The 144,179-nt window shown below is 43.1% G+C and overlaps 2 protein-coding genes and 1 long non-coding RNA gene across 7 annotated transcripts in view; 2 read left to right on the top strand and 1 right to left on the bottom strand.

The window, feature by feature from the left end:
• Positions 1 to 66,323: 66,323 nt before the first annotated feature.
• SS18 (SS18 subunit of BAF chromatin remodeling complex) lies at positions 66,324 to 128,760 on the bottom strand. 4 transcript variants are annotated; one of them, XM_074987267.1, is made up of 12 exons: positions 126,564 to 127,384; positions 125,814 to 125,935; positions 125,198 to 125,274; positions 123,462 to 123,546; positions 111,450 to 111,603; positions 97,330 to 97,551; positions 78,256 to 78,426; positions 76,776 to 76,880; positions 74,533 to 74,625; positions 73,628 to 73,750; positions 71,431 to 71,564; positions 66,324 to 68,041 (listed from the first exon to the last, which is right to left on the bottom strand). In XM_074987267.1, exons 2-12 carry the CDS (start codon positions 125,865 to 125,867, stop codon positions 68,015 to 68,017), a joined length of 1,245 nt encoding a protein of 414 aa, XP_074843368.1. In that variant the 5' UTR covers positions 125,868 to 125,935; positions 126,564 to 127,384; the 3' UTR covers positions 66,324 to 68,014. The 4 variants fall into 4 exon arrangements, with proteins under 4 accessions (XP_074843368.1, XP_074843367.1, XP_074843369.1 ...); XM_074987266.1 differs by lacking the exons at positions 125,814 to 125,935; positions 126,564 to 127,384 and adding an exon at positions 128,597 to 128,760; XM_074987268.1 differs by lacking the exons at positions 74,533 to 74,625; positions 125,814 to 125,935; positions 126,564 to 127,384 and adding an exon at positions 128,597 to 128,760.
• A 441-nt stretch (positions 128,761 to 129,201) lies between these two features.
• Positions 129,202 to 141,226, top strand: LOC142008589 (uncharacterized). The gene is made up of 3 exons (XR_012644184.1): positions 129,202 to 129,362; positions 138,741 to 138,930; positions 140,864 to 141,226. It is a non-coding gene; the product is annotated as an uncharacterized LOC142008589 (long non-coding RNA).
• Positions 141,227 to 143,991: 2,765 nt separating this feature from the next.
• PSMA8 (proteasome 20S subunit alpha 8) overlaps positions 143,992 to 144,179 on the top strand; it is a 15,935-nt gene continuing 15,747 nt past the window's right edge. Inside the window, exon 1 of one of the 2 annotated variants that reach the window (XM_074985819.1) lies at positions 143,992 to 144,179. This exon is cut by the window's right edge and continues 24 nt beyond it. In XM_074985819.1, coding sequence (XP_074841920.1) covers positions 144,102 to 144,179 — 78 coding nt within the window. In that variant the 5' untranslated portion in view covers positions 143,992 to 144,101. The other variant, XM_074985818.1, reaches the window with a different exon arrangement.

The raw sequence follows: 144,179 nt of genomic DNA, 5'->3' as shown, positions 1-144,179 counted from the left end.
CTGGATCACAAGGGACAGGGCAGGCAGGTCCGGCTCAAGAAAGGGACTGAGTTGCCTAAACTCTAGATTAAGGGACTACTGCGGTTCACAAAATTCCTGCTTAGCTACTGCCTAATTCTGCAGGAGCCTGCACACCACTTGGCAGCTTACTTGTCCACTGCAACAATCCCCTTGGCACTGAGGCTTCTACCTCAGGCAGGCACCCAGACATCTAAGCCTCAACCCAGTCTTCAAACCAGATGAATGTAAGCAAGAAAATGTCTTTCCTGCACACAAAACTCCAAAGAAAATGGAAGGGGCAGAGGAAGAAAGACCAACTATCTTCATAATCTGCCTATCACACTGGCTTTTGTGCATCTCATTCTTAAGTGACTATCTTGCCCCATTCATTGGGTAGGAAGCCTAAGCGCTTTGGGGCGCTCAGTGATTTTCAAGGAGCTGTAAAGGAATGTGCTGCAGTGCTCAGTGTCACAGTGCTGATGTCTTTTGTGGCTCAGGGCTGCATATTCTTGCTTTGCCCATCAGTCCCTCTCGCTCACATTTTACTGCTGCCGTTCCCGAGATTCCTGAGCTCAGTTGCTAAGAGAGTTCCAAGTCCTCTTATCGACACTGCAGAGCTGGGAGGAAGAGCCTAGCTATGCCCCCTACTGGACTGAGGTTTCCCTAATCCAATGCCCTGTCTCCAGTGAGGACCAGCACCAGGTGTTTTAGAAGTGGGAGAAGCCCCATGGCAGGCAGGTGTGGGGTAATGTGACCCTGATGTTAGGTCTCCTTTATCTCTAATCATTAGCAATCAAGCATAAGCTTGAACATTATTTACATGTTTCTTATCGATACTGACCACCCAGACAGGACAAATGAACCTGTGGCCCTTCTATCCTCAAAGCATGAAATACTGAGTATAAGGGGACTGTATTTAGTGGAGGTTGTGGGGTTATGAATCTGGTACATGTAGTCAGGATAATGGGCATCAACTGGTTTTCTCTTCACCATGAATCCGGGCATATCTGCAAAGGGCTGCATTCCTGCCAATGGACGGTTTTCGTGAGCCACCATCTGCTTTTCCCCCTTCTGCTCTGGGATGGAGAAGTGGTAAATATTTGGCCCTGATGAGTACCAGAGCACCAGATTCTCTCTCAGCAAGGAAAAGAACAGGAATGTACAGTAGGAATATTAATTTTAATGAGAAACTCACAGCGCCAAGAGAACTTCACCGGTAGAAGTAAAATTAGCTCTTCTACATAAACAGTTAGTGGCACCAAGGGACTAGTCATTCGTTGCCCAGAAGGAAAGAAAAAAGAAAACCACAAGAGCCTTTAAGGGTCCTTATTCTCAAGAATGCTCTTTGCTGTTAAACCCAGACAGGATTTGCTTTGTACTTTAGCAAAAAACAACCATAGACGACATCTCCCTTCTCAATATCCTGAAGCTAAAAGGATCTAACAATAACCAGATATAATAGTAATAATGACTGCCCTATATAGGGCATATTTTAAGTTTCTCATGCAAAGTTCAGTGAACTGGCTTTATAGCTGTATTTGAAAACATCAAAATATGTGCTGAAATGTACAGCTTAAGGAAGTAGATCGTGATAATGAGGGTCAGAATTTCTTCACACCTGATTTCTTCCCCAGCTCCTGTACTATTCTTTGATATAATGCAGTAAAGCCCAAAAACTATAGAGGTGTCTGAGAACCTCTGAGCTAACACCTACCTTCCCAACAGCAGCAAGCACTGGCCACAAAGTGGGACACAAGTTCCCTATGGAAAGCAGCGCCCTTTTAAAACCAACCCACCAAGTGCTCGAAGGGTGTCTGAAGAGCCAGTCATGAAGCCATCCACTACTAAGCGAGCTCTGTGGATGTTTGGCCATAGAGCAGGAGTTTACCCACAGCACAAGAGACCACAGAAGAATTTTCTTGCATAGATTATGCAGATTCCCCGGAGGAAAACTCCCACATGCTTCTGATGTTGTAAAGATAAATGCTTTATGTTTTCTTACTAAAATGTGTTCAAACAATCTGACACAAAAGAGGCCATTTTACAAACCTCCTTTATACTTGAGAGCTGAGCCAAAAAAAAAACCATCCCACTGAACAATACATTACCATGGAAAATGGCTGCATCTCATTATGTCTCTTTTTCACCTACAGTAGAAGAAGAAGCAAACATTTGCAGATCCTGAATAAAAAGACCCAGATGCCTTATGAGAGGAAGCCAGCTGAATCCAGCACTTCCATTTCTTGTCTGTTCAAAGCAGCCTGCCTTTTTTGGTTTTAATATGTTTGCAGTTTCACCCCTTAAAAAATAGAAGTGCATCTCATACTATTGAGGGCTGTACACAGGGACCAAGAGCATTAACACAGACAAGACAAACCCTCGGGTCCCTGTGGTGGGCAGGACATTTGAAGTCCTGACAGTATCCCCACTTAGTGAGGTGCTCAGGATGAGCTTGTCGCTCTGTGGACAGCAACTAGAGTAACATTTCTTCTGCCTAAAATATGAAAATTCACAAAAATCAGAAGGCATTGTTATGTAATTATTATTTTGTGTTGTCCTGGCTTTCTGCTCAGCTGCTGTGGATTGGCAGAGCTTTGTTGAAGAACATAGAGCTAAGCCAATTTTCACCAATTAAGATTCTGAGCCTACTGTGTGCAATCGACTAATTAGAATCAACCTTATCAAGGAAACAGTTCTTAATATTTTCTAAACAAAGATCAGCAGCTGTTTTTTCTTAGAAGAAAATATTCACATTTATTTGCCTTGAAGAGATAGACTAAGTCCAGACTATAGACTTTGCCTCGGTAATTCTAAATAAACTCAATCTACACACCAGGTTGCTTGTAATTTCAGATACTGAATTCAAAGTAAAATCCCTGTCAAAATATATTCTGTTTTAATTAAACATAAGCACATGAGGCAGAGATACCTCTTCTTCAATCTTCCATTTGAAAGATTTAGGTCTTTCAAACTCCAAAGAGCAACTGTACAATAATGGAAGCATGTTTCATATCTATTTTCTCTTATTACTTATAGGCTACCTGTATTATCCCCAGGTCTCCAAATCTCTAAAAACAAATGCAAATAGTCATTCTTATTAACTGCAGTGACACCTGCACTGATATGGTCAAATCTGGTAAACAGCAGGTTCCCCTGCTGTTGTACTCAGCCAGCAACATGCTCTAAATCTGGCAGATGCTTCTGTTTTGTATTTCTTTGAGGCAGCTAGCAGCCTGTGGACTTTTTGAAATTCTTTTCAGGAACCCATGCCCTTCTTTCTAATAAGAACCACGGAGCCACAACAAAGCAATGAAGAAATCAGAGATGTACCAGCTCTCTGAATTTGGCTCCCTAAAATTTCCAGCAGCATTTGTAGTGGTTTCCATATGAGTATATAACTCTTCGGCCAGGGGTTGTCAGCAGCAACAAGGGCTTAGTTCAAATAGTGAGGAGTCCCACTGACACATGCCATCAACTTGAGCCTTCATCCGGTATTTCTAGGATCTCTCAATGCCTTCCTTGGGTGCCCTAAATAGGCAGCACTTGCTCCCCGCTGCAAGCTCCGAGTCTGTGTATGGAACAAGGAAACCATTAGTGGGAAGAAAAGGAAGAGCATCTACCCAGGGAACCGCTTTAATAAATATAACCAAATGAAAAGTAATACCCTCCCCCACAGCAACCTTGGCAGGAATCCAATAGCTTAATGTCCTACCCACCAGCATGAACATCCAATAGACAAATGTCTTTTTACCATGTTCTTTCCCCATACACTGTATCCTACTCATGGTTTGGTTTCAATGGGCAGCCTAATCCCAGACCCCTAACAGGGCTACCCTTATGCTTTATGGGACCATATGTAGCAGAGGCCACCTCTCACTGCCCCCCATCTGCTTCCTCTTCCCCATACCTCCCGCACACAGCTTCTACCAGGGCTCAGGGCTTGCTTTTCTGCTCCCGGTGCTTACCAAGTGGCTTCTGCTTGGGGTCTGAAGCTTCCCTCTGTCCCACGTGGCTTCAGCCAAAGCTCAGGGCTTCCTAGGGCCAGAGCAGAGCTTCAGGGGCTGAGAGCTGAAGCCTTTGGCAGGAGGTGGCCCTCACTAGCAACTGGCTGCTGCTAGCCGAGAGGAGCACATGGGGAGGGAGTGGTGGGGGGAAGCAGAAAGAAGTCTTGCCACCGGTAGAAAAGTGCAGCTGTGGGGAGGGCTGGAAGAGGAACCAGTCAGCAAAGTAGCCAGGGGTGCCGTCAGGCATCCTAGTGCATGCGGTTGAATAGGGGGCACCCAAAAATGTAACTTATTTCGCTCATGCCTAGGAATGGCCCTGAATCTTAAGGTGCGCTAGGGCAGGCCTGTTTCCAGCCCATTGGGAAAAGCTGCTTGATCCCATCCTGAAACTCCACCATCCAATCCAAGAACAGTGATTTCAGTTTTATTTAGTGGCTGGGTGAGAGAAACCTCACCAGATTTGACTTACCTCTTCTGCTGTCTTCGGCAGTTTCAGCAATGGGTCCTCTCTGTACGGCCTGATGTCAAGGACCTGCCTTTGCATTATCTCAGTCAAAGAGCCAGCTCTGTTTTATCTCCCACCACAAAGTCCTGTGATTACCTCACCTCTCACTGCAAAATCCTCTCAACAGCACAGGATCCTGGGGAGAGGGAAACCAGCAGCAAATAAGATCCTTGAGCAGTCTTCTTTACATTGCATAGGCGCTCTGTTCCCAGGTCTTCTCTCTACCCAACCAGTCCTGGTGTGTGTTTATCTGGAATGCTGGGAAACTAACTTATGCAAATGGTGCAGCTCTGAATTCATTCTACCTCCTGTTCACCAACAGATGGGATCAGACAATTCCTTACTCTCTGGAGTTTCAAACTGCATAGCTTACAAATATAAGCTGATAGATATGGAAATGTCCTGCAATATCATTGAGAAATCACACCATATTCACTTTATGTATCAATGTGAAAGATGGCCACAACACCTCCAGGAATTAAAAACAGTCGGAGGTGAGTAGGCAAAAGCATTTAGGTTATAACACATTCTGAATGATACCAACCCCTAGAAATGACAACATATAACGGTTCAAGTTGGATTCGCCAGACACAAACAGACAAAGAAAGAACTTTTGTATAAATAGTCTGAGTTTAAACTGACTCGGGGTCTTCTTTCTGACCCAGCAAATCAACAAGACTGTCTGCCCAAGGAAGGCTCAAGTCCTTCCTGGGAGAGGTTGGAAGGACTTTGGCCCACTCAGGCCTCGTAAGTGTGGTAGGTGACCTCTGGGAAGCTTTAAATATGCAAGTAGGAACTTTTATTGGTTACAATGCATTTTCCTACATTCATATACTTCAAGGCTAGAAGGAACCACTGTGATTATCTAGTCTGACCTGCTGTATGATATTGTATAATATAGTCCACAGAATAATTCCTAGAGTTTAGCTTTTTGAAGAACAGACAGTCTTGATTTTTTAATTGTTACTGATAGAAAATCCAGCACAGTCCTTGGTACATTGTTCCAATGACAAACTAGTCTCATCTTTAAAAATTTAAGTCCTGTTTCCAGTCTGAATTTCTTTATAATTCTTTCACTTTAAGAATAAATACATCTGCTTATAAAGAGCTATGTGCTGACTTATAGTGTCTGGCAATTACATTTTGTTCATAGCTTTCAGAGAGAAAGCAAAGCACAGATGCTGGCCTGGTTAGGTAGTCTGGCTTGCTGGCAATATCACAATGTAAACTCATAGACTTCAAACTTTTTATTTCTGATGTGGATTTTGACAGACCCAAAAGACTCCATTGTTGGAGTCTTGGAATGATCCTTCCATGCCCACTAGACTTCAAGCATTTTAATACATGTAAGACCTTATGACATTTTCTTGCTTGGGTAGGTTTTCACTGAGTTTTCTTTAAGAGCCATGGTTGTATCCTTGCTGACATTAAATAGCTACTTTACTCTGTGCATGGTCCCACTGAATGGATAAAATTGCCTCCTAAAGATGCAGCCAGCCAACAGCAAGAGGCAGCAAACTGCTGTCTCATCTTCACAGCATCCCAGTGAAGGAGTGAGCCAGAATTTCCTATTTTTGATTCCCTACCAGCTCTTATCAACACTCCATTCTACCACAATACCCATCCCTGAGCCTGCACAACTTCCCCAGTGCCTCCCCATTGAGTCTGGAGAGTAAAGAGGCACAAAGCATTCCTCTCAGCATACCCAGCCCCAAGTCCAGGAAGGGTGCCCAAGTTCATAAGACATAGTGGAGAATTCATGTCGCTGCATGAGACATCTTCTCTGAGTCAGAACAGAGCCCAGTGAAACTACTGGCTGCTTAAAAGTACTACATAGCGTGAATTAGGATGCCAGAATCTACTCCTCAGACTGTGAACAAGAGCATGGGGCAAGAGCATGTTTTCGACCAAATCTTACACAGTATCAATCACATTTCTTGTTCTCGGGCCTGCCAATGGGAGGGAGAAGGCAAAGGGTCAGTTGTCCCTGGGCCAGGCATTTCAAAGGGGCCCAGAGCTCCAGCAGCTGCAGTAGCAGTGGGGCTGATCAACCCTTTTGAAACACCATGGAGTGCTCTACCGCTGTGCTCTGCATGTGGTGGGGTAGAGCCCAGGGCTCACTGACTTAGCTCCACCTCTTCCACCTTTGGCCCCACTCCTTCTTAATAATTAGGTGAAGTAATTGAAAGTCATTGTTAAAGAAAAGAGGGAGTAGACAATCATGAATCGCTTATCCATTCTGAAATGTTATATCGACCGTGATAATGAGGCTTGCAGAAGATGTCAAGATTATGAAACTACTTGAACTAAGGGGTGATCAGATTCGTGGGGAGGGCAGGGAGATTGTGTTTTGATTTTGGAACAAAGAAATACTGTATTACCAATATTTAGACTAGCTATTGGTGTATCTTCAGAATATAGAGACAGAAGTATGATAGACTGCTCCAGATTCTACAAAAGACATGTCACAATTGCAAATTCAAAGTACACTGAAAAAGGACCATGAATATGGTTAGTAAAATACAGCATTTTTAGAATTCTTAATTGTAGGGTAATTGGAAGTCAAAGCAGAGTCTATTTAAAAATCCAAGATGTCTATTAGGAGTCCACAGAACCAACCACACATCAACAAAAATTAGAAAAGGAGACTAGATTTTAATTGTAAATGGGATACTAATCATCAGCACTTCAGTCTCCCAAGTGTAAGTCAGGGATAGTTGTTTGATACTTTACATTTTATTCTTCATTTTTCAAAAAATAGCTAATATACATTTAACCCCAAGAAGGTAAGAACAAACAGGGCCAAGTTCTCAGTGTGGCCTCTGAGTGTGTTCATACAAATACCGAATTCAGAGATATCACTGAATATTTGCATTAGCATAGCATACAGTCAGAAGCTCTGGTTGAATCCAGGTGAAGATTTTTAACCCCCTGGAACGGGGGTCAGCAAACTTTCTGAGCCAGAGTGCCAAAATTTGATCTTTTAAACTCTACGTACTGTCCGAGTGCCGGTGTTACTTTTTAAAGTCACTAGTAGTCCTATTTACAGCTGCTTCATTAATAAATAAATCAAGATGCAGAGCTTTACTGGTTGGGTGGTGGTTGGTAGCATCAGCTGGTCTTTTGTTAATCCACAGGCGGCATGGCTTTGAGCAAGATCCCAGCTGTGTGGGGAAGAAGGGGTGGGGCTGAGCTCCCGTCTCTCATGCCAATGAAAATTGGCTCTCATGCCACTCTTGGCACCTGTGCCAGGTGTTGCTGACCCCTGCCCTAGAGCTGTAGGCAGGGACTAACGTATTCTGCAGCACACTGGATTTTAGATTCCATGATAAGAAAGCCTTCCTTTTAGTTAACTTTCAGATATTCATTTAGGGAAGGTGCCATCTCAGAAATGACTTAAGGGTGTTAGATGAGGCAAGAATACACCCCTGCATTAGAGGAGTGTTCAGCATGGAGGCTTTTGTTAGTAAAAGTTACCATACGAGCACTGAGTATACCATATTAGTTTTCTGTAATAATCACCTCAGTGAAGATATTGCTTCAATTAAATAAAACACGCTTTACGTAGGTGGCTGAGGATGACTCTTTACACTGTTTTGTATTCTGTTTGGCAGATCCTGGTTAACCTATGAACCAGGAGCATTTTTTGTGGGTGTGCAGCCCTTTGAAGTTTATTCCCAAACTACTGGACATTCTGGAGAGAAATGACCTTTTCCTAGACCTTGCACAGGGACTAAGCATGATCATTTCTTCTTCATTTTCTGACCCCAGTGCCTGGCTGGGGCAGTCTGGGATTCCAGCTCCAAGTACAGGGCAAGGGTTCAGGGCCTCAGGAAGAAAAAGGCCTTCGGAAGAAATTTACCAGGAATGCTTGAGCTAATGTTTGCAGATAGTCCAGACAGACAAACCAGCTCAATAAGGCTCAAATCTTCGAGACAACAGGGCTGGGAATTGGACCCCTGCACTAGGAAAATCTAGGAGACCAAGAAGTTTCAAAAGGCTTCACACTACAGGGCCATTGGTGGGAAGGATTTCACCACCAAACACGTACATAGCTATAAGTGGGTTTTATTTTTTTCCTAAGGAGGCATTATAGTTATTGCTTCTGCAGCTTGGTTCAAGTGCTATAAAAGCCATGTCTGTGGATTATTCATTTGTTCAGCTTCCATTTGGCTGCACAAATCCATTTACCTACATTGAACCTATCCACAAACATATGTGCAAAAGAGACTATAATGCTGAGAGCTCAGAGTGGGAACAGGAGGGATTGAACCAAGGTCCTTTGAATGGCAATAGATGAGTTTCTACCATCTGAGCTAAAAAAACCCATAATTTTTAGCCAAGAGCTGCAACAAGTACATGCATTAGAGGTGGCCTGGACAACATTAGAATGAAACACACCACAGCATGTGGACATAACTTATTTACTCCCCCTAGCTGGGTGCAGCTGCAGTACGTTGTAAGCCTTGGAGGTTTCCAAGTTCGTTTTGCCATGCAGAACCCCTCCTCCCAGTGTGTGTAGTTGTCAGCAGGATTTAAACTAGCCCCTCAGGACCTTCACGCATGAGCCCTCTACTGCACACACTAAAAGACACAGCTCTCTCAGACAAGGGCGAAGCAAGCTCATCAATCTCTAGGTGGTCTAGCTATCGCAACATGGAAACACACCACATGGGCATGGGTTATACAACATGGTTCCCTACAAATGCTTGAGGAATGGAACTTGTTCATGCACAGAGCTGTTTTCACTTGGTAACAAAGGAATTTGGGCACAAACAAGAATAATCATGTTCAATAACTGCTCTTTCTCACTTATAGTTCTCCTGTTCAAAATGTTTCAGTAAGAGTTATAAGAGCATGAATGCCTCCACAGGCCACAGCCTAACACTAGTGAGCACTGCTCTTTCAGGAGGTTTCCTAGGCATTATCGTAATACAAAGGAAGGCAATAAAAATTGGGATTGGCTTGAGAACAAGTTTGAAGACAAAAAAAAAAAAGTACTGTATTCATCAAATAACTGATTCCAAATGAAAAAAATGGAATCAATCACACTATGCTTTTGTAACTTGCTTGTTTGTATGAGTGAGATATGTTTGCTTTTCTATGTCATGTAAATTCTCTTCTAAAGTGAGAAACAAATACAATAATTCAAATAGATAAGGAATAGCTTCAGGACGTAGGTTTTTAAAATGTAATACCAATTTTAAATATTACATACATAAAGCAACATTTCAAATATGGGTGCCTGCAGCTGGGCTCAAGGGGTCTGGTTTAGACAGCTAAATATGCGACCTGATTTGTGCAGGTGATGAGTATCCCTCAGCTCCCAAATGAAATCATTAGGAGCTGGTAGGTGCTCTCAGTACATTTGAAGGTAAGTTAAAAAATATTGGTTTGGGAGCCTAATGTTAAGTTCCCATTTTGAAAAATCTTATCCGCAGTAAACTTCTGGAAACTTGCTGTGATCTAAATATAAGATCGAATGAGCGCAAAACCCTGAATAGATTTCTGGGGTGAGAGTGCCCATGTCAAAACTAGCAAGAGAGAACAGAACTGCAGTGAAGCAAATGGAATGAACTGGTTCTAAGAGATAAGACTGATGGAATCCAAGCAGCACTAATATACCATAATGTATGCAGTTGTAGAAATGAGATGCTGTAAGGAACTTCTGTGATCACATGTCAAAAACAGAATGGATATCGAGTCACATGGGAAAGCTGGTATGTATTAAGAAATTGTATGGCTATAAAGAGCCCTATAATACCATAGCAAGGTATGAATAGAACAGAATGCAATAGGAGATACCTGTGTATTTATGGAGACACTTCCTTCACAATAAAACTAACACCCCATCTGTTTGTTTGGATAGTAGTGATCAGAATCTGTGAATTATTTTAAAAGGTGACTTTCAAAATATTTAGCAGGAGGAAATGTCTTTGAGAGATTGCATCTATCATCCAGAGTTATTAGCTTTTCTATGTTAGGTGTCTGTATGTCCTCCACAGGCATCCAGAGTGGCAAATATTTCCCAGAATTCTCAGGGAAAGCTGACATACTGAACTAATCTTTAATTTATTGATGTACTACTTCACTGAGAGGTGTACTATATCAATAAATGGCTTTAGTAAACCAACTCGGGTCTAAGAAGAAGTGGTAGGAGCTTGCAAAAGTACATCCAGGCTTGTGAAAAATAAAATCAAGAGCTGTTGGGAGAAAATTGATGTCTGAGAAGGACACAAGACACACAAATAGCACAAACTTTTAAGATAATGATTTCCTACAAGGCAGCACTGTTGTCAATTTCAAAACATTACCTTTTTCATTCTTTTACATCCTTATCAATTGTCCTACTGCTGCAAAATTATTATTAGGGGTTAATTAACAAGTCAGTATTTGACGCAGGCACAAAATAGGGAATAACTGCAGCCCTGAGGAAAAAGTGGTGTGGTAAAGTTGCCTCTTTAATGGTAGCCATTGGCAAAAGACCTCCCAGATGCCCCCAGTTGCGCTACAAAGATGTTTGCAAGAGGGACCTCAGGGAGGTAGACATCAAGCCAGACAGCTGGGAGGAGCTGGCAGACGATCGCAGCAGATGGAGGCAGGAACTACACAAGGGCCTTCAGAAGAGTGAGATTAGGATCAGACAGCTAGCAGAGGAGAAGCGAGCCCACAGAAAGCACAGTAAGGACCTGCCAGACACCCATTACACATGCAACAGATACAGCAAGGACTGTCACTCTCGTGTGGGCCTTCACAGTCATAGTCGACACTGCAAATGATGATCCCAAATGGAACTATGAAGGGCACGATCCATAGTCTATGTAGTCTGAAGGATGTTACTACTGGTAGCCACTGGTGCATTACTCCTTCATTACGATACCACCACAGCTGGTAGCATTTTGCATCTTTGTTTGATCTGATAACTGTCTCAGCAGAGAGGGCAAAGGCAAATAACAAATCTGAGCTCACATATTTGAGCACAGAGGACAACATCTATGAAGACACAGTTGTCCCTACATTTAAAAAAAAAAAGTAGGAAGGGGCTAAAATACATGAAAACTCAGAGATGCAGCCACAGCAACAACTTGAAAAGATGAATGGGTCCAAGTGCCTCTACCTTGCCTTAACCTGGATTGTCACGAAACTCAGGAGAGAGTCAGGAGGTGCAACCAAGTGCCACAACAGCAGTTGTAGGACTCAAGACACCAGCTACTTACTGTTCAAATGAACAAAAGACACATATTAAGGCATAGTGAGGCCAAGGACATAGCTCTGAGAAGTCACCTCCTATGAGTCGAAGAGTGGGATTGCTGGGAAAGGACCTGATGACACCAGGAAATTTGGCAGCATATGGTCACTACAGTCAATAGCACCCCCACAACAGCAATGGGATTAACCCCATCAGCTACAGCAGAGAATTGTCCATGAACCATGGGGAGTTTGGCAATGGTTGGATGGTCACTGAAAGGAAAGTGAAGGATCTGTACTGTCTTTCCAGAAGAAGTACTTGCTCCTGGGTACTGGGTAATGAGGTCTGTGATAACGTTGTTTGCAGAGTAAGCCTATAGGCAGTATTTCCTTTATTTTTTCCATGCATGTGCAGAGTACATTTTGTTATGTGCACCCAGGCATGTGCAGATGTGAACCAGCCATAGAAACACAGGCTGCCAGCTGTGTGCACTCTGCTAATCAGCCGGGTGGCATCTGAACCTCTCCTGGGCGGCCACCCAAGCACTCAGCTTACAGGCAATGCTGCCTGTAGGCCACTTCAGCGCCTGAGGTAAACCTGTACACAGAACAGCACCCAGGGCAATGCAAACAGTACATTGTCATAAAGCTGTCATGAACTGTTAGCGTTGGCCTGCGTCTCTTGGGAAGTCAGTTTAACTCCCCTCAGAAGAGTGCACAGAGGGGCCAAAAGAATGTGTTATTCCAGGAATGATCCATAGTTGCTAACAGGCCAAGAATTTTAACCAAAGAGCCTGCTCAAACTAAGGCAGATGTCTGGAGGCCATCGGGTTCCCAGACAGAGTAGGGTCTTATGATCACTCTGGGAAGCACCCTGAGAAAGGGGAGAAAAAAAATAAATAGAGAACAACGACCTAAAATTCCACCGCAATGATCATAGACCATCCAGACTCCTGACATATGAGAAACATACTCCTTCATCTCCTGTGCTGACCCTCACGCTTTCTATGGCTCCTCTTACATTTTTTTTAATGTCCCTTCTCTGCCCTTGCAGACTTCCATGTTACACATAGCTTCTTTCTCCAGTACTAACCACTTTTTGGATGCTCAGTGGACCCCACTCCTGTTCCTGGAAGTTCCTTCTCTATTAGCAGCCAGTTTCAGGTTCCCTCCAAAACAACAAATCCAAACCCATCGGTGAAATGAAAAAGAACACTTGTTTTTCCTCACGTGCCCCTTAAAATGCTTTTGTCAGCATGTCCAGGCAATGCAGCTGGACTGTGTAAGGCTCATCCATTTTAACTGCTTCTGGTGCAGATTCTGGCTGCATTATTTAAACTCCAGTGATTTCTTGAGCCCAGGTGTGGTCATTTAAAAATCCCTTGGTGGGTGCATTGTACAGCCTATGCACATCTTGACAGATACAGCTCATTTTCCCCAGTTACATTCTCCTTCAAAAGTGCTCAGCAGATGCAAACTCCACTTGTGCATAACTCTTATTGGCCAGACTAGAACCTGAATTAGCATTGCAAATTCCTTATAAATGTAGCCCTTAATGGGTATGGACAGTGGACTTCCCTTTTAACACCATAACTGGTCCCTCCATAATAAAACTGAGGCAGTTGATAAGACAGGAAGCTTGCTGCTAACACTACACAATGCAATCTGTGTTGTACTTACCTTGTGCATAAAAAAGGACTTTGAGATCTCCTACAATCAGATGCCTTTCACAAGCACTAAATTCATTTCACTGGTATCCTAACTCACTTTATCACTTTAAATCATTCCCATAAGTAACATGTAGTACTAGTTTGAACTAACTATAGGCTCTCCATAATTTAGAGATTCCACCTTTTATTTACTCAGGTAAAAGTGTCCCCAAAGCCAATGAGAAATTTGCCTGGGCAATGAGTTTCAGATTAGGACCTAGGTCAATAAAATCTTTTGCTAAACAAGGACTACAATAACTGACTAGATAAAACACTCCACTTAGCTCGCTGTCAAAAGACTAAATATTTTATTTTGTAGGTCTTTTAATATCCCCACCTTCCTCCAGCTCGCAATTTTTTCTGTAAAACCTCCACAGATTTAATTTGGCTTTTGAAAGAACAAAGAGGAAACATTTAGAACCTGATCTCTTTCTGAATGGTATATAAAGAGAACAGATCTGAATCTTTCTAGTTCAGCCATGGCTGGGGCTTTGATTCCAAAACAGTGAGTAGAGCTCATAGTCTGCTACTTCCTCCAACGATGTGTATTTAATTTCAGATTCCTCAGTTCGTCTCTTCTACACCCTATTCTTTGCCTCTGACTTTCGGTCAGTGGTTCTGTTTGATTCCATTCACAGACAACATTTGTGAACCTGCAAGTCTGTGCTGAGATTTCTTAGTACAGCCTTAGAGCCACAAGTCTTAATAAAACCTGGAGTCCCAAGTACAGGCAGCTGCTAGTGACTAGAAGAGAAAAAACCACTGATCGTGAGCACTGAGGACTCATTATGTGTTTTATAGTTGGTGTGCTTGCCATCGCTGTTGTGAAAGGTGACCTGTGAAGGAAAGGAAAATGAATTTATATCTTTATTTGCTTCCTTATAACGTCCAAAGTAGGTAGAAAATCCTCTATGCTTTTTTTAAATGTGCAGGGTGTGCAGGGGAGGGGTTCTTTTTGTTTTTTACAGTAGAAATGAATCCTTCTTTTTCCAAGAAGATTTTATGACTTGCTGGACAGCTAGGAGGGTTATCACTGGTTCCAAAGAAGTGAAATTGAGCAATTAAGAGTGACAGCGGTTTTTAGTCAAACTATTGCAACTTTTTTAGTTTCTGTTAAAACCTATCTGCCATGACTCAAGCACCTGAAGAAAAGATGGGAGAAAAGATCTCTTTGTTAACTCTCCCAGTCTCTATATTGGTCTTCTAGAGAAATTCCAGCACAAATTAGGAGGACATGATATTATACTACTGACCTTTTTAAGAATAAGCAGAATTATAAGGGAAGAATAGAAAATATAAAATTTTGCTCTTATTCTTTATGCTCTATACACAATAAAGAAGGCCACAACCCAACTCTTTCATGTTTGCGGGATTCTAAAACATTTCAATTTAAAACAACAGGTTTTCAATCACTCCTTACTTTTTGAAGGTAGCAGGTGGAAATTTTCCAGGCCTTGCTTGCCGACGAGTGTAAGTCTGAGCAAAACCCATTCAGATTTTTCTGTGGTAAGGCTAGTGGAAAACAATATACTCTCCCTATTATGAAAAGTAAATAATGCAACATTTATTTTTGGAACAGCTCTACTGCTGAAATGCATGGGAAAGAAAGCCAAAATCTGACAGGGAGACCATCTTAATTGAAAAGTGCCTGTGAGTGTTCAGCTGAGAAATGGTGGAAATTTGAATTGTAATGCTCTTTAAATGTGCACTTTGTGCATGCAGAGTAAATGTTTGACTATGATGGTGCTGTGCAAGCATTCCGATAGGTGGAAAGCACGGTGCACATGAGTGCAACTCACTTAACTGCATGGTGAATGTCCACATCACTTGAAGGCACACGAGAGGGCCAGGGCTCAGAGAAACTTGCTTTAACCCAAACATGGATAGACTGTATTGAGGAAGATAGCTCAGTTCTGCGAATATTCATCATTTTGTCTCTCTGCTTAGTCTGCCTACAAAAATTCCACTTCTAAGTGAGGCTTTTGTTTTCTTATTAAATGGAAACTAGTTGAGTGTGAGTTGGAAACAAAAAGGCCATAGACTATTTTGTGCGTAGATTTAATCTGACTTAAGCCCTTTTATGCCAAATGGAGCATAGGTCATCTACAAGTTTCCTCCACTTCACTCTGTCTCAAGAGAAAACTTCTAGTTGACTCCAGGAGTACCCCAGTTGTTATTCTTCAAACTCAGTAGATCTTCTCCAAGTTATCCAAGGTCTTCCTCTTTTGCATTTTCCTTGTCGGTTCCATGTGAGAGCTTGAAGGACTATGCTGGATGATGAAACAAAGCAGCAGAAATGTAGCACTTTAAAGACTAAAAAAATGATTTATTCAGTGATGAGCATTTGTGGGACAGACCCACTTCTTCAGATCAATTTCATTTCCAATACAGACTGACATTTATAACTACAGAGGACCAAAAAGAAAAAAAATTAAAATAAAGACTGACAAATCAAATAGGATAGAAGGAAGCAGGTGAGAGGTGGGGGATGTTAATTGTCCTGTCTTAGATAATTGTGAGCATCAAAGGAAGGGAAGCAGTCCTTGTAAAGCGTGAGGTAGTTGATGTCTCTGTTCATACCACATGTTAATGAGTCAAATTTGAGTATGTACTCTAACTCAGAAATCTCTCACTCTAATCTGTTGTTAAATTCTGTATATTGCAGGGCACAAATTCTCAGCTCTTTAACAGAATGGCCCACTCCATTGAAGTGTTCACTGACAGGATTATGTGTTTTAAGTTTCTTGATGTCTGCTCTGTGTCCATTTATTTTTGATGAAGGTTTTGCCCAGTTTGTCCAATGTACTTAGTGTCATGGCATTGTTTGCACCTAATAGCATATATAATGTTGTTGGAAGTGCACAAAAATGTGCCTTTGATCTTGAACATACCATGGTTAGGTCCAGTGATGATGTCCCCGAATAAATATGTGGACAAAGTTAGCAGCGGGGTGCATTGCAACGAAAAGTTCCAGGATTCGTATTACTGTCGTGTAGCCTGTGATTGCTGAGGAGAATCCTTCTCACATTAGGAGATCATCGATAAGAAAGGACAGAGCTGTCACCTAGAGCCTTCTGGAGTGTAGCATCCTGATACAGAATAGGCTGTAGATTTTTAATGTTGCATTGCAGGGGTTTGAGTCGGGGGCTACAGGTGATAACAAGTGGTGTTCTGGTTTTGATCTTCTTGGGCCTATCTTGAAGAAGATGGTTTCTGGGTATTCTTCTGGCCCTGACAATTTGTTTTTTTACTTCTCATGGGGGTAAGTCAGTTTTATAAATGCTTGGTAGAGGTCTTGTAGTTTACGGTCTCTGTCAGTAGGATCAGAGCAGATGTGACTCTGTCTAAGGGCTTGAGTGTAAATGACGGATCATGTGGTGTGAGCTGGATGGAAGCTGGAGGCATGTAGGTAAGTGTAGCAGTCAGTGGGTTTCTGGTGGAGGGTGGTGTCTATGTGGCCATCAGTGATTTGTACTATGGTATCCAGGAAATGTATTTCTCGTGTTGAATAGTCAAGGCTGAGATTGACTGTAGAATGCAGGTTGTTAAAATCTCCGTGGAATTCTTTCAAAGTCTCTTTACTGTGGGTCCTTGCTGGATGATGGTTTTCTGAGAGTGTGGCCTAGCCATCCCCTCTTCTCTTGATTTGAATGTCAAGTGGTTCTTGTCCTGCTCTGTTCCAAAGCTCCTCATTTGTGACAATGTCTTGCCCTCTGATATGAAGGATGTACTTCAGGCATCTGTTTGTGAATGTCTGTAGCTTGTGATTAGAAGACTTCTTAGTACACCAGGTCTCACATCCATACAAGAGCACACTCTTCATATTTGTGTTGAAGATCCACAGTTTCATCTTCAAAGATACTATTTGTGAACTCCATATGAGACGAAGAGTCTTGAATGTGGCTGTTGCTTTCCCTATCCTGGCACTGATATTCTTACCTGTTCCTCCATCTCTGCCCATAATACTCTCCAAGTAGGTGAACTGCTTCACATCTTCCAGGTCATCCCCTCCCAGTGTGATGGTGGTGTTGCTGGACTGGTTGGTTTTCATTGTCTTGGTCTTTCCCTTGTTAATGCTCAGTTCAGGCATTGAGGCAGTATTGTCTGGTGTTGTGACCTTTTCTTCCATGCTTCCATGCTGGTGTGAAAGGAGAGTGACATCATCATCAAAATCAATGTACTCTAGCCTGTGAAAAGTGTCCACTAAATGCCTCATTGATAGCCAACTATTGTCCTGATCATAATACAGTCCATTGTGATCAAGAATGGGAAAGGTGACAAAAGGCACCCTTGTCACACTCCTGACAGTGTGCTGAAGGATTCTGTCAAGACATCATTGTGCACAACTTGGCATGTTGAGGATTCATGTGTTGAACAGATCAGGTTAATAATTTTGGGTGGGATGCCACAATGTTGCAGCAGTTGCCACAACGTGTCTGTATCAATGCTGTCAAAGGATTTTTTGACGCCTATGAAGTTTAAGTATGGGGGGGGTGGTTCCATTCACACAACTGTTCTGTGATCACTCTGAGAGTTGCTGTTTGGTCAGTACAAGATCTCACGCTTCAGAAGCCAGCCTGTTCTTCCCTGAGCTGTCTGTCAATTTCTGTCTTCTTTCTCTCCAAGAGAATCATATCGAACACTTTCCTTGGAATAGACAGTAATGTGACGCTCCTCCAGTTCTTGTATTCCTTCAGGTTGCCTTTCTTTGGAAACTTGACAAGGTAGCCATTTTTCCAGTCTTGTGGGATCTCTTCAGCCTCCCAAATTTTCTGAAATAGATTATACGTCATGCTGACTGGCGTCACACTCCTGCCTTGATTAATTCTGCAGGGATGTTGTCTGGACCAGATGCTTTTCCACTTTTCAGATAGGCAATGGCTTTTCTGATTTCTTCTTTTGTAGGTCTGTTGCTGTTAATTTGAAGTGTTATATTTGCAGGTGGTAACTCCGGAGGTTCCACGTGGACATGTGCTCCTTCCATCTACTGAGCTGCTCACTTGGTTTGTTAGCATACGCCCCTCCTTGTCCTGTGCTGGCTGATCCACTGTACGCCGTGACCCAGCTAGCTTCTGTGTGATGTCATACAGCTCTTTCAGGTTTCTCTGGCCTGCAGCTTGTTCCCCTTGTTGTGCAAGGTTTTCCACAAAGTTCTTCTTGTCCCATTTTACAGCCTCTATAATGTTTTGGTTGGCTCCTGACTGCATTCTCTGAGCTTCTGCCTTAGCTGTTCTTGTTTTGCTGCTAACTGCTGCTTTTCTGTCCTTTCATTCCTTCATTTTTCTCAGAGTTTCTGCTGTGATACATTCTTTGTGATGCCTTGTCCTCTTTCCCAACGTTTTATCACAGATTACTTTCCAGGCAGTTTTGATGTCATCCCAATTTTGTTCCAGAATAGCATCTTCCAGGATAAGGTTTGTAAGAAGTGTGTAACTGTTAGACAGCTCCACTTAGAAACCGGCTCTCGTTTCTTAATCTTCAGATGCTCTGTGTTGAACCTCAGTGTTGAACCTCTGTGTTGAACCTCTGGCTTGGTCACTTTTGTGGTGTACCTCTTGAGCTTGAACTTGAGTTTTATCATGACCAAATGGAGGTCTGAACCTACATCTGCTCCTCTTCTAGCATGCTCGTCCTGCATCGATCTTCTGAAAGAACTGCTGACTCAGATGTGATCAATCTGGTTTTCTGACTGATGGTCCAGTGAAACCTTGGTGAACTTATGGATTCTTTAGTGTGGAAAAACACTACCACCTATCACCAATCCATTGAGGGAACAAAAGTCACTGAAGCCCTCTCCATTTTCACTCATGTTACTGAGGCCTTCTTTTCCCATGGCCTGTACTCTACCTGTATTTATGGCTCCAATTTTTGCATTGAAGTCACCCATCAAAGTCAAGATATCCTTTTTTTGTTTTCTGGTTCACAATAGTTTGTAGTTTCTCAGAGAAATCTGTTTTACATTCCTCAGCTGTTTCGTTGGTTGTTGCTCAACATTGCACAATCAGTACCTTCCACACTTTGGTGTGGAATCCGGCTGTGATGATGCATGATGATACTGTTGTCCACTCCATTAAAGCACTAGATGCCTCGCTTGATAACATCAAGCCCACGCCTTCTGTGTGTGGTGCACCCTCTTCTTCATGTTCTGAGAAGATGAGGGTTTCACCTGTTGCCAGGCATAGCTGCACAGATGAGCCGTGTCTACACGTGCACGCTACTTCGAAGTAGCGGCACTAACTTCGAAATAGCGCCCGTAATGGCTACACGTGTCAGGCGCTATTTCGAAGTTAACTTCGACGTTAGGCAGCAAGACGTCGAAGCCGCTATCCTCATCAGGAGATAGGAATAGCACCCTACTTCAATGTTCAACGTCGAAGTAGGTACCGTGTAGTCATTGCGCGTCCTGCAAAGTCGAAATTGTGGGGTCCTCCATGGCAGCCATCAGCTGAGGGGTTGAGAGACGCTCTCTCCAGTCCCTCAGCTCAATGGTGGCCACGTGGAGCGGCCCCTTAAAGGTCCCCTCCCCCTCCCTTCCTGTGCAGGAAGCTGGGGGAATGTGCAGGAGGCAGCCTAGACACGCGGCCAGCCTGCACGTCCCTCAGCCACCCAGAACAGGGCCAGCACCTGCCATGGCTGCCCGGCAGCCCCCCCAGCACCCCCAGGGGAGCCCCCCCAGGGGAGCCAAAGCAGCCAGGCCAGCCAGCCCGGCAGCCAGGCTGGGAAGTGGCAGCGGGGCCCCTCCTGGATGGAGGCCGAGCTGCGGGACCTGCTGGGGCTCTGGAGTGAGGAGGAGGTGCTCCAGGTAATGGGGAGCAAGAGGCGGAACGCGGATGCGTTCGCTCGGCTGTCTGCGGGCCTGGCCGCCCGGGGTCACCCTGCCCGCACTCTTGACCATGTCAGGAGTAAGGTTAAGGAGCTGTGGCAGGGTTACGCCCGGGCCCAGGATGCGGCCAGCCAATCTGGGGCCGCCCCCGTCACTTGCCCCTTTTACAGGGAGCTCAGGGACATCCTGGGCCCCCGGCACACCTCCTTCCCTCCGGCCACCCTTGATACCTCGGCCGACGAGCCCCAGCAGGCCCTGCAGCCGGAGTCCGTCCCGGAGGTAAGCCCCACACCCCGGAGGCCCCCCCTGGAGCCCAACCCCGGGCCATCGCGGCAGGAGGAGGAGGAGGAGAAGGAGGAGGGAGGCTCCTCCTCTGCAGAGTCCAGGCTGCAGATCCTCCTCCCGCCCCCCCGGAGCAGCAGCCGGGCGTCCGCCCCCCGGGGATCTCCGGACCGTGGGAGTGGACCGACAGGTATGTACCCACCTCTGGTGTACACCCCCAGGGTTGAGAGGCGGGGGTAATAGATATGTGCCCAGGGCCCCCCACATGCCCACATGGCCATGGCCCCAAGGACAGCAGGGCCATGTCCCTCACAGCAGTGCATCAGCCCCTGCCCCCCCCGCACCCCGCATGACAGTGCCATGCTCCATCCCCGGGGTAGGGGGGAGCGGAAACTCGAGGGTCCCCCGGGAGGAGGGGGTGGGACACCCCGCAGCAGCAGCATGTGATGGAGTTGGGGGAGTGCAAAAGGGAGACTCAGGCTAGATATGAGCAACCAGCTGAATAGCTCCCAGGGGCAAAGGAAGATCCTGGGGCTACAGCTGGCAGGTGACACCTCTGCCCTGAACAAAGAGGAGGGAGGAGCCGAGCTGGCTTGGAATCGGGGCGGGGGCCACAGGTAGAGGCTAGGGGAAGGGAGAGCTGGAAGGCAGCCAGCCTGAGGAGGGGGAAAGCCACACCCCAGAGGGGCACCCCTTGGGGTCTTCTCCCCAGGACGGGTTGGAAGGACTGTATCTGACTGCTGTGCGGTCACTCCTGAGAGAAACCGGGCATCTGTGGCCTAAGAAACCTCTCCTGTCAGACCCTGCTGAGTGAAGTGAGAGTCACTCCCGCAAGGGGACGGGGTGCAGTGCAGGGGGACCCCTGAACCCCATCCATCCCAGTAGCATCTCCCGGGGACGGGGATGGGGAACCTGCAGCACAGGGGTGGGGGGACAAGGGTCACGGCTCGGGGCCCACACTAACGCCTGTCTCCATTCTTCTTCCCCGCCTCCTCCTGTGTTCCGCAGCTGCACCATCGGAAGGACCGGAAGAGAGCGCCGGTGAGGCATCAGTGGTCCTGGAATCCCCTCCGGGGCCATCGCTCCAGGCAAGCCCCTCGGCGGAGGACCGACTGGCCCCATGGCGGGCTAGACGGTGGACCCTGCAGCAGCACCCGACGGCGACGGACCCCCAGCTGCTGGCCATCCATGGTCGGCAGCTGGAGGTCATGGAGCAGCGCCTGCGGGTGGACCAACGCCGCCTGGACCTGCAGGAGCGGGCGCTGGCCTGGCGCCAAGAGGCATGGGGGGCCTACATGGAGACATTCAACCGTCTGGTGGACTACCTGGCCCCCCCATGCCACGCCGGCCGCCGCAGCGCCTGCCCTGCCTGCTCCACCCGCCGCACCACCTGCTGCTCTGCACGTCGCCGTCCCATCCGCCGTCGCCCCACCACCCACCACCGAGGGCTGGACCACCAAGGGACACCTGGGGCCAGCTGAGACTCGCCGGTCATATCTTCCGGTCCGCCCGGCCCCCAGCCAGCCCCGGACAGGGCTGCGACCTAGGCGGGGCTCCCGGCCGCCCACCCCCAGTGCCGGACTACAGGGGCGTGGGGCCCAGGATGTGGACCCCCCCCCTTGTATATAGTTTATAAGACTGCTGTGACATTTATTTGTGCCCCCCCTTTGCCCTGTCCCTCCCCCATGTAAATAGTTCTCCCCTTCCTTATAATCCCTCGTTTTTTTTTATTGAAGAACATATCCATTCTATGCAATCTTTTTTATTATTGTTTTATTTGTACAGAATACTTTTGTTAGAAGAGGTCTTGTATATAGTTTGTTCTTGTTTTAATTATAGTTAAAAAAAAAAGTTCTAAAAGAAAAACCAGTTTAAGTTCAGCCACATGTGTGTGCTGTCATTTGTCCAGGAAAAGTGGGGTGGGGGTTGGGTGCTCCGTGGTGTGGGCGTAGGGGCAGGGAGTGTTGTGGAGGAAGGGGTGGGCAGTGGGGGGCCTGGCAGAGTTCACCCCGCGGCCTCATCATCGAAGTGGGCCCGCAGGGCCTCCCGGACCCGGGTCCCTTCAGGGTCCACCTGGCGACTGGGGGCAGCGGGTGGCTGCAGGTCGGCCCTGCCGGCCTCCACAGCCCAGCCCTGATAAAAGGTCTCCCCCTTGCTCTCCACCAAATTGTGCAGGGCGCAGCAGGCACCCACAATCTGGGGGATGTTGTTGGGGCCTGCATCCAGGCGGGTGAGGAGACATCTCCAGCGTCCTTTCAGGCGGCCAAATGAGCAATCCATCACCTGGCGCGCGTGGTTCAGGCGCTGGTTGAAGCGCTCCTGGTTGGCGGAGAGATGGCCCGTGTACGGGTGCATGAGCCAGGGCTGGAGTGGGTACACCGCATCTGCGATGATGCAGAGGGGCACGGTGGTGTCCCCCACAGGGATCTCCTGCTGGGGGATGTAGGTCCCCACCTCCAGCCAGCGGCACAGGCCCGAGTTCCGGAAAACCCGGGCGTCGTGGGTGCTGCCAGGCCAGCCCACATAAATGTCCTGGAAATGGCCCCGGCTGTCCACCAAGGCCTGGAGGACCACAGAATGGTAGCCCTTGCGATTCATGTAGCGTCCTCCACTGTGATGCGGGGCGCGGATGGAGATGTGAGTCCCATCCAGAACCCCGAAGCAATTGGGGAAGCCCAGTGTGGCAAAGGCCGCGATGGTGGCATCTGGGTCCCCCAGCCTCATGAGCCTGTGCAGGAGCATGGCGTTGATGGCACGCACAACCTGCAGAGAAAGCACATGGGAGAGCACCAATGAGGGGTAAGCAGGGTGTGCGTGGCCCTGCCCTGCCCTGCCCTCCCCTCCCCGACCCTGCCCTGCCCTGCCCTCCTCTGCCCGGGCCCCCCTCCCCTGCCCTGCCCTCCCCCCGTGGGTCCTCTTACCTCCATGAGGACAGCCCCGAGAGTGGCCTTGCCGACACCAAACTGCTGTCCCACGGATCGGTAGCTGTCGGGAGTGGCCAGCTTCCAGACAGCGATGCTGACCCGTTTCTCCACAGGGAGGGCACGCCGCATGGCAGTGTCCTGGTGCCTGAGTGCGGGGGTGAGCCACTGGTACAGCTCCATAAATGTCTGCCGGCTCATCCTGAAGTTCCTGAGCCAGCGGTCGTCGTCCCACTCCTCAAGCACCAGCCGCTCCCACCAGTCGGTGCTGGTGGGGTAGCTCCACAGCCACCGGCGTGTGAGGCGGCGGGGGGGGGGGGTGCTGCAGGGTTGGGGCTTGAGCCCTGCTGCCCTGGGGGCAGCTCCTCCTCCAGTGTAGCAAGGAGGTGCTCAGCTGCCTCCCGCATGGCATGGATCAGGGCGAGCCCTGCTCCTGCCGGGAGGGCTGGGTGGACCTCTGGCTGCTACTACTGCTGCTGCTGCTGCTGCTGCTGGGTGTCCATGCCTGCGTCGCCTGGGGTCTGTGTGCCTATGGCTCCTCAGACCGCGTGCTGTGCAGGCTGAGTGTGTCTGGGAGGGGCCCTTTAAGGGAGCGGCTAGCTGTTGCCCCGGAAACGCTAGTCCGCCCTGTGACCCTGTCTGCAGCTGTGCCTGGCATCCCTATTTCGATGTGTGCTACTTTGGGGTGTAGACGTTCCCTCGCAGCACCTATTTCGATGTGGTGCTGTGCAACGTCGATGTTGAACGTCGACATTGCCAGCCCTGGAGGACATGTAGACATTATTCATCGAAATAGCCTATTTCGATGTCGCCACATCGAAATAAGCTACTTTGATGTAGGCTTCACGTGTAGATGTAGCCATGGTGTCCATCTTGTCTTACACAAGCCCAAAAGTGCAAGCTTGTACTGTTTCATCTCCACTGCAACATATGCTGTCTTCCCCGCTTGATACGTGGTCCGAAAGTTTCATGTATCAAACTGGGTAGTTGCCCTGGATGAGACAAGGGTCATCTACGGGGCAGCTTCCTCTCAGCTTTCCCTGACATGCTTCATACTCAATCCATGTGGATTGCCAACTCCTCCCAAGAGGTGTGTAGTTATAGGTTTCTTTGTCGATGTTTCTCTGATTGTTGGGTTGTTTGTTTGTTTGTTTTTTATCAAAAAGATTGTTAACCCTAAGCCAACCCCTTTTACTCCTTGGGGAGTGGTGATCCAAATTTGACTGGTCTCTGTCCTTTGATCTGTCCAGTTTGGGTGATCCTGCCAAGAGCTATAGCCCCTGCTGGCATAACTCTCCAGGTCATTGAGACACACAAGCCACCTTACCACAGCAAGGAATGGACCGTGAGGTGGTTCATGTGTAGGGTCCTGGTTAAATCCACTCTGTGGAAACAGTGAATCAGAGCAACTATTTTCTTGGGTTATGTCTATACTACAGAGTTATTCCGGAATATTTTATTCCAGATTTATTATTCCAGAATAAGGTATTTCAAAATAATGCTTCAACACTACAGGGAAGCCTTTGAAACAAGCAAAATTTATTCCAAAATAGGTTCTATTGTGTGTGGACACACTATTTCAGATTAGAGCCCCTGGAAGCACCATCCAAAATTCAATGTCTATACAGAAGCATTATATTAGAATAAGCTAGTTTGGAACAGCTTATTTCGAAATAGCCTCTATTTCCCCTCTCTATAGCCCCTATTCCAAAATATCTGTTTAGAACTAGGCAGTATTCCTCATACAATGAGGTTTTCTGAATTCAAAATAAGCCATCTGCTATTTTGAAATTATTATTTCAAAATAGTGGTTTTGCTGTGTAGACACTTGCAAAGTTGTTTTGGAATAACAGCCATTGTTCTGAAATAACTTTGTTACGAAGACACATCCAAGATATTTAGCAACTTTACAAAATGCTTGGATGATGGTGTCAAGCAGTCCCAGTTGCTACTGGAGACCAAGCAATGTCTATATATTAAAATGCCGCTGCCTTTGGAAGTCACAGCAAGAAAGGACAAAGACTGAATTGAATTAAACAACGAGCTTTCTTTGGAGCCTGAGTATCCTCTTCACGTCATAGTTCAGATATGTTCAGTACTCTGGAGATGTAAGAATGGCCGTATTGAGTCAGACGACTGGTCCTTCTGGCCCAGCTTCCTGTCTTCCAACAGTATGCAGTGCCAGATGTTTCATTTATCAAAGATGAATTTCATCCAGGCACCAGTTTTGTGAGACTCCTTCATAACTTTTTGCAGTCAGCTTTTGGACTTTACTACCCTGAATATGATCTTCAAATCTTGCCACCTCACAGTTTACCCCTTTTTCCAGGTCATTGATGAATATGTTGAACGGCAATCGTCTGAGTAGAGATCCCAGGAGAACTCTGCTATTTACCCCTCTCCATCGTGAAAACTTACCATATATTCCTTCCCTTTGGTTAACCAGTAACTAATCTGGGCAGAGGACTTTCCTTCTTATCTTCTAACTTTGCTTAAGAGCCTTTAGTGAGGAATCTGGTCAAAGACTTCCTGGAAGTCCAAGTATATGATACGCCTTGTCCATTTAAAGAATTCTAATAGTTTGTTGTGGTCTGGTTTCCCTTTACAAAAGTCATATTGACTCTTCCCCAATAAATTGTGTTCATGTATGTGTCTGATAACTCTTTTGTTTACTACAGTTTCCATCAGTTTGCCCACTTCTGAAGTCAGACTTACCAGCCTATAATTGCCAGGATCACTTCTGCAGCCCTTTTTAAAAATCAGCCTTCCATGAGCTATTCTCCAGTTATTATCGGGAGATTTATCCGACTTGTGCTGTACTGTTCTAAGACTGTCAATCTCAATTACTTTTCAAATATTAAATATATTACCGTGTTTAAGTACGTATGTGGGTGCACATGCATGTAAGGTAACATTTATTTGTGTGTGTGTGTGTGTATTAGCAGTAGGAGCAGGGGGGTTGGTCACAGTCATTTCTCTTATATGTGGAACATAGTTTTTGTTCATTCAGAATTCTCATCTTCGTTTAGTAGTTAAAACTGGTAAAAGCTTTTGAGAAACGTGTTCTGTTTTGTTTTCTGGAGAGGGATTTCTGTTGTATTTGCTTCAAATCAGTGATGCTTTATACTTCTCTGGCCATGTCTACACTAGCCCCATGTCTACACTAGCCCATGCAAATGGCCATTTCGAAGTTTACTAATGAAGCGCTGAAATGCATATTCAGCGCTTCATTAGCATGCGGGCGGCAGCCGCGCTTCAAAATTGACGCGGCTCGCCGCCGCACAGCTCGTCCCGACGGGGCTCCTTTTCAAAAGGACCCTGCCTACTTTGAAGTCCCCTTATTCCAATCTGCTCATCGGAATAAGGGGACTTTGAAGTAGGCAGGGTCCTTTCGAAAAGGAGCCCCGTTGGGATGAGCCACGCGGCAGCGAGCCGCGTCAATTTCGAAGCACCACGGCCACCCGCATGCTAATGAAGTGCTGAATATGCATTTCAGCACTTCATTAGTAAACTTCGAAATGGCCATTTGAATGGCCATTTCGAAGTTTGGGGCTAGTGTAGACATAGCCTCTATGTTACAGTAGTAGTAGTAGGCATTCTTCAGTCTGCATAGACTATGGATCGTGCCCTTTATAGTTTCAATTGAGGACTTCATTTACAGCATCTACTGTGACTATGAAGACCCATACGAGAGTGACAGTCCTTTCTGAATCTCTTGCAGATGTGGTGGGTGTCTGGCAAGTCCTTAGTGTGCTTTCTGTGCACTCGCTTCTCCTCTGCTAGCTGTCTGATCCTCATCTCGCCCTTCTGAAGGCTCTTGTGTAACCCCTGCCTCCATCTGCTGCGGACGTCTGCTAGTTCTTCCCAGTTGTCCAGCTTGATGTCTACCTCTCTGAGGTCTCTGTTGCAGACATCTTTGTAGCGCAACTGGGGGCGTCCGGGAGGTCTTTTGCCAGAGGCTAGCTCACCATACAGGATGTCTAAATGTGCTTTGCTGGTTCAATTCATTTTATCTGATTTTAAGAAAGAACAGGAAGAAAGCAACCAAAGAGACATCAAATGACAACTCCTCCAGAAAAACACCAAACCTGGTCAGTCTGGGATCAGAAGCTTAAAGCTCTCTGGCCCCCAGCCTCAAACGCATATAGATTCCTAATTTCATGGGAATTAGGTGCATAAAGACCTTTGAGGCTCTGGACTTTCGAGTACAAGGGGCCAAATCCTAATCCCACAAGCAATGTAAATCTTTGTCCCTTTCACATCCTATCTGGAAGAAGTTACAGAGAGGTAGCCGTGTTAGTCTGTACTCCAGCAAAACAAACCAGCAGAAATGTAGCACTTCAAAGACTAACAAAATCATTTTTTTTTTAGCCTTTAAAGCGCTACATTTCTGCCAGTTTGTTTTATCTGGAAGGAGGGAAGGAAACCAGCACAACTGTGCTCCATAGGTTACTCCTGTGGAGAGGAGTAGGACCTATAGCCTTTTGCAGCATTTTGTGAATTAGTGGTTACATGCTCTGTGCTATATCTCCAGCCTAGCATGAAAAAATCCCTTGACAGTCATGGTACCAGTTGGGACTATGGTAAGAAGAGGGCCTGAAACATAACCCCATGTATCTCAGGCCTAGTGTGAGGCCCAAGGTGTAGGAGAAACGAGTCAAGATTTTGCTAAGATAAAGCAGTTGAACTGTGGCAAGAGGCAGGTCCTGCTCATAGAATTTGGTATGGACAGAGCTGATACTGCAGACATACTTGTACCTAAGAGGTACTAAGCACAAGTTATGCAACACACATGCCCGGGCACTACCAGAACACCCCAAAACCAGCACACTCCCTGGACATCACAAGAACATATTGACATCCTAAGAGTAAGGTCAGGATGACAGTATGATGGATGGGAACATTTTTATCAAACCAACAGGTACAAGGTAGTGGCTGACACCCAAACATATCAGAGCTTGGCAGCTAGATCTGTCAGGGTGAGACACAAATTGTTTGTATCTGTGTATAAAGATGTATCTCAAAAGGGCTGTCTTTGTCTGGCCTAGAGGGCAGTGAAAAGTCCCACCACTGACTGAGTGGGTCCACTGCAACAGGCACACATGTGTCAGCACTGTGGTAGAGGTTGCTGGATATTACGACCGTGCTTTGTTAACAGTAAACATGGCTGTGCCTTCATCTCTTATCTGATTTTGTGATCACTGGGGGTTCTTTCCACCATGCCAGCTATCTATGAGGAGCTGAGGCAGCACACAAAGGGGGCACACACATGCAGCTGAATAGTTATCAACATTTGACATCTGTCAAGACACCACCTTGGTGACATCTGAGAACAGGGTCCATGGCATGCAGAAAAGGGTGGAGTCACTATGCTCAAAGTCTCTGTTGTCTGTCCCCTTTCATAATGGAAAAAATTGTGTTCGCTATAACTTGTTCCATATTGTAGGTGAGGCCAATGGCTGTCTATTATTAAGATTACCCAATGCCAGACCCTGTTTTTAGTTGCTTATAACTCTGCCTTTTTGGCTCCAATTTTCCATGATTCATTGATTGTATTATTATTTTAATTTTAACCAAAGCAGTTCCACTATTTCCAAGAAAGACAGGGAAAATACAGTGTTTTGCCCATGTTTAAAAAATGGCAACATATCTCTGTGCTTTGGAGCATGGATTTAAAATTGGTCAGGAAGGTGACCTTTGAGTCAGAGATGCATCTTTTCCTCTCCCTATGAAAATCCACCCTAAGTTGGCCATGTTACAAGCTGTTTAAAAAATGGCAGTTCATACAAGCTCTATGGAGACTTGTTAAACCACAACTGTTAAAGTCTCCAGAGAGTCCACCTTAAGCCTCTCAGAACTTCTAGGGCTGACCAGACTGAGCATGTGCCAGACTCACAAAGCAACTGAGCATGCCTCAAGCTCAGAGCTACAGAATGCTCAGTGGGATACTCCTTGCACTTTGAGAGGCTGTGCGTTGGAGTGTAGAGCAAGAAGTACATCTCTCCTGTTCTCCAAATGACCACACCATCCTGCTGGTACCCAGGCAGCTGGCTGGGCCATATTGGCTATGCCAAGGGGACTAAATGACTGTTGCATGGGCTACCTTCATTTATTTCTTTTTCTACCTTCTGAGGTCTTGACTTAATCATTTTACTTTTACCTAGCTTTGTGTGCCTAACATTCTTTATGCTACATTACTTTAGCTTCTAGCAACACCTACTCAGATCAAGGTTCCAATGTGTTAAGCTCTGTTCCAAAACATAGGAAGAGACAGTTGCTGCCATGATGAGCTTACAGTTTAAATATACAAGACAGGCAAAGGATGGGAGGGGAAACAAAGAGAAAGAAATCACCCAAACTCAAGGGCCGTTTCTACACAGGAAAGAAGAAGAAGGGGCCTCCGGAAGAAGCACGTCCTTCTGGAAGCCCCTGCCCAGGAGCCGCGCTTCTACATGGCATTTTGGAGTCCGGAAGAAGGGTCTTCTGGACTCCAAATCATGTGACATTATGCTAACGAGGCACAGGGAATTTGCATCCGCACCTCATTAACATCTTTCACTCCGTGTATTAGCATGCCACTTCCTAAGGAAGTGGCCTGTGTAGAAACTGCCAAGGTTACTAGTACAGTCAGGACTAGAACCTGTTTCATACGTTACAAGGCAGCACACTGTCTATATGACCACATAGCTTTTTACAGTTCCTTACAGGGAACAGGAGATTTACCATTTGGTGACATGTCCCTTTTCCCTGTTACATAAGACCAGTAAAACTGATGCCTAGGTGATAAGTTTTTTCCTGGTTTCTTTTTTGCATCTATTCATACTTCCAAGATGAAGTTAATATTGATCTTTTAACATTTTTCTAAGATAACGCCAAATCTGGTGACTACAGACAGGGTGTGTTCAAGCGGAAACACTTCAGATGTAAACATTGTCTAATTTCTTCTTTTGGTGCATTCATTTTACCATACATGTGAAGTGGCCGTATGAACTAAACCTATGACCTTGATGTTCACCAGTGGAGGTGAGGTAGGCATGTTACAAGGAGAGCAAAATCTGAAAGTAAGGTTGAAATTATATTAATGCTAATAATACTTTCCAACAGGACTTTTCTTTTTTCAACTCAAGGATCTCAAAGTTCCTTAAATCACAGCAGCACAGAGAGTTGCTAGTCTTTGTATTTTTAGATGAGGAAATTGAAGTGCACAGGGCTGTTGATACTTGTTTAAATGTACCTAGGCAGTCAGTGGCAAAAAAGAGGACCACAGTCCAGCAATCACTGTAACCCACTGATAATGTATGCATCCTTCTCCCTACCTACCTGCAGCCAGTGCACAAAAGATAGCAATTTGCTACTGTGCCCTGTTAATGGCTGTTTACTCAGGTGATAGAAGAATATGTCTGCACAGTTGAATTTGTTAAAGTCAACTTCGTAACACTAAATTTTATAAAGTCAAAGTTGAGTGTCCGCACCTGCTCAAAAGGCGACTTAGTGTTTCCCCACTAAATTGCATAAGTTCAGCTGTGGCAGTAGTGCAATGTGGGCACCTATCCCACACTTCCTGCAGCCCCATTGTATTTTGGGTTTCTGTGTTAGTGTCTTGTGGGGGAAAAGTGACCACAAGTCATTGTAGGTGTGTGATGTCATCATCCCAGGGTGCATCGTTCTCTTTCCCCACACTGCCATTGAAAACAAATGGCCCTTTTTCCAAAGCCTGCACCTGCACCAGGATACTTTGATGATTGCCACCACCAGAGCCGGCTACTGAAGTGTCAGTCTGCCTGGAGCACAGTAATGGCTCAAGTACTGTCATTACTTCAAGTAAATTAGGGATACTACTTCTGACTCAAGAGTCTCTTTCCCCAGTGAAGCTCGTGATGCCCAAGTGCCACTTGCAGCTAGCATGGATAACAATGGAATTGTCTGTAGTGACCACCAGCACCACTATCTTCACAAAGAAAGAAGATAAAATGGTGTTTTCTCTTCCTGCTCTCGGAATGCGGTCTAATAAGTTAGAGGGTGGAAGGGCTGGTAGCCAGGACTCTCCCCAGCCCTGGGAGGTCATTGGTGTCTATTGGTAGGGGTTCAAGCATTGTGGTTACTTCAAGACTCAGTATGGAATCACAGAGGGCGTTGGTGTCTAGTGGTTAGAGTGCTGGAAGGCACAATTACATTGATGTCTCCAACATGAGGCAAAGAGACTGTCAGAGGTAGTAGTGGTGCAAACACTGTAATTACTGCAAAATTCAGTATGGAATCCCAGAGGACATTGGTGTCTGGTGGCAGAGGGCATCGGTGTCTAGTGGTTAGAGTGTTGGACGGCGCCAGTACCCCATCAGAAGTCCTAGTGGCTCAAACACCAAGACTCACTATGAATCCAAGACTTAACAGAAGAGAAGGAAAAATTAAGGAAGTATTAGATGATAGAAAAGTAGAGGAAAGATGAACCCTTGAGACTGTTGTCTGATAACCCCACTCAGGAATTATTTAGCCTGTGCATAGCGGGGATTGCCTTGCTTCTTCTGGTAAAGAAGCCCTGGAGATGCCTGTGTGGGAGAGGAAGGAGCTTCATTCTTTCATAGCAAATCGCCCCCCAAGCTACACAGTTTGGGAAAGAAGTGTGGCTCTGCAGGGAGCGTCCAATATGTTCACCACTTGCCACACGTGGTGAATAGGAGACTGTGTTGTGGCAAATCCAGGGCTGGCCAATCTGCGGCTCTTGAGCTGCACATGGCTCTTAGAGCCTTTAAGTGCAGCTCCTCCTGTGATCCTCACACGGCGAGTGCCAGGCTCCCACTCTGCACCACGCCCTACCACTTGGTGAGACGTGTGTGGCAACAGTGGTGGCGGCAGTTCCAGGGGCGACTCTGGCAGTGGCCCTGCCTGCTCTGGCGAGTCACCAGTATTGAATTAAAATGGGGGGCTGGGGGTGTCTGGCTCTATAAAGTTTTGTATAATATAATGTGGCAAATATGGAAAGACGACAACCACAAGTGTGACAATCTTTGAATTCCTACTGGACGCCGCTGCTCCAACAGGAAACTGTTTTTAACCAAAGAACCTGTTGGGTTGGGTTCCTTTTTAAAAAAAGGCAGAAGAGAATGCTCTTTAGAAACTATCCAATGCAGAACAGTGCAGAGGCAGATGTCCTGAAGCACAGTTCCAACAGGAACTGCTTAAAAATGTAAAAGCTATGAGGTGTCTTGGGGAGAGGCAGCCCATAAAACGCACATTGTTACATGCTGTAGGGAATATCTTCTTTTTGGCTTAGCCTGGTGACCGCAGTATGCCTTGGTAGCCCTGGGAGGGGACCACAAGGGTAAGACCTCTCAAGCGCCGAAGACCCCACAGGATAGGACACGGAGCTGACTGGAAGCATGGTCCGTGCAGGCCTGCAGCCACATGGTCAGGGGGCTAGCCATGTGGTGCTGGGGAGGGAGTTAGCCTGCCAGCCGCGTGGAGGCTCGGTAGGGGCAGCCCCATAAAATGTGAAGTGCAGAAAACAAGTTTCTTGGCCTCTCCTGCTAAATCCTGTGCAGGGAAAAAGCCCTCTCAAGCACTGAAACCCCATGTAGGACAGGGCATGCTGCTGTCTGGAAGCATGGTCTACACAGCCGTCCAGCAGCCATGTGGTATGGGGGGAGTGGGCTAGTCACATGGTGGGGGCAGGGGCTAGCCTGCCAACCACATGGTAGCTTGGGAAGGGTCTGGCAGCAGGGTCCACAGAGCCCACCAGCCATGTGGTAAGGGAAGGGTGGAGAGACAGGACTTTCACCCTGCATTGCTGGGTGTCCCTTGAGTGACCTTTCTTCAGTGTGCCCTGGGAAATCTTCCCATAAATGCCTGCTTTTCTTTTGCTGGGTCACAGTTTACTCAGCACAGATTACCCCTCCCTCTGCTGTCCCCGCTCTCCCTCCCAGAAATGAGATCCTGGATCTCCTGATGGCTCTGTGCTGGAGCTTTTTTGTGAATCTGTGAACTCATGGCTAGTAGGTGGTCTGCTCACCATGCTGGCCACAGAGGAAAAGAAATCAATTCAAAATTCCTAGGCTGATGAGCCCTGCTTCCTGTCACCCACTTCCTGTTCACCTGGAGAGAAGGGGAGGTGAGGCTACTGTTAGAAAGGACACATCAAGTGGCATTGTGGAATATTTTTGGAAGTTAATAAAATCAATTTTAATACTGCTGTCATCTGTACTTGCATAAGTCAACATTAAAAAATTGATTTTTGGCATTACTCCTGGTGAAACTGGGAGTACAGAAGTTGACCTTAAAAGCCCCTTAAAACTGACCTATTGAGCACTGTGGTGAAAACTGTTGACTTATAAAACTGCCCTATGACCCTTAAATTTGATTTTTATTCCCTAGTGTAGACCAGGCCCAAGTTTCCACTGACCATCCCAGGCTTCAAGCCCTTACATCAGCTTGTGGCAGGGCTGTTACCTGACCATCAGTGCCACATTTTAAGTAAGAGGTTGTAAAACAGAAGCCTTTCCCCCAAACCTTCTTAATATCAGTGTTATCAGGAAAAACATTAAGGTTGTTTGCAAGAGCCAGGCAGTGGATCCCCAGTACTAGCTGGAGGACATCTTAAGGAGCTGATTTAGTAGGTGGTGCAGGCAGAGCTTTCTCTTGAGAGTTTGGAGAAAAGGTCTTTGTATGTTCCTTCGGAAGGAGGAACAAAATTCCAAACAATGTTCAGAACATTTACATGTCCCCATTAGAAAAGGATGAGCAAAGTATTTAAGCATCCCACTCTCGTGCTTTGTATATGGAGGAGGAGAGCTGGGATTGTTTTTTGGAAGACAGTTATTCAATAGTTCTCGTGCAAACCCTTGACTGTTCCAGAGGAAATCTTTGGAGAGAAGAATAGATGCAGAAAGACCAGCAGAGAATCTACTAGCAGTAATAGGCTCTTTACATGTACTTGACAGTTTTTTGGAAAGGTGAAGACCATCAGGGGTTAGAATGTCATCAGCTATTTCTGTTTATTTCTTTATTTGCTTACTTTAATTTTTGCATTTTGAACAAGGAGAGAGAATAACAGCATCTCGTTACATGCTACAGAATGCATTTCTATTGCTGTCATGCCCCCGACTCAAGCTAACCATTAACAAGAGCTGTGTGCATAAATTCCCTTCCCTGTTCCACACACAGACTTTGCTCTTCTGCAAGAGGCACTGTTGTGGTGAGGTGGATATTACTCGCAGGGGAGGGGCATTTTTTGCAGGGGAGAGATGAGATGAGTTTGCCTGCCCATTTGACTGGCACTGAGTGACCTCCCGTTGACCTTGTTGCAGAGTTGCAGACCCACAGCTGAGATATACAAAGTCACCCTTCAAAATAAGACCATTTGAACACTGCTTGGGGAAGCTCTCTGGAGGGAAAAAAATCACCACTTGTCAAGTTTTAACATTTTACAAACTTGCTAGAACAAAGAGAGGGAGAAACCAAGTTGAGGGATCATATCAGGCTGGTTTTTGTTTCTAGTGTCACAATACATTATTTATTTGTTAGTTTTTTTTAGTAAAAACTTTAAAAAACAGTATTATTCCAAAACATGAGATGGAAAATCAAGGGAAACCAAGGAGTCATTTAGTCATCGACAGCTCTCAGCAAAATGAAGCATTCTTTAATACTTAAATTTTTGCATCGGTGTTCACATAATCACTTGTCCTTAAACAATGTGTGAACAAACACACTGACCATTGTTTTTTTTTAACTCATTCTACCCAAGACAAATTTGTCACTCATTGAAACCAATTAGAGCTGAATTTGGTCCTCTGCATCTTAAAGCATCAATTACTCCCTTCTGTAATGGTACACTCACATGCCCTGAAGGACTGCGTCTTTTTAAACACCTGTTCTTGACAGGTTTATATGAAAATGCATTGTTTTATAATATGTTCTGAATAGTTCCCCTCCCCCTCTTGTCACACACACCCTGGTCACCTTTCTGATAGCCAGGGACAAAGTGAGACAAATGTACTGATCATACAGATGCCCAGGAAATAGTTTCTATAGCAACAGCAACTCCATGAAAGCATCCTGAACTTTCCTCCTATTCATAATACTTTAGGGTTGTAAATATTACAGTTATTGATACCAGACAAACGCAATGCCCTTTAAACACCTCTATGCCCTACTCATAACAGTGAGGCAAATTCTGCTCATTTACAGCACGGTCAATCCAAAGCGGGTGCATTGATTGTAGTTGACAGCAGAGTAACCGAGAACAGAATTTTGTCCATTGCTTCTGAACTACAAGACATCATGCCACGGTTAGACTACGGCTGGAACACTTTGCAATGCTGTGGGTGGCTGCAGTTTCTGGTGTTGCAGCAGGGTTGCAATATGTGTGTAGCGTGCAAAAATTACAGCCAGATTTAGTGGAACAGGCATAAGACTGCTTTGCAAGCGGTTACCCTACCCTTTCCGCAATTGCTGTTGTTCGCTGGGTGCCTACATTCTTTTCGAGCATCTCAGGCCGTTTTTATGGGAGTCTGTACGTCTACCACCTGCAAATGTTCACTTGCAATGTTAAGGAGTCAGAGGAAGAAGAGCTGTAAGGGAGATAAGGAGGAATCACAGCAATTAAACTCTAAAAAGGAAATTTTAAGCTGAAAAATTCAGGAAAAAAGTTCCCCAAAAGTGAGAGCTAATAGTTTGTGAAAGACTCCCAGAGGGGGAAGGGAGAAACCCCATCACTTGGGACATTTAAAATCAGACTTGATAAAAATACCAGTAATACAAGAGGAGACAATTCTTCCAGGACCAGGGCATGGGGGGAGCATGAAGGGGAGAAGTAGATTAGAACAACCCAAGAAGCATATTGCTCCTTGAGAGCCTGTGATTTAATAGGCTAATGTTATTTGAAAATGCCCTTACTCCCGCCTGACCCTTGCACAGAAAGAAAAAGAATAGGCATTTATGTAACTTAAAATCGTATAGTCAACTACCATGGGTTTTTATGTAAATGCTTTATTGTGCCATCTGCTTAGTTGCTGTACAGTATACGACAGACTAATAAGCACAAAATAATACAAAAATGGGTATTTTATGGGGCATCCTCCTCCTTCAAAATCTTGCAGATGTTTGGGTCCCAGTGATATTTCTTACAGGATGGAGTTTGCAACTGCTATAATTAAGCAATACAGTATCATTAAGTCACTCGAGAGGAAATTAGGAACCAAACTAGCATTATGTGCCAAAGAAGCCAAGCTTGTGAACTGAGATCTTTATTCAGTACATTCAAGTCTGCTCCTTTTAAGTTTATTTTAAGATAGAAGGTGTTATTCCTATTACACACCATCAGAAGATGTAAAAAGTGAATTAAATCTGTATTCAATGTTTATTTTACATGTAAGTTGGGATCTTAAATTGTGGGAAAAGATGCTTTTATCAACAGTGCTCTTTGTTTTGGTATTAGTTTTTAATGGGCAGGAGAAATGTGCAGATTTGGAGTTTTTCTAGGGATTTGGCTATATGCCACTGAATCAGCACTGAGTTAAAAAGAGAGAGCGTGAGGGAGGGAGAGAAATATCCTAGTCTTTTTGGTTGCAATAAGAATTGGATAAAAGTAATGTCACTTGTTTGAGTTGCCTTGTAAAACTCCATCTAGCGAGAGAGAGGGAGAGAGGCAGTTAAACCAAAATAATCACAGTATGCAATGTGGAAATTATATATGATAGCATATGAATTCCCACTACCCTGTATGGAACTCTGATACTAATACTCCCTATACAAGTCAGTTTCAGCAGCAAATATTCCAACAGGGTCATAAGTGTTGTATCTAATGGAACAAATGACGGTCTTATGGATAACAAATGATTAGATCTTGGATAATCCACCATCACAAGTGCCTCACATCAGACAGACTGGTAGACCATACGGAGATTTACAAAGCCAAAGAAAGCTGCTCTGATTGCTGTTTCTTCACCTTTGATTTCAGATGCTCTCAGATACAGAGGGTAGCCCACCTTCACATAGATATGTCTAGTCACTCCCCTCCACTTCATATCAACAATACAGCATTCCCGCTAGACAACTATTCTCCACCTTATTCACTGCCAGCATTCTCCTTTTGTTTTCTATTGGATTGACAATGGGCCATTTGTCAAATGAAGCACTGACTGTGAAGATGGGTCTGTGCCTCAAAAGTTACAGAACATTTTGGCAGACTCCAGGAAGTCTTCGCAGAGACCAACTTGTCGCACATTATTGAATTTTCTCTCTCCTTGTCAGGTGAGCTGCCCTTACTCAGCACTGTACAGAAACAGCAACAAGATATTGATGTTGTATGTTTTCAGTTTAGCTGGTACACTTATCTTTCTGCACCTGAATTGCTGCTTCAACGAATTGCTCTTCTCCCCAGCCCTGACACGTATCTCCCCTGATCTCACAATCTGCTACATTTTGGCAGCCTGAGTAGATTTTTTTTTATTCTTCCAGTGTCTCTCCTACCCAGATTGTTCTTTTCTCCTCCATTTGTCTTGCCTTAATCAGTTTGATTTAGTAGGACTTACATGAAGGGGATATTATCAGTTGGTCTGTAACTACAAAGCCAATCAATTATTCCATCTTAATCTAAGTAATTCAAAAGGTTTTCATTTAACCATCTGCTGCATTCATCATAGACCTCTCATGAACCCACCATAGCAAAAGAATAGCTAACAGCATGCGCCTCACTGGCGGATTGTACCTAAGTTCAAACTTCAAGCTTGGTCTATTTTATTATTATATAGTAATTGTGACACAGTAGCACCTAAAGGCTTGAATTCAGATTGACACATTGTGCTACCTGCTACACAAACATGTAAGAGTCAGTCCTAAAGACCTAAATTGACAAGACTGACAAATGGTGGTACTAAAGGTATGTTGTTTTCACCAACTTTACAGAGGAAAAAACTAAGGCATAAAAGATTAGGCAACTTGCCCAACATCACACAGTGAATCAGTAACAGAGCCAAGAATTGAACCCATATTTCCTAAATCTCAGTTCAGTCCCATAATAACAAGGCTACCCATCCTGTCACCCAAGAGGCCATATTCATTTCAACAGCAAAAGAAAATAAAACTCATTGGTGGTCTTCAACCATGGATACAAATGACTGACTTTTTGGCTATGAAGTCCGATTAATCACATCAGCTATTGGCATGCCAAATGCTGCTCAGAGCTTCCCAAAAGGCACAGATCTGCTTTGTCTTTGCAGATTCTCTACAGGAGGTGAGGGGGGGCGGAAAACACCTGTTTGTCAGCTGCCTCTGTGATTACGGTCAATATGAGTACACAAGGAGAGTTTATTTTCACAAGGCAATTTCTGTGTTGCTATGACTTCCCTAATCTTCAGTCCATAAATCATTTGAGTCAACAACCCACCAACTAGCTAAAATCCAGGGGAAATTTCTCTAGGGCTACTTTCTTCATCTTTCTATTTCCAGTCAGAATTCAAGAGGTTCTTCCTGCATGGAATGTCACCATCAGAGACAGTTTCTGAACATTCCTGAGATATAGCCTTAAATTATACCACAAAGTGAAGATTTCAAGTGAATTGGGAGCAGGGTTCGGAGGTCAGATTAATCTTTTCATTTTATTCTCTTTTGACCTTTCCTCGAGGATCCTTCTCTTGATTAAAGGATCTTAGTTCTTCCTCCCACTTCAAAAGCCTTCCTCCTAGGTGTACTGTCTTGAATGTCAAAAGGGATAGGGTCCATAACTACAAATCAACCATCATTTTAGTTAATATACTTCTTAGTGTTCTCAATCTCATCTGTGGCGTACAGTTGCCCAGAGGTTCTCCAGGGCTTTAAGTAAAATGGCTAACCATGGCCAATAACTCTGGGATTGTGAAAACATGTACCAGCTTCATATCACAAGTTAAAGTGTGATACAGATGGAACAAGTTATAAGAAACAAAAGAGGTGGGCAAAGAGCATGCAGAGATTTAACACGGTAATCTGTGAGGTGGTCTTAATTCTCCATACCCTTACGACCTTTGTGCTACTGACAGTTGTGCAAAGTTCAAATCACCTATAGAAGTGACATATCAGAAGAATACGGTTCTATGCTCACTTTCCTCAAGTGTGAACGACTATACAAGGTATAAGGGAGTGAAAAGTCAGGCCCCATTGAAATACCTAGATATGTGATGGACTGAGTTGCAGAAAGTCTACACTTTAGAATTCCTCCATGATCTCTTGTGTGGGCTTTTAATTGCCATTTTTCTAAATCCCCAGAAAAGCTGTATCTTATCTGGATTTATTGTGTCAACTGGCAGGAGAGGACTGCGGCTAATGATGAGAGAGTGGGATCAAGAGTCAGGACTCCTAGAATTTGTGGCTGACTCTGACACAGATTTACTGCATGGTCTTGCTTCTCTGCACTTTACCTGTCTGTAAAATAATTTTGCAACTACTCTTTGTGAAGATTAATAAATAACATTTTTTCTAGATGAAGTGGAACATCTCTTACTTTTGCTCCCAGGAGTTTCAGTGGCAAATACTGTGTAGATTTAATGGGGTTAGCAGTTGCTTCCTGACCTACACTAGATCCCCGGTTACTCTACCATTATAGGAAGAGACCTGTCCAATTTTCTAGCAGGCTGTTAAAGCTTTGGTGCAGCAAGCAGCACCCTGAGACGTGATGTTTGAAAGCTTTGTCTATGGCCCTTCATTCTCTGGGATAAATTCCTTGATTTTTTTTTTCCAACCTGGCTTCAGGCTTCCTGTTCAGAGAAAGAGTGGAGAGTTTCCAGTTTGACAGTTGTAGTGAGAATTTCCTCACATATCCATGAGAAATTATTCACTTCAATCTAGTGACAGAGAGGAATTCCCAACACGCAATAGTTCCAAGGACAGCAACGGGTTGGAGACCCATGTTTCAGCAGCCCTAATTTTAAAAAAGCCACAACACACCAATCTGTGGTTTGGATTTACTTTTAGGCATAGATCCACTTCCTGTATCACATTGCTGTCCTTCCTTAACATATGATATGAGATTCTCTCTTAAGTAAAGTATTCTTTAAACTATCATCTGATATTCATGCATCTCCTAGTGACTACATCTAGTGAAAGAATCTCGTTCCTCATTCATCACCTCCCTTCTTTCCCCACATATTAAACTGTTGAAAAGTTGTAAAATAAAAGTCCAAAAATGTTCAAGGTGCATTATGAATGTGAGTAAATTTTACTAGTCCCAGTTTACACAGGGTGAACCGAGAGAGTAGTGTACTTACATGAGGCCACACAGCAACCCTAGGCTTGAACACACATGTGACACCCTGGCCTGTGTTACCATCATTAGACAATGCTTTAAACTGCATATTACACAAGTATGCACAGGAAAAGCAAAGATCTGGTCCAGAATCCCAAAGGAATTTAGGCTCAATAAGTTAGGAACCTAAATACCTCTGAAGTTCTGGGCCTCAGCCCTTAAATATTAATCTTACTGTCATAACAATATATCCTCAGAACTGGATGATTCTTCAGTAAAAAATTCTCTCTCTTTCTTTCTCTTCCCAAATGTGAGGCTGCATTGATTGAGTTGCTCATTATGAATTTGGGAAGATATATTGTTGAACCTTTCTTTCACTAGAGTCGTCATTCTGATTCTCTGAAAATGTCCCGGTAGAATCACCTCTTTTGCATGCGGTAAGTCTTCTGTTGCAGGAGACTTTGCAGCTAAGCCCAAACAGAGCTCTCTGCAGCCTCTCCTTGGGAGTCAGTATAAAAGAAAATGTAAACAGAATTATAATATTTAGACAGACTTCTGGCATCTGTAAAACTAAGGAAGAAATTAAGATTTAGATAAAAAGGTCTAACATTAGCCATATTGTGATGGAGCATTCTAAGCTGTATTTTGTACTTCTAACTACCCTTTCTTTGACCTGGTTCACCTACTTTGGGATTCCATCAAGCTTCTGTCTCCCTCACCAAAAAAGACAGTTTATAATCAAATGATCTCTTGCCAGTGATATGACAACCGATACATTCACAAGACCCCCGCCCCCAACCAATAATATCACATCATTGTGTTTAAAGACATGAGTAAGGATCAGCTTCAAAAAAATAAAAGAAAAAGTGGGGATTTTTTACTTTAAATCAAACACATCCAACCTCTAGGCTAGACATGTCAAAAGCTATTTGTTTTTGTAATTAATATGGATTTTGATTTTCTCTGTCCAGAATTTGACACTGATATAATTCAATTCAAATTAAAAATGAAAAACCTCATAGTGAAAATACTCATAGCAAAAATATTTTGTATAGATTTTGAAAATAGTTTAATTTTTATCACAATTGTTTATTTTCTTTTTCAAAATGAATTTTTTAACATGATAATATTAACTTTTTTTTAAAAAACAGCTAATTAAAAACAATTTATTTTTGCAAGTGTCTTATTTCAGAACTGGAAAATAATAAGCAAATAAATGATGAAAATAACTTTAAAAATCAAGCAAGTTTTTAGTCTAATTTTAAAAATAGACAATATGCTAAATGAAAATTTGACTAAAATGATAACTTTTAAATAAAACATTGCCCTGGGTTGTTAAGGCCTACATGGTGATGACAATATTGACAAATAAGACTTTTTACAATAAAATTTATTCAAAAACTTTCAGCCAGCTCTGCTAAGTACTGATTTACACTGATGTAATTGAAAGCAGAATCAGACCTGCTGTTGGTCACTTAAAGTTTCATTCCCTTATGATTGTTCTTCCAGCAGTGGCTATCCTTATTCAATACCAAATGTGGCTTATTGGTATTTGCCATTTACACAACACTATTGGTGTACATAGTAGCTGCGTCTACACGTGCACGCTACTTCGAAGTAGTGACACCAACTTCGACGTTAGGCGGCGAGACGTTGAAGTCGCTAACCTCATGAGGAGATAGGAATAGCACCCTACTTCAACGTTCAACGTCAAAGTAGGGACCGTGTAGACGATCCGCGTCCCGCAACGTCGAAATTGCTGGGTCCTCCATGGCGGCCATCAGCTGGGGGGTTGAGAGATGCTCTCTCTCCAGCCCCTGCGGGGCTCTATGGTCACCATGGGCAGCAGCCCTTAGCCCAGGGCTTCTGGCTGCTTCTGCGGCAGCTGGGGATCTATGCTGCAGGCACAGGGTCTGCAACCAGTTGTCAGCTCTGTGTATCTTGTGTTGTTTAGTGCAACTGTGTCTGGGAGGGGCCCTTTAAGGGAGCGGCTGGCTGTTGAGTCCGCCCTGTGACCCTGTCTGCAGCTGTGCCTGGCATCCCTATTTCGATGTGTGCTACTTTGACGTGTAGACGTTCCCTCGCTGCGCCTATTTCGATGTTGGGCTGAGCAACGTCGAAGTTGAACATCGACGTTGCTGGCCCTGGAGGACGTGTAGACGTTATTCATCGAAATAGCCTATTTCAATGTCGCAACATCGAAATAAGCTATTTCGATGTTGGCTGCACGTGTAGACGTAGCCAGTGACTTAAAGTTGGTCAAATGTGCCCAAGAAGTACTATGACCAGGCAGGGAAATCAATGGGATTACTACTTAGGACCACAAAATTAAGCGTGCGTGTGTGTTTGCCTGAGGGCCTGCTTCAGGGAGGCATATTCGCAGCAACACTTGAGAACGTGCTTAACTTTCAATATGTTAAAATGAATTTAAGCACATGCCTAAAGTTAAGCACATGCTTAAGTACTGTGTTGAATCGGGGCCCAAAAAACAGTAGATGTCATGATACGATATAAATATTATAGCTTAAAAAGCAATTGCTACTAAGGCTAAAGGAGAGGGTTAATGAGCAATCAGTGGGGCTTATATAAAGTATCCTTAACTATGTCAAAGCCTTGTTTAATCTATTCACAGGCGCAAAGAAACAATGGGCCTGATCCAAAGCCCATGAAAGTAAATTACAGGACTAACTTCAATGAGCTCTCAATCAGCAACTAAAAAAGCTCAAACACTAAAACAATCTTCAGAGCACTAAGAAAATTACAGGTCTGAAACGTGAAGGGACAGGCATCAGCTGGGAGTCTGAATCCTGTATGCCACGTACAATTCAGGTGGAGTAGCTATCCAGCCAGCATGCCTTTGATTGTACAATGTGATGACATACGCACACTTCACAAAGAATGACAGGGTTCTGCTCAGTACACTTCATAATTCCTTGCCTGCTTGTGTTGACCTAATAAAATAAGTCTCCAATCTGCATTTTTAAAGAAAACTATTTATGCACTGAGAATGCTCATTGTTCTTGTTTGCATGGCAGCCCCGACTTTTTAAACGTAATTGGGCACTCCTGTGCTTTGTGTTGCAATGCCAGACTAGCGTAGTAGTCAAAAATCTCATTTACAGAAGAGATTTAGGCACACATCAATTGCCAATGGAATTCTGGCTCCTAAATGTCAAAATCCTTTTTGAAGATGGAATTAAGACACATATATCAGTTAAGTGTTGCAACGCTGAACACGGTACATAGAAACCTTTAAAAATCTGCTGTAACATCCCTGCCCCAGAAAACTTGGCCACCTACTTTCCATACATAAGACATACATAAGATGAAAACCCCCAGCAGGTCAAAATGGTAGGGGTGTGGGGAGCCTGGGCTAGATTCTGGTTTGCTCTCTTCATGTAGCACACTACAAAAGGCACAGCCCAGAAAAGAGAGGACCCAAGCTGGCTTTATGTTGCCTTTCTGTAGCCCCTGCTAAGCAGCCATGTGTTTTCCTTATGCAGAAGGACTTCCCCTGCTGGCTCTGCTTTGTTCACTTTACAGCCCTGTTCACTGCTGGAGTGGTATCCAGGGGGCATGGTTGGGGCCAGAACATCACCCACTGTTGGTGATTAGTTCACCGCAGGAAATAAATGGCACTTAAAGGACTGTGCTGTTCAACAGCTTGGTTGCTAAAGTAGGCTCTAACAGATGACTCTGGTGCAGACTGCAGGACAGATGATAACTCCACTGAAGACAAAGGAATAACACACACGAGTCAGAAACTGGTCCAGACCTTTGCTGTGCAAATGGTCAAATTTTGTTCCGGAACGTTCCAAAAGACAGAAGCTTCACCTGCACTGACCTTAAGCTCTGTTCTGCTTTCCTGTTCCTGATCTTGGCCAGAGGCCATAGTCCGCTGTTCTAACTGGTTAGCCTGAGGGACCCATTTGTTTCCTCATGCCAGTATTCTCCCTGCCGTGCTCTGGACAGGGAGGAACAGGTGGCATAGTTCTGCCTCGGCTGCCTCTACACTACTCACCTCCATCTTGGTGGGATTCCTTTTAGGTCAGCAAACCAGCCATGTCCTGGGACTGAAAACTGAGCACCAGTCTTTTTAACGTAATGTCTTCACAGATGCGCCCTTTCAAAAGTGACTGGGGGATGAGCTTACTTCCAGCGGCACCCAGCTTTTTCAGTCTTACTTAGGACTTGGGCTTCAAAAGCAACCCAATAGACTCACAGAGTTAGAAGGAAGTGCAAATAGTGCTCCCTACAAGCTGAGCACTTGGGTGGGCGGGCAGCCAAGAGAGACTCAGGTGCTGTCCAGCTGATTCGCGGAGTACCCCCCAGCTGACTGCCCCCGGCAGCACGCGTTTCTATTGGTGGTGCACATCTGTGCATGCCTGAGTGCACATAACATTTATTCCACAAATAGATGTTAAAAATTAGAGGGAACATGACCGCAGGGGTCATCTACTCTAACCTTCTGTCTAAAATTCCATCCTAGGTGTCTGCAGTCTGGCTGTAAGACTGAAGACACTCATTCATAATACTTCACCCTTCAGAGTAAGAGGGCACTGCCAGATTTCCAGTGAACTGCACTATTCCGACTTTGTTTCAATATGTTACCATTGGTCCGTGTAGGGTAGTCCAACAGTCCCCACAAAAAGTAAATTCAGATGGTGTAAGAGAAACTAAAGAGCAGATGGCAGGCAATAGTCTGCAGAGGAAAATACAATAATTCATTCTATTCTAGAAGGAAAAATACTGTATAGGATTTGGCAAATAGAACTGCTGTAAACTAGGACAATTAACTTCTGTGTGGACCAGTTTTGGGGAAACTGGAATAAAGACTCTTTTTTTTTTTTAAAAGATCATTAGTGGAAGCCTACCATTCCCTAGCTGGCTGCCGCACCTGGAGAAACTTCCTGAGATTAAAGATAATCACTTAGTCTCCTGGAGAATGAAAGCATTGAGAGTGAGGCTTGTACGACTGTATTAAACTGAAATCAATCTCTCAAGTAGCAGTTTTCCTAATTCTCCAATTTTTATCCTCTCCAACACAGAGCATCTCTTTAAAACAATGTAAGAGGATATCATACATAAAACTTCTGTAGGCCAAGCACTTCATAAGTGTATGTGTGACTAACAAGTTGTCCAGATTTTATAAAACCTGTTGCATAGCCCCAGCAGAGCCAAAGGCTACTACAGACTTCAGGGCAAGGTGTGGACGGGGGCAGAGCCACACCTTCCAAAAGGGGCAGGGCCTCTGACAAAAGGGCGGGGCTGGGGCAGCCAGCCCTTAGCGCCTCCCAGACTGCAGCATGCCTCTCCACACAGCCTTCAAAGTTGCATGGAGTGCCACTCTGGCAAGAATTCAAAGGGACCTGGGCTCCAGCTGTCGCCACTACCACAGTAGCAGTGAAAGTGGCCAAGAGAGCTGGGCTAGCATGCAATTTCCCCCTTTCCCTACCCCCATGGTCAGTAGGCCTGCATAGCCCTAATTCCCAACCCCACCTAAATGACTGTAGGGATGACTATATCGCACACTGGTTTTACATTGATGTAACTACATTCCCTTCACAGGGAGTTGTGTGCCCCGAGAGCTTCTGAAAGTCCGGCCATCGTTGTTTGGAAGGTTACATGTGGAAAGAGGTGTGCCAGTTTCACCTACTTGCCTGCAAGATTTAGGGCCGTTCTGTTTTCATTCTGTGTGAAGGCATTCTGAAATAATGAAAATAGGCTGCTTGTTGACTGATAGCTGCTGCACAGAGCTGAAATCTTGGATTTAAATGTTTACTAATGCACGTTTGTTGATGTAGCCATGCATTGTAGGAGTCAGTGGTGAAAAAAGTCCATTTCCATTTACTATTGTTTGACTTCCTTTGGCGAAATCCCATGATGGCTCAACCCTGCTGTAATTCCAACATGAACTACTCCCCCGCAAACAAAACTTCATTCACCTGAATTTGAAGTTGCAGGTGTATATTGGTGAGTGCAAATTACCTTCCAAAAGTTTTAGATTTAAAGAAAATAAACCTTTATGATATTAAGGTCAAAGAGCCACAAGGATGGCTGCTATCCCCCCTGTCTTTTAAGAGCATCTTGAAGAAATCCCTTTGTTGTGCCTGGCCTGCTGATGCTTCCTTTGGTCAACATGACCTCCTCACCAGCTACTCAGACTGAACCTCTGGCGATGTCAAGGAGCACGGATGTGAGGGCACTACTACAGCCCTTTAAAGAACAGCATTCTGCACCTTCCTGGTTACTTGGAACAATTTGTGCAGTGGGGATGCTGAAAGCCATTGAAAACAACTGCAAGCTCGACGTACAATGGAATTCCCTTCAAGCCGGGGGCATTGCTGCACGCCCAGGACCACTCCCCTGGGAGAGGCAGTGTTAGAGAGGCTATTGTAGGTGAGGCCTCTAGCAGTGAAGGCAAAACAGCGTGTAGCTACCAACTCCAGTGGGGGCCTGTTCGCATGCTGCCAATGCCCTGTGCCCAGGCAGCTACGGTGCAGAGTTCGTCTACCCACCATTCCATTACCAAGTGACTCTAGGCTCTGCTCCCCTCTTGCACTGGGGGTAGGAGAGAGGAACTTGCTCAGAGCACTAGGGCTGGGGGAACACTGCTCAGCCCCTCTCGCTAACAGGGCAGAAGCTCGATCTGGAAAGGAGACAGCAGCTGGAAAGGCCAAACTCATTCTCCCACTTGAATTTTGTTTTCATACAAAAGAACAGGGGAAAGGGGCAAGACCCCCACCCTAAGTGCTATTCTCTACTCTTCCAAGCATGAATATGGTTTTTGTAGAGGCTGTTGCGTGGCACTTCTCGCAGTAGTAGCAGGGGCACTCTGCTTTTAGGTACTGCTTTGGTTTGGCTTTCCATCCCTCATCTCAAGCCTGGCACCATGAGCTCCCTCTCCTGCAGTGGCTCGGAGTCAGAATAACCCCCAGACAACTCAAATGGGAAACAAACGAAATTATTCTCTCTCTTTGGGGCAGCTGTTCCCCTGCCCCTGGGCATGCAAAGGACCAGAGAAGCATAATTCTCAGAAGTACGGTGGAAAACTTTGAGGGAAAACTGCCATGGAACTTTATAGCGGTCTGCACAGCAGTAGCTCTCCTGTCATGGCCTGCAGAGGGGCTTGTTATGCAGAACCACTCTTGGCAAGGGAGACAATGGCATCAGTGCATAAGAATCAGCCATGCCCTCAGGGAAGGTTATGGTGACAGATCATTCAGAGAGATATTTGCGGCATGACTGGGGACCCAGATGTAGGAGTCTGAGGCTGTGCATCCTCTGTGAATTCCTTACACAATCCCCCCCACACCTCCCGTCTCATTCTGCCAGACCATAGAACCCCCTAATTCAGGGGGCAGTAACTGAAGGACTGTCTGGATTAATTCTGTTAGATTAAATTCTGCTGGAGTAAATTCCTTCATCTTTGGCTATTTCTGTCAAAGGAGTGATCAGGAACATTAGAGCTAATATTGATTTGCCCATAAAGAAATCAGCAGGAAATTCAAACGAACTCAGAAAATAACTGCTTGTATCCCAAACAACAGCTTGCCACGGGTAAACAGAGTTAAATGAAGTCTGTGAAACTGGATACTGACTGAGATAGCACGAGAATGGGGAACTGTTATCCAAGTTGCATATTTGGGGGCATAGTCTGGCTTCATTTCACGCATGCTGCTTCACTAGGGGACAGTATGTAACCCTTAAAATGTGTCGCTGTTAAAGGTCTGCTGCTGCTTGTGGGAGGTCTTGAAAAAATCTTTTGCCTTGAAGCAGTTTTGCTCCCATATCATAGCAGTTGCATTTCCCCTCTGTGAGCACTCTACATTGGCATACAAACGGATGTTTGTTTTGCTGAGCTCGTCTTCCCTTGCCCCTATTTTCCCTGTGTAAATTCATTTGGTGAACAAGTTGCCCTGAAAGGTGCATTTGACTAACTTACTCACTTTTCTTTTTCATAAACTATCAGTTCTTTAAATTTGTTGGTTATCAACATTATTTGCGAAACTTTACGACATTGCCACAGATTGCTCCCAACCTGTTTGCTGTAATTTAACTTAGCTTTTGGTCTTATAATTTGTGTCAATGGCACCTGGAGTTCTAAACAGGCAGCCCTTTGTGTCAGTGCCTCAATCTAAAGGAATTATTATTTATTTGCATGGCAGTAAAGCTTAGAATTCTTAGCCATGGACCAAGACCCCCTTGTAGTAGGTGCTGTGCTGGCACAGAGCAAAAAAACAGTCCCTGTACCAAGGAGTTTATAACCTAAGAATAAGACAAAAGAGAACAGATGTATACAGACAGACAGAAAAGCACAAGGAAACAATGAGACAATATTGGTCATGTGCTGCGTAAGGTACATGGCACATATACTACAAAGAAACACAACGGCAGCCTTAGGCTACAGCTACACTACGTTCCCCTTTTGGGGGAGGAATGCAAATGAGGGTGATCAAAAATGCAAATGAAGCACTGATTTACAAATCTTATGCTTCATTTGCATCTCACACGATCACGTTTCCAGAAGAGACTTTTCTGAAAGCAAAACAGCCATGTAGACAGGGGTTCCTTCTGAAAAAAAAAAACCTGTTTTCGAAAGAACCAATATTCCTATTTCTATTCAGGTAGAAGGGTTCTTTCAAAAACGGGCTTTTTCAGAAGGAACCTCATCTACATCTACAGCCTCTTCCAGAAACATGACCATGCAAGACTTGTAAATCAGCACTTCATTTGCATTTTCACTCTCCCTCCTTTGCATTCCTCCTCCGACGGGAATGTAGTGCAGACGCAGACTAACTGCTGTCAAGTGTTTTGTAAGTATCATGGCAAAGGAGAGTTTTAAGAAGGATAATGAAAGAACATAAAAGAATAATATATATATATTTATAGCTTACATAAATAAATATATAAAAACTGTCTTGAATATTTGCCACTCAGATTCATTACTCTTGTCATGGGATTGGCCACCTAAATTTGTGCTGGTTTTGTGCATCCACGACATTTCAGAATGGCCATGGAAACACTTCTCCACCCACACATGAGCAAAAAGCCCCCCACAAATATTTGTGATACTTTTTTTTAGCCAATTTTTAGAATAGTTGCAAGAAGTGAAAAAAAGTTCTAAATACAGTACAATCAAACCAAATATAATCAAAGCAAGGATTTTTTGCTCAAAGGAAACTTTTTACAAACAGTTGTGCAGTAATTTCTTGCCTATCATTCTCATAACAATCTGGATATCACAGAAGGGTGTGACTGTACCTCCTGCTTAAAAAGCAAAGTGTCTATTTCCTATAAAATACCCTCAGCAACAAAGAGAGCGTAAAGAAAGACCTGGACCTCAGTGTTTTCCACAATTTTCTAATAACCAGCAATTCAACATATAAAATCAAACTTCAGTAGAATGAGAACAGAGTAGATAAAATGTGGCTGTGGGATTATATAATAGAGACGCTCTCATTGATTTTTTTTTTTTTTTTTTTTATGAAGTATTGGGTCCAGGATATTTTAAAATTAGGCACCAAAGTTGACCCAGTTTGGGTGGAAAAAAACTTACACAGTCCCAGGAAAGAACACAGCACAGGGAAAAATCTCTGGAGATATAGTTATTTTTAACCTTTCAGACCTGCACAACAAACAGTGAATTCTGAAAACTCAGAGTAAAAAAGAGAGATTTAGTTTAGGAACATTAGAAACCTTTCCCATCCGAACTTGCTCTGGCACAGCCCTTGTAAGGCAAACTTTACTTCAGATGAAGTAGGCATTTGTGGGGTATGAGACTGAAGTATCCATTTTATTCCCAGCAAAACAGTGTGAGATACCAAAGTAAAAACTTATGTCCTGGGACATGGCTCAGCTGACAAATAACTGGCCTGGATCAAGAACACATAAAAAGAAGGTGAAAACAATTATTTAAGATGAAGAAATTGAGACAGAAAAGTTTTCAGTTAAGATAGTAATTGAATTTGCCTTCAACTAACTGCACGTTTCATCTCTTTTTATGTACTGTAAACGCTTTCATGTTCGGCAGCCCTGGGACCAGGAGGTTGTTGGATTTTCAAATATTATGGATAACAGAGAGGTATACCTAGCAATGGATAACACTAACAAAAAACAAAATGAGATATTAAGAAACAAACAAAAATATATAGAGAGAGTACTTTATTTACCAACAACGGGAGTATTGTACACTGTAGTTGCTGTATTTGTATCTATTTCACGAAACTGCATTTATGGAAAACATAACTAAATTTTACCTATGGTTAAAATGCCAGTTATTTGAGAGCTCTGGATGATAGAGTGCCAGCTACGAAAGAGTTTACCGTACGTAAAAAGGCCCGTGGCTAGAGAGATTTCATGATACCATTTGGACAACATTTCCGATTCATTGGTGGAGCAATGAAGACTTCCCGATTTTAATGGGCAAATAGGATGCTTCCATTTGTACTTGACCTTATCATGCCACATATATTCTCAGCTGTGTGAAATGCTAGGAGAGTTGAGTATGCATTGTTTTGAATGTCTATATATATGGTACCTGACTCATAGGATGAGATCCTCACTCTGGCTTGGGGCCTTTGTGTCAGGTTAAAGGGGCAGAGTAGATAAGGCGGCTCTAAAAGCTTGTGATCTGGCTCAGGATGGGGATTCCTCCAGCACCACATTGCAGAAGACAGACATAAGGCTGCCTCTTCTCAGTAGTGAGGGATGGGGAAACAAGGACCAATGGTCTGAAGTTACAGAAGGGGAGGGGGAAATTGGATATTAGGAAAAACTATTTCACCAGGAGGGCAGTGAAGCACTGGAATGCGCTGCCTGGAGAGGTGGAGGAACCTCCATCCTTAAAGGTTTTTAAGTCCTAGCTGGGGAGATTATTTGGGGCTGATCCTGTTTTGGGCAGGGAGCTAGACTCAATGACATCAAAGTCTGTTCCAGCCCTAGGACTGTATGATGCCTTCAAGCACCATGGCATAGGCAGAGCTGAGACAAGGGAGGTCTTTCCCCCCTTAGGCTATGCATCTTGTGCTGCACCATCACAGAATCCCACCCACAGATTTTAACTTTGTCTTCCCTTTGGTGGGTTGGGCTGTACAGTGGTTCATATTACTTCAATTGTCATGTCCAATTGCAGTTAGGAAAAGCATACTTGGGTAGTGAATTCATTCCTTGTGTGTTGCTCTTCGTGTTGCTCTCGCACCATGCCCCTGCAGGAAGTGGGCAGGTTGTAATACTAGTATGCAGCATAAGAGTGGTTATGGCTTCTGTGTTCTGTGCTGTGCCTACCACACTTTGGGGTGCTTAGAAAGCAATGAGAAATGTGTCAAGATATATAACATTCATAAGGCAGTCTGGCATACAACACAATTTGGCTTTGCAGAGGTTGATCTCAAATAATCTTTGGTTCTGACATTACATCTTCTGCCCTCACAGAACAACTTGGTCCTTATCATGAGGGCATCGCTTGACAACCTATGTAATTCTCACAAAATCTCTAGAAACTCGCTGAAGGGCTAATATAAAGCCCATAGATGCAGGTCCCAGGTATGAAACATTGACCCATATTATAGATTGGAAACTCATGCAAAGAGGTGTTAAGTGACTTGTACAAGAGTACACATGAAGCCAATGTCAGAGCTGAGATTAGCATTCTGATTCCCCCACCCTGTGCACAGGCAACTAGATCATGACTGTCTTCATATTATATTGAAAAAGAATCATCTGGGTTTGTCTCAGAAATTAAAATACAGATACCACGACAATTATAAGGCCTTGTATAGCACTTTTGCGCCTTTGTTCTCAAAGTACAACATTTGTGAAAGAGAAAAATTCAGTCCTTTAATACCCATCCCCACTGATACCCAGGTTCATTCCATTAAAGAAATTTAGAAGAATAGCATGACACACACAGCACATGACTACGAAAATGAGCTGAGACAGATTTCACTTGGAGACATGAAAAAGGACTTGAGTTTCATTGATCTACAACCTCATATTCAACTCTTGCAAAAAGAACAAAGCATTTATACTCTATTAAAACCCCATAATAGTTTTAGTTCCTTTGTTGGAAAAATCAGTCTCAGACAGCGGTGCTGACAGACACTGTGGGTCTGGGGAGTAAGGTGGGATGGGGCGTGGCTCCCCACCCCGGAAAGGGAGGGGCCAAGGCAGAAGGGGTGTGGCTTAGGGCCATGAGCCATGCCTCCCCCACCAGGCATGAAGCTGTGACACAGCACTTCAGAGTCTCAACGGGGCCTGGAGCTCCGGCTGCCAACGCTATTACTAAAATTACAGCTGAAGCTCCAGGCCTCTTTGAAAAGTTGGGCTGGGGGTCAATTGCCTGTTTTCAATGGGCCTGCTCTCAGAATAGCCTGACAGTTGTGAATAAATTTTAAAAAGGTTACTTACCTTTTGTGACTATTCTTCAAATTATGTTGCAGTGTTCGCATCATGTGCACAATCGTCGGAAGGCTTCTTTTTTCCATAGCAGTAGCCTTGGGGCCAGGTGTGGCATCCCCTAGAGTGGTACCTGCACAGTGTAGTATATAGGGCTCAGATAGCCCTCCAATTACTCAGTTCCTTATTGCTGGCTTGCTGACAGAGAGGAGAGGGTTGGGATTTGGAATGGACCCGAGCAACACATCTTGAAGCACAACAGTTACACAAGACAAGTAACCATTTTTTCTCCAAGTGATTGCTCATGTGTGTTCCAACAGGGAACATGCAAGCAGTTTACCTGGAGAAGCAGCTGGAGATCGCTGCGGAGGAATCTGGAAGACTGCCCTGCTGAACAATGCATCATCCTGGGCCTGCTGGGTGATGTGATGGCACAGTGGGTCAAAAATGCATGGGCAGAAGACCATATTACCATCCTGCAGATGTCCTGAATAGGGGGATCTTTGCAAGAAGTGCTGCCAGGGAAGCCTGCACCCCATGGTGTGAGCCACCAGAGCTTCTGACCTGGGACCTTAGACAAATCATAGTACGTCCTGAGGGAGGACCTGATATTGGAAGAAAGATGCTGGGACAAGATGGGCAGATCCCTCATCTGTTCCTCAATCACAGTAAAGAGTAGTGGTGATTTAGTGATTGACTTGGTATGTTCAGTGGAGAAGGCTATTTCCTTGCTGACATTCAAGGAGCGCAGCACTTGCTCCCTAGAAGTGGCATGCGGTTTGGGGAAGAACACAGGCAGAAAAATGTCCTGGTTCATATGGAAATGGCAGGCCACTTCAGGCAGGAAGGTTGAGTGTGGATGGAACTGCACCTTGTCCTTATTAAATACCATATACAGGTATTTGGCAGTGAGGACTTGGACCTTGGAACCCTCCTGGCCAAAATTCTGATCACCAACCACCAATTCCAAGAGTAGAGAACACACAGGCAGGGTGACCAGCCTGTCTAACATGTCCTGGTTGGGCCTGTGGACTGTAGCAAACTAGGTCTGCAGGGGTTGAAGGCAGAATCTGGCATGACACAAATTTGCAGGACATCCTGTGACCCAGAAGCCTCAGGTTATTCTTGGCTATGGTGTGAATACTATCCATTAGCATCAAAGTGTGACTCGGGCAGAAAGACCCTTGTGTGGGCATACTCAAGAAGGGCCCCAATGAATTCTATATACTTAGCTTGGCCCAGCTGAGACTTGGGAACATTGAGGATGAGGCCCAGTGCAGCAAAAATCGCTCATGCCAGATCAAGGTGCTGGTGGGCCTGCTCCTGGAACCTGGTTCTTGATCTGTCAATAGCTGAGGTATGTGAAGACCTGACCCAGACTTTGCACAGGAAAGGCACCACCACCATGCACTTTGTGAAAACCTTTGTTGCCATGGAAGCTGAACGGGAGGGACAGTGAAGTGGTAATGGCAGCCTCCAACCACAATCCTGAGGAACATCCCATGTGCAGGAATGATGGAAATTTGGGAGTACATGTCCTTAATATCAAGGGCAGTGTAACCAGTCTCCTGAATCAAGGGAGGGGATGATAGGAGCCAGGGAAACCATATGGAGCCTGAATTTTTTATGAACAAATTCTGATTTCAAAGGTCCATAATGGGTGTGAGCCCCCCCTTGGCCTTGGGAATAAGGAAACAGGGGGAATAGAAACCCCTGTCCCTGCATTACTGAGGAACCTCCTCTACTGGCCCTAACTTTAGGAAGGATTGAACCTCATGACTGAGGAGTTGCTTGTGAGAAGGGTCCCTGAAGGGGGACAGGGAAGGAGGTCCTACTATGCTCAGGACCCAAAGTCTGAGGTTATATTGGCCCATCTAGACGATTGCCAAATGGTGGGGAGAGATCTAGGAATTCAGCTGGGGTTCCATCTTTGGAAAATACTCTCAAAAGTTGGTCTTTAGGCCAGGAAATGGCTTGGAGTCGCCCTGGCCATGGCCCAAATAACAGTGGGAAGGCTGTCTATGACCATTATTTCTTCCTCGCCTACAGGTGTGACCCTGCCCACAAGGAGCATGGGAGACAAGTGAGGGCAGCAGAGGCCTAGACAGCTTGCCTTGAGATGTTGGCGTGTGGATATGAAGAGACTTAAGAGTTGCTTGTGAGTCTTTGAGGTTGTGCAGTCTTGTTTCTGTTTTTTCAGAGAACAGACCCACACAGTCAAAAGGGAGGTCCCAGGATTCATGGCTTGGACCTCTGGAGGGGAGGCCAAACACCTGTAGCTAAGCATTGCATCTCCTGGCAATTCCTGTGGCCATCAAACTAGTGGACAAGTTGGCTGAGTCCAGGGCCACCTGAAGGGAGGTGCAGCTCACAGTCTTGCCTTCCTCCTAGACCGCCATGAATTCAGGAGCAAAATCTGCCAGCAGTTGCTCCCGAAACTTAGACAAGAGTTATAGGAATAGTGGTACAATGGTGCTCGATGATTTGAGGTGTGAAATGAGTCCACTAGATGACTAGAACTTACAGCCAAAGAGGTCCAGCCCTGGCTGCCCCTACTGCTCCTTATGGTTAACCACATCAACCATGGGGGACGAAGGAGGAGAGTGGGTTGAAAAAATGCTCATTTCCCTGGGTGGGGGGCAAAGTAGTGCCTCTACACTCCCTTCGCTGTCAGAGGAAGAGAGGCCACGGTCTACCACAACACCCTGCTGCTAGACTGGAAAGTCTTGATAAGGGGCATGGCCACCTTCAACAGGCCCTCAGGGACTATGTCCACCCTTTTGTCTGTGCCCTTCATGACTTCTTCCATGGGCACATTCAGGCTGCAGATAACCAGCAAAAAACATCCTGGTGCGCTCTCACATCAGGGGCTGAAAGGGAGGAGGATGTGCCTGTGATGGCCTCTTCCAGAGAGGAGAAGGAAGAAAATTCCTTTGGAACAAGATCCTCCAGAATGTTAGGCTCCCTGGTGTCTCCAGAGACTTTGGGGGAATGAGACACTGGTGGATCAGCAGCTGTCAATGAGTACTGAGTTGGCACATGACCCAGAATGGGAGGAGGGTCTTTGGGGACCCAGGAGCCACTGCTATAGTCGAGGGTACCGGCCATCCCAGGGAGTGATGCCAAGGGGATGGCAAGTGCTGCACTTTGGAGTTGGCTTGCCCTGGTGTCATACAGGAGCTGGTGCCAGCATGGGTGCTCGAAGCATCTGCTGTTCTATAGATGCTGCTGGTGCCCATGCTGATGGCACAGTCTGCCTCAGAGTCAGAGTCGCACCCTCTGTCATTTGGATCAGGTCCTTTACAACCTCAGAAGTGTCCAGTGTCAAAGTGGGGTCCAGGCCCTCTTCTAGCACTTCCAGTCCTGGGGAGCCAAAAACACTGGACTCAACTGCCCCTACCTTCAGGGCTGGAGTCGACAGTGCTGGTGGTGCTGTACTGTCCTTAAGGCATCCCACCAAAGGGCACAGCCATGACCAGAGATTGTTGCCTTCTTAGCTGGAGGCTGGCTTCTGCTAGGCCTGGCCTGCTTATGCAGCACCGGAGATAAAGACTGGTGCTGGGCAGAGGAGTTCACCTTGCAGGCTGTCAACTAACTTCAAACAATAAGAACAGGTAAGAAAATACAGCTAGGGTTGTCCTGCAAAGCAAGAGAAGGAGCACTCCAATGACCATCACTGGCGATAAGAAAGAACTGAGGAATTGGAGGGTTGGCTTACCCAACCCATTCCTAGTGATGCCAACCTCCATCAGCCCCATCCCTAATGGAAATATCTGCTTCCATTCCCACTGACTTGCCCCTCTCCCTTCCTCTTTCCATCACGGTGGAATGCCAGGGTTCCTAGGAACATACCTTCAACCCAAATCTCGCTCTGACTGCCAGTTACACTCTTCAGGAAAAAAAAACAATCCCCTCAAGTCCCTCTTCCCTCTGCCACTATTCTGCAGCACTGCCTCCCACATCAGTTAAAGCTTTTTACTGAGCCCCTCACAATTGCCCTAAAATTAATTGTGGACAAACCCTACTAATTGTTTGTGGGGCCACTGCTGACCCTGTTTGTCTTAGTGTATGGCTACACTACCAAATTTTGTTGAGGAAACTAATGTTGGCATGCAGAAATCACCAAAAGTTGCCAAAGCATATTTACACTTGCTGTTGTCAGATTGTGTCTCTGTCTTCAGCTCTCCCATCGACAGTGGGAGCAATGCATTGTCTGTATGCATACCATAGTGCCTGGTGACATGATGGGTCACTGGGGCCGTGTCTACACTAGCCCCAAACTTCAAAATGGCCACGCAAATGGCCATTTCGAAGTTTATTAACGAAGCGCTGAAATGCATATTCAGCGCTTCATTAGCATGCGGGCGGCCGTGGCACTTCGAAATTGACGCGCCTCGCCGCCGCGCGTCTCGCCCTGACAGGGCTCCTTTTCGAAAGGACCCACCTACTTCGAAGTCCCCTTATTCCCATGAGCTGATGGGAATAAGGGGACTTCGAAGTAGGCGGGGTCCTTTTGAAAAGGAGCACCGTCAGGACGAGACGCGCGGCGGCGAGGCGCGTCAATTTCGAAGTGCCACAGCCGCCCGCATGCTAATGAAGCTCTGAATATGCATTTCAGCGCTTCATTAATAAACTTCAAAATGGCCATTTGCATGGCCATTTCGAAGTTTGGGGCTAGTGTAGATGTAGCCTGGGTGTTGTGGGTCTGTGAAACAGAGCATGAGGCATCTTGGGAGTGTGCCAATATGAATAAGGGGATTTCAAAGATGGTGAGGTCCTTTCGAAAAGGACCCCTGTCTGGACGAGCCGCAGCAATTTTGAAGTGCTGTGGCTGCCCGCATGCTAATGAGGTGCTGAATATGTATTTCAGCGCTTCATTAGTAATCTTCGAAATGGCCATTTGCATGGCCATTTCGAAGTTTGGGGCTAGTGTAGATGTAGCCTAGGAGATTGAAAGGAGATGGAGGTGTGTCTCCATGGCAAATGAGACCTCACTGAGGACAATTTTCCCATGCCTACTGCAACTTCTTGCACATGTGTGAAAGCAACGGTGGGGGGTGGCAGGGAAGGTGGAAATGGTTTGCTCAGGGTGGAGGACTAAGGCACGGTGTTTGTGTGCAGAGTTTGAGCAGCCAGACAATAGAGCTTGCAGAGAAGCTCAAAGGGTAAGTCCAATTTAGTGAATGATATGGGGTTATCCAAACAAAATGTATGGGTGTTCCTAAGTGTCCAACTATTGTCAAGTTTTCCATATAAAAAAAGGAAAGGATAACAATAGAATTCAGCGGGGCTGATAATTTCATCCCATAAAAACAAACTCACTACAAAAATGGATACCTGGAGCTATATTGTTGTACAGCTTGAACAAGAGACCAGCTTCATGAGAAGAATATGATAGGCATTGGTCAACCCTGTAAGACAGTCGTGTGCTGAGAAGACCCTAGCTCAAAGCCAGATCAACAATAAAATTGGATTTTGGAATGTGAGAACAATGTACAAAGCTACTAAAACTGCTCAGATAATTAACCTTTTGATGTCCTTAAAATCAGTGAACGTAGATGCACGGGTTCAAATGAACTTGACTTTAGAGAAGCAAGACAGACCATCATCTATTCTAGCAACGTGGATGATAGGCTGGCATAGCTGTACTAATGTGTGGGACTTAGTTAAGCATTAGAATCAATAGCACTTCCTTTCAGATTAGAGCCTTCAAACTAACAGTCATACCATACTATGCATGAACCATCAAATAGATGAGGAAAAATGTGTGTGAAACAATGTCCCAACATACAATATTGTGACTATGAGCGATTCTAACACAAAGGCTGGAATTAAGAATGATGGAATGGATAGTTACGGGCACAAGCACATCAGGAGTTTGGAAATGAAACGAATTTGGAAGTGAATGATTAGCAGAAATTTACAAAGTGAATAATCTAGTGATAGGTGGAACAATATTTTCCCATGAAGTGATGTGGAACTCCCCAGATAGTACAAGAAAGGACCAGATCAATCATTTCTGCATTCCAAGAATGTTTCTCAACTTGCTGGGAGATGTATGTTTGTACAGGAGAGTAGTAGTAGTCAGTACCCATAACCTTTGTACAGTACAGACTGAAGATTAAGTTAAAAAGAATGAAGAAGCTAAGAAAAGACCATGCATCGATACCACACAATTAAAACACCCAACACAAAAAGTGCTTTTCAGTGTAAAAACAGAAGTACAGGTTTGGTTTCTAATGATGTTAACTGAAGAAATCCAAGAAGCTGATAGTGTTTTGGAAAATGCCAGATAAAGCTATCTAGAAGGGGCAAAGACAGGTCTTTAAGAAAGAAATCTAAACGGGAACACTGAATTATTGGTGCTGCTTGGGAAGCAGTGGAACAGAGATGTGTAAAGCAAAAATTAATGAATGGTAAAAGAGTGACGAGACAAGCAAATGGAAAGAATACAAGCACAGTTTCAATGGAGTGGGGCAGCTGGCAGGGTGTTCCCTGTGAGGATGTCTCGACACTGGAATTTACTCTGCCCCAAAACCATACTTGTATTTTAGCTGGAATTCCAAAGATAGCCGATGGAAGGAGAGAACTGAAGAAAGGCAAGAGATAGTTTGGCAAAGGACTTGCCTGCCCTGTACTGCCTTTGCTGGCCAAATATGGCTCTGTAGCAACCAGCCTCAGTTTCCCCCTTTTTCAGGGCTCCTTACTGCCACATTCCCAAGGTATAAGCCAAAATATCATTTTGGGAGAGGCTCTTCTTTGAGAAGTCCATATAAAGTTGAAAGAAAATCTCTTCGACCCAAATTCAAAATAATCCTTCAACACCTCGCAGGCAGATAGCCTCCCCGCAGATTCAAAGAGTTCCATAGTCCTCTCATGGAGCCTGTTTTTGGGCTTTCAGCAGCACTGTCAGCAGTTTCCCCAACTTCTTCCTTCAGAATCCCTTTCAGCAACACTCTCTAATATTTTTCCTCACCTCCCTGGGCTGAAAGAGGGTCACAGGGAGATGCCTTGCTGTCTCCCCCGCTTTATAAGGCCAGGTGCCTTTCATTAAGTCAGTTAAGTGGGCAGGTAGTCAGAGGTGCACTGGTCATGGCTCCCTTATAAAGGAGCCAGTCATCCTAAAAACAGTCATCTCTAGAACAGCAAGAAGTCCTGTGGCACCTTAGAGTCTAACAAAAATTTTGGAGCATAAGATTTTGTGGGCAAAGACCTGGAGCTTATGCTCCAAAATATCTGTTAGTCTATAAGGTGCCACAGGACTTCTTGTTTTTGAAGATACAGACTAACTCAGCTACCTCTCTGATACTAGTCATATGTAGGACTGTTGTTCTATTGGGCAACCCTTACTTGTGGATCGTATGGTTAGCCTGATGCATTTGATAAGTATTGTGAATGTTGTTTTATTACTGATATTAAAATACACAGAAGTGCCTTAGATCCAGAGATCTGTGTTTAAATTCCAACTGAAATAAATAAATGACCCGTGAGAAACTAATTATGCCAACTTCTAATCACTGGAAACCAAGCAGTCTTGACTATGTCACACAGCATAGTTAATTTGACACAGGAAGCTTCTTAGAAGAAAGTGAACAACAGAAACCATTTTCTTTTGTCACAAGTTACAATAAGGAGACCATTAGTGATATCCATACAAAAGTTCACTCTTTACATTATGCCAAAAGGAAAACAATACCAGAATGAACTGCAGAGTGATGCAAAAGACACTGCTCTGTAAACAGTGCAAGCAGGACAAGAGACACACAAAAAGAATTAAACAAGCTCTGGATTAAGACAGTAAGGAGAAAAACTGCATAAATTAAAATACATTCTCCTCAAAGGGGATGCAAAACTAAGAGTAGGCTGCCATAGGACAGAATGTAGAATTGAAGTTTTCGAGCACATACTGAGCATCAATGGAATTTTTCAACAGCCAGGCTCACCACAAGAGTCACTCCCCATGACAATGTCATGATAGCATTCATATCTGCCTTTGTACATGTGCTCCACTGAACCCAAGTCAGTGCACAGATATGGTTGCTAAGACTGATCAAAGACTTCCAGTTACCTGAGTGGAATCCATTTGCAGGCCTGAAAACAGCCATCTACCAGCAGTCAAAACCACACTGGATACAGCAAAGGCTTCTGATTTTGCCACACTTTTTGCTCTGACTTTACTTTACTTGGTCCTGGGAGTGCATAAATGTCTAAGGAGAGGACAAAAGTGCAAATTACTGCCAAGTTGGTTAGTAATTTGCTACACTTGAATGAACTAGTCCTCTGGTGCAAAGAAGTTAAGAAAACCTTGTGAGAAGTATTTAGAGCTGAGAGCGTATAAAAATAATGTCTCTCACCTCAAAAGGCAAATACTTCATCTGAGCTGAGGAAAGGGGCTTGGGAGCAGTTATGTTTTTATCAGAGAACCTAGTTCAGTGGTGTCCAATAGAATTTTCACAATTGCCACAGCACCCCCACCGAGAGCCAGGCCACAGGCCCCCCTTTTCCTCCTCCCACCCCCCAGAGCCAGGCATTACGCCCCCCAACCCACACACAGTCAGGGAGCCACCACATCTCTGGAACCTCCAGGCCTTGCAGCTGGAGACCACACCGGGTCTGTGGCTGGAAACTGCATGGGTGCCACTGGCCCCACAGCTGGAGGCCACGCCAGGTCCATGGCTGGAAACCACTCTGGACCCGCAGCTAGATCCATGTCTGCCATGCTGGGCCAGACCTTCTGCCACATGCTTTTCCCATGAAGTGATGGGGAATGTGTGCAGTGCACAGGCAGAGGGCGCTCCATTCACCGCACCACAGCATCCCGTTTGCCAAGGTGTATTGGACACCACGGACGCAGTTAGCTCCCAAAGGACCTACATCAATGAGAGGGGTGAAAACCAACAAAAAACCCAGACACAGAGCTCAGAACTGGACACCTTGGAGATTGCTATCTGATCCACATATCAATTAGACAAGAATATATCTCAACAAATATAGCTGTCACCAGTGTTTGGAAAGATGATCTAAGAAGTGGTGGCAGTTGGTTACACCGTAATTCATTAAAAGGAGCAGAGTAACAAACTGAAAAATGTGGTGCCATGTGAATCGGCAATCAAAAGATCAACCTACCCAACAGTTTACTGAAATTGTTCTTTGGGCTTAAAGTTAGCTGCAAACAACAAATAGCTGATGAGTTCTAATGTACCATAATTTAATAAAAATAAAATGGGTGCTTCCACTACTAAACCTGACCCAATACATGTTCTTTTTTCTACAAAATATCTCCAATGGGCGTATTCAGAGAGGCTAGCATTCTATTCCGGAAATACTCTCCTGCAGTAGGAAATTAGAAATTATGCAATGTAAAATTAACTTTCAACTGAAGTTTTTTTCCCCCCCCCAAAAAAGCCCTATAATGTGGTTCACCTTCACTGATTTATTGGAACAAAAAAAATGAGAAGTCAAGCAAATATAATGCACTGTTCTGAAGACTTCACAAACTGTAATAGGTTTGGTTAAATTAGCAAAAAAAAGTGAGTGAGCTTATGTGTGTGTATATATAGATACACACACACACCTGACATAGAACTGGAAGCATCTTCAGGTATTGAGTCCAGTCCCTTGCACTCACTGCAGGACCTACCACCACCCCGATAAATTTTTTTTTAAATATATTTGCCCCAGATCCCTAAATGGCCCCCTCTAGGGCTGAGCTCACAACCCTGGGTTTAGCAGGCCAATGCTCAAATCACTGAGCTATCCCTCCCCCTTTTGGTGTAATTTAAAGAGTGAAGTTTTGTGTGGGCATCACTGATGGTCTCCACATTGTACCATGTGACAAAAGAAAATGATTTTCATTGTTCACTTTCTTTTTCTGTTCTTCTTCTTCTGTATGTAAAATTAACTATGCTATGTGACACAGTCAATTCTATTATGTTTCTATAATATTTATGAAGCTACCAACATTCTTCATTTGTTAATATTTCTGATGAACAAGCAATAAAGCAATGCTAGCAGTGCAGAAAAAAAAAGTCGTGGGTTGCTTTGTTTTTCATTTATGAGCACTGGAAAAAAGAAGAGACCTATTCAAAAATTATTAAATCCTAGGCATTGTATCTTTTAACCAGATATCAATGCACTACAGAACCATCCTTTTTATCCCTGGTAGCTTACTTTGCTTAAAAGCCTTTAGTGTGGAACCTTTCTGGAAATCTAAGTACCGTATACTATGGCCACTGGATCCCCCTTATCCACATTCTTGTCAACCCTTCCAAGAATTCTGGTGGATTTTTGAAGCAGGATTTCCCTTTACAGAAAGCATGTTGGCTTTTCCCCTACTAATTATGTTTACCTATGTGTCTGACAGTGTTGTCCTTTACTGTAGTCTCAACCAGTTTGCCCAGTACTGAAGTCAGATTTATCAGCCTATATTGCCAAGATTACCTCTGGCCCCCTTTTTAAAAACTGGTGTCACATTAATTATCTTCCAGTCATTTGGTACAGAAATTTATTTGAACGATAGGTTACAGACCTTAGTTAGTAGTTACTTTTTGAGTCTTTACCTAGCCCTTCTTCAAATACTTTTTTGGCTTTACTAATTATATTTTTATACTTCATTTATCTGAATTGAGGCTTTTTTCTTTTCCTCACAAGGATTTAAACTTTCACATCTAAGCAATGCACTTTTTTTAGCCACAGTGACTTTTCTTTTGGGGGGGCATATATTTGAGCCTGTATTATGAGGTCTTTAAAAAGTTTCCATGCAGCTTTAATAGATTTCACCTTTGACAGTGAACCTTTTAATTTGTTCGTTAGCTTTGTTATATTCCTATGACATTTCACAAAGTAGCTAATCTTCATTAACCTAAATAATTCTGTTTATTCCAAATCTGGCCACATTATTGGTCATCCCTTTTTCAAGACTATTTGACAAAATAGCTGAAACAGACCGAATACAAAACCTTGGTGCACTCACGTTAAAACATTTAAACTACCCTTCTTTTTCTTCAACTTCGCTGTTTTCCAAACTATAATGGTAATAATGGTACTTCGTATCTTACGAGTACTTTCCTCTGTTGAATACTGTAAAGACATGGTTAGGGTATTTTTTTTTTAAATCCAAATAAATATCAAATAGTTATTTATCTACTATCATACTAAAACAAACATTCAAAGAATTCAAGTAGACTAAGGAAGCACAATTTTCCTTTATAGAAAACACGTTTGTTTAGCATATCATATTCATCTAAAGCTGTGTCTAGACTAGCCCCAAACTTCGAAGGCAGCATGGTAAGTAGGGTGTTGGGAGATCACTAATGAAGTACTGAGGTGCATATGCAGCACTTCATTAGTCAAAATCTCCCCTGTAGCAACTTTGAAGTGTGAAATTTCAAAGTGCCGGCTTGCATGTAGACGCGGGCAGCCGTGGGTACTTTCAGGTGCCTGCTCTACATCGAATCCCTTTACTCCTCAAAACTTTGAAGTACCCATGGCTGACTTGTGGCTACACAAAAGCTTGCACTTTGAAGATTCACACTTCAAAGTTGCCGCAGGGGAGATTTTGACTAATGAAGTGCTACATATGCACCTGAGCACTTCATTAGTAATCTCCCAACACCCTAATTACCATGCCCCCTTTGCAGTTTGGGGCTAGGCTAACACAGCCTAAGAGTTCTATATTTCCATCTTTAAAATACTACTTCAATCAGTTTGCCTGATACTGTAGTAAGGCTCATTGGCTACTGTGTCAAAAGACTAGAGGCCTGATGATGTGAAATACATACCAACGTTAATGTGAAAGAATATAAAGAGCAGCTCACAGCCACTTTATCCTCAAATTTCTTCCAAGATGTTGAATGAATTGGTAGTAGTCCTAGTGATTTGCTACCCTTCAATTCATTTGGTTTATTCCAACAGTTTTTCCTTTGACCCCTCAACTTCTGATATAGCTTCACCCTGAAGATTACCTGAAAATAGTGGAGAAACTATGGGGAAATCATTAAAGAATCTAAAAAAATATTTTTCTGCATCCATGTCCTTAATCTTCTTCACAGGCGCACCATCTACATCTACATCATTTTTGCACTTTTGCACTTTTAATAAAAGTAATATCTGAGATTACTTTAAGTGTTTATGGAGAAAATTGATTTTTTTTTTACAGTTGGTTTACTTTTTTATTGACGTAACTTTGTACATGGTCAGTTTTTTCATTTGCCTCCAACACAGTTAGCTGATTTTCTGTTTGAATCTCTCACAACAGCAGAGGAGAGAAAGCAAAATTTTTAAACAGGAAAAATATTGCTCAAATTAAATCAACCTGAGAAACTGTGCACGGACTAATATGGTACCCAGAACTACTTTCTACTCATTGCTTTCTTTTCTCTCAGGATTGACTAATTTTTTCACCCCACAGGATTCTTACATCCAAAGCCCCTTTTTTAAATGTTTCAAATGGATGTTCAAATTCCTTATAAGCCCTCAACTTCCACAACTAATTCTATATCCAATCTTATGATTCTTCCTGTTGGCTTTACATGGGTTTGATTTACATTTACTTAAGATACATGGCTCAAAAATTCTCTTGCCCCTTGCCATGTTTTCTCCGATCTCCTCATACCTGGTATGCTTCCTTCCTTTTTTGTTTAGTGGGGTGTGAATAATGTAAATATGTAATTTAAATAGGAATACTAACTTTTGTGGGGGAATACCTCCTCTCAAGTTGTTCTTCTAGAGTGTTATCAGAGAATAAAGTAATTTTTGTCACCACCAATTAAAAAGTTTTATGAAACAGGACCGTTACAAAACAATTAAACCTTGCAAATGCATGGTCTCTAGGAGGGAAACCCTAAAGGAAATTCTGCTTATTAAAATTGCAATAAGCAGTTTCCATTAAAAAAAGGAGAATAAGACAACAGAAGATGGGTTGGCAAGACAAATTATTTCTTAATGTCAGTTGAGCTTATTTCAAATGAGATAACGGATCTATACCAGGTTGGGTTTAGTACTTTTTTTTTTTTTTTTGTGTCTCAACTCATTTATCTAATTCAGTCATCTTGATTATAACCTCATGGACCTTCGTTTTCAGAGGAAGAATTTTGTAACAAACAGCCTACACAACATGCTGATTACTGAACAGTTAATTCTAATTAACTTGGCTATGGCAAGAGAATTTTGATAAAGTCCTAGAATGCAAATACATTTTGGTTACTCTGGACCAACATCTATAAAACAAAAAACCCACAGCAAAGTCTCCAGATGAGACAGCAGAGTGATAGAAATCTAATTTAAAGAAACAAATGAGAAAATTAAAATCACAAATAATTTATTCTTCCTTTAGAGTTGATGGAGTACAGTTTTAAATAGCAATGAAGTACACAGCGGTGGAAAATTGGCACAGAACCTACAAGCATTTCATTCATAATAATGCTTCTTAGGCTTTATCTGTTCAAACCTCGATGTGCATTTTCTACCGGCCAACTTTGAGCTTAAAAAAAAAAGAACCTTCCCCTTAAAAACAATAGACAAATTGAAAATTTTGTTTTCCATGTATGTTCTTCTCAACTATTATGCATTACAATTGATCTCTCCTTGTTAAAGCATTATGGCCAACTGTGGAAAAAAATATTTTACTCCTCGGCTTCTTTTATTTTTAAGTTATGCCCTCCGTGAAGGTTGCCAGAAAGTCCGGAATACTTGTATTCCTGCACAACAGACTATCCCTTTACATACCTGAACAACAGTTGCAGGATGGTCTCAATCAGTTTGTGTACTATGCTATTGACCAAGGTGCTGCCTCTTTCTCACATGCAACACTATAAGCATTAATGCCGTTCACATCAAAATTTGGTATTTGCCTCACCAGCAGGCTTATATCCGATAACCGAAAACACACCTGGGTCTCACATAGCCAGCATGAAAATGGATACACACAAAAAATGCCCCCTTTCTAAAGGTATTACTTCCAAGATAATAAAGTTTAGATAGAGGTTTACAAACTTCTATGCTAGTTTGTTACATACAAATTAACCAGCTATAGGTTAAAATACACTTATACTTGGACCTGTCTTCAGCATTAGTTTTTGAATTTTGTGCATATTCAAACCAGATAAAATGAACATTGTTATATTCTTTGTTATTGCAATTAGAAAGGGATTACGGCTTGATTTATGTTAAGCTGTGACAAAACACCTACAATCTGAACAATTTTTCTGGGCACCAACCCAGGCTGCAAAAAATTTTCAAGCTATGTTAGAAACCATCTTTACAAAAATGCTTCACTGAGAAAAATTATAAAGTTTAAAAAATTTATTCTTTGCACAAGATTATATCATGATGCTCTTGATTAACCTTCCTGTCTAGCTAATTGGAATTTAAATTCTTTGTCCAAGAGCCTATTGGTGATATACAGAATACTATGTCTTTATGCACCTTCATTATACACCATTTTGAGACCAACACATTCAAGCATTTACCGTGCCCCCATCCATATTAACAGCAGATATCTAATCCTGTCCAGTGAGTAGTGTGCTGCCTTGCATATTTACCACATGAAAAACATAATATACAAAATATTGCTGCTGTAAAAAGTGTACAATTCCCCCTTCCCCTTACAAAAGAATTTATGGAAAAAATATTAAAATCCCCCTAACCTTCATAAACATACAAAGCTGTTCACACCTTTCAGTCTGTAACAGTCTGTTTGATGTGCAGTTCTGAACTCACTAAAAACTGGTTATGTTAATGAATTTTCTGTCCAATATTGCCATCTAGAGTACAGATGTGAAATCAGAGTTTTTGAAAGGCTACAGCCTTTTATAACTAGCCCAAAAAGACTGTATATTGTAAAACAGCCATTTATCCACAATATTTTTCCAAAAGCTAGATGGAATGGGAGAACCTCTTCACAGGGAGATGTCCACAGTGCTGAGGAGACAATATGGCTGCTAATAGAAACTGGACACTGGAATGTAAGTATTTTTTCACGGCTGATAGTTTCCATATTGCCCCTAAAAAGTAAATTTAAAAATATGATTAGATAATGATTTTGTTTTTTCATATTAAAAGTTCATAGAAGACAGTATCCAAAAAAAACTCATGCTACAAATGGTCAAACACACTTAAACACGTTTTACTGATCTACGTTGCATAGTGTTTCATTTAAAAAGTTCTTTAAATTTATCTGTAAATTACACTGCTCATTATATGTTTATGGCCTGGAGTTTAGTTAAGTCTGAACAATTTTTTTTAAATTGGTATTCATAAGGTTAAATGAGAGACAAACATTTAAGACAGATTATGGTACAGCTCTCTCGCTAACAAAGAACCACTGACCAGAAAATTTGTGTGAGAGCAGTACTGTAAGAATTATATACAAAAGCACTCAAAGTTAAATGTAAGTTATACACTCGGCCTCTAATTCCTTTAATTCCAAACTATTGTTCATATAATTTCATGGCACCAAAGAATAGACTAACGTTCGCAGTTCAAAAAATTTTATGTATCCACGGCAATCACAGAGATGTAGATGGCCAACTGGTTCCATAAAAATCACAGAAATCAAGAGATCATCTAATCCAGTCCCCACCACTCATGGCAGGACTAAGTTTTATCTAGACTATCCCTGACAGATATTTGTCTAACCTGCTCTTAAAAATCTTTAATGGCAGAAACACCATAGTCTCCTTGGGTAATTCAGTGCAGTGCTCAATTTCCAAGAATTCCACCTCCTGCCAAATGTCCAATCTAAATCACCCTTACTGTTGTTTAAACCCCCTGTCACTTGTCCTCTCCTCAGAGGTTAAGGAGAACAATTTTTCTCCATTTATCTTAAGCTTGAAAACCTCTCTGTAACCCTCTCAGGGCAGGTCTATACTGGAAGCACTACATCAATGCAGCTGCAATGATGTGGCTGTGCTGCTGTAGTATGTCTAATGACTACTCCAACAAGAGAGTTCTTTCCTATTGGCAAAATCACTCCATCTGCATGAGAGGCAGATACTATGTTGGCAGGAGGATGTCTCCCATGGACATGGTGAAGCATGGCCAGTGCTTAAGTCAATGTAACTTGAGTTACTTGTGGGGGTGAGGGGCAGTGGTTTCTTCATGCCCTTAAGCTATGCAAATTTCCTGCCCTCAGTCTGTCTCCTGAAAGACAAACCAAAACAAACCCAATTTTTTTCAATCTTCCCTCACAGGTCATGTTTTCTGGCACTTTAATCATTTTTGTTGCTCTCTGTTCCTTCTCCTGTTTGTCATCACCATTCCTACATTATGGCATACAAAACTGGACAGAGTACTCCAGTGGAGACCTCATCAGCAATAATAGTGCCACAGCATTCTTACTCCATTGATATGATGTATATGATGCATGGAAAATACTGGCCTCATAACTCCCCTCCAGTTCCTCTGATGGAAGAAATCTTTTGTGACATAACTGGGGTGAACAGCCTATGCAGGAGCAGACATCAGTATGTGCACTTCTCTTGATCACTGACAAGTTCTCTGCAGGTACACCATGGAGTTCAGGATTTTCAGAGAAGGAGGGGGCATGTTTGGGAATTGTTATCCTTCAGTCCCATCAAGATAATTGCAGCAGCAAACACTTCTGATAGCATTACAAAACATTGCTTATCCAAAAGCAGTGCGTTTCAGGGCAGCAAAGAACAGGGAAAGCCATCCAAGAATGGACCCCCTTTGGAGCTTGGATTATTCAAGAAACTGAGGTACTAGAATATTTGCGAGGAAGGGAAGTCCATGCCAAAATGATCCATAGGAAATTCAACTGATTGAAATGTCTTTTCCCTTCTGTCCCTCCCCCATCTCTCTAACCATTTCTATCTAGTGCTTGCACGGGGAACTAGGACTCTTTGTACACTATATTATTTTTTAAAAAGCAGTTCATTTCTCTGGTTACCAACTTTATCATGACTTTGTTGCCTTTCCTCCCACTTTTAACAGATTTGTGTGAAGACAGATCTGTTCTCCCTGTGTGCGGTAAGAATTGTCTAAGTGTGCCACGGAAATGTCATCAATTTCCCATCCCCCTCCAGCTCTCTGGGGTAAGGGAACTGATGAAATTTCACAGTACACTTAGATGACCCCACACTGGCATGGGGTTGGTAAATTTTTCCTCTCAGAGGCTTTGCAAAGCAGCTGAAAGAGGGAAATTGATGACGTGTCAGTTGGGACTCTGGCAGCCTTGCTGCTTCAGCCCTCAGCTGGTGCAGGGTCATCAATTCCCCCTCCCCACTGCCATGGCTCTGCAAAGAGGGGGGGCCAGGGAAAACTGACCAACCACAGCTCAAAGGGGCTGGTATGAAGGGAAACCTGCTCTCTGGAGCTGCCTCCTCCCTGCTGCAAGTAATCAATTTACTGCTGAAATTTTCAGCCATTACTCCTCTCTTGGAGGGCTTTCACACAAGGGAAAAAGTGGGTGTGAGGTGGAACTGTTTGTGTCATTGAAGTGTGCTGTGTTACTTAACAAGTTGGAACCACTGCTCTAACCACTGTTACCCATGGAAACTATGTTTTTCTTGTTCAAAGTCTAAATAATTGCTTAAGGACAAATTAAGATTTTATTGCTAAGTAAATCCTATCTATGCAGTTATTTATATATTCAGTCATAATGTCTGGCTTCTTTATGTGCAAGAGAGCAAAGCCCTCTATTTTAATAAAGTTTACACTAACATTCAGAGAGATATTAGGCAACAATTACTGTCTTGCAGCTTATGAGCACACAAAAGAGAAAGTCCTCTGTCCTATGTGTAATCTTAACAACAAGGCATATGTACAAGGAACAGATTCCTTGGCAATTAAACTACTGCTGAGCCATTCTTGCCCAATGGCTGGAATAGCCTGGGCTCTTACTCCGCTTCCTTGGGCTGAAGGTATAGCAATGGACCCTCTTATCTCTGCCCCACCCACCCATGCTCATGCTTCCCACCACCACTCTTCATATTGCTAGGCAGGGAACCAGTACAAACTGAGGTTTCAGATCTACATAGGTCCCTTCTAACATCTACACAACAGAAATGACTACTCTTTGTAGCTGCCAAGGAGGAGGACTAGATTTGTTTGTGCCTAAGGGAATGCTTAAAAAAAAAAAAGTTCAGCCACTTCAGATACAAGGCAATAATAAAATATGACCCTGCAAGGTACTTACCAGAACTTCCACTGAAATCACTGTCATCACTAGGTTAAAAGGGTTCACATTAAATCTGAGACACTGGTAGGCTGTTTATAACACACTAGCTTTCCAAAGTTTAATGTAGTCTGGCCAACTCAAATGAATGATAGACTAATCCACTTTCCTAGCTGTGCACAAATAACTCCCAAAATTCATTCAAAAACAGTATAACATACAAGAATTAATACGTTATACTAAAAAAAGTTCTACCTGGTCATATCCATAAGGCCTCTGTTGTGGCGGCTGTGGTGGTCCAGGCTGTGTGGGCCTGTATGCTGCATATTGCTGACCTTGTCCTTGGGGATAGTTAGGATACTGAGGTCCTGGACCACTCTGTGAAGGGCCTGCAAATCAATAAATCAAAAAAGGTGGCAGGGAGAGAAAAGAATGGTACAGGTATTGCACTGAGCAACTAGGAACACACAAAGAAAATACTACCATTATTTATCATGCTTAAAATAGGTCACCATATATATCAGGCACATACAGAGGTATGTATGTTGGTGCCCACCGCTAGATTCCTCAGAAGACCAGATACAGCCATAAAGTTCTGTAAGTTCTATAACTGAAAAGAAGGTGCTTGTACAAAAAGGCATATCAGCTTCTTGAGCAAAATGTGACTTGACTAGGTGCTGACAAGTACATATTTTATCTAATGACGTTGGTCAATGAGTAGCCATCAGGTGGTAATAAACTTGAACTCGGGTTTGTGAAAGATTCAAAGTAACAATCTAGAGGACAAAAATCTCCATATTCCATTACCATTCTGCTCAGGCATCAAATCCCCATGAACTATGCAGCTTCAGCCCTCTATGTTTCTCCTGGTGTGAGACAAAGTCTTGAAGATTCATAATAATTAGAGGGAATTTGGTTGCAAATAACTGGTGGGGTTTTTTTTCTTTTTTGCAAATGAACAAGCAGATAAATATCAAGTAAAACAAGAATACTACATCCCCAAATGTACTCTGTTCATCTGCAAATGTAATTCTGTTTTATTTATAATACTTTAACAGTTTCCTACTAAATGTTCATAAGAGTTTTTGTAAAAGAAAGGCGTAAATCTATTAAGACTTCATTATCTGCTTCAGAAACTGTAACTGAAAAGCGAGACAGTTCGGATGCGCAAATCATGGTGTGTGCAGATAAGCAATTCTATTGTATTTGTTTTACAATCTTTCTTCTAATACTTCTAAATGTCAGATTTTCAAATTGAGTGCACGAAAAAAAGTGAGTCAAATTTGTCAGATTGTACCGATTTACTTACTTTGTGCTTTAGGTATACGTACAAATATTACAAAACTGCAACAGACCATCCATAAATTAAAAAAAAAAACCTCCCAAATCTCACTAGGTCCTTTACAAGTACTACTAATACAACAATTGTGTCAGTTGTGAAAATAGCATCTGCATGCACAATCACCACGATTGCACACAATCTCACATACAAATTATGGATCTGGTTTTCACTGTCTTTTTGAAAGAATGTTTATTTTATGACAAATGTGTAACTTTTTACAGTATGAAAGCAAGGGCAATTTAAAATGTGTAGTATTCACTATTCTGATTCATAATCTTCAGTAAAAAAACACCAAACCAACAACGCACACATATGCCACTCTATGCTCCTGATTATGGAGCAAAGGGGTTAAACATTCTTAACAATAATAATTTTGTTTCCCCACACCACCATACATTAACATTAGGAAATTCTCAATTCTTATAAAAAAAACATCTGTGCAAATTTCAGAAAAAGCTTTAAGATCCAAGTTCAACTCTAGTAAATAAATGTTATGTGAGAATATGTGCAGAATCTCTAAGGCCATGTCTATACTGCCCATGCTGCACCATGGCAGAGCTGACACTACAGCAGTGTGATGTCAGCAGTGTAGGGACACTGTCTCTCAGTGATCTATACTGGTGCTTTTCAGCATAAACCTTTTGTTGCTCCTGAATGACTGAAGTTTCAGCACTGAAAGCGGCAGCGCAGACCACAGCCCAGCAGCATAAAGCATTAAGATGGCTTTATGGGGGATAAAGATCTTTATACTCTCCTCATCCTGCACTCTCTATGGACTGGAAAGGCCCCCAATATAATTTAGCCCTGAGACCTGCCTAAATGCCGTAAGCCCCGTCTTATGGGCCAAAACACAGCCTAGAGTCTCTGCAGTGCTACGTGCTGCTCCACTCTTCCCATCCTGGCCTCAGCTCCACCCCCTCAGGAAGATGTATTCTACAGTCTGTGCTGGTGGGGGCAGACAGGAGACTCCTTCCCCAGCTGAATACAAGGATTTTAGGAGCCATATCAACTGCTCCATCCCTTTCACTCATCGTAAAGGGGCTGAAGCAGAGTTAAAAGGGCTCACCCTCTGTCTTTCCTGCAAGAGCTATCTTGCTGTCCACTACTTACCATAACCCTGCTGTTGTCCTGGATAACCCTGCTGGCCAGTGTACTGCTGCTGCTGTGGAGGGTAACCCTGCTGTTGTGGAGGTCCTTGATATGCATCCTGTTGCTGACCATACTGCGAGTTTCCTGTAAAATGGTTGCAAGGAAAAAACAAAACAAAACACAATTAAAAATGTTTTTACTACCATTTTATTTGTCTCTAAGATGCACAGCCAATAACACGTGAACAAAATGAAAACACAGTCTTGATTTCAAAAATTTAACAAAATAAAGAAAACTCAAACCAAACAGAAGGAATTCAGCCAAACAAACTGCAGTTAAAGCCAAGTTTGCAAGGTTGAACTGCAGCTTTTTCAGCATTTCTGCCAAACAAGCAGTACGTTTATTAGAACATCACAGTCGTAAGGTCATGACTATGCTAAATAAAATAACAAAAGATAAAATTAAAGACAACTACGAGAGCACAGACTAGCTACACAAGATCAGCAAGCTGTTTCCTAACGACACTATACTTATATATATACACACATACATATTATATATACATATATATATATACGCACGCGCACGCGCACGCGCACACACACACACACACACACACACAAATGAACCAATGGATTTATGTTCAAATAAAAAACTTCCATTGGAAAAAAAAAAAGTTCTCTAACAGTGTTTTAGTCATTTTACTGTTGTTAGAAATGGCAAATTATGGTTATACATTTTAGATGTTTGCAAGAAATTATTTTTAATGCTCCAAGTTCCCTGCGATTTTCCAGACAGCCAGCAACTAGTATTCTACAAGAGCTTTGCATGGGTATAAATTGTTTTGTGCAAGAATTTTTGTTCCCATAGGAGGTAGGGGAGGAAAGGGAATGTATGTGCGTATGTGTGTGAAGGTATATAGATACCTCCTTCGTAGTAATGTTGTGAGGAATCCTCATAAGGCCTATCGTAGCCTTGTTCAGGATACGACGGTTGCTGATAACCGTAATCATTATGACCTACATCAATTCGACAAGAGACAGGAAGAAACGTTAATGGCCTCTGAGTGAAAACCCTAAAAATATTTCATCTTTCTGAAAAATCAAAAAAGTCAACTGGAAATACATGAAAATGATTTGTCAATTGTATTAGCTAAAGATTTACCAATATGATTTCCTTTCATATTGAATTAACATGGGACAGGGAACAGAAGCTTAATGCACTAGTTTTAGCAACATCACAGCAAGGGACGGTCTTAACCTTCTGATAATATTTGTTGTTGGGAAAAAGTACTTTATCTTTTATTTAAAAATGAAAGCATTTAAGCCTTTCACATGTAAATAACATGAATTAAATTAGAATGAACAAAGGAAGCAATTATCATACTTTGTCTAACACCTGTTCTGCTGATCTTCAATTCAAAAGCATATGCTAAAAGCAGTCTGAAACATAACAAAGCTCAACGAAGTTATGAATCCAATACTTTTATAGTAAATTTTGCTCTGAAGAGTTAAAAGAAAAGTTTCGCAAGGCTGATTTTTCTACCACAAACCTGCTTAGTAATTTTAAAATGAATTTTTCCCTGGAAAATCTCATTCATCAGCACAATAGTTAAAAAAGAAGTTTCAATTTCAGAGGCAATGGACACTTCTGGATTAGGAACCAAAACATGAGAAAAATACCCTACCTGTCTGTTGCTTTAAGACTCAATATATTTCTCCTACAGTTTACTAAAATGGACTACATCATAGCATCCTCTTGTGAAACTATGCCATGAGAACTAGCATTCACGGTGTTAAAATTTTTACCAGAAATTTATAAAAGTACCTACATAAAGCAGGGAGCAGGAAGTTCTAAACATAAATGGTTTTTGGTACAAATGGAGAACTAAAGAAACATCTTAAAAACTGGCTCTAGTGACCATATATCATTGTTAGCACAATTTCACAGATTGCTGTTATAACATGTCCATTCGTGTTTAAAAGTATTTGAAGTTAACAGAATATGATGGATTCTGGTAAATGCTGCAATTTAATTTCAGCTGATACTGAAGTGAATGTACTAAATGCATCAATTATCTTTAACTATTTGAAAGTTATGAAACTCATACTTTTCAGTTTTTTGTACAGAATAAATACGGTCACGTGTATAGTATAATACAAGTTCCAGAATTAATGCTTTATGTTACGATTGAACGGATCATGAAAGTATCTGTGAATGTACATAAAAGAAAACAATGCCTATGCCTGCGTCAGGCATGGATAAAATATTTTCAAAAACAAAACCTGAAATTCATACAAATAATTCATTTCAATACTTATTTACAAGTAGTTGCTCTAAAATATTGACAGGATTTGGGGTTTTTGAAGCTATCAATGTTTTTTAAAATTGTTACTATCTACCATGTTCCTTGGACTTCAGAGAACACATAATTAAGCGGCAAGCAGGCTATCACAGTAGCTGAGTCAGCCAGCATTCTTCACAAATAAAATTTGTTCACCCATAAGTACAACCAAAACACATAACAAAAGAACCCTATCTTGTAGTTTACAGCATAATCCTGAATCCCCTTGTTCAAATAAAATATATAGATCTCTGACTTCATAGAGGGGGAAAAAAGGACTGATTGGTATAATCTTATGTTAGAGTCTGATACAGAGAGCACTGAGAGAATTTCAGAGGAGAAGGCTTACAGGACCCAGGCCCTCCACCCAAGTTCCTCTAGGCAGGGACTATCTTATGCTTTTGTTTGCTTATGTTTCTGTATACTTGCTATAAAAAGAATATAGTACTCTGTTTCTTTATACACATTACCATAAAGTAGATGTATAGCATGATTATTTTAATTCACATAAGCCATTCTACATACATTGATGAATCCTCCATATTTATAGTTAAATAGGAGGATACTCATTACACAATATGAAACCCAATATTAGGGAGTCAAATTTAAAAAATTACAAATGATGTATATTCAGCAAGCTGTAAAGTTATCTTTAGCATCGTAAATTATAGTAACAATTCTGAATTTAGAAGCTTTTACAAACACAAAGATCTGCTAGAGTGATCAACTAACTACATTCACCCCATTCTACAGTTTTAGAGAAGCTCTCTACATCGATATTGGGCACGTATAGAAAATGGGAAAGTTAGTATTATGAGAGATTACCATCAGGGTAATATTGCTGGTTCATGCCTTCTGGAGGACCTTGTCCACCATGACTGTATTGGTCCCCATAATAGTCTTCCTGGCCTGAGTACTGCTGTGGTGGGCCTGAAAAACCACAACCAGTCAATATGTAAATATTTTGGTTTTTTCTGTTAACAAGGTTGCTAACTTTTTATTTTAGTATGAGAATGTTTCTCAAATGTACTCCCCACCCACCATGTTGCATTTCAGACAACAGTTGATCTACTTTACTATTTAAGTTTCTATACATTCAGTTGTTCAGCTGCACTACGCTCCAAAGCATATATAATAGAAGCTCAGAGTTACAAGCACCTAGGCAATGAAGCTTGTTCATAACTCTGAAACATCGGCAACTCTGAACAAAATATTATGGTAGTTCTCCAAAACTTTACAACTGAACATAGACTTAATACAGCTTTGAATCTTTAGTATGCAGAAGAAAAATGCTGCTTTCCCTTTATGCTTCCGTACTTTAAACACAGTATTATGCTGCATTTGCTTCCACTTCTGTCTAACCCTGTACTTCTGGTTCCAAGTAAGGTGTGTGACTGACTGATCAGTTTGTAACTCTGGTGTTTGTAACAGAGATTCTACTGCAGGGGTCAGCAACCTTTCTGAGCCAGAGTGCAGAAATTTGACCTTTTGACCTCTAGGTATGGTTAACTGCTGCTGATACTTTTTAAAGTCATCAATAGTCCTACTCACAACAGCTTCATTAATAAAAAGATGCAGCGTTTTAGTGGTTAGGTGGTAGTTGGTAGCATTAGCTGGTCTTTTGTTAATCCACAGGCAGCATGGCTTTGAGCAACCTCCTGGCTGCATGGGGGAGAAGGGGGAAGGCTGATCTCCCACTTTGTGCGCCAATTTAAAAAAAATTGGCTTACATGCCACACTTGGCACTCGTGCTAAGGGTTGCTGACTCCCACGTTTTACTGTATGCCATTCTAGCTCAGAGTTCATTTTAAGAACACATATACACAGCACTAAGCTATACATCTAGAAAAACATAGGATGACTTTTAAAAAGTGCTGGAGGTAAGAAAATGTTACAAGATTGTGGAATATAATTATATTTTCTCTCACTTTCTACTAATGTTTGAGTAATTTTAGAACCAAATGGGCTATTTAATTATTTTTCATACACATCAATCTTTAGTGATGACAAACTGAATTCTACTTCAGAGAGCAGGTTATCTGGGGTATAAGCTGTGACACTCTTTTTGTTCAGAAAAGAGCTTCAGACAGAAGAGATACACATCCCAAAATTCATGTACGTACTGATAGCTTTTCTGCTGCAACAGCTACCTTTTAGAAGTGGGGGGAAATGTACTGAAGACAAAGACACCTGAAACTGTACATAGCAGTACAGTTCAACTATGATGTAGGCAATAAACTAGCTACAAAAACTTCCAAGATATTTGTTTAAACTAATCTGAGAAGTTCGGTGTACAGTGTCTTACCTTGCTGTGGTGGTCTATATGGAGGAATCTGTCTCTGACCCATCATGTGATTTCCTTGATTAACTTGGCCCATCATTCCCATTGGTGGCTGCTGTCCCTGGTAATGCTGCCCACCTCCCTGTGGCATATTATATTGCTGGGAAGGAGGAGGCTGCTGGTGCATCATTGGACCTGTAGAAGGAAACAATAGCAACCAAATGTGTTTTCTAAATTGTGATACGTATTAAAATCCTTTGGAACAGCATAACGTACCAAAACTCAAAGTATTAATAACCAATTCCACAGAGACATATAAAAAGTGGTACCACCAAACATTGTTCAATTCTGGACCCATGCAAGCTGAGGTAATCAATTCAGTCTTAAATTTACGCAACAGATCTTCTCCAAAAGAATGAAGATGGCCACAAAAGAAGTGTTGTGACCTTAAAAAAAAAATGGGTATCCAACCCAGTGTCTTGTCTTCTGACACTGGCCAATCCCAGATGCTTCAAAAGGGACTGAACAGAACAGAGTAATCATCAAGTGATCCAGTTCCACTAAATCCAGCCTAACATTTGGCAGTCAGAGGCTATGGACACCCACAGCATGAGGATGAATCCCTGAACTTTCCTGGCAAACAGCAACTCATGGATCGGACCTACCCTCCCTGAAGTTATGTCTCTTAAGTCCAATTATATCTTTGGCTTCCATAACAGCCCCTGGCTACGAGTTCCATAGTTTCATTGTGTTAAGTATTTTCTTTTGCTTGCTTTAAACTTGCTCCCTATTAATTTCATTGGGTGACCTCTGTTTTTTGTGTTAAGTGAAGGGTTGAATAATATTTCCTTATTTGCTTTCTTCAAACCCCTTTATGATTTTATAGCTTACTATCATATCACCCCTTGATTGGCCAATCCCCTTGAAAAAGAGATCAGTCTTTTCAATCGTTTTAAGATTGGAAGTACACATCAGAAATATTTGTTTTAAATGTACGTTACTCAGATTAAAAGCCATCTAGAGCCGCAATATCCAATACAGTGTCTGTTCACCAGATGTGACAAACTGAATACCGGGGTATGGCAAAGCAGCTCGTTAGAGCTGCATATGTGGACCACTTGCCACACAAGCACCCCACCACTTGGTGGGACAAGCATGTGGTGGCAGTGGCAGAGGCAGCTCTTCCTGCAGCACGCTCAGGGCCACAGGGTGACTCAGGGCAGGGGCTCTGGTGAGTTACCAGCAGTCTGTGCAGTGGGGAGAGTAGAGGAGGTAGGGTGTCTGGCTGGGGGAGTGGGGAGGTAGTGCTTGGCTTGGGAGGCAGCAGGGCTGTGGTGATTGTTACATTTTGTTTTGGACACCACTGATCTCGAGCAAGGACAGTATTCTGGTTACATGTCTGACAATGGGATTCTAGCTCATAACTGGGTTGCCTAGACTATGTCTACACAGCAGCATTATTCCTGAATAAGCTATTCTGGAAGAGGTATTCTGGAGTAATTTATACTGAAAAAGCACAGTTACACACAAAACACATTTCAAAACGAGTGTCTACACATGACAGAGGCTATTCTGAAACAGAGCCATTGGACACACTATGGTTTATTTCAAAATAGGCTCTATTCCCTGTCTACACAGCCCCTACTTTGAAATAGGCACTATTCCTGGTATAAAGATGTTTACACTTTCTAAATAAGGCAACAGTTATTTCAAAATTTTTTCAAAATAGCAGCTGCATTGCTTAGATCATGGGTGTCCAACCTTTTGGCTTGCCTGGGCCACATTTAGTGAAGAGGAACTGTATTGGGCTGCATATAAAATATATAATATAGTTAATGTATATAAATCACATAATAACTTTAAAAGTTTACGATCTTGTGGGGCCGCATTACTCGCTGTCCAAGGCCGCATGCGGCCTGCGGGTTGGACATGCCTGGCTTAGATGATCACATGGTTATTTTGAAACGGAAGTTGCTATTTTGAAATAACTTTGCTGTGTAGACCTACCCTTCAGACACTACCATGATACAAATAAAAATAAAAATTTTAATTCTCTCTAACAAAAACATTAATCCAGACATTCAGAAAAAGAGCTAAACTTGAAAGAAACACGAATAGATTGAAGGACAGAAATAGGCATGAGCAGCATTCAAACGACCTGGCGCTGTACCGATAACCACCACATGGTTGCGATTACAGATTAAATTATTTTTAAAAGTAGTAATAGAATCCCTTCATGGCATCACCACAAGGTTAGGAACCAAATTTCACTAAATCTTAACAAGATGGAAAATGTGAAAGGTCTACACAATTCCACTATTATCATCATCATTAGGACAAGAAAAGTCTGACAAGGCACTGAATTGCTTGAATGACTGTTACTTATTCTTTTCTGAATCCTGATCTGTTTTAAAATCCTTCAAACACCATAACATATCAAAACAGACTACTAATTTTTTTTTTTTTATTAAATGGTCAGGTGCTAAACTAGGAGCACGTATTATCATATTAGAAATTTAATGGTGGAAATGAGCCATTCTTGAGGATGGATTTATAAGAGGAATCTAACATGGTAAAATTCAAGCAAGTCAAAATCAAATTAACTGAATGTCTGAATCCTAAGTGCATTAAACCCCTTCATGCACACGCTCATTTGGAGGTGGCTGTATTTCGGTTTGAATTAAACAAATGGTAATTGAATTACAGCACCATAAGAGCGAGGCTGTTCTAAGCTTGTTAATAAGGGAAGTAGTCAAAAAGTTCTTAACAGGAGGAAAAAAAAACCAAAAGGATCATGATGGAAAAAATGCAGAGATGTTGATGTTCTTTTCTCCAGTATGACAATGTCTATATTATCATTTTAAAGTACTGAATCAAAGGGTTAAAATTAAGATGCTGAAAGTATTTTCACTTAACTGAAATTACATCTCACATTCTTGACTTTGTGAACAACTGGACAATTCAGACCATTTCATTTCACTACAGTTCTGATTGAATGTACTGAGGATAATACCACACACTATTGAAGAAGTAAAAACTAGTTGCCATAATATTCCAAAATCTCAGGAAAGCTTGTTAATTAACAATATGAATATTAATCACAATACAATATGATAAAATGTGTTGACTCCCCATGGTGCAATGTAGAGGTTTTCTACTTGCTTTTTAAAGTAGAACTTCATTAATGCTTTGTAGAGCTAACAATGAGACTCTACTATTCTGCATCAACTAAACTGTGCATTATGTCAATAACTTAGCACATGGCTTCTTTCCAGTTTGGTTCAGGTCCTGTTTATTAAAATGACTGAGAAAATTAACCATGGATTCCATTAGAACCATTTCATGCATTGGCTTGGGGGGGCAGTATTTGTTGATGACTTTTAGAAGGGTTGGACGGTGAGGTTTGGTAGTGATTTTATGTTTGGTTTTTGATTACAGTTTTATGCTGGTTTAGTTTTATCTATATTCTGAACACAAAACTGAGTAAGACTATACAAACAAAATATAACAAAAAAAATCCACCAAAACCAAATTAAGACATGAGATGACAGGACAGCCTTTATCTATTCTGATGTAACTGATTTAGTCAGAGCCCATCTGATGATTTGCCACTCTAGAACATATTCCAGTGACTATGAATTGTTCATTTTGAAAGAGAAGCTCAGAATGGGGGTGTCGGTAAGGACTAATGCTGAAAGAAGTAGAAGATTGCAGAAGAGTTCCTTTAGTAAATCTCACCAATAGAAAGATTTGAGAATTTCTCAAGGAATAGTTAAAGATGTAGTCATACTGTCTACTACACTCAAGCAGAAGTTTACCACTACCCTATGCTGTAGTAGTCTTTTCTACAGTTGTAGAAAAGAGACCACAAGATTTCTCTGTGTTAAAAGAAAAAACCCACTAATCTTTGAGGGCTCTTTCAGGAAAAGCATGGTTTTGCAAATGGTCACAAATCTTTCCTCTGGTGGGGAAAAAGCCTGGCCTTTACTAAGTCCAGGATAGCTTTAACAAGTATCATTTGATCGCAAATCTGCATATACACTCTACAGTTTATACAGAATATACACATAAGCACAGAAACAAGCTATGCTGTCTTCAAGCATTGCTCTAGGATTGATTTTGTGTGAATGTGCAGCAATTGTCCAGAAACACACACATAAATATTCTGATTCAAAAAGTATGCTGTTTCCATGACCAGATATTTGATGTGAATTTCTGATGCTAAAGAGAGGCTGAAGAAAAAGTATTTCAAATTAGTAGTACTGCATCCCCCATGGAAGAGCACAGATAATTCTGGTGAATCAGACTGAAAATCATGCAGTCGCATGCACCTGTTAGGCTGACAGCTCCAAAACCAGCTCTGGAGGGAAAGGGACTTGATAGAAACTGGTCAGCATGTGGCATCTGAACTTTTTACTGAACCATTAGAATTTCCTCAAGTCCATAGTAAAATGAAAATGTTCTGTCTTTATTTTTGGAGTTGGAAATAGTTACAGAAGATAGCTTTCCTCTTTACATTGCTTTGAATTGTTTCTATGGCTCTCAACTTGGACAAGGAGTCCATCTTTGCTCTGAGCAATAGTTCATTACATGGATTCAAAAGGAAATGTGAGTAGGGAAGATGGAAATTTGAATGGAATAGAATTAGACTGCATATCCAAACTGGATTACCTCCACCAGCCAGGGATCAGTGGTAATTTCATCCTTTGGCCACAGAAACAGACTGAGACCTCTCAAAACATATGAGAAAAACGAAGAGTTAGGTAACTGCAGACAGAAAGTATGCTCCAGGACAGATTAACAAATCTGATGACAGAGGAATACTGAGGATGAACAGGGGACAGAAAAAAAACTGTTTAAAATGTCTTGTCAATTTTCTGTCATCCACTGGATCTTGATATCAAAGTGAGAGTGTTCAATATGACAACAATACAACACTTGCTGACTTAGTTGAGACTTCTGAAGGAGAAGGGAAAGAGGAACCTAATGAAATGAATTGTCTTTGGAACCCAAATACAATACCACCAATTACAACCCAAAGCCCATGCTGCAAGATGTAGTCTCTTCCATCTCCAGAATTCTATCACTTTTGCTGTTAAACACCTGTTACTAAAAACTGATCTTTCACCTTTGAGCTTTAAATAGGAAGGTGCTTACATGACTTAATCCAATGATTTCTCAAACTTTTTTCATTTGTAGGCCTCTAAAAAATTTCAAATGGTGGTGTGGAGCTCCTTTAAAAATTCAAGTATGGTCCATGGGCCCCTACTATACGCTGAAAACTGAACAAAGTTCTACAATAAATGTTGCATATACTCAACATGGCATTTGCCAAAGATGAAAAAGGGTGCTACACTGCAAGCTTCTAAAGTAAAAACTTCCAAACTAAACAATAAGCTCCACAGTTGACACTCATAATGAAGCTGTTGCACTACTCTGTGAAAGTGCAAAGAATATTAACCTACCTTTACGAAGACTATGGGAATGTAAGGTGGCTAAATGAATATGGAACAAAACCCCTCTCTCTTCTGTTTAAAATTCTACACATTTATTGGTACAGCATATTGAATAGAAGATATGCTACCGTATTTAATAAGACATTTTTGCTACTCCAAAGAGGGAGACTGGTATAAGCAGAATTCAACAGACTAAAGTCTGTATTTAGAGTCTAAGCCTGGTTCCCCAAAATTTGGATAACCATCATGCTCAGTTAACTGGAACCTTTTCTGCTGGTGGCTAGCCAGGTCGGTGGAGTGCGGCTGGCAGCCCTGTTCCAATATCTGGTGCATTTGATTATCCAGCACCCCAAGTTCACTGTTGGTACCAGATAGTAGATCTTTTAATGTACTTGGAAAGGGAAGATTGTGCAGTCACTGGAGTTCTTCAAGATGATTGTCCCTGTGGGTGCTGCACCCACTAATCGGAGGTTGTGGGTAGCTGTGCCCTCCCCCCACTTGCCCCGACTGTCTGCATGTGCAGGGCACAGGCACAAGATGCCTGGAGCATCTACTGTACATACACGACCAGCCACCTCCTCAGTTCTTCTCTGATCCAGAACCCAAAGGAGGACTCAAAAGTAGAGGGGTGGAGTACTCATGGGGGTCAACCATCTCGAAGGACTACAGTTACTTCACAAGGTGAGTAACCTCTCTTTCTCTGAGGGTCCCTGGGGGTGCTCCACCATAAGGTGGCTACAAAGCAGTGTCATTGCCTGGTGGTGGGACCTTCAGGTGGTGAAATTCGTCTAATGACAGCACACATTGGCCAAATACAGTGTGTGTATCAGCAAATATTTGGATAGCATAATGCCAAGTGAACAGGTAAGCAGATGCCCATTTGGCTGCTCTACAAATGTCATTGGTGGACACGCCTCGGAAAAAGGCCATGGAGGCGGCCATGGCCCGTGTGGAGTGAGCATATACGCCTGTTGGGGATTCTTTGTTAAACTTGGTGTAAGCCAGTCTTATACAGCCAAAGATCCATTTGGACAGTCTTTGTTTGGAGATAGGCACACCATGAGACCTTTCAGCTGACGAAACAAAAAGTCGGGCTGTCTTGCGGAATGGCTGTGTTCTCTGCAGGTAAAAAGCCAAGGCTTAGTAGACATCAAGAGCATGCAGGGCTCTATCCCTGTTGTCGGTAGGAAGCTTAGGGAAGAAGATGGGTAAATATATGGGCTTGTTGCAGTGGAAAGTGGTGAGTAGTTTAGGGAGGAATTTAGGGTGGGTGCAGAGGACTACCTTCTCCTTGTAGAAGATTGTATAGAGGGTTCCAACATCAGTGCACCAAACTCTCCCACCCTGTGTGCTGAGGTAATCAACATGAAGAAAGTCACTTTCAGGGACAAGTGGAGTAAGGAGCACATGGCTAGTGGCTCAAAGGGTTTGCTGATTAAAGCCCTAAAAACCAAACTGAGGTCCCAGGAGGGTGTTGATTTTTAAATTGGCAGGAACATGTTGTGGATGCCCTTGAGGAACCACAAGACAGAAGGGTGGGCAAAGACTGACTGGTTTTGGATAGGCAGGTGGAAAGCTGATATGGCTGCCAGGTGAACCTTGATCGTGTTAATGGATAGACTGATCGCTGAAGGTGAAACAAGTAAGTGAATATGTGCAGAATCCCTGTGTGCATGGGATCAACGTTTGGGAGAAACACCGGGTGACAAAGCGTGGCCGTTTTTGTGACTAGATCTTCCTTGTTGCAGTTCACCTACTGTTCTCAAGGACTGTTTGGACATCCAGTGGACAATGGCGCTCTATGTCTGTCAACCAACCAGGAGTCCTGCATGGAGGTGAAGACAGTGGAGGGATGGGTGACAGATGGACCTGTTCTGTTTAGTTAACAGCACAGGAATGGGGGTGGGGGAGAAATGATATGAGGGATGTCCAGACAGCTGTAGAAGCTCAGAGCCAGGTCTGTCTGGGTCATCTGGGGATGAAAGGATGACATGGGCTTTGTCCTGCTTCATCTTGAGGATGCATCTTTGGATGAGGGGAATTGGCAGGAATGCATATACTAAAGGTGCATCCCACATGATGCTGAATGCACCCTCACCCCAGCGAACTGCGGCCTAATCCATGTCTAGAGGCAGCATGTGTTTGCACATGTGGTAAACAGATCCACTTTCAGGAACCTCCATCTGTGGGAAAGTTGGTAGATGGTGGGTCTGTTGATTGAGGGAGAAGTTGCGGCTCAGATCATCTACGAGTAATTTTCTCTGCCTGGTACGTAGGTTGCTACAAGGTGTACTTGTGAGGGATGCACCACTCCCACAGCTGTACTGCCTCTTGACAGAGTTGTTGAGAGCACACCGTGCCCTATTTTTGATGTAGTACTTTGTTCTTGTATTGTCCATCACTATGTGGACTGTGTTGTTAGCTCTGTGGAGAAGTTCATGCAAGCATATTGTACTGCTCTGAGTTCTAGGAGGTCAATATGCCTGTGTTGTTCGTCTGCTGACCATGTGCCCGAAACAACTTACTCCTGTAGGTGGGCACACCAGCCTAATAATGAAGTGTCCATTGTGATGGTGATGGTTGGGGAAGTTCTTTGAAAGGGAACATCTTTGCATACATTTTGTGGTTGTGTCCCCCAGCTGAGGGAGTCTCTTACTGTAGCTGGGATGCTTAGTGCTTTGTTCAGTGGATGGACATGAGGCCCGAACGCTGATCTGAACCAGTCTTGCACTGGCCTCGTACATAGCCGTGCATGAGGTATGACAGAGACTGTTGTGGCCACGTGGCCAAGACAACATAGACACTGCCTGGCAGTTACACTGCAGGTCAGCCCCAGTGTGACAAAAAGGTCTTAAACTGCCTGTCATCTGTGTTGAGGCAGAGAGGCTGTGACTGTCTAGCAATCCAAGTGTGCCCCTATGAACTCGAGTGTGTGAGTAGGTAGAAGCGTACACTTTGACAGGTTCATGCATGGGGTAAACAAGGTTTACTCCCTTTGTCCTCAGATGTGCGTTGACCTCTGCTAGAAACTTTGAAAAAAACCCTTGGTATCATCAACAAACTTCCAGTATAGGAAGGGTAGTTTTGCTACCACAAATCTGAAGGATTGTCTGTATGATGGCTGAATGGTGATACAAAAGTAAGCATCTTGCAGGTGGAGAGTAGACAGCTAATTCCCTTTCTGTAGGGCAGGAATGACTACGGCAAGGGTTACCTTCTTGTATCTTCGATAAAGTACATACAGGTTCAGTTTCCTGAGGTCTAACACGGGTCTCCAACCCCATTTTCTTCTGTGTGAGGAAAAAGCATGTGTAGAAACCCCTTCCCCTGTGCTTGATGCGTACCTCTTCTCTGGCTCCCAGATGTAGAAGACATTGTGCTTCTTGTAAGAGTATGGGATCCCTGAAGAGGGAAAGGGATGGTGGTTAGGGGTGGGGTTTGGAGATAAATGGTATCACATAAGTGGTGTTTACGATCTCTAAGACCCATTTGTCAGTGGTGATGGCTTGCCATTCAAGGTGCAATGTTGCTAGCCTTGAGCCAAAGATGGTGTGCAGCATGGATTGGAGCCCAAGAAGAGTGAGGGCTGTCCAACTCTCAACCAAAGCTTGAAAATGACTGGCAGGCTGATATTGTTCCACAGTTTGTCTCCTGCTTGGCTGTTTCTGGTGTCATCTATTACCGTAGTGTCTACTATTGAAAGGTGTTGGCTTGTATCTATAACTGAATTGTCTATTTTGTCTTCAACTTGTAGTACTGGTTGGATGCCCAGGACACAAAAGGTAACCCTGGAGTCTTTGAGGGAGTGAAGTATTGTGTTCATATTGTCCATGAAGAGTGAGGACGTTGCAAAGGGAAGCTCCTCAAGGGTGGTTTGGATGTCTCTGGGAAACTCAGACAGCTAGAGCCAAGACACCCACCTCATGATGACTGGCGATGCTAGGGACCTAGCAGGGGTGTCTGCTGTGTCAAGGGCCCCACTGAAGCACTGTTCTTGAAATGAGAGTGCCCTCTCCCATAACAGCTTTATATTGATCTTGTCTGCTGTCTGGTATCAGGCCAATAAAAGTGTAAAGTTGGTCAAAAACATGGTGCATATACTTTGTGAGTAGTGCCACATAGTTAGCGATATAGAATTGCAGGCTGGCTGGTGAATAGGATTTTTTTCTCCCCATAGCATCAAGCCTTTTCCGTTCTTTTCCATATTTTTGGTCTAGCCTCTTTAACATGGGTGGAATGGAGCCTGGGGTGTTCCACCAAAGTCTGGCTGGGTCCAAAAGAGCTTTGTTAATGCATACTGCCACCTTAGTTTGTGTGGATGAATGTAAAATGTTTGTCAGTTCGTGTTGTATCCCCATGGGGTAGAAAGGAATCTCTCTAGTTTATCAGAGACCCTCCTAAAAAAATCTTGAAATGACCTGGGGTCGTCACCCAGGAAGGAGGTGGATGGTGGCATAATGGAGTCTGTGGAGAAGAACTGTGGTGGTAACAGAGGATGCAACTGTTCGTCTCCCTTTGTGTACTCACCGTAGTCATCAGTCTTGGAGATCTTGGACCTGACCAGAGATTGTATACTAGAGGGTCAAGAGCTATTCAACGGCAGAGGCTGAGGTAGCAGCTCGGAAAGGGGCTGCTAGTGGATGGCCGCCTACAGAGCCCAGTATGGCCAATTGGGTGGCATGAGTGGTGGCACCCACTGCTGTTGCCATTGCTGCAGCTGTAGTGGTTTAGATGTGGAAGATTTATTTGCTATCATCGGAGGTAAGATATCCTTGTCTGAGTCAGAGAATCTGGCTGAAATGGAGGCTGGAATTGACAAGCAAGACAATTGAGAGCTAGGTATAGAGTCACCAGTGTCAAATAATGGAGTGCATGGCACTGAGTTCTCCAGCTGCAGCGTACTGACCTATGAATGCGGGGCGGGGGGGGGGGGGGGGGAAGAAATCGGTACTGGCTTGTATGTGTAAGAGCCTGGTCAGGAGCTTCAAGCCCTGTGCACTGTATCTAAGGTGGGAGGTAGTGCGAGAGTCTGCAGATTTAAGCGCTTGCTCCATTTCCCAAATGCAGAACTGCTGCTACTGTCTGGCCTTCCTGAATCTTTTTGTAAGTTTCTTACAGTGTAAGCAGTTGCTGGTGGTGAACTGCTGTTCCAGGCAACAGACACAAGAAGAGTAGCCATCTGCCACAAAGACCACAAGGTAAGCACTTTTTGAAACCCGGAGAAATATGCATGCCAAGAGGAAATTGACCAGGCTGCACTCCACTGTCAAGTGGAGCTGATGGAAGCAGCTGGAGCTACTTCAGAAAAGTGGTATCTCCAACTTTTTTTTTTTTTTTAAATAATTAATTGTGTGCAGATGTGTCTGATAGAGATGTAAGCTGTAGGCTTTTTGGTAATGGTTGATTGTGAGAGGGGACTGCTCTTGCTACAACTGAAGCCAGCAGCAGTCAGAGAAGAACTGAGGAAGTGGCTGGCCACATATGCACAGCGGGGCGGGGGGAATTGCTAACAACTATCTCTGGCCAGGAGACACAACGGCACTGGCACACCTGAAAGTGGAGCATCCACAGGGACTCTTGAACAACAACAAATCTATGTTATAGCGACAAATCATAGATCAAGTATTCTGATTTTTTTTTAAAAGGACAAAAGAAGAGAAAGCTCACACCCTTCTCAGGAATACTGTTTTTCATGTTCCCCTGCAGCCCACCGGAGTAGAGCACATTCCTCTGCCAATGACAGCCAAGTATCCTCAGTGTCCACGTAAACTTAGGCAGTGTATTCTGTATTAACTTCGATTTCAGACGGTATTAAAGAGTGGCTACCTGTAGGCACATTGCTGTAATCACACCTTTATTTCTGCAAGGTACAGCTCACTGCAAACAGGGTTTACTCTCAACAGATGCCACATCCTGGCCATGTCTACATGTAGTAAAAACTTTGAAATGGCCATGCTAATGGCGCAGTGGCCAGCATGCTAATAAGGTGCTGAATATGCATTTCATCACCTTATTAATATTCTTCGAAATAGTAAACCTTTGAAATGGCCATGCTGATGGCTAAGTGTAGACGTAGCCCCTATTGTCAAGTGCAATGGTTTAAATACTTAAACAGCTTTGGATTACAAATATTAGGTGTTTTGCCCATTTGACAAGTTATTTTTATTTCTTAAACATCCTCTCAAAAAAGGAGGAGGCCTAAAACCTTCAAACGTAGTTTGAAGTAGAGACCTTGCGGAGCGGTGATTCTGTCTGTTTTTACTCAATTAGTTGTACATAGTCGAAAGGTATTTCTGGTGAATTAGGAATTCCAAATTGCTCCATTGGCATGTTAAAGGCTGTAGAGATCATGCTTGAAGAATCTTTGAAGTTTCCCCTGTAACATTAACAAGGCTTGCAAAATGTATGAGGTTTCGTCTGTTTGCCTGGGCTTCCAGACGCATGGGAGTTTCTAAGCTGCCAAGATACCAGAAGAGAGTCATATTTACTGCAGAAAACAAGCCGTGGAGATGTGCCTCTGCTGGCTAAAACCCCCTTTGTCACCAACCATTTAACGCTGATTTTTTTCCAGTGATAAGGGGCTGGCGACAGAGGGGGTTTTTGGCACCAGAACCACATCTACAATGATTGTTTTCTGTCATGAATATGCAAATGAGACGTGTGAAGATGCAAATGATTGGTCATTTGCATCATGCTGCCAGCAGCCAGACTGAATCTAGATGCAGCCCAGCTGTATGTTTCACTGGGAGTTCTCAAATGCTACATCAGCTTGGATATTACAGGAATTCTTACTACCAGTTATCAACCCAGCATGACTAAAGCTGGCAGTTCCAGCTTTATGACCAAGTACTCCCTTTGTTTTGTGACACTTCCAACCCCACCCTTTTCAGAGAAGCAAAGTAAGGCAGAAGATTGCTAAATCTTACATGGTTTCCAGACACACATTACGTGGTTTATATAATGCACTGGGTACACTGGTGCAATGAATTGTGGGATCACTTTCTGACGGTATACTTTGTTTAGGTCATTGGTCTTTAACTTTTGGTCCATGGTCCCAACCATGAGACTATGTCTAATGTAAATAAAGTTTCAGATCTCAGAAAAGGCACTCTGTTTTCCTGATCAATTGAAAAGTATGTGAATACCCCCACCTACAGGTCAAAACATTCAGGTACAATCCAGGAAGACCATGATTTTCAGTTTTAATAGAACTGGCCCTGTAAAAACAATGTCATGAAGGCTCTAGATATTCATGCACAATAGTCCTTCAGCTGGTATCTGGAACACTAGTTCAAGTCAATGATTAATACAGTGGATACAGGTAAATCCCATTTTTGGGCATTCTGCCACACTAAGAAGTGATAGCTCAGTGGTTTGAGTACTGGCCTGTTAAACCCAGAGTTGTGAGCTCAATCCTTGAGGACATGATTGAGGAAAATAGATGCCAGGGATGGTGCATGGGCCTGCCAAGAGGGCAGGGGACTGGACTAGATGACCTCCTGAGGTCCCTTCCAGTTCTAGAAGATGCATATACTACTAAAGCCATTGGACTCAAAATAAACCAGCATGGGTTCATACAAAACTTAACTGCACACATGCAAAAGAAAAGTTTAAAGAATACTAATGTTTCAGATCCAACAGTAAAAAGCAAGCAAGTGCCATAATTAAAGATTGCCTATTCATGGCCTTGATTTAGCCCCTGAGCATATGCATTCTGATAGTCTTTATTTACACAATCACATCCATTCATCCATAAGTATATTATCTCATTCAGCGCACAAGATGATCAATACTAATTGAGCAACCAGTTATTCCATAATTTATCATCATTGTGCAGAGTGTGGCCCGTGCCTTATTTAAATCACTTTATCGAAACATTGCCCTGAAGACTGAATTATTAATTTCTTCATAGGCTCTTCTGTTGTATACTACTACAGTATCTGACTACTTCACACACATTAATGAATTTATTTTCATATCATCCCTGAAGTGAGATTTTATTATCCCAATTTTATAAATAGAGAACAAAGGCAGGGACTGATTAATGTCAAAAGTATTCACTAATTTGGGTGCTCTATTTCATAAATTCCATAGCCAGAAGTAACTATTGTGATAATCTACAAGTTCTCACACTTCATTGCCCAGCAACTCCCTTCTGACAACAAAGTTTACTTCATGACCCCCAGTAAAGCGGGAACAAAGCCTGAGCCTCCTCAAACCCCAACGCCCTGGGGGGACAGAGGGTTAAAGCACAAGCCCCACCATTCTAGTTATGAGGCGGATGAAGCTGAAATTCAATAGCTTTATCTCCAGTCAGGAGGCCTGCAACCTGAGCCCTGCCTCCCCGGCTACAGTTCTCGGAGCTTGGCTTCAGCCTTGGGCAGTGGAGCTCAGGCTTCCACCCCAGGCGCCAGCAAGTCTAAGCCAGAACTGGAGACACCATTCAAAAGGAGGTTACAACCTACCTTGGGTTCCGAACCTACAGGCTGAGAACCGCTGGTATAGTCTAATCTGACCTACATGAAACAAGCCACCAAACTCCCCTGATCTAATTCCTGTTTGAACTAGTGGATATCTTTCGAAAAATATCCAGTCTTGAGCTTAAAGATGCTATAATGAAGAATCCATGACAACCCTCACTAACCTGTTCCACTGGTTTTTCACCCAGGGCTACGTCTAGACTGCAGACTTCTTCTGAGAGACGAAGTCTCTCGGAAGAAGTCTGCCACGTCCAAACAACGTATCCACTTTTCTGAGACCACTCTCAGAAAAATGGATGTGTTCTGTCGACATCCTTGTGCCATGAGGCAGAATGGATGTCCCAGCAGAGGGGCTTTTCCCAACATTCAGCTCTGTGTGGATGGGCCAAATGTTGTGAAAGACTCTCCCGACAGAACTGTTGGCAAACAATATGCAAATTGCAATATGCAATTTTCATATCTTTGCCAACCGTTCCCCACAGTCTAGAACCAGCCCGTCACTCTTAAATATATGTGGCTTGTTTCCAGTCTGAATTTATATGGCTTCAACTTCCAGACACTGAACCTTGTAATAACTTTCTCTGTTACACTGATGAGCCTGGTATTAAAAAAATTTCTCCATATTGGTATCAAATGTGATCAACTCACTCCTTGACCTTTTTTCTGAAACAGACTGAGCTCCCTAAATCTAACATTATCAGACATGCTTTCTAATCCTTTATTTATTTTCACAGCTTCTCTCCGAGCCCTATTCCATTTATCAGTATGTTTCTTGAACTGAAGACATCAGAAACGAACACAGCACACCACTAGCTGTTGCACTGATGCCAAAACAGAGGTACCATATATACACACCCATTCATAAGTCAATATTTTTAATAAAAAGTGAAAAAAAAATAAAGAGTACTAGTTGTCTTATCAATGAGTCTAGGCCAGCGATATCTCTAATTTTTTCCATCAATGGGAGGAATAAATTTTATTATGTGCACCAAGGCATGGACAGATTGCACCACCAATAGAAACAGACACTGCTCAATGTGGAAGGCTGTGGATGCTCTGCTAAGGAGAGGGGCAGCACCTGAATCTCTCCTGGGCAGCCACTCAAGTGCCCAGTTTACAGGGAACACTACTCACATGCATATTCCTTTCTATGTTTTACAATAAACCATTGGAAATGTTTGATTTTTTTTCTTTCAGATCTCTCGACAGCTTTAGTGCTATCTTTTTCCACTCATGAAGTGAGTACACCAACCTGCTGATGAGACAAAAATTAATGGCTTTAGTGCCTGTATTTGTTATCTTTCAACATTTGCAGAGCATGCAGATGAATCCCAGCTCTAATAATGAAGTACCTTGTTTTGTCCACATTCAACAATCCAATCACTGAGATCTTTCTTCAGCCCAGGAAACAAAGCACACATCACTGGACATTATTTCTTACCTCTTACCTAAAGTTAGTTATTTTCACCACTCTCTTACTTGCCTTTCATTGATATAGAATTCATGAGCAGCAGCACAATTACTGTTTGCTTCTATATATTCAACAACTTTTAAGTCTGAACAATGCGTCCTAAGGAGACTGTTTTCTTTTGATGTCGTTGTTCATTGTAAATACTAGTATGAAAATAAGTAATTCATAGATTTTGCAAGAATTTATTCAGGAATGTCACCTGCTTAATCATCAAAAAATTATTGGTGTTTTGTTTATTTCAAAGCAGTCTGGTAGACTGGCATGGTAATATAACCTCGCCGCCACTCCTTCAGAAATTGAATTCGCTCTTTTGATCACAGCATTGCACTGGGAACTCACGTGCAGCTGACAGCCCCTACCTCGTATGGCCTACTTTCTTACTAGATAGCTAAGTTTACATTTGGTCATATTTAAAGTATATATAGTTTACTTGCACCCAGCTTACCAAGCAATTCAGATTATTTTGCACCAGCAACATGGTTTTTTTTTCAAACCATTCTCCCAAATATTTGTATCATTTACAAACTTCACCACTGATAATTTTGTATCCACCCCCCCCCGCCCCCCACAAAGGTCATTAATCAAAATGTAAATAGCACAAGGCCCCGAATCACTCCCTGCAGGACTCCTCATACCTGCTTGATGATTTCTGGTTTATAATTATATTTTAAGAACTGTCAGTTCAAAATTCATTTAACATGTGCTCAGATGATCATTCTATTTTTTTTTAAATCAAAACATTGTTTGGTATAAAATCAAAGTATATTATACCAAAACTAATTACTCTTATCCACAAAACTTGTAATCTCATCAGAAAAAAGATATCAAGTTTATCAGGTAAGATCTGTTTTCTATAAACCCATGTTGATTGGCATTAATTATATTTTCTCTGAACTCTTTATTAATCCTGTCCTGTATTAGCTCTTACATTTTGCTGTCAAGGATCAATATCAGGGTGACAGGCCTATAATTAACTAATGTTATCCTATTTACACTTCTTAAAATGTTGTAACATTAGCTTTCTTCCAGTATTCTGTTAATTTCCCCAATTTTCCATGAGTGATCAAAAATCAACACTAATTATCCAGAGAGGGGACAGCCGGGACCAGTTTTATAGCTGGAGGAATACTCTGAATAAATATGATGTACTCTATTTTGAAACAGGTGAATCACTACTTCCTAAGTTTTAAGTGGATAAATTACTTACAAAAAACTGATTACTGCACATTTCTTTCCTTTTGTGCATTTCTGTGTTCACCATTTATTTATTAAGAGTCAAGTATTCACAACTAAGGTAAACCTGAGCTGCAGTATTCCCAAATCTTTTCTAAAATGTCTCACAAACATTATGAAGTTTTTCCAGGACCCACTGCCTAAATGAGACAAAATTTTGTCATCTTAGAGCCATAGATATAATTGGTTCATCTTGCAATCGCAGTTAAGAAAAATTACAATAGGCATGCAGCTATCAGATTTCTAAGAGCTGTGTAACTACAACTGGTTAATCTCAGAATCATCAGTTTTCTTGCATTTGCTAAAAGTAACAAAAAACTGTTGCCTGCACTACCTTCTGGATCCTCCTGTTAATTTGAACCTTTAGCAGACCTAAGAAAAAAGAAAAAAAGTATTCCTTCATGGACAACAGATGTGTAACAAATGATGGAACAAAGCCATTACTGGAGAGCAAATCTCAATTCACACTACTGCATTATGTGTATTGGGTGAAGAAAGAGTCACCCAAAACAGAAATATTTTCTCTATAGCCAGTGAATTAAAGGTAGCCCCCACTCACATTTTTAGTTGACTTGTCTGCAATACAATACAGATAGAAAACAAATGTTTTAATTACTGCATTTACATTTTTGATTCTATCATTTGGCTGTTAGAGGATGGCATGAGCAAATCAAACGCAGCAAGACTTCACAATCTGCATGAGGTGCTCTGCACTGTTAAGCGCATTTGTGTGAAGACAGCATAGAAACAAGTTAACAGTTTGGTCCAGTGTAGTATTAAAATGATATTTTATACTACAGCATACATGGCACTAACACAAGGATCACACTGCCAACAGAACACGACATTTCTGTTGTTTATTCTGTATAAATATCTTAGACACAGAATGAGGTCTGAATTGTTATTTCACCCATAAAGACATCATCAGAAAATACTATACAGGAACACATTTGTATCTGCAACTGAAATTCTATTTCCAATACAAAATAAGCAGGTGTTCCAAGTCAACAACGTCTGTGATGTGCAACAGGATATATACACGGCAGAAAAATCTTTAACGGGACTATCTGATCTTAATTCCTCCATTTATCTATGAGATTGAAGTGTGACTTGTGAATCAGTATTTTAAAAGTATTGTTTTTCCCTGGTAAATCTCTGCATGAAATACACACAATAATGTACTAGCTTACTTACATCAACATTATCTTCGCAAAATGCAGAATGTTATATAAGTAACGCTACAGAAAAAAAAAGACATTTCTGATTTCGCCAGATCTGAACTGGAAGCTATTTACAATGTTTCAGGCTGTGTCTGAATGTAGCCCAATGGAAACACTGAAGTGACCGAAATGCAGGAGAAGAGAGACATGGGATGGAATCCACTAAGGTACTTATGTGTCTAATTCCCACTTTTACCCAGAATACTCCCATTCAATTGCTGTCTAACATCATAGATGCTCAAACTCAGTTGGCACCTAAGCACCTCTGGATATGTGAACTGCAGCCTTATTCATGGGCACCTATTGCCCCCTCTATGTAACCTATCTTCCACCATGAGCCAAAGTAATTCACAAATGAAGAATGGCATTCAGACACCTAAGCTTTACACAGAGATTAACTGGGTAGAATCTGAATAAATCTACTTATCAGCCTAGTTCACATAGAACAGGCTGGGGGGGGAAGGGAAAGAGAAAGAAAAGAAGGATATTCCTTATGACCTCTAGACTAATGACAGAGCATTCACCCAGGATACGGCAGACACCCCACCAAAGACTCCATTCAAGTGTCTATCCCCTAGTGGGTCAAGGGATTCAAATAGGCATTGGTTACCTCTCAAGTGACTGTGCTAACCACTAGGATGCAGAATTATTCTAACTCTCTCTCTCTCTCTCTCTCTCTCTGGCCCAATTAACTATTCTATTGTTTCATTCACCAATCATTTGGACCAACTTCAACAGGAGACACTGAGGGAAATTCACATCAGGCTATTTCCCAGCATACTGGTTAGGGCACTCTGCCTGACACAGATCAACTGTCTTCTCCCCACCAGATGCCTATCTCCAAGAAAGGAGAGGGGCTTAGCATATGCCCCTCTGGTCAGCATCTCCCATAGTTTAACTTATGCAGGTCTGTATGTATACTAGTATGATGGCTTTTGTGGTTCACATTCTTAGGCTCCTACTTCTTTGCATTCACTGTATAAGGCGTCTTTGTGCCTCACTCATATTTTGTAGGCCCTGTTGGTTCTAATGAGTGTCTAGGCTCTTAAAAGATAGGTAGCATTGCTGACCACCTGAGTCCCCTCATGGATACCACCCACAGATCTTTAGGGACAAATATATATAGTTAGAGAAGGAAACACTTTAGCTACCAAGCATCCCACCCCTCTTTCAATGCTTACATATGAGGCTTTGTTTTCTTGCTAACCCTCACGTAACAGTAATTACATTTTACTTACCTTGGTTTGGTTGCATGTTCATGTTTGGTCTGGGGCCATAGTTGCCCATAGGCTGTCCTTGGCTCATAGTCATCTGATTCTGCACTGGCATGCTTTGTGAAGATGGCACTGAGTGATTATAACCACCCATAGACCCATGGCTACTTGAAGGCATGCTCATGGAACTATTTGTTATACTGAGTTGATTAGGCCCAGGTCCTTGCATAGGCATATGGTTAGGTCCTTTGGAGAGAGAGAGGAAAAAAAAAAGTTACATTAAGTACCATTAAACAATCAAGAGCAGTCACAACACTAATTATATTATATACATTTATTAAATGGGCATTGGCTTATGATTTATTGACCAGATTTAAAAACAAAACTTGCAATTACCATTAACTATAATTCCATTCACATTATCTTATAGTAACAAACTATTAACTTAAAATTGCAGACTATCGCTCACTTAAAATCAATACTATGAGCAAAGCTAGTCCTCTGGGCACTAAGCTCGTGTACATCCTTAATTCATTAAGTAGCTTGTGAGCAAATCTACTGGGTCAGGCCACTTTAGCCTAGTTCACACAAAACAGCCTGGAGGAAAGGGGAAGAAAATGTAAAGAAATGCAATAAATAGAAAGATCTCTAGGTTCAAGAGCTCAGCTCTTAGTTTATTCATACTAGTCAACCTAGATATTCTTTTCACACTGGTATTAAATATTTGGCAAGTAACAAGCCCTAACCTTCATATAGTGCGCACACACACGCGCACACACGATTATAAATATATTTAACATTAGTTTCTAACATCAAATATACAGCTGAAAGCTTACAAGTAATTTACTTATTACGGGGGGGGACCCCACAATAGTTAACCTCTCACCACTGCTCCCAGTGAAGACCCAAAGGATGAACAACCTGGTTACACATACGGGCTGTCTCTACACTACCTCCCTACTTCAAAGGAAGGATGGTAAGTAGCATGTGAACAGTTGATATTCAGATTGTGATTTCAATCCACATCTCTCAGCTAAAAGAATATGTAAACTGTTCAGATGGTATCCTATCAGCTGTCATGTTTGTACTTGTTTTTTAAAAATAAAAATCCTTTGAGAAACGAGTGTGATGAAGAGATCAATCCAACTCCAACCTGTCTTGCCAGGAGGGGAGAAGTAAAGAGTGAAGAGATAACTAGCCGTGGCTGTGTCTCTCTCTTCACTCTTTACTTCTCCCCTCCTGGCAAGACAGGTTGGAGTTGGACTGATCTCTTCATCACACCCACTTCTCAATGGTTTTTTTTTTTTAAAGCACAAACATGACAGCTGATAGGATACCATCTGAACAGTTTACATATTCTTTTAGCTGAGAGATGTGGATTGAAATCACAATCTGAATATCAACTGTTCACATGCTAAATATTTTTTTCCAGGACTACTAACTGCTTTTATAAAAGGAATTTTTTTGGCCTGTGGTGGTGGAATTCAATTTTATTGTGTACAGATTTTTTCATGTAGGCTTTATCCCTCAAAACTCGACAGTACTAAATACTGGATGTATGTAGGAAGAGAGGAACAGCAAGGGAGAAACATTTTCTGATCAGACAGAAGAGTCAAGAATGTGGTGAAATCAAGGCGGCTTAGGTACATGACTGGCATCCTAAGAGAGAAGTACTCTGACACGCTGTACCCTCAGAGTTGCACCCTGCTACCCTATATTCATTATTCATATATATGGTTGTGATATGTCACACAAAAGATACCATATAAGACATTATATGGCAGGTCATGCTCAGCTGAAACCCACTGTTCCATCAAAATAGAGTTAGTTTGTATGAACTTGAGATTTTGTTTTCCTTAAGAAAATTATTGAAATGCTTTGCTTTGTTAGTTGGGAAGTAGCTAACAACTAGTTCTTCAATAACAAACCTGGTGAACCACAACCACTGATCAGCAGAGGAATTATAAAACAAAAGATTTACAATACTGCAAGAGGGTTGCAGAAGGACTACACAGTGGGATCTGTAGACTGCTCAACTCTGTGATTAAGCAAGGCTCACACAGACATGTTTGGGCCACTATTTTCCAGTTCTGGGCCACACAGACTGAGGGAATAAAATAAGAGACAGTAGCATCCCACCTATGCTGAAGGCAACAGAAATGCTGGGAAGACAAGAAAAACTTGAACTGAGGAGACTGGTGAAAGGCGGAGAAGGAAGGTCTGCCTGTGTATTAAAACTGTAGCCTCCAGTAAACCCTCAATTTAATGAGCTAATGGGGGGAATGGGTGTCTGTTACACCCAGACATCCGTTAGAGGGTTTACTGCGACTCACCCCTGCCAGGCTTCCTCAGAGCCCCCCTCTCCCCACCAAAGATGTCCACTACCCACTGCCATAGGAGGAGCCCACGGAACCTGCCACCACTGCTTACAGCCCTGCCATGGTGAGGACTCCACCACAGCTGCAGGCCCCACCACCACTGGATCCGCCACGTGCTGCCACCTGGAGTAGGGCACATACACAGGCAGATGGCACTCGTGTACACACCCCACACCTGCTGGGAAGTGGACATGGTGGCTTCAGGGGGAAGAGGCAGTGGCTCCTCCAGGCCACGACAGCTATGCTGCAGTAAGTCCATTTTGTGGGCAGCGTGGGTATTTAGGATTTTACGGGCCCTGGTTAAGTGGACTTCCAGAGCAACTGGTCCATTGTTGCCATAGTCCGCTAAATTGAATTTACAGACCCCAAGGGTTTACTGTACTTGCAACATCCAGGGAGGTGAGAAAAGCAGTTTGATTTACCTCTGGGTTAATCTAAAATTTTAGATTGTATGCATACTACTTAAAGTGTCCCTCTCGCACATGTATGCCTAACACTCAGTCACTTAAAAATCTGTCTGTAGTTAATATTTACTTTAATATTTTATTTTTCCAGAAAGTTGTCTAAACGCTTGAGGAACCTGCTCAGATTACAAAGGCTGAAGCATATCCACTTTCCTTTGATGAAGTGGTGAACTAATAAGTTCATACCATTCAAAAGAACATCTTGAAGAGTACAAGACAGTATTTGCAAAGATGGGGTGCAAGTATGGAGGTTTAGGAGACTAGTCAGTGTTTCCCTGCACATAGGTCACAGGCGGCTTGGAGAACTGGCCATGCCTCCACAGGCTGGAGACTGGGGCTGTGTCTATACTTGTCAGTTTTAGCACAAAAACCACACTGGCATCTTCACTGGAAATGCACATTCAGCACAAAAAATCAAACCATCTCATCTAAGTGTTTTTGTGCTGATGCACCAGTGAAGATTATTCATTGCTTTTACCTGTCCCACAAAAAGAGTGGGAGTGGCCACTCTTTCAAACTCAGCACATATGACCCCTCCCTTTAGCTCTGTTCTGATAACCAGCGTTATCAGCGCTCTGGGACACAAAATATTATTGTTGTGGAATGAATACTCCTGATGCCTCCCAAAATGCAAGCAAAGGCGGGTAGACAACGTGCTACGCAGCTGCATGTTGGGAACTGACATCGGGGTCTCCGCCTTTCCCATCTCAGGATTGGTTGCATCTGATGTCTGTCACATGCACATATCCGCCCCGCCCCAATAATGATTTACTTTGTATCCCTGAACAGCACATAATGCGACACAGTCTCCTGCGTGCCCTTCTCATTGGTGAGGCAACTGCTTCGACTGTGAAGGTGGTCTGACAGCTGTGGAAAACAAATGTGAACACCAACCAGCCTTTTTATTTTTTTGCTTTTCTGTCACTGACAAAACTACCAGTGAAAAATCCTGAAAGTACAGACATAGCCTGAATGATAACAGCAGCTGGAAGGGTCTGCCACTTGTCACTAGCAAAGCATTTTGAGAGAGCGCTCAGGCTAAAGGGGCACGGCAGTCCCATAGTTGCAGGCTATGCCCTGGGCAACACATCACAGAAAGGAAGTCTATCATAATACCAGTAACAAGATTGTGTCAGGGGGCAAAGTTGGAGGCCAAAGCTACATAAGTTCAAAGTCAAATGAAGGTGAAAGAGTTCCAGCAGGCCTATCAGCAAGTTCAGGAAGCCAACTGGCTTTCTTGATCATCTCCACAGAGCTGCCACTGTTATGAACAGGTACACATGCTTCTTGGGGGGGTGGGGGGGGAAGAGAACCCCACCATGCTGCCCAGTATTAAATTACAAGTTGTGGAAACCCTGGTCTGGAGTCCAGGGTTACCTGAGAGGAGCTGAAGGGCAAAGAGGAAGAGCCCAATGGAGAGCAGGATGGGGACAACCACTAGGGCCTCAAGAAAGTTCTTCCCGCCAGTATGGATCTCTTCACCCTAGAGCTGGAACTGGTCCCGCTCTGCCAGTCTCCAAGCCCTCTGCGACCAAGGTGTTAGCGTGAATTTCTGAATTGCAGCTTCCACAATAGCACACCTTGTCACAGCAGGCAACCAGATAATGATCTGGTGTCATGGCGCCACACAGCATTTTGGTTAAGTTTTCAAGGCTTGCGATCACGCAGGATGAGCGGCTCTGCTTTGTCAATATCTTGGTTTTAGAAGGGTGATGTCTTCTTTGGCAACCTGAAGCAGCACGGGAATCTGGACTGGGGGTTTTTTTTTTTGTTTTTTTTTTACGCAATGCTCCCTACCCTTTTACATTTCCCTAGAGCATACTACTGCACTGCATGGGTGGCACGCACTCTTTCCCCCCACACCCTCGTCTGCATAGTTGGCAGGCTCTTCAGGCCTTCTCCCCTCTCATTCCCCCCCCCATGTTTTTCCAATTTACAGGGACCCCTCCTCCCCCAGCCATCCATGTGGCTTGAAGTTAACCCCTCCCCACCCTTCCTCCTTGCCCCATAGCTGTCGAGCTCTGCAACCCTTTCTAGTTGCAGAGGATTGCTCCAGGAACAGGAAAAAAAAAGTTTTTCCCCTGCTCTAGGACAAAGGACAGCTTACCCTTCTTTCTAGTCTCCTCCCACCCCATAAAGCGGACAATAACTTACCACGTCCACAACAAAATATTCTGGATAAATGGTGGTAAATGACGACTTGTGCAATGCATGCCTCGAATGCCACCTTTCAGTCTTAAGCAGCCTTTGAAAAAAGAAACTTTCCCTGATAGACACAGAAACCCATTCGTTCCATGGGTGAGTTCTTAGTGTGAATAGTATCTCAAATTTTGACCTTCACTTTCTAACTGGCATGCCCGGTGTAAGAGAGAGACTGAGGAAACAAGAGGTGCAAGCAGGATCTGATCCTTTAACACATGGAACGGTCAGAAGCAGAACCCAGTGACACAAAAAGGAAGACAGCACAGTGCAATCAAAGTACAGCAGAGTGGTGGCAGAGTATACTTGATATCCCGAGAGAGTAAGTGGCAAAGCAGATGGAAAACATGGCAAATCTCATAATGGCAGTGAGTGACCAAACGGAGGTCTTGCGCTCCATGCTGGAACTGCAGAGGGGCTCCCAACGCAGCAATTAGGAGTCCCCAGAAGACTGGTCACCCACCTCCCGCTGTTACAGTCCCCGAATGTGGTTAGGGAGGGAAAGAAAAGCCGAACACCAGAGGCCCATGAGCCCCTGCAGAAGTGCTATTCCACCAATCTTGACCACACTGCTTTTGCCTGCCACTTAAACCTCTCTTCCTCACAAAATAAACATTCTTTTGAGCTCGGTGTGATTTTTTTTAGCATCCACAGGTGCTAGGGTGCAAAAGTTATTACTGGGAACGGCGGGGGGAGGGGGAAGATAGCACAGCTGCCTGCTGCTATACCAAGGTGCACAGAGAACTCATGGTGGAGGCATGTGGTGGGGGTGGGGAGGGCTGATAGCACAGCTGCCTGCCCCTCCCCCCCCTCCTTTTTTTGGGAGAATAGCCCTCCCTCTACATCCATTCTTCTGCCTACAACTTAACCCCCTCCCTCCACATAAAAGCAATTGTGTAAGACATGGTCTGATCTATTGATTCGCAGCTGGTGGGGAGCACCAAGTCACTTTGGTGAGTTGGGGTTGATTAAAACACAGAAATACATTGCCATCATCTGCATGGCAGATCATTCATTAAGATATTTTTAAAAGGGCCCCTGATTGCTGCTGCCCCTGCATAGTTATTGATGAACAGCTGCATAGGCAGCTGTGAGTAAGCCTTGCCAATGGCTTCAGCCTTTATATTCTAGGCATTCAGGAGAGAATCCCACCTGGATTCACAAATGTTATGCTAAATAACACACTTCGTAATCAGGGCAGGGACACTAGTTTCATAAAGGTCCAATCAGGACACCAAGCATCAGAACCTCACTTTTAAACAGCCAAAGGCACATTCAACCTCCATTTTGCACTTGCTGAGTCTTTGATTGAAGTTCTCCCTGCTGTGGTCCAGAGCTCTTGGATAGGGTTTCATAAGGCAAGAGAGCAGAGCGTAAGCAGGGTCACCCAATATTACAGTAGACATCTCCTGGTTGCCAATCTTGATCTTCTGGTCTGCAAAAAAAAGTCTCATCCAGGAGCTATCCCGAATTTTGAAGATGCACACAGCCTGAACCTTATCTGACCATCCCACATTGAGGTCAGCAAAACAATCTTTGTGGTCTACCAACATGTGCAATACCATGAAGTATCCCTTTCTGTTTATATACAGAAAGGCCAGGTGGGCCATGGCCATGATGGGGATGTGCATGCCATCCATTGCCCCACCACACTTAGGAAATTCCTGGCCAGCAAAGCCATCCGCTATGGCCTATACCTCTCCTAGGGCCACAGTCTTCCTGAAGAGACACCAAGAGATTGCATTGGCTACCCACATGACCACAGCCGCCACTGTAGATCTGCTCATGCCAAACTGATTGGCCACTGACCAGTAAATGTCATGCATTACAAACTTCCACAGAGCAATTTCCACTCACTTCTGAACTGTTAACGCCAGCCTCATTCTCGTGTTGCCGCACTTCAGGGCAGGTGGCTAGCACACCATCAAGTTCCACAAAAGTGGACTTGCACCTGCAAAAATTCTGCACCCACCGCTACTTATCCCAGGACTCCAAAACAATGTGGTCCCACCAGTGTGTGCTGGTCTCACGAGTCCAAAACCATCACCCCACTGTCAGCAATGCATTCAGGGAATCGAGCAGTTGTGAGTCTGTGGACCACAGCTGAAAGATTTTGTCTTCGAAATCATCATCATCATCATAATGGTCAACCATCATCTCACTTTGCAATTGACATAAAAATTGCACAACAGTGTGTGGAACGACTTGAAGCATTTGAGGGTCCATGACTGCACTAGTGCTGTCTCCCATTCACTTTTGCATGGTTACTGGGTGCTCTGAATTCTGGGACAGTACTTTGCATTCTGGGATACTGACAAACACCCACAAGCAGCTGGGGCTCAGGCACTGTGGGATACCTACCTACAACGCATTGCTCGTGCAGTTAAACCTGGATAAGGCAATAGGGACTTGGAAACGTACAGAGAAATGGAAGGTTGAATTTCCAAAAGATTTGTCAACACTTAACCTTCATATTATGAATTCAAATGTAAGCTGAATTTATCTCATAGCATAGACACAGCCTCTGTTTTAAGTGGTATACAAGATCTGGTACAAGAGGGGAATATAACTAAACTGCATAGTAATAGTGAACATGATATAATTAAATGAAATATCCTTGGGGCAGAAGATAGTGCCACAGTTTCATTCAATTTCAAAAAGGTCTGTGTAAAATGAGGAGGCTAGTAACCAAGGCTTAAACTATATGCATACCTTAATTTGTTTTTAAAAAAGGGACATAAAAGGGCCACCATGGCTAAACAGAATATAAAGAGATGATTGGTGACACAAAGGCATCTTTATAAATAGGAAAACTACTACTACTAAGGAAAATAGAAAGGAAAAAAATGCGAGCAAGTCAAGTTCAGAAATTTAATGAAGCACGCCAGAAGTAGTTTTAAGTGCAACTAGCAAGGGACACAAAATCTCACAGGTATCTTAAATATACCTGAAGCAGGAAGCCTGCTAAACAAACAGTGGGAACACTGGACAATTAAGGGGCTAAAGGAGCACTCAAGGAAAACAAGGCTGTTGCAGAGAAGCTAAATGAATCACTCTTTACTGTAAAGGATGTGAGGCAGATTCCCAGACCTGAGCCATTCTTTTTAGGCAACAAACCTACAGCACTGACATACAATGAGTAGTCAAAGGTGTTTTTCGAACAAATTAATGAATCACAAAGACGAGGTGGCATTTACACAAGATTTCTGAGAGAACTCAAATATGAAACTGTAGAACTACTAACTGTGGTATGTAACCTACAAGCTGGATTATCAGGTCTGGTGGACCACGGATGTCACTGGACCAGAGTGCCTCAGGCTGGAAGGCTATTAGGAGGAGAGACTGGTTGGGCTTGTTTGCCAAGGCCATGTCTGGCTGTCCAGCTGGGAATGGAGGTTGGATCGCGTCCAACTGCCCAGCTGACACTGGTGCTTTTATTGAAAGCATCAGCTCAATATGCACCCTCAAAAATGCTAACATTTTAGGAACCATTAGGTAAGGGGTAGATAAAAAGGAAATTATTATAAATCCCACTTTATAAATCCATGGTATACCCACACCATGAATACTGCATGCAGTTCTGGTCACCTCATCTACAACAGATATATCAGAATTAGAAAAAGCACAGAGAAGGATAAATATGATGGGGGTACGGAACAGCTTGCATATGAGGAAAAATTAAAATGAATGGGATGGCTCATCTTAAAAAAAAGACAATTGAGGGAGGAAACAAAAGAGGTCTATAAAATCATGAATGGAAGAGAGGAAGTGGATAATTAAGTGTTATTTATCCCTTCACATAAAGAACGCAATTATATTAAAAGGCAGCAGATTTAAAACAAAAAACATGGAAGTACTTCTTCACAAAAAACCAGTCAACTTGTGGAACTCATTGTCATCGGGTGTTCTGGAAGCCAAAATATATGTGGGCTCCAAAAAAGAATTAAATAAGTTCCATCAATGTCCTTTAGCCAAAATATCCAGTTACCCCGCCCCACATTCTGGGTTCCCCTGTCCTCTAATAGCAAGATAACAGAGAATGGATGATTCAGTAAGTTCTGAAGCATCTGGCACCAGCCACTGTCAGAAGACCAATACTGGGCTACATGGACCATTGGTCAGAACCAGTTATGTTCTCATGGAGTTCTGCTTAAATAAGCTCCTCTTCAACAAAAGAAATAAAGCAATGAATTTAATTGATACTGACAGAGAAGATGGAAAGGAGGACTTAAAGGTGTCACATGTGTGCAGTAAATACCATCACTACAAAACAGGAAGCTAAGGCTTAAAAATAGAAAGAAGACAATCAGAAAGATGGAAGACAAAAATTAGGCTCTTGCAGGACTCCATAAAAGAGGGTTCCTTAGCGCAGGAGGAGGAGCCAGGAAAAAACAATTTGGAGAAGCCTACATAATCAACCTCCAAGACAATCAAGCCATCCAGCTTGTTTAAGGTTGTACTGGCATCAAAATGATCTAAAGGTGGTTTCATTAGAGAAAAGAACATAAGCAATAACTGCGGGGCTGAAATAGGTTTGAATGTGTTAGAATGAAACCAAGGCTTGAAAGAAAGCTCAGGGATATTGTACAAGGAATTGTGATAGTGATGAAAGGAAACTATTTTCTCAAATACTTTACTGAAGGGGAGGATAGAGATAAGATAGCGAATCATGGCTTAGGAAGCTTTTGTTTACTTTCTTTTCATTTAAAGATTAAGTACTGTCAGTGACAGATTTTTAGAGAATAAATGATACACACACTCAAAAATTTTTGAGAATGCAACAACAGAGAGAAAGAGAAAAAAAGACAGGAACCAATTATATGAAAGAGGAGGGCCAAAAAAAAAGGACACTTTCTTGAAAGACTGGTTAATGTCATATGTACAGCGAGATAGCAAGGGGGAGGGAAAAAAGGGCAATAAGCAGGAAAAAGCAACATTAAGCAAAGAGGAGGTGGAGGCAAGATCATCCTAACCGCATCATCCATGAATTGAAAAGAGGAAGTTGGCTCAGGACAGACTAGGAGAAATGGTGGATGAAGAAAACAAACATAATGAAAGGGGAAGAGCAGATTAACAACATAAAATGTTTTACCCAAATATAAAAATAACATGAACTCGCTTCTTCGCCCACTATGGACTGTGTATTAGATGAAGACTAATAAGTATTAGGATAATAAATAGTTTGTCCTGAATTGTAACAAGACTGAAGCATATTCACAGGGACGGGAAAAAAATTTTTTGAAGAGTTTGTTGGTAATTTGCAAGTGTCCATTATTCAGGAAGTAAAGTGCCTCTGAAGAGAGGCTACATCATGAATGCTCATATTGCAAGACTGGTCAATATGAAATTTATCACCTGTTGCTTTTCAATACAGTCTGACAAATTTTCTCAGACTGTACCACAGGAATCCATGCTTTTGGGAGATACAGACTCTGCTAATGTAATTGCTTTAAACTCGTCTTCCTTCAGATTACATCCAGAATCTGCCACTGCTGCAGAATGCAGCTGCTTCATAAAGTAGGAGTAAGTTGGTTATGACTGCCTTCTGTAATCACAGAACAAAAATTGCCTCCATGTCAAACAAGACAATTAGGGGGCCTCCGTGGTACATAAAAGCCTTTTGTTACCCCTCACGTAGCTAGACTGCCAGTAGAGAGGGAAGCCCCAAGCCTCGTGAGTGGATCAAAGCAAGCTGCAAGCCAGAGATTCCCCACCCTATTCTACAGTAAGTCCTGAGGTTTGCTGAGCAGCAACCTTTTCCACCACAGGATCCTGATTATGGAAGATATTCCATAGCAGCTATTCCTGAATCCATGAGTTGGTATTCTAAGGGCATGAATTGTATTTAATTCAAGTAGGTCTATTCTTGATAATTTTGCCCCAAAGCTCCCTTGGTTTTGCACATTATTAAATGTGTACTGTATTTAGACTAATTAGAACCTTAGATTTTAAAAATTAGTTTGGGCTTCTATGACAAAGTGTTTATTAGGATCTGAGACAGGGTGGACTATGGCATGAGACCCCCCTGAGGATGGTATCACGGCCCTGCTACGCTCTATCCCAGGAAAATGGCAACAGGAAGAGTCTTTCAAGCATCCTACAACAGCAGTATGGTATGCAACCTATCAGAGAGTGGATGTAGGGAAGGGCCTATCTGGCCTTAGCAGAAACCAATAAAAGGAGCTGCAGTACAGAGGAAAGTTCAGTTCCTTGCTAGAGCTGGAGGAGCAAGGATGGTGTGCTTGGCTGGTCAAAGGAGCTACAGGACCTTGGACAGAGCACTGCTGGCAGAAGGGGTGTGGGCTGGGCTGGGCTGGACTGGCTGCTGGAGTTCAACCAGGATAAGGTACCAACGTAAAGGTGGAGAATGAGGCTGTAATGGGAAGTCAGCTATGGAAGAATAGCAGGGCACACTTTAACTAAAAGGACATGGTGGATCGCTGCTACATATAGGATCCCTTGGCTGGAATCTGGGTTACAAGGTGGGCCTCGAATTCTCCACAAGCTATTGTCAACATGGCATGGACTTTGTGCCCAAGAAGGGGACCTGAACTCCTATAGAGACCCAGCAGCAGAACTGGGGCCAGAGAAGCCCAGAAGGGTGAAGAGTCTCTGGAGAACGAGCCGTGGGGGATCCGGCCCCTCATTGGGGCCAAGACTGCTTGAACAGCAGGGACAACTTGACAGCCCAGAAAGAGCTGAAAGACAGATCAACCAGGGTTCTGCAATGGGTCCTGCTGAACTGACTGAGAAACAAGCCCAGAGATAGAACTGCAGATAGAAGAACCTTACAGAGGGTACAGAAACAGGCCCCTGTTGAACTCATACCCTGGACAGTTTGCAGGGCGGGGGGTGTTTTGTGTTGGTTTGTTTTTAAATATTCTGACAGACTAAGTGACTTGGCTACAGGGCAGAGTCACTGAAGATCCACCACAAATATAGTGCAGGCATCTGCACTGAGGTAGCAGTGCTCCAGAAAGGCAAGTCTGACTCCACGGCTATGTCTAGATTGCTGAAAAGTGTCAGCAGAAGATACACAAATTGCACAAGGCATTTGCATGTCTCCTGCCTACAGTTGTGTTGGGAGAGGCTTTCCTGATGAGACATCTCTTCTTCCTTGTGGAATGAGGATGACCAGGTGGTCAGCAAAATGCTCCTGAAGTGGCAGACTTCTGTTGGAATACCTCTGGGCTCCCAACAGAAGCCTGCAATTTAGACACGGTCCATTACGGGTACTTATTGTGAGATATCTAAAAAGTAAAATAACTGACAAGTATATATGTCAATTGCTAATGAACTGAATATAGGGAACCACAAATCTTTCAAAATGAAGCAAATTTGCTACATTTTGTGTGTGCTTTTTCTCCCCACGCCACTTTTCACCAAAGTATAGAAAAAGCTATTCAGAGTCACTCCCAATGTCATAAAACAGCCCATCAGAAACTGTTTCTATCCACATTCTCAGAGTCAAACAGAAGAGAAGGAACAAATGTTTATTTTAACTAAAGAATAAGTTGTGGTGGAGGGTAAATTAAAAGTTGATTAGTAACCATATTTTAATATTATCTCTATTGGGAGAACACCCAAATAAAAATATATATTAGATCTTCTTGTATTCTACCCAACCGGCAAAAGATGTACATCTAAACCAAGTAACTTTCTCCATTTGGCAGTGAATCTATGCTGACATTGTGACCAATGATCTTTTCCAAGGAAACAGATTACTATCAAACACAATATTATGATTTCATTAGAAGCTGAAGAGTGTGAATTGCAAAGGACAATGCTGTTTTCAATTTGAGCAGATGGGCACTAGGAGATGGAGGAAACTTCCCATTGAGAATCCCTCTGTTCCATTTAGGAAGTCACCATCATGTATGACCAAGCAGAAGAGGTCTCTGCTGCCAAATGCAGCCTGTGCTAGAAATAAATTAACTTAATTCTGATACACACACACCCCCGCTCCATATGACACACATAACTAAAGGATCAGCTCTCCATTTCTGGAGACTAGCCAGCCACTTTTCTCAAAAAGAATACTGATCACTATCAGATAATTTGAAACAGAGTTAAAGGGAAGGTGGGTACTTGTCTGAGAGGAATTGGAAGAATTGCAATATTTTCTCCCTCATGTTTTAAGTTGTCTGATTTATTTATATACCTGCAGAGTGGATCTGTCTGAATGTTTGAGAAGGTTATGTCTACAAGGAACTTTGACAGCTTCCTTTCTATGAAAGAATCTTCATCTAGAACATTGGTCTGAAGAACTCACTTGTATGTCGTGTGGGGAGAAATGGAGAACAAAAAGATATCCTGGAAATGTACTTAAGTGAAGTGCTAAGTTACAAGAAATAGCCACTAAGACTTCATAAAAGTAAATTCTGGAAAATGAATTCCCTATAAAGAAGTAGGTTTTGCCATGTCTTCCTTCATTTTGATCTTACTGCTGATAGGAGCCCTTAGCTTTGTGGTGAGGACTGATGCAGTGTGGAATTTCATCATCTTATTTCATTGCTTTGCTTTTCTACTAGTTTGTTTTTCTGCACTTTGGTGACAAACTTACACCTGAAACAATCTTTAAGCGATTACTTCACAAATTCCTTAACATTCAAATTTTTCAATAACAAATGCAATACAGAAAATTAATGGAAATTAGATTTTCCATAAAGTGTTCTAATTCTAATATTTCCCCATTTAAGGGATTCTCTTTAAGATATATTTATATTCTTACTCTCATTATTCATATATGAATATTTCTAGATTCTCTCCTTTAGGGAAGAGTTTGTATGCCTTCAGCTATAGGCCACTACATTTCTCCAATGAGCCTTCCAAAGCCAAGTGTACTGCATGGTTTCAGACAGACTAAATTTAGCCAGTTCTGTTCAGAGGAATGCTGTATGTCAGCTACATCAAAGCCCAAGGGCAGCCTGATAAACACTGAATACAGGTCACGTAGCTCTGTAGCTAACAAACTCTAAGAGCGCTTGTACTCGGGGGCATTCAAACCAGTTTTGTCATCAACAATCTAGTATCCCTTGAGCCTCCATGTCGTTTCAGTTGCTAAGCAACACTGGTGTTAATGTCTTAGAGGAGAAAAACTTACCAGGCATCTGGCCGTTCATCTGGCTCGGCATGTGTGGAGCAGGAGGGCCCCCACCTACCATACCATCTGAAGACATGTTGTGAGAACGTGGAGGTGGGGGAGGGCCACTCTGACTCATCCCTCCTGGACCCATAGGCATATTCTGCGTGGGTGGCTGAAAGGAGACAGTTTAGTCAAACAAGAGAAGCAGTTAGTCTGACAAAAAATATTCTATGTACATATGGTACAACAGTTGACTATATCATTAAGTGGGGTAAGAAGGAAAGCAGTGAAACGCATTTCTAGTCTCCGACAGATTTAACTCCTTAATTTTAGTAAAACGTAATATTTTACATAATGTATTAGGACATACAACATTGCAGCATCTTTTAGAAAATAAAATACAATTGCCTCTCTTACAAAAATTATATCAGAATAGTTTAAGATTGTTTAAAACAATTAAGCTCTTAGCAATCCACTCCAAAAAAAAAAAAAAAAAGGGCAAAAAGCATTTTAAAGAACCACACCTTTATATCTGCTCTTTCAAAGCATTTGTTTTGTTTTGTATAAAAATAAACGTTCCATAATCTTCTCCCGGTGCATCCACTGCAGATAACAGACTTTGCACGAGTCAAAAAAAGCAGTCACAAAAAGGATTAAAACCCCAAAATGCTAAGAGCATGCAAAAAATGAACTATTACAGATGAGAACTATCAAAACAAAACAGCCAAGTAGCACTTTAAAGACTAGCAAAATAGTTTATCAGATGAGAACTATGGGAGTTGGAAGGCCTAAGGGTCCTTTTTTCCCCCTCCCTCTGAAAGCCTAGTTCGTAATTTTATGCCAAACACCCCCTACAGACGGGAAGCACATTAGTGCTGGTCTCCAAAGGTCCAGAGACAGCTGCCTAGAAAGTATATCTATGGCACATTTCCTAATGAAATAGTGAGGCAAACAGATGAATAACCTTGAGAGTTCAGAAGGAAAGCAAGAAAAATAATATACATCATTAGAAATTTACCACTGGACTCAACTCCAGAGGATGTAAGGGTAAAGGAACTACCACTAATTAGCTTTTGTCTCTCACACTCCTCAGGAGAAAATATTATCCTCCTTGTACACCTCAGCCAAATGCTTCCTGTGGGATAAAAATGCTCTAATCTGTGGCTCCTAAGACAAAACACCACAATACCACATACAGGCTACCATGTTCTGGTGCAACCACTCCTGTGACTCATGTATGCCGTTGTTTTGCCAGATTCTCATTTACAGAAAGAAAAAAGGTGACCAAGTGATATCCTCCTGTGGATTAATTCTGTGCAGCCCCATTCTTCCCTTCACCATGTCTATTCATCAGGGGTTCAGAAGATGACAGAGATGAAGTGGCTACTATTACTAAAACAATGTTAAGGAAATTTAAGAAAACTAAAACAGCATTAGTGCTTTCACAGAAAACATATAGAAAGCAAAGCTAGTCACAGCTACAAGAAGTTTTTTGCACCATCTGTTGGGGCAAGAAGAAACTGAGGATAGGGAGAGCACACAGGACCCCTTAAACTGTGCCATGGACACACCACTGAAGGGATCGACAGAGCTACTCCCCTACAGATCCTGATAAGGGAAAAATCTTCTAACACCAGCTGCGTACAATCACCACATGCACTATCGTGGAATGAACATGAGCAATCATTCGAAGAACTGAATTATAAAACACCAAGATGGGCACAGGATAAGGACAAATTAGCATACCTTCTATAGAGAGATATCACGTCTATCTGAACAATCAAATCTCTGAATGCGTCACCAAAAACATGGCTGAAGAACTGACTCAGTTTACGTATTTCCTCGCCCCGTATCCCAATCCCCTACCATAGGTCACAACCCAAACCCTGCACCTCATCCTGCATCCTTGACCCCTGCCCCTGGTGACAGCCATCTCCTTCACCCAAACTCCCTCCCAGATGCTACACCCCTTCTTGTACCCCAGTCCCTTACCCCAGCTTCCATCTGTACTCAACTTCCAACCCAGAATCCACACCTCCTCCATTAATATCATGGAAAAATGCAGCTCTTGACCACTTCCCAAATTCTTGGAGTGGTTCCCCAATCAAAAATTACCACCATACCTGACAGGTGGTTTGTATAACTTGGGCTCAAAAATTTATTGAATTTTTTTTCTTCTTCTAGTGCTGGTATTGCTGCAATTTAAGCCCACGGCTTCTTGTCCTAACCTCAGGAGGTTAAGGAGAACAATTTTTCTCTCTCCTCCTTGTAATAACCTTTATGCATTTGAAAAGGTATGCCCTCTCGGTCTTCTCTTCTCCAGACTAAACAAACGCAATCATTTCAGTCTTCATTCTTAAGTCATGGTTTCAGACCTTTAATAATTTTTACTGCTCTTCTCTGGAATTTCTCTAATTTGTCCACATTTTTCATGAAACGTGGTACCCTGCTGAGGCCTAATCAGCACAGAGTGGAATGGAACAATTACAGGTTGAACCTCTCTAATCCAGAACACTCTCACCCGGTAACATCCAAAATCTGACATGATTTTATTTTGCGAGACAACCACTTATGAATGGAGCCATGTTTCCTGTGGTCCCATAAAGTTTAAAACTACCAGTTCTGGCTCCCAGTGTTCTGTGGTGTTATTTAGCTGTAATTTACCCCTAAATGTCTTTTAAGAGCTCAGTAAGCAGTGGAAGCGTTGGTAATGTGCTAGACAGTATTGACCTCCCATGGTCCAGCAAATTCTCTCATCTGGCACTGGACAAGAGAGGTTCAACCTGTACTTCTTGTGTCTTGCTCTCGATACTCCCAATTCATGGCAGAACAATGTGGCTCTTTTTGTAACATTGTTAAATTGTTCACTCATTTTGAACTTGTGATCTACTATGAGTCCAAGAACTCTTCTTGCAGCACTCCTTAGGCAGTCATTTTTCTAATTTGTATGTGTGCAACTTACTGTTCTGTCCTTAGTGGCTGTTCCATCTTCAGTATTAAATCTTTTTTGCTTAATATTAAGCCATAAGGTTTTGTTGTTTTTTAAAACCAGAGGAAATTTAGGTCAACAGCTTCCATACTTTTCACAAATTAGATAAACTATAAACCAGCCTGACCCTACTTCCAGTAAGAGGCACTAGAACACAAAATAGAAAGAATTTACAAACTGACTTCATATTAATAAAAGGCTAAAACACTAAACAACTTCTGTTTTTCAAAGCAGACTGGCCCAAAATGAAGCCCAGTCAATTGCATACTCAGTTTTAGTGTAATTCCATGTTAACAGGAAGCTTATATCTGGAGAGAACAAGGACAAAAGTTGGTTGGCATGGAAGGATTTTTTCCCCCCCCAAGATTAAATGCAGAACTGAATGATAGTCCAATTTTATGCCAGTTACAAACTGGAATAAATTCAATATTTTATCATAAAGATCTAATTTAAATATTATACTACCCAATTAGGGATACCAAATTACTCTGGGCTGTGCATGCACACCAACAGTCATGCAGCACTTCACAAAATTGTACTGAGGCTTTCTTAATGGTTCTAAAATACAGATGAAAGCAGCACATAAGTGCAAGTCTTGAATTTTCTAAGACCCTGGCTCTCATCAACCAGACCTATTAAAGCCCCTCTGCTTTCAGTGAAGGAGGAAAGACTTGTTTGCAGTACACCAATAAAGTTAAAAAGGACTAGGATTTAAGATTAAATATAAGAGACTCCGCAAGGATTAAAAAAAAAAAAGAGGGAGAGGGAGTAACCATTGTTAAATCCTGCAAAAACACTTGGGTCTACACTTGCCCCCAACTTTGAAGGGGGCATGGTAATCAGGGCCATGGGAGATTATTAGTGAAGTGCTGCGGTGAATACGCAGCACTTCATTCATTAGGCTAACTTTCCCCTGTGGCAACTTCGAAGCACCAAGTAAAGGGACTTCAAAGGAGCGCAGGCACTTCAAAGTGCCCAGGGCTGCATACCTGTCGGCACCTCAAAAAGTCTGATGCTTCAAAGCTGCTGCAGGGGAAAACTAACCTAATAAAGTGCTGCATATTCACCACAGCACTTCATCAGTAATCTCCCGTGGCCCTGATTACCATGCCCCCTTCAAAGTGGGTGGCAAGTGTAGACAAGCCCTTTATTTCTGATATGTAAAAGCATATTTTAAAATACACTTAGAAAACCTTGTTTTCCCTGTAATCATTTTAGGGCTTTATTATTTTTATTTGATATGCAATATAAACAAATATGCCCCCACACTCCTAAGAGCAGAAGAGAAATTAAACTTAAGGATTTAATAATTTTCTTTGTATTCCAGTCTCTGAAGCACACGTCTCTGTAACACAAGATTTCCCAGACCATGAACTATCCTAACCTGAAGAAAGTAGTTCATCTCAGCCTCCGTCTAATCTACTGATACAGGAAACTCTTTCATAGCTAGCATTCTATTATCCAGACCTCTCAACCAGCATTTTAATCATAAGTAAATTTTAGTATGTTTTCCATCAGTATAGAGAAAGTAAATACAAATAAAAACAGCCAATACAGTATAAATTCAGTGTACAATTTTACTCTTTTTGGTAAATAAAGAACTCTGCATTCAATTTTGTTTGCTAATATCTAATCTTGTTTAATGTTCTGCATTGTTATGTATACCTCTCTATTATCTTGACTATTTGAATATCCGGTTCCAGAGCTGCCGGATATGAAAGAGTTTACTGTAGTAAGTGTTTTGCAGATGTCATTGCCATCTGGCTTGTGAGAGTGGAAAATAAGATGACAAAAAGGACTAAACTTCTGTAGCTTGAATAAGCAAAAATGTCAAATGTAAATAAGAATTATTTATTCTATTACTGTCAAAGAGAAATAATAGAAGTGTTAAAGAAAAAACAACTTTTTCAGAATGTGACTTTCCCCCACAACAAAGCATTTATGAACAGATGAAGCTGTGAAAATAGCTTGATTACAAGTGCAACTTATCCTCACACTGCTGCTGATAACCTCACTGTAAAGCAGTATCAGTTGTGATATAGTGGTAAGTCCAAAGTACAAATGTCAAATAATTTCCAGACTGCTTTTACGTTGTTTTAGTATCAAAAAAGAACTTTGATTTAATATATAGACAGAATGGTCAACATGAACACATTAATATCAACTGAGTTTAAAGTTCCTGAAAATACTTTTAATCCTTGGAAAACAACTAGTTCTGGTGTTAAAAACAAATATGAAATCAAGATAACAGGTTATGATTATAGTTCAGACTCTAATCTGCTTTTAGATTCAGATGGTAGGAATAAAATTTGTACAGGATATTTAAAGTTCTGTTAAAACGTTTCCATTACTAAAAGACAATAAGTGAACTTAGGGCATGCTTGAGATTCAAAGCTGGATGGGTTTGTTGGTAATTCATTTCAGCAGTGAAAAATGACTGGTTCACTTCTTTAAAAAAAAAAAAACAAAAAAACCAAAATGATATTGTCCACCTAAAATAAACCTGCTTTTAAAGAGGCTTTCTTCAAGACACATGTAGGCTTTGATCAGACACCTTCTGCTCTTCAGTTGTGTCGCTAGCCCTTCGTGATGTATCAGTGGGCCAACTGCTGAATTTAAAGCCTGGTCTATGCATAAAAGTGGAGGGTGGGGTGGTAAGCATGTGTGAGTTTTCAAAATTTCTTCCCGTCCCTAAAAAAGGCAGCTTTGCCGCTAAAAGGTGACACGCACATGCAGTTATACAACAAAGAAGCTCTTTTGCCAACACCACTCATTTCTTACAGGAAATGACATAACTAGGGTGGCTACCAAATTTAGGATGCGCTTTGATTTCACAGTGATAGGATTTTAAAATTTGTAAATTATTTCAGATATTTAAATCCAAAAGTTTAGTCAGGACCCTACAGATACATGTCTGAAGATAGAAGCTTCATATTGCCACCCTTACTTCTGTACTGTTGCTGGTGGAGAACTGCTTTCAGAGCTAGCTGCCTACACAGTTCAACCCCTCAGGTCTGAAGACAGCACAGAAGAAAGGGTGGCAAGACCATGACCTCCTGCTGCCCAAGGCTTCTTTTAAGTCAAGACCCCCATTTTGAGAAAACGAAAAGTAAACAGACGACCAGATTTCGTGGTCCATGATGTGTTTTTCTGGCCCTAATTTTGGTAGGGCCCTAGGCATAAGCTACACCAACAAGAAGTCTTTTTATTAGTTGTAGGACAAAAGTCCCCTGCAAGAATTTGCCTGCGTAGGTATACTGGCAAATCTACAATAGTATACACAAGGACTGAGAAATAAGCAGAAACAGATCCATTGTACAAACATTTTGATGGTACTTCACACAACATAATTATTACTAAAGAAACTGAGATCACATTGACTGGAGTATGGAGACTAGATTTAAGAGAATAGTTTAGTGTTTAGAGAGAAAAAGGGTTGCTGCAACAGACTGAACTAACAGGTGAATGCTGGATATCCATGGTACTCCTGACCTAACTCAGCCTGCATGCTGAAACTGAGGGTCTATTAAAAACCTGTAGGTCAAATTCTACACCAGTATAATTTCATTTGTACCAACAGAGATGTAGCCACATAAAACTGTGGTAGTACAAAAGATAATCAAGCCCCAAAAATGACAAAATGAGGGACCTACTAAACACAGTTTACAGGAATCTTTATAATGTGGCCTAGAGGCTTCCTGTTTTTGTTTCAAAAAAGGCTTTCAGAAATCCTTTACTGCTCATACACATTTTTTGTCTTGGTAAAACAGAAGTTTTACTGTTTCTTGGGATTAACGATTGAAGCATTCTCCTTCACATTCAAAAAGAAATACAACTCACAGTTTGCATGGAATTATTTGTCATCTGGATAACACAACCAAACCACACATTTAAATATGAAGTCATAAGTAATATTATCTGCAGAATCAAACCCTATAGTTAAAGCCACACAGCATCAGAAACAGGAAAACCACTGCATTTGAAACAGCATCAGTCACAGTAAACATACTGACCCGTCAAAAGGATCTGATACAAGTAGACTGCATGCTATTGCTGTGATGACTCAAGGATATAGACAACACTTCCACTCATACCTAGATGCTAGTCAGGATGTAGTAATGACTAATTGTGCATCATAAAGTCTGAAATGTTTTATTCCATATGGAGATATCCTGGGTACTATGCTGTGCAAAATAAACACAAACTCTTGATATTTCTAAACATATACGGAATTCAAATTCTGTTCCTATTCTGATGAAATGCTTGTATTAGTATAGCAGCACCTCAGGTGTGCCACAGTTAACATCCTCTATCTTCAAGATAGATCTGTATAATGAGGCTTACCCCTAAATTTCCCTGCTCACTAGGGCTATGTCTAGAAGATCCAAAAAGTTCTTTTGGAAGAGATCTTTCAGATGGGCTTCTTCCAAAAGATCTCTGTAGTGTAGACATAGCCTTTGTGTTTTATTAAATCACTTTCCATTATTCAATATGGGATGAGCAAGTGAAACTATTTTAGTTAGACTTTCAAGGATTTTCTGGACATGTTAGAAATTCAAATACTTTTGGGAAAAATATTACTCCAAAGTAGACTATAAAAACATAAGAAAGGCAAAACTTATCTGATCAAAGACCCTTTAGCCCAGTATCCTGTCTTCCAATAGTGGCCAATGCCAGTTCTCCAAGATGGAATGAGCAGAACTGGTAATCATAGAGTGTTCCATTCCCTGTGGCCTATTCCCAGCTTCTGGCAAACAGAAGCCAGGGACATCGTTCTGCCTATCCTGGCTAATAGCCATTGATGGACCTATCCTCCATGAATTTATCTAGCTCATTTTTAAACCCTGTTACAGTTTTGTCCTTTACAACCTCCTCTGGCAAGCAGTTCCATAGGTTGGTTGTGCATTATAGAAAGAAATACTTCCTTTTGTTTGTTTTAAACCTGCCACCCATGACAACTAGTTTACCCTCTACTTCATTTAAGTGACTGATGTTACAGCAGTTTTAAAAGTGAAGAGTGAACATGTACATGTTGCTTTGATATGTATGGAATGATGTGAAATGCCCTGAATATCCAAATGCAGATTTACCCATAGAAAAAGTAAGTGGGCAGTGACTTTATGTCGTAGGAACTCTGTACATTGTAGAACAAAGCCAAACAATCGGAGAAGGACTGCATGTTTGCTCTCTGAATGAAAAATTTAGAGATGTAATATGCAAAGAAGAGTTTCTTTTTTTTCCCCCCCAAAGAGCTGAACTGCTAAGTTTTGAAAAAGACAAAACATTGGTTTTTTTGTGAACTCTCTAGCTGTTATCAGGTATTAAGAGATACAGGTAGGGATGGTTTCAATATCTTTTTGTCTCTCCACTTGCTTATTTCCTATAGTCAAACTAGGCTAGCTCAGCACTACTTACTCCCCATATTGCCAACAGCCCTTCTTCCTACCTTCGGAAGAAACCAGCAATCTTGGGCCTGTATTCATGGAGCCCAATTCTAATGTAAGACACCCCCCAACCCCATTCTTTACACATGCCTCACATACCCCATGTTGGGTTCTGAATAATATAGCTCTATTACTGTCCACCACAGTCTAGGAAATAAAGGAGAATCCCTGCAGATGCCCAGGTGAAAGGCAGTAGAGTCCGGAGGTTAATTCTACCTTGTTAGCTCCATGTCACCAAGATCAAGTAGAAGGGATATTCTACATGGTACGCTATGCTTGAGGTACCGTTACTCTTCCCTCCATGAGATCAAGTGGCTGAATGGAATGGGGGTGGAGAAGGCTCAATCTGAGAAGGCTTCCCACTTCCTACCACTGCCTTGTTGTTCTGAACAATGGAAGTTTTATGCCACCGATGTCACTGTCAATTAATAATTTAATGTTTTGTGATGTCTGCAAAGATGTCAGCCTGGATACCTTGTCACTACTTCTCCCACCTATTATACCACTTCCTCTGCACCTCTTGACTCACCACCAACAAAAATAGTGCTTCACCCCTCTACTCCTCCCCTTAGAAGAAGTTCCTCCCTGCTTTCCAGGAGCACCACTTCTCCTTCATCACATACTACTAAGAGACAAAGATGGTAGATCCAAACCTGCACTATGCTGTTATTGGCAAATAGCAAAGATGTGTCTTGTTCAGAGGCTCTGTTTTACTTTAAAATAGGGAAAAGGATGCTCTAGGACTTGGCAAGTCTGCTCCTCACTCTGGAAGGCCTACAACACATACAGATAACACAGGAACCTGAGCAGCCTGCTTTGGTGTCTGACAGTTGCAGATAACATGCAAATGAAATGGAAGCATTTGGCAGTCTTCTCTCCCTATCATCCCGCAGAAAGTAATGCAGAAGAAATGGCTGGACATACTGACTCTACTGACAAAAATCCGTCCTAGAGAGGCTAGGACAACAGGGCTGTTCACACATTAGAGAAGAACTATAGTATTAATCATTCTATGTCTAGCTCAGCAAGTCTATACACCTAGAGCACTTAGATCTTTTACCTTGTGCTAACACTGCTCAACTACATCCTATTCCAGCCAAAATTAAACCACTCAACTTATCAGAGGGTCACCTGTGCAACTTTTAATGTAATTTCAGAAGCTAATGGTATGATCACTGATATTTGAAATATAAATTTATTTCTGGAATTACTAACTAAATGAGTCCAAGCAAGCTACACAAGACAGGATCTGGTTTGCTAAAAGAATAGACCTTTACAAATATGAATAGCCCATATTTTATCTAGGTTTTGAAGCTAATCAGGATTCAAGCCTAGTTAACAGTTTAGATGGGTAACTATTCAACAACGAGTGTGCTAAGGTCATCTGTGTCTGTGACAGCAATGGCTACTTTAAACCTTAATTGTTAGTGGTAAAAGTGTGTGTATTTTATGCCTTTCCCAGAGGGACTAACAGCTGCTGCTTGGACTTTAATAAACACAGAAACAAAAAAAAACAAACAAACAACTCACTGACTTTGGCTCAGGGAAAATACACACACAGCTGTGGTCTTACCAAATGGCAAACTAAGCATGGTAGGGCCTGGTCTGTTCCTGGAGGAGAGACCAAGAAGAATTATTTTCGAAAAGTATGGCATTCACGACTCTTGCATCAAACTGCACCTGCTTTATACTTTAAAAGCCTTTCCATCTTTTCTTGCTACAGTTATTGCCTCCCCTTTTCAGCCTAAGTTTAGTTCTCAGAACACACACAAAAAATAACCAGACCTTATTCAGCAGACACATGTCTGTAAAAATATTAATATTAAATACTGAATGAACCATTTTCTATTATCTCATCAAGTTACATAGCAAACTGAACTCTTGAAGATTTGGTTGAAAACTTAGATCCACTTATGAGAATGACACAGAATCAAATGCAATACAGTTTTTTTTTTTAAAGAAACAACCAAGAAGTTTTGTTCTTATGTATAGCCATCATAAAAAGGAAAAACATACAAGCTAGGAATTGACATATTGTGGAAGCTTCCCCACACAGCATTAGGAATGCACTTCAGTGCTGACCTGCAAAACCACTCTACTCCAGCCCTCTTTATTGAGTGCACAACACCGTCACATTCAGTTGTGCAAATAGGGAAGTGATCACTAGGCACCAGGATTAGGCCAAACTTATTTCCACTTGTGACCAGAACCAGGTTATGAATCTACAACAGGTCTCCAGAAGCAAAGAGGGGTTAATGCATTAACTTTCTATTAGAGTGCTTCTAGTCAAGCTGAAATTTTACCTTTCTAATAGGATATAAGGGTAGTTGTATGGGTGGGGAGGAGGGTAAGGAAAGAGGGAAAAAAAAAGAAAGCCAAGAGGTAGAGCCCTGAAAACCCAGATACCCAAGCATCATTTTTGTGGATACAAATGCAGATACATACACAAATAGGCAGATATCCACTTTATATCCACCAATACCGGCATGCACTAATGCAGCTATCCCAGGATCATTTTTGCTACTGCAGATGTGGATACCAGTTCTGTATCTGTACAGTGCTCTGTAAGAGGCAATGTTTGAACTGAACACAAAGCAGCAACTTTTCTATAAATCCTTTAGGCATCAGGTATAGGGATACTGAACTATACTTTTCCAGCATCTGAAGAAAAAGTTACCTATTTTCACCAACTAAAATAGTGTATCCAGCAATGGATATGCTTAATTTTTTGCTACAGAAATTAAACAAGACATACAAAAAAAAGCTTCAACTGTATATTAAAAGAGTTAAATTACCAGAAATGCAGTAATGATTTAATGAGAATTTGTGATTTGGTCTACGTTACATGGAAGCATGGGAAGTTAAGTGACAGCAGACTATCAACATTTTTCACTCTACTTCCATTCATTTACTATGTCAGTAAATTATGGCTAGGTTGATGAGGAGACACAAACAGTTGTAACTGAAAAAGTTAGTGTACATATTTAAAGATGTGAAAGCAACATAAAAAAATGTTCAACAAACAGAATTAAAAACTGAAGCACTGAACATCCTAGAAATGGCAAATAAAGTAGGCTATGCAATCTTAGTTGAATCCTCTGAGTAGCCAAGACACACTCTAGTTATAACCACACAGAGTCAGGAAAAAGAAGTAGAAGACAACAGGTGGCTGGCCTGCCCAACATTAACTCTGGAGTGCGTTAGAGCCAGATGGGAATTGACCTTATTTATATCAGCTGAGAATGCTAGAGAGCACCACAGGCTGGAGGGTGGGAGGTCCACTGGTGTAGGAATCAGCTACCCTAAGCTGGATACCTGTTCTCACACTTCAGGAATCTTTAGTGGCATCTGTGTGCTATTTTTACTCACAGCACCAGTCCCTCTTTAGACAGTGCAACATGCATAAGTAAAGGGACTCCAGCAGCCTAAGTTATTCGTCCCAAAGAGCTGTGCAAAAACACCTGACCTTTTCCCACCCTGGGGAAAGTGAACTCAACTGTTCAAATCTTTGTGCCACCTCCAAGTATCTTCTCACAGTATCAAGAATCCACATGAAAACAATAGCCTCAGTGTATAGTGTTTTACAAAAGTACTTACTGCTGGTAGTAGAGACTGCATGTTTTGATTGGAGTCTGCTATAGTGGCTAGGTACACCAAGTTAGTATGCAACATCTGCTGATACCTATCAAAGTGAACAGAGCAAGACAGGTCCAAAAAAGCTAAGGACAACAATATTTAAAGTCATCTTTTCATTTACACATGCATGCACAATGAATTCTGATTTCAGTACATCAAGAACGTATGGGAATTGCTGAGGAAAGCTTGAGGTTCCTGGATTTACTTGCTGCACATGTTTTGGGAAATCCTTTGCAGAAAAAGTACTGGAACCTCTCAAGCACATTCTCCTAGGAACTAGAAGCAGCAGAAGAGTGACATTGTTCTTTTCTGTTTCATGTCCTGCTCCAACTGAGCAATTCAAGGAGTAAGCTGTGTATGAGCCTCAATGATTGTTTGATGCTGCTTGAGGTACAAGTACTAGCATCAGACAGCTCATTACTTCCACCTTCTCATGCACCTAGCAGCAAAAGATCATACCTACATATCCATCACCTAATCAGAATAAGCAGCATATAATCAGGGCCCAAGTATTTCACAATTGCAGAATTTAATCCTTGGTACAGAATAGTGGCCTAGTACCTTAGCTTTCTTACAGGGAAATTAAATTTCTAATCTTGGTTGCAAAGATAACTTTGAAAGCAAGACCAGAGTATAAGACAGTATCTACCGAAATCTTCAAAAAGCCTGAAACATGACTCAGATGTGTGAACAACATTAGTTCTCTCATTCAGGACACCTGGCTGAAAGACTCTGGAATTTGGCAAATTTTCTAAAATACCAGAGTTGAGCAGTTTACTGCAGAATTCACTGTCAAAGAAAAATGAAGGGTATTTAATAGTGATGCAATGAATTAACATTTAGACAAAATTTGGCCCCATTGTGACACAGAGCACAGAAGCCTTTGTATAAAGTGCTTCCCCAGTAGCCCAAAGTGAGCAGTAAGAAATCTACTTATCACACTTACAGACTACATATAGAGGTGCAGGTATAATCCTTTGTTGGTGGTGCACACCAGGAACATGGAGCAACTCAGACATGAAAAGGAGATGGTCTATTGGCAGGAAGCAGCTCATGACCACACTATGGCCCTCTAATATCCTGGGCATGCATGCAAGTAGCATTAAAAGTTTATGCATTCAGATTCAAGAGGCAGTGATGATGTAATTTGCATTGGAACACTTCTAACTGAAAGATCAGCATTGGCTCACTGCAGAGGATGATGCATCCTATCACTCTTCGCCAAAAATCAGGCTTGTCAAGATAAACAGCCTTTCAGGCAGAGTGGCTGCTCTGGAGCGGGTGGAGCTGTTGGATACATCCCCAGAATTCTTGGACATGTCCCCAAGCACAGAGCCTTGAAAATAGCGTCAGCTCCTCCCCCTATGATGCTGAATGACTAGGGAATGTTCAAAGCAAGCAATCTAACTCCTTGCCAAAGAAATCAAAACTCTGACACTAACTACAAGAAAGCCCAAGCATTTTTGTTATGAAACCTCTTAATTTTTACCCTCACCTTACTATCAGTATATATTTAATAAATTGAAAGCAGTACTCACTAGAGGAGAAAATTTTAACTATATTCATATACCATTTTAAAGTGAAAGGTGCACTATCATTAGCAATGTTTTTGTATGTTCACTGGCACAATTTTCCAGTGAACTGATCTAAACAAACTGGGTTTCCAGGCACAAAATACATGCGGATTCAAAACTTACTGAGAGCATTCTGAGGTCTTTCCTTTGTTCTGGTAGTCCATTATACACTGAATAAGATGGTTATTTTCATCCAGCATCTGAAATAATAAATAGAAGTTTGGAATAAGTTTCACACCCTCTCATAAGTGAGCTAAAAGTGAGACCAATCTCTGCTATCCACATCACATCATTAAAAAGTACTTCAAGTTTTTTCCCTTTTGTTTTGAAGACATCATCATTTGTAGAACTTTTCCCTCCTCCTCAATACAAAAATCATTTATTAAAAAACAAATTGAGAGTTCAGTCACCGCAAATACATCCTTTTAACTCCTATTCTTCCTCTGATATAAGTTTACAAAAGTTTCATTTTCCAAGTTTGGTTTCTGCACTGAAATTTGTTTTACCTAGCATAATCAGAAACTTTTCCCCCTCCTCTACTATGAAATGCTAGCAATTTTGAAAAATCAGCAATAGTTAGGGGCAATTAAACAATATTTTGAAATAAGCCTCACTGCCTGTTAAAAAAAACATTTGATACAAGTATGAGCTTTCAGCACAAGTGCATTCTAGGAACACAGACTCAGCTATCAACTATCGTATTTTAGAAGTTTTCAGGATTATGAATACATGTAATTACCTTACTTCTTAGAGGAAAAAAAGTTGTAGTCATCCAAATGAAAGATGCACACATCCTAGTTTTCCACAAAATGTATTTTTCCTGAACTTCTTACAGTGTCACAGACATCATTTTAAAGGTATCTACAGGCAAACATTCCATTATATGCAACTACCATTTTTTCAATTTTGCTCCTTCCAATTATCTTATATTTAGCCCCAAAAGGGAACAGAGTCAGATTTTATGGACTAAGTTTGTGCTCAGATACTATAGTGATAGAAGTACTAGAAAACATTAAAATTGATTTTTGAAACATATCCAATGTAAAGCATACTGAAATTGTACAATTAAACAGAAAGGAAGGAATCCCATTTAAAAGTGCATATGCAATATTAACTTTGCCAGTATTAGAGTTAAATACAAGATATATTGGGATTATGTCTACATGACAGATCTATGCAATGGAACAGCTGTACCACTGTAAGATCTCCAATGCTCTCCCCCAAAAGCATAACTAAACCATATTTGAAGAACAGAGGTACAAATTTAAGTGTGACAGTGTGTATTAACAACATGGTGCTGTCTCCAGCAGCACTTCTGCAGGTAAACAGAGGTCAGTCAGGGTTTTTCACACCCTTAGCAGATGAAAGGTTTACTCAGAAAAGTGCCAGTATAACCATAAGCTTAGATGCATGCTTCTTGCTTTGCATCCCAATTCTTATTTGCTTAAAGAAGCACACAATTAGGTTGTGGCAGTGCCTACAATAATACCTGGAGAGACATCCTGAGTCCCAAGGCTCTGTTCAAATCACAACTCACTTTCTTATACTGCAAGATTTCTAAAAAGCTTATCAATGAAACTAAGTTTAGAAGCTACAGTTTTGACTTATGTCACCAATAAGCACAGTACCAAGATCAAAGTTATAATTATCCCAAAAGGTGAAGTACAACAATTGAGCAATGAACATCACTCATGTACAGAGTTAGTGGTCTGACATATACTATCACACTTAGGCTACGTCTACACGTGAAGCCTACATCGAAGTAGCCTATTTCGATGTGGCGACATCGAAATAGGCTATTTCGATGAATAATGTCCACACGTCCTCCAGGGCTGCCAACGTCGATGTTCAACATCGACGTTGCGCAGCACCACATCGAAATAGGCGCAGCGAGGGAACGTCTACACGCCACAGTAGCACACATCGAAATAAGGGTGCCAGGCACAGCTGCAGACAGGGTCACAGGGCGGACTCAACAGCCAGCCGCTCCCTTAAAGGGCCCCTCCCAGACACACTTGCACTAAACAGCACAAGATACACAGAGCCGACAACGAGTTGCAGACCCTGTGCATGCAGCATGAATCCCCCGCTGCAGCAGCAGCAGCCAGAAGCCCTGGGCTAAGGGCTGCTGCACACAGTGACCATAGAGCCCCACACGGGCTGGAGAGACAGCGTCTCTCAACCCCCCAGCTGATGGCTGCCATGGAGGACCCCACAATTTCGACGTTGCGGGATGCGGATCGTCTACACGGTCCCTACTTCGACGTTGAACGTCGAAGTAGGGCGTTATTCCGATCCCCTCATGAGGTTAGCGACTTCGACGTCTCGCCGCCTAACGTCGAAGTTAACTTCGAAATAGCGCCCGACGCGTGTAGCCGCGACGGGCGCTATTTCGATGTTAGTGCCGCTACTTCGAAGTAGCGTGCACGTGTAGACGCAGCTTTAGAGAGACAAAGTGTGTGTGTGGGGGGAGAGGAAAATATTTGATTGGATCAAATTTTGCCAGTGAAAGAGTAAAGCTTTCAAGGCACGCTGACCTTTTGTTCTCCCCTGAAAAAGGTACTCCCAACTACCCCATCCCTGCCTCCCCATGTCACCCCCCACTAATCCTGCCTCCCCACAGGCCTCTCCACAGCCCAACCCCACCAAATCTATGCCCCCACCCCCCCACATCCATCTGCCCACCTGTCTCTCCACAGGGCCCCTCCACAGTCCCACATCACCACCCCATACTGCCCCCAACCAACTCCACATCCCTACACACCTGTCCACAACCCAACCCACACTACAGCTCGACAGGACCCTCCTCATCTATCCATCCACCATGACTCTGACTACACCTCCACGGGAGCCCTCTACAGCCCCCCATACGTTCACCCCCCCCACAGTCTCCAACTGACCCCGCACTCCCAGCAACCCACCTCTCCAGCTCCCATGTCTCCACCCACAGTCCCAACTAACCCTGCTCCCTAGCGCCCCCCTCTGCAATCCCCATATCTCCATCCACAGTCCCAACTAACCCTGCCCCCAAGCGCCCCCCTCTGCAATCCCCATATCTCCACCCACAGCCCCAACCAACCCTGCTCCCTAGCGCCCCCCTCTGCAATCCCCATATCTCCACCCACAGTCCCAACTAACCCTGCCCCCAAGCGCCCCCCTCTGCAATCCCCATATCTCCACCCACAGCCCCAACCAACCCTGCTCCCTAGCGCCCCCCTCTGCAATCCTCATATCTCCACCCACAGTCCCAACTAACCCTGCCCCCAAGCGCCCCCCTCTGCAATCCCCATATCTCCACCCACAGCCCCAGCCAACCCTGCCCCCCAGAGCCCCTCTCGGCAGCCCCCCCAACCAACCCCGTATCCACGCGGGCCCCCCGCGCGGGCCCCCGCCCCGATTGCTGCCCCAAGTACAGCACTACCCTCTACCCCTGCCCACAGGCCCAGCACGTCCCCAGCCCCCGCCAGTCACCGCCCCCGGCCGCGCCGGAAGCAGCCGCGACTCGGGCCCGGCCCCTCTCACCTTCTGGATAGCAGCCGGCGTGATCTCGCCCTTGCCCCGCTGCCTCGGGGCCGCGAACGCCACCGACATGTCGGGTCCCAGCGCGCAGGACGATCCAGCGCCCCGGCCACGGACGAAACAGGGACAGGAGGCGACAGCGGCGGCGACAATCCTAGAAGAACATTCCCCGCCGCGAGGGGGAGGGGGCGTGACGGCTCGTGGGGCCAGCCCATCTCTGTCGGGAAGGGGGGAGCAGGCTTGTCTGCCTGCCACTACCCCCTCGTTCCGACCGCGCGTGGCAGTCTTAGGTACGACGGAGACCCTCGTTTCACGTGGCGACCGCAGCCTCCGCTAACAAGGAGAGGCCACTTGTCTGCTTTGAACTCTTCCTCCTCGTTGCAGATTCCGTGCCCCCCTTTCGATGTTGGTACATTCCTACCCAGAGCTCTCAGCCTTAGACAGGCAGCAAGTGGTACGGCCTGGAGGCGGGGGAGCTCGACGTGCTCATTTTGCCGAGAAAGGGGGTAATCGCCCCCCCCCCACCCTGGGTGCATCTCCTCATTGCGCGTCGGGCTGAGGGCGGGGCAGGTGCACAGTGCGGTGAGGGAAGCGCGTGCTGTTGTGTCTCAGGCCCCGGACAAGTCCCATGGCTGGGAGAAAAGGTCTGGCTGGGAGTTGCGCTGCAGCTGTGATAAACCAACATGGCTTTGCTTTAGAGCCGAGATGCTGCTAATTCACAAACGCCTACTGGTGTAATTGACGTGGCTGGCGGGGAGGATATTCAGAGGTATTTTGGGATTTGTCTACCATTGCAACTGGTCAGTAAACTTTTGTTCTTCCCACATCTGTAACCTCCAGTCGCACACGGCCAAAGTTTTGTCTGGGCAAGTCCCTGCTGACAAAGCGAAGCTACTGAAGGGAGTTAGGAGTATTTTTGTCTGCAAAAGTGCTGACAAAAAGCATTCAGAAGCTGACGGTGTGGCTGTGTCAACATAGGCTTGTCCCTGAAAGTCAGCTTCTGTCAAAGCTGTCATTACTTTTGGTGACAAAATATATACCCGCTGCAGGGTGGGCTCTGGCACTCAGGAACAGCATAATCCTGAAGTTGCAGGTGTGTTGCTACTTGCCTTCCAACTACTGTCATTTTTTTCCCCTCTAAGTGTCAGTGGATGTTTCAAATGGTAATCAAACTTAGCTCCTGGATCTAAGAAGAAGAGGAGAAATAGACTGTAGGTGTATGTTATTTTTAAACATACTCATTTTCTCTGAGCTGTCCTCTTTTCTCAGCCCTAAACTGATAGCACTTCGGATTTCTGTTGTCCCAAGATTTAACAGTAATTATCCACCATTAGGTCCTAAAGTTTTATCTATATTTTAATTCCACAACTAGTTGCCAGTAGCTTAGAGGCATCAGTCCATCACATTTCCTTACCATCCCTCCATCACTCTCCCTGGAGTCTCTCTTCAGTTTATACAATGCCTTCTATTGACTTGCTGCTCTTTCCAAAAAGACCTTTGACCTAATCCTTTCACTCCAGATCTTTCTAAAATGGAAGAGTGGTGCCCGTTAATGAGAACAACAGCTTCATTACACATCTAAGTTTTTAATGCATCACTTACCATCATTGTACGTCTACTTTCTTTCCCCCTCTCCAATACGGATTATTTTTATTTCTATTACTGTGGGAAAGCAAACAAAGAAAACAAAACTTAGAAGTAAGCCTTCCTCTTTTGACATTTTGAAGGTGGTAAGTAATAGTCTTCTAATGTATTGTGGGAGTAGCTCTGCTCTTAGGATAACTGCCCAGATTGGCCACCAACCCATGGAGATCTGAGTATCACTGCTGTAAACTTGAAATCAAATTAGCAATCAGCATCACCCAGAAGAGCCACAGTAGTGTAAAGTCATTGTTTCATATACTATGTGTATTTAAGCAGTATGGCATGGATATTTATACTGTATATAAAATTCTCACAGCAAAATTATTGACCAAGTATTTTATCAACAATTGATAAATAGCATAATAAAACCGTCATTGTTGGTTAATTATTAACCAGAGTTATTAAATCACACAGGCTGTGGCCACACTAGGCCAAAACTTCTAAATGGCCATGCTAATGGCCAAATTGGAGAAACTAATGAGGCACAGAAATAAATATTCAGCACCTCATTAGCATGCCACCAGCCATGGCACTTCCAAAGTGCCATGTTTCGCTCACGTGCAGCTCATCTACAGGGGGGTCCTTTTCAAAAGGACCCACAAGTAGAGAAGCCACGCGCAAACAAAATGAGGCACTTTTGAAGTGCCTTGGCCAGCAGCATGCTCATGTTCATTTCAGTGCCTCATTAGCATTCTCCGATTTGGCCATTAGCATGGCAATTTAGAAGTTTTGGCCAAGTGTGGCCACAGCCACACAGTTTTAATATGGGCTGTGTAAGATTTGCAGGAGATGAACTTAAGAGCCATTTGTGGCTCTTGAGCCTCCATTGGAGTATCACTAGTTTAGAGAGTCCATTCCTGAAAAAACTCTAGAGGTCATGAGTGGTCAAATCAGATTCTGAAAAAAGAGTGTGCAGTCACCCAGCCAGCTGTAAATGAAAAAGTTTTGTATTTTTAAAAGCAGCTGTAGCTGTTTGGGACTGAAAAAAAAAGAGAGAAAGAAAGAAAGAAAGTAAGGCATTCAGGGTAACCTCAAGTTAACAGGCTGTCCTGGCGATGAATATTCAAGACCCTTGATGGATGTTATAGAGCCTGATAAATCTTCAGAGTGCTTTCTTCTACCCACATTCACAGCCTGATCCAGTGCCTACTGCAGGATTTCTGCCTTAGAGTCACTTTTCCTTCAACTGGTTTCCCCTATCCTGCCCAAAGCTCTTGCAACCTTTCTCAGGCAGCTCATTTGCTCCCCCTTCCTTATAGTCTGCTGATTTGTACAACCCTAGGTGCTGCCCTTCCCTTTTAATTCACCAAACAGGAAGCATTAGGGCATTGGAGCTGCTTCTTGTAAAGATGCCAGCTAGCAACCAACCCACGAAGTATTTGATGCCGAAATGCAGCACTAGGTACCATCCACGTATTGGTCATTTCAAACCTATCCTGTCACCTCATATCCTTCCATGTGTTGATATAAACATAGGAAAGTAACATTTGGTGGTTAACAGTGTTCCCTGTAAGCTCTGCACTTGTGCAGCTCAGGAGAGATCAAAGTGCCACCCAGCTGATCAGTAGAATGCCCACAGCTAGGTTTTTATTTCTCCTGATGGTACATAACTCACACATGCCTTGGTGTACATAAAAATTTATTCACATGTGCATGGAAAAAATCCACACATAGATGGAAAAAATAGAGGGGACACAGGTGGTCAACAATAACAAATGTTCCAGAGAGGTCCACAACTAAGAAATCATGCAACTATCAATTTGACCCCACTGCTGACATTTTTACAGTACAACCATCTGTATCCCTTTCCTTTACACAGTTTTACATTCACAAAGGTAACAATCAAGTTGCTGAAGGGTTTCCACATTCATTAGCATCCAATTGCACCTGATCAAACTGTAAATTTATGGAAAGCACTGTGCACCTTATTTAACAGAGGAAATATTACACACCAGCTATATTTAAATAATGGCCCGAGCTCAGTCAGACAAGGAAATAACTGCAATGGAAGTATATGACATGTCTCAGAACACATAACCACAACAGGGTGCCTCCTTTATATCTTTCTTAATGTGCTGCAATATGCCTTAGTTTTGGAGGACATATGGTACATTTTCTCTTTAATTGTGCATTTCTTTGCTTGTGCAAGTTAGTCACAACCTTACCATTATTTAATTGTAATTTTGATACGCGGGTGTAGATCACCACCAAGCGTTTCAAACAGCAAACAAACATTTGATCCTTTTCTTTTTACCACCCCCTTCCAATTCCACTTTTGAGCGTTTACTACCTTTATCATTTAAGAGGGTTTTGAGGTTTTACATAGTCTGGGGTGAAGGAGATGGACTGCTTTTTATATGGTACTTTCCTTGCTGTTTTTTTACTCTTCCCAGAGCCAGGGGAGAGGGGCTGTTCTCTGGAGACAAGTCTCAAGGACAACAAACAGAAAAAGAGGCATCTGACAAAGTGTGTCTTTGCCCACAAAAGCTTATGCTGAGATAAATCTGTTAGTCTATGAGGTGCCACAGGACTTCTCATTGTTTTTGTGGATACAGACTAACATGACTACCCCTCTCATACTTATCAACAAGGAGATGGCTTCCTACTGAGATGAAATCAAATGCAGTTCAGGGATGGTTAGCACCTTCATGATTGGGCCCAAACATTTCATTGTAGTGTATTTGATTCATTTTAGTTTCGAAGAAATAGAAGCCTGTGATCTATGCAGATTCTGGCAATCAATCCAGTCTCCCAACAACACTACTGTCTTCCAAAGAGTCTCCTGAAAAAAGGACTATGATAGCCTGCTCTGTTTTAGCCCTATTCAAATAACTTATCCAGAAGAAAAGAGGAGCCAGATTAGGAAAAATTCTTTCATAATCAGGCGAACATGGAGTTGCTTGTTCATGTACTATCCTAATTTTCAAGGTTACCACGTTGACAATCAGAGTTAGTCGAAGACAATTTCAGGGCAATTCCACCTGCTTGTGCCTGTTTGGACATGACTGAATGGGCAGGAAGTAATTAGGCTTTGTTCTCTAAATTTTGTTTAGGTGACTAGGTTCATTTAGGCTACGTCTACACTACAAGCTAATACTGACTTTAATAAAATTGATTTATTAACACTGGGTTTTATAAATTCAGTTTTGAACATCTGCACCTTCCCACATGCTTCCCACAAAATCAACTTACTGCTGCCACGCAAAAGTCACCAAAATTGATTGTTGCAGCCGTGTATTGTGGGAGCCTATCCCACAGCTCCCTGAGGCCCGTAGCATTCTAGATATTTTCACTGGTGAAGCGTGGGGAAAAAATGCCTGGCAAGTGGCTGTGGGTATCTCACAACATTTTTTAGCACGACCCGACAGACACGGGTTCCAGGTGCCAAACTGAAATGGTCTTCCTGTGCACCTAAGAGCAGTGGAGATGTAAGAGGCCAGAACGAAGAAATGTGGGGCATTGCGGGGCACATACAGGACATCTCTGGAGGCTAATGGATTTGAGACACAGCAGTTCCTCACTACCTTTCATTTGGAATTTTAAAGTCAAACTGAATGCTATGCCTGTCAGGTTATGACAATTTTATGATATCAATATTATGTCGATTTTAGTGCTCCACAAATTGATCTAATGGCATTTACAGTTAAGACAAGCACTTGGTAAAATTGGGCTAAATGCCTTAAAAATCAATATTATCTTGTAATGTTGACATAGCCCCCAATCTAATAGAACAAGACGTTGTGTCTCAGGCCCTCTTACAATGAGACTATTTTCTCATCCTATTAAGAAAGTTTTTGAAACAAACAATATTACCAGAGAACAATAACAACAAATTTTAAAGGAGTGACAGAAACTAAGCAACAGATTTTGGTAACTGTGAAAGAAAAATAAAAAGATCAATGTGCACTGTCTCCCCAGTTTTCTCTAATTAGGTTAGGCACTGATCCTTGTAATCAGATCTGCTGGCATGACCTAACTTGGGTTCCTCTCAGGTGCATAGGTCCATGCTAGTAAATCAGTTGGAAAATAGTATAGATGGTTTTAAAATTGTGAATGGTATGGAAAAAGTGAATAAAGAACAAACTATGGGTCACCCAATGATGTTAGTAGGCAGCAGGTTTAAAACAAATATAAGGAAGTACATCTGCACACAGTAAACTCATTGCCAGATGTTGTGAAGGCCAGAATGAGAACTGGATTTTAAAAAAGAATTAGATAAGTTCATAGAAGGCAGGTCCATCGTCAAGGGGTATTAGCCAGCATAATCTGAAATACAGTCCCATGCTCTGGGTATTTGTAGCCTCTGACTGCAAAAGCTGGGAGTGGATGGCAGGGGATGGATCACTTAATAAATGTCTTATTCTGTTTATTCCCTCTGAATTATTTGCTATTGTCCCATCCTCTTTGTTCCATCAAACTAGGGAGGACTTGGGCTGGAACAGGAGTGATTTCTTTTTCTTTTCACTTAAGGGGCCAGCTACCCTGTTACAGAGCACTACCTTGGCTGGGAGAAACTGCCTTCAGCTATGATATGGTTTGTCTCTAAAGGTGCTTTTAGTTCATAAAATAAATTATATCAAGCAGGAAACATTGTTCTGAACTTGTTCTGTTTATTGACAAGTTACTTCTTGCCTAGTTCTTTCAGTTTTGACATTTATGCCTTGCACTGTCCATTGTGTAGAATATTAATAAAGAGTAACAATTGAAATATGGGCATCCATATAAAATGATATAGATATAAATGATATAAAGTGAACTACCCAGACAATATTGCACATTACAAAGATATTGATGTCTATGCCATCTTCCTGAGAGACGATAACAGAACCAGAGACAAAGAGAAGTTACTCACCTGTGTAGTAATGATGGTTCTTCGAGATGTGTCCCCATGGGTGCTCCACAGTAGGTGTCGGGCTCGCCCCAGTGCCGCAGATCGGAAATTTCCAGCAGTCTCCGTCGGGTCGCACATGCATCAATGCGCGTAGGTCCTTCGTGCGCTTTCAGTCACATGCGCAATCCGGTCCCTGCCAGTTCCTTGACCAGCTGCCCCGGATGCCTTTGAAAAACACAAAACAGAGCTCCAAAGTGGGGAGGAATGGGTGGGTAGAGGAGCACCCACGGGGACACATCTCGAAGAACCATCGTTACTACACAGGTGAGTAACTTCTCTTTCTTCTTTGAGTGGTCCCCGTGGGTGTTCCACAGTAGGTGACTACCCAGCAGTGACCCCAAAAAAAGGAGGTGGGTACCTGATTTATGTGCAGCTTGCCCTTGAAAGGACTGCTGTCGACAGGCGTGTATCCTCATCAAACACCCGGTGCATGGCATAATGCTTGGCGAAGGTGTCATAAGATGACCAAGTCGCTGCTCTCCAGATGTCTCTTAGTGCGATTCCCTTGAAGAAGGCCATCGATGCCGCCATCACTCTGGTGGAGTGAGCCCTGGGTGGAGCTAGCAGAGGGGTCTTATGAAGCTGATAACACAGTCTTATGCAGGATACGATGTGGTTTAAAATCCTTTGTGAAGATAGGCCTTCCCCTTTTGACCTGGGTGTGAGGGACACCAGGAGTCTGTCCGTTTTCCTGAAGGGCTTAGTTCTGTCTATGTAAAAGGCCAACGCCCTCCTCACATCAAGTAGGTGCAGCCGCGCCTCCTTGCTGGAGTTGTGCGGCTTAGGATAAAATGAGGGCAATACTATTGGTTCATTAATGTGGAACTCCGAGGAAACCTTTGGAACGAAGGCTGGGTGTAGTCATAAGATCACCGCTTCCTTTGAGAACACTGTGCAGGGTGGCGTTGCCATTATTGCTGCAAGTTAGCTCACCCTACGGGCTAACGTAATCGTGAGAAGGAAGGGTGTCTTCATGGTAAGTAACCGGAAGGGTACGGTGGCCAATGGCTCAAAGGGTGGTCCTGACAGCGTGTGGAGAACCAAGTCCAAGCTCCATGATGGTCGTAGTGGCTTCCGAGGGGCGTACTGGTTTGTCAGCCCCTTTAGGAACTGAATGACAATAGGATGGGCAAATATGGTTGGCCCTTCCTCTTTGTGTTGAAAAGCTGATATAGCTGCGAGATGGACCTTTAGTGAGGATATGGAGAGCCCGTCTCGTTTTAGCTCCAGCAGGTACTCTAGAATTACACTTATAGGGATGTCCAAAGGAGCTAACTGCTTAGAAGAGCACCAGGAGATAAATCGTTTCCACTTCTGTGCGTAAGTCCTTCTAGTGGAATTCCTTCAACTGAACTCCAAGACTTGTTTAACTCCCTCCGAACATGTGTTCTCTAAGGCGCTGAGCCATGGATTAGCCACGCCTGTAGGTGGAGTCCTTGAGGACATGGGTGCACTATGGACCCCTGAGCCTGCGTGAGAAGGCCCGGCACTACCGGTAGGGGGAGTGGCGGGCGGCATGACATGCGCACAAGCAGAGGGAACCATGGCTGTCGGTCCCAGGTTGGGACTATGAGAATCATGTGTGCTCTCTCCCTTTTGGCTTTCTCTAAAACCTTGTGGATGAGTGTTGTGGGAGGGAACGCATAGAGTAGAGGGCCCTTCCATGGCACCATGAAGGCATCCCCCAAGGACCCCTGTCCTATGCTTGCTCTGGAGCAGTACTGAGGGCATTTCTTGTTGCTGTGAGTGGCAAACAAATCAATTTGGGGAAACCCCCATTTGTGAAACACTTGTCGGAGCAGGTCGGAACGGATCTGCCAGTCGTGCGTGAGCACAAAGCATCTGCTGAGTTGGTCTGCCTTTACTTGTGCACCCGGTAAGTATGAGGCTTTTAGGGGTATATTGTTGACGATGCACCAGTTCCACAACTGGACCGTCTCCGCGCAGAGCGCACAAGATCTGGCCCCTCCTTGTCGGTTGATATAAAACGTGGTGGATATCCCGACTACCTTACCATGCAGGTATTTCTGAAAATGTCTGCATGCATTGAACACTGCTCTGAGCTCTAGTATATTTACATGCAGTGCTTTCTCCGCAGGGGACCATAGCCCTTGAGTTACCATGTGCGCTCCCCATCCCATGTAGGATGCATCTGTCGTGAGAAAAGTGGTAATTTGTGGTTGGCGGAAGGGCACCCCTACTAGCAGGTTCTTGGGATCTGCCCACCATGCCAGTGACCTTCGTACCTCTGATGTGGGCGATACTGCCCTGTGGATGGTATGGACTATTGGTTTGTAAACGCTCTCCAACCAATGCTGCAGGCCTCGCATATGTAGCCTGGCATTCTGTACCACAAACGTGGTACTTGCCATGTGTCCCAACAGTTGTAGACATGTTAGGATTGACATTGTGAGGCTGTACGTCACTACTTGTACCAGGGATTTGATGGCGCGGAAACGGGCATTGGGCAGGTATACTCTTGATGTAATAGAGTATGTGTGCCCCTATAAACTCTATATTTTGCGTGGGCTCGGTCTTTGATTTCGAAAGGTTGATAACTAGGCCTAACGAGGCGAATGTGTTTGTAGTGATACGTATCATGCATAGGACCTCTGCCTTCGAAGCCCCTTTCAGTAGGCAGTCATCTAGATATGGAAAAATGAAGACACCCTGCCTGTGTAGGTAAGCTGATACTACTGCCAGCGTTTTGGTAAAAACTCTGGGTGCCGAAGAGAGACCGAACGGAAGAACTCTGTATTGGAAATGGTCCCTGCCTACTGTGAACCGGAGAAAACGTCTGTGTGCCGGGTGAATTGCTATATGAAAATACACGTCCTGTAAGTCGAGGGCTGCAAACCAGTCTCCATCGTCCAGTGCCATGATTATGGAAGCAATTGTAGTCATCCTGAAATGCTGTTTGCGCAAATACCGGTTGAGGGCCCGTAAATCCAGGATTGGCCTCCAGCCTACTGTCGTCTTCTCTGTTAGGAAGTATCATAAGTAGAAGCCTTTCCCTTGGAATTGTTCCGGTACTCTCTCCACCGCCCCTATAAACATGAGATGGTCTACCTCCTGTTTTAACCTTGTCTCGTGAGAGGAGTCCTTGAAAAAGGACCTGGTGGGAGGTTTCGGTGGTGGTAGTGATTGGAAGGGGATGGTGTATCCCGTGGCTATAATCTCCAATACCCATTTGTCTGTAGTGATGTTTTGCCATTGAGAGTAGAACAGTTTGAGGCAATGGTGAAACATGTGCTGAGATTGGCACTGAGAGATGGTCTCAATCTTGCAGTCCTTGACACACCCGTCAAACTTGCTGTCTCAGGGCTTGCCCAGAGGGTGCATGACCCTGCTGGGGGCGACATCTAGGGGCCCTATACTGCTGCTGCTGTTGGTGGCGCCCCTGGTCATAACCCCATTGATATTGTGTACACTGTGGTTGATGAGCGTAATGCCTTTGCTGGGGGTAAAACTTCTTCCTTCTGTACGGGGCGTGTATATACCCAGGGTCCTAAGTGTGGCTCTCGAGTCCTTGCTGGAGTGTAGGACCGAGTCGGTTGAATCTGCAAATAACCTTTGTCTATCAAATGGAAGATCTACAATTTTCGTTTGCAGATCTCTGGGAATACCGGACGTCTGGAGCCACGATTCCCTACGCATTACTACTGCTGTGGCTGTGGAACGTGCTGCCGTGTCCGCCACATTCAGGGCAATCTGAACTCCTGCTCGTGAGGCCGCGTAGCCCTGCTGGACGATCGCTTTGAGGACTGGTTTCTTGTCCTCTGGGAAGAAGTCCATGAGGGAGGTCAGTCTGGAATAATTGTCGAAGTTGTGGTTCGACAGGTGTGCGGCATAATTTGCCATTCGCAGTAGTAAGGTAGAGGAGGAATAGACCTTCCTGCCGAATAGGTCTAATTTCCTTGCATCTTTATCTGACCCTCCTGACTTATATTGGGGTGTCTTGGCTCTATGCTGTGATGATTCGACCACCAGGGAATTTGGCTGGGGATGGCTAAACAGGAATTCCATGCCTTTTGCTGGAACAAAGTATTTCTTATCCACCCTCTTATTCATGGGTGGGATGGAGGCCAGAGTCTGCCATATGTTGGTGGCTGATTCCATAATCGCTTCATCTGGTGGAATGGTGATCTTGGATGAAGCCGGGGGTCTCAAATTCTTCTGGAGTTTATGATGTTTTTCCTGCACCTCTGCTATTTGAATGTCCTGTGTTTGTGCTACCCTCTTGAACAACTCTTGGAATTGCTTAAGGTCGTCCAGGGGGAGAGATATCCCCAGGGACAACCGCCTCATCTGGTGAGGACAGGGAGGTGTCGCTATGATATACCTCCTCTAATTCCTCAGGTTTCTGACTCTGCTCGTATGCTTGCTCTTTTGAGGGTTCTGGAGGGGGGTCCAAGGCCTTTTGACCAATTTCCAGCTGGGAAAACTGTGATCTTCCCCCAGGATGAGACTGTGTGAAGGGGTGTTGGCGAGGTGTGGATGGGGATCTACCCCCAGATGTAGACCCCCTGAGCTCGTGTCCCATATGGTAAGGACGGCCATAACAGCAAGGGCAAGGACCTGGTGATGGAGATCTGGACCATGACCAGAATGTGTACATATGGTGCGTGACCTCCAAGATGACGTTGACAATGGCGGAGATACTCAGTGATAGTATTCGTAGGGATCCCTGCTGGAGGCTGGTGAAAACTGTCTGAGCCAGGGGGGTGGTGGTTGAAGGAACGGAGATGGTGGTCTGAAGCAGGCTGTTGGAGTTGCTGCCCGGTGTATTTCGGCGGGGAGAGCTAGGCGATAACAGCAACGCGATGACATCCGGAGATGGGCTGCAGTGTCGGGTTTTGGCCTTTGCTTTTCACCATTCCTGAATGGCAGGTGCCGCCCCCTCCAGTGCCAGGGACCTCGGCACTGCAGTCGGTGCCGCGCTCAGTGCCGCTGAGCACGGTGCCACACAGGTAGTTTCCTCAGGCACCGCTGGGCCCCGTGCCGGGTGCCCTCACTCCGGTGCCATCGGTGCCGCGCTGCTCGGTGCCGTGGGAGCCGGTGCTGCCGATTCCGGCACCTGCAGAGCCCTTGGTACCGACTGCTTGATGGTCGGAGGCCCTTGCACAGCTGCGTGCACTGTGGTCTTTCCGCTATGAGCGGCCAACGGGTCAGGGCCCTGTGCTCCGCTTGTCCCGCTCGCGGGTGTTACCGGCAGGGATCGAGCTGGGGAGAGCTTCTTCTTCTTTTGCACAGAGGAGGTTAGGGAAGCCACCTTCCTCTTGTGCGAGCTGGAGGGCCTTATCAAATAAAATTATTTTCAGCCTCATTTCCCTGTCCTTTCAGGCTCTAGCTGTAAGCTTAGAGCAATGAGGACATTTTTGTGGAACGTGCGTCTCCCTGAGGCAACGATACACTTGCTATGCCCATCTGAGTCAGGCATAGCCTCACGGCATGACTCACATTGCTTAAACCCCGGCAAAGACGTTGCCCGGGCATTTAAGTCTTTGAATGTTAATAGAGCCCTTAACAGCTACTCAGCCCAGGAACAGATAACGTTCGCGGCCTTAAGAAGCAGACTGCCTGAGGCGGCCGCCTCCATTGTTCTCCCCTGTTCTTTTTCTTTTTTTTTTTTTTTTAACTATATACACATCTAAACAAAACAGCTTCAACGGTAATAACTAACTATCAACTAATAACTATTAACAGTAAGTAAACACAGTTTTTGTCTTTCTCAGGCGTTGGAGCTGGAGCGGATTCCGTCTGCAGCCGTTGGCAGTTGAGAAGGACCTGGCGGGGACCGGATCGCGCACGTGACCGAAAGCGTGCGAAAGACCGACGTGCATCAGCACATGCATGACCTGAAGGAGACTGCTGGAAATTTCCGATCTGCGGCGCTGGGGCGAGCCCGACACCTACTGTGGAGCACCCATGGGGACCACTTGAAGAAGAATCACTGTGATGCTAAATTTTGATTCTAGTTTCTGATGTGTTAGTGTGCAAATACTGAGAAGTGGATGTAATATTCAGTAGTCAGCACTAATGGGAACAAGCAGTGCTACATCCATAAGAAAATCTTTCAGAGCCTTGATATTATTCTTCAAAGGGGAATCTCCTGCTAGTAGGCAAGTATGCTATAAATAATATATATATATATATATATATATATATATATATATATATATAACACTGTCTAATCTAACTCCCCATAGGGCTGAAAATTCTATAAAACATCGTAAAGGTTACCATTGTCTTTCAGGACAAGTAAGGCAAAGTATTACAGTGCAGTGACTTCACTTCCAGATGTCAATACAGCAAATCAGAAAAGGTACACGTGGGATGGCATCTGCTACTAAGCACTGCTGAAGCAAGATCTTGGTGACTTGCTTCCTCCTTTGAAATACAGTAACTGCTGTCACAGAAGCCTTTCCTGCAGAGATGGCTACAGGCTCCCTTTCCCCTTTATGAGCCATTCTTGGCCTTCTGAAGAATCACCATTAATGAGGGAGGAATAAACTTTAAATTTTCATAGGACACGATTCCAACTTTGCCAACACTCATCAGCAGCAAAATGGAGTCAGGATGCTACCAGATATAAGCTTTCTGGTAGGGCCTGATCCTGAAAGGTTGAAAGCATCTGAAACGTCCACTGAAGATGAATATCACCATCACCAAAAATCTTATGATCAATTCAGAAAGACAGCATAGGCCACTTCTTATGATCTTATGGGTACTGGTAAAAAATAAGATTCACAAAGCTTTTATGAATGTTTGTACCAGTTTGCAGGGAAATCTCGTAGGAAGCCTCAGAGCTTGGAGACACCAAACTTCATCCTTTAACTGGAAGATTAAAAACTGATCCCATTGAGCTATACATCTGAGTTTTCACCAGCATGGGGTGCAGATTCAAAAGAACTTGGATCCAGAGATGCATCTTGGGGCATGAACATGACAGCTGGAGAAGCATGGAGGCACAAGTAGTGTGGGCATCCAGATTGGTTTGGTTCACCCTCTTTTGTTTCTTGTGTTTGAATTTAGTGTGTTATTGTGTTATCCATTATGAGCTGTGATCAGAGTTTCCCCATTACATATAGCATGTCAGCATACAAAACTCAAACACTAGAGGTAGCAAATGACCAGAATGCAATGTTTAAGGCTTATCTTTGAGGCATGAAAGAATACCAAAGAATCACAACATGAAGCAGCTGCAGAGATATGTCCTTTATATGGGGAGGGGGATATTGTAATTGCACCCCAAGGAATATAAATGGAAGAGGTGGTGACTGAATAGAGCACAGTCTCCCTCTATCCACATCATCCTTACAGATCCCTCTTTTCTCCTTTTCCCAGAAGTTCTTGCCTCCAAGTCTGATGCTGCTTTCTGGGATTAAATTTATCCTATTTGTTTGGCCTTTTGGTTTTCTACTCTTCAATTCACTTTATTTATATTCTTTTTATTTTAATCTCAAAAAGCTAATCAGGGTTGTACCATATTATGAGCATTTTCACACTATTCTCTCCAGTTATGGATACTAATTTATTTATATAGTACACTCTCAGGATGACCATATATTACTTTTAGAAGAGGACCTTCAAGAAAATTATTTCATTTGATAAGAAATGACCAATAATAAATGGTACAATGAAACACAAAAGCAAGGAACACATAGCTACGTTTGACCAAAAACAGACTGCAGTTAGTTTTGTCAGCATTAATAATCATTGATCCTACTTCTCGTATATTTAGTAACTCAGTGACAAAAAACAAAACAAAAACGACATATTTATAATTTTGCAAATATGCTCAGAGTATTACTATACTTGAAAACAATTTGGAAAATTGTGCTCTGTAACAGAAATCTTGAAATGCTGACCGTATTTTTATTATTTTCAACTTTTGAAGTCTGCAGATCACGTTATTTCACATATTCATTATTTATTTATTAAAAAATTCTTAGTTTCAGTATTATTAACCTGATCCTGCAATCAGATCGGCACAAATGGATCAAACTGAACAACTAGGCTGTAAAATGCGATGGAGATACACACACACACATCTCATAGAACTGGAAGGGACCTTCCGAGGTCATCAAGTGCAATCCCCAGCTCTCTTGGCAGGACCAAGCACCATCCTCTTTTTTACTTCTTCTTCTTTTAAGGAAAAACAAAATAACCTTTTGCTCCTAGATCCCTACATGGTCTTCTCAAGGACTGAGGTCACAACCCTGAGTTTAAGAGTACAAAGCTCCAGCTGCTGAGCTATCCCTCTGCATAATTGTAATTGACTGGAAACTGGGAAGCTAATGGAAGACTATAATGGGGATCCTTTCTTCTTAACCCCCTCGATATACAATATCCAAAGGCCCAAACTTTACACGACATCAGCATCATGATCCTCATTTTGGAGAAACTGAGACACAGATGTGACTTTCCCCAGGTCACCAAGCAAGCCAGTAGCAGATCAAAGATCTCCCCAATCCATTCCCAATAATCCCGTGCCATTTTTGTCAAATAATATCAGCGTGTCAGTGCAAAATGCAAATATTGGCCTCAGTCCTACAGATGGAAACAGCCTGGGGAGCCGGCTCTGCCCATCCAGCCGGAAGACTTTCAGGAATGGTGGGAGGAGGTGTGTTTGCTTGGTACTTGCGCATATGGGAAAGCGACAGGCAGGAGCACTGCAATGGAGCACTGAAGCTGCATTGCAATGGGGAGGGGAACGAAATTACTGGGAGGAGGGGGTGAGCTGTCCGCGCCTGGGCGAGGGGAGCTCTGCGGAGGGAAAGGCTCGTGTAGTCACCCTCCACAAGCCCGCAGCCTGGACCTCCCTCGGAAGACAAAAAGAGGCCCGAGGCTAGTTCCCTCCGCGAACCCGGCGCCTTGCTCCTCCCCCGCCAGCGGGCGCGCCCCCTAGGCAGCACGCTGCAGCCGGCGCCTGGCCCGGGCAGCAGGTGGGCGGCGCGCCGCAGGAGGAGCATGGCTGCCCGCTACGACCGCGCCATCACCGTGTTCTCCCCGGACGGGCACCTCTTCCAAGTGGAGTACGCCCAGGAG

The sequence above is a fragment of the Carettochelys insculpta genome, chromosome 2 (genome assembly GCF_033958435.1).
Source record: "Carettochelys insculpta isolate YL-2023 chromosome 2, ASM3395843v1, whole genome shotgun sequence".
In the NCBI taxonomy this organism is placed as follows: Eukaryota; Metazoa; Chordata; order Testudines; family Carettochelyidae; genus Carettochelys; species Carettochelys insculpta.
Note: the sequence above shows the minus strand (reverse complement) of the source record. Positions and strands in the feature narration are given on the sequence as shown.

Excerpts from the sequence above, each read along its gene's own strand:
- SS18 (XM_074987266.1), bottom strand. The coding sequence starts at position 128,665 with ATGTCGGTGGCGTTCGCGGCCCCGAGGCAGCGGGGCAAGGGCGAGATC. Across the intron at positions 125,275-128,596 it reads CGCCGGCTGCTATCCAGAAG|ATGCTGGATGAAAATAACCA; the intron begins GTGAGAGGGGCC and ends TTATTATTTCAG. Across the intron at positions 68,042-71,430 it reads GGCCTTATGGATATGACCAG|GGGCAATATGGAAACTATCA; the intron begins GTAGAACTTTTT and ends TTTACTTTTTAG.